The sequence below is a fragment of the Toxorhynchites rutilus genome, chromosome 3, assembly GCF_029784135.1.
Source record: "Toxorhynchites rutilus septentrionalis strain SRP chromosome 3, ASM2978413v1, whole genome shotgun sequence".
NCBI classification, from domain to species: domain Eukaryota; kingdom Metazoa; phylum Arthropoda; class Insecta; order Diptera; family Culicidae; genus Toxorhynchites; species Toxorhynchites rutilus.
The window spans coordinates 216,354,329-216,498,507 of record NC_073746.1 but is presented as its reverse complement, the minus strand read 5'-3'; the positions used below and the strand labels follow the sequence as shown (position 1 = coordinate 216,498,507).

General features: G+C 40.1%; 5 protein-coding genes and 2 long non-coding RNA genes across 14 annotated transcripts in view; 4 read left to right on the top strand and 3 right to left on the bottom strand.

The window, feature by feature from the left end:
- Positions 1-5,442, bottom strand: part of LOC129778842 (transportin-3) — a 9,490-nt gene extending 4,048 nt beyond the window's left edge. For both annotated transcript variants that reach the window (XM_055785968.1, XM_055785969.1), the window contains exons 1-3: positions 4,853-5,442; positions 3,704-4,783; positions 3,471-3,637 (exon numbers count right to left, since the gene is read on the bottom strand). In XM_055785968.1, coding sequence (XP_055641943.1) covers positions 3,471-3,637; positions 3,704-4,783; positions 4,853-4,966 — 1,361 coding nt within the window. In that variant the 5' untranslated portion in view covers positions 4,967-5,442. The remainder of the gene's footprint in view (positions 1-3,470; positions 3,638-3,703; positions 4,784-4,852) is intronic.
- A 28,462-nt stretch (positions 5,443-33,904) lies between these two features.
- LOC129780471 (bromodomain-containing protein 8) lies at positions 33,905-37,020 on the top strand. 2 transcript variants are annotated; one of them, XM_055788787.1, is made up of 2 exons: positions 33,905-34,042; positions 34,098-37,020. In XM_055788787.1, exon 2 carries the CDS (start codon positions 34,105-34,107, stop codon positions 36,958-36,960), a length of 2,856 nt encoding a protein of 951 aa, XP_055644762.1. In that variant the 5' UTR covers positions 33,905-34,042; positions 34,098-34,104; the 3' UTR covers positions 36,961-37,020. The 2 variants fall into 2 exon arrangements, with proteins under 2 accessions (XP_055644762.1, XP_055644763.1); XM_055788788.1 differs by having other exon boundaries at positions 33,916-34,042; positions 34,103-37,020.
- Positions 37,021-46,092: 9,072 nt separating this feature from the next.
- LOC129780475 (uncharacterized) lies at positions 46,093-70,600 on the bottom strand. Of its 2 annotated transcripts, none has more exons than XR_008743931.1 (3): positions 70,161-70,600; positions 46,945-47,243; positions 46,093-46,882 (listed from the first exon to the last, which is right to left on the bottom strand). It is a non-coding gene; the product is annotated as an uncharacterized LOC129780475 (long non-coding RNA). The 2 variants fall into 2 exon arrangements; XR_008743930.1 differs by lacking the exon at positions 70,161-70,600 and adding an exon at positions 47,367-57,936.
- Positions 59,673-84,447, top strand: LOC129780472 (uncharacterized). 3 transcript variants are annotated; one of them, XM_055788790.1, is made up of 5 exons: positions 59,673-60,016; positions 68,546-69,170; positions 69,235-69,579; positions 70,825-71,123; positions 84,156-84,447. In XM_055788790.1, the coding sequence occupies exons 1-5, from the start codon at positions 59,935-59,937 to the stop codon at positions 84,320-84,322; spliced, it is 1,518 nt and encodes a 505-aa protein (XP_055644765.1). In that variant the 5' UTR covers positions 59,673-59,934; the 3' UTR covers positions 84,323-84,447. The 3 variants fall into 3 exon arrangements, with proteins under 3 accessions (XP_055644765.1, XP_055644766.1, XP_055644764.1); XM_055788791.1 differs by lacking the exons at positions 59,673-60,016; positions 84,156-84,447 and adding exons at positions 68,073-68,381; positions 79,940-80,525; XM_055788789.1 differs by lacking the exon at positions 59,673-60,016 and adding an exon at positions 68,084-68,381.
- On the bottom strand, positions 84,442-102,315 carry LOC129780470 (RNA exonuclease 1 homolog). 3 transcript variants are annotated; one of them, XM_055788783.1, is made up of 9 exons: positions 102,232-102,315; positions 101,997-102,170; positions 100,580-101,940; positions 100,243-100,525; positions 99,753-100,182; positions 85,898-85,975; positions 85,246-85,836; positions 84,926-85,185; positions 84,442-84,860 (listed from the first exon to the last, which is right to left on the bottom strand). In XM_055788783.1, exons 2-9 carry the CDS (start codon positions 102,094-102,096, stop codon positions 84,781-84,783), a joined length of 3,183 nt encoding a protein of 1,060 aa, XP_055644758.1. In that variant the 5' UTR covers positions 102,097-102,170; positions 102,232-102,315; the 3' UTR covers positions 84,442-84,780. The 3 variants fall into 3 exon arrangements, with proteins under 3 accessions (XP_055644758.1, XP_055644761.1, XP_055644760.1); XM_055788786.1 differs by having other exon boundaries at positions 102,222-102,273; XM_055788785.1 differs by lacking the exon at positions 102,232-102,315 and having other exon boundaries at positions 101,997-102,209.
- Positions 102,316-106,484: 4,169 nt separating this feature from the next.
- LOC129780476 (uncharacterized) lies at positions 106,485-108,098 on the top strand. Its single transcript, XR_008743932.1, has 3 exons — positions 106,485-107,298; positions 107,357-107,475; positions 107,523-108,098. It is a non-coding gene; the product is annotated as an uncharacterized LOC129780476 (long non-coding RNA).
- Positions 108,099-125,846: 17,748 nt separating this feature from the next.
- Positions 125,847-127,980, top strand: LOC129780474 (acyl-coenzyme A thioesterase 9, mitochondrial-like). The gene is made up of 5 exons (XM_055788792.1): positions 125,847-126,176; positions 126,234-126,307; positions 126,563-126,808; positions 126,880-127,218; positions 127,278-127,980. The coding sequence occupies exons 1-5, from the start codon at positions 126,037-126,039 to the stop codon at positions 127,907-127,909; spliced, it is 1,431 nt and encodes a 476-aa protein (XP_055644767.1). The 5' UTR covers positions 125,847-126,036; the 3' UTR covers positions 127,910-127,980.
- Positions 127,981-144,179: the final 16,199 nt, after the last annotated feature.

Here is a 144,179-nt window from a genome sequence, read left to right as displayed (position 1 = left end):
AAACAAATTCTGATGAAAACAAGACGTTCTTCATCTTGGTATACCAGAAAGAGAAAGTTGTTGCATTTCGTGCGACGTTTTAACGCACTAGAACACATAGAGTAACATTTTAGAGCAATGAAATCACAATTGCAATTGCAATTGGATGGCTGCAAAACTTAAACAGGCGAAAAAATTTATTACGCCGAGTATTAAAATTACTCAACAGCTGCTAAGCCTTAATAATAAAGACTTAAGCACATTCACTGGTCTTGTCACAGGATACTGCCCGAGTAAATACCATCTTAAGAACATAGGTTTAGCATAAGATGATATTTGTCGCTTTTGTAAGGCCGAAAGTGAAACCTCGGAACATTTGCTTTGTAACTGCGGAGCTCTAACTAGACGCAGACTTCAACACATTGATAAAGCTATTCTAGAGCCCAAGGAAATTTGGTCTGCGTAGCCGATCAGGATTATAAATTTTATCAAACAAATTATTCCTGATTGGCACCTATCACGTTATAGCTTTCAGTCTACTCCTTCATCAATAAGTAGTAGATAAGCTTGAAGTGTGGTATAAAAAGGGATATACCACAACAGATCAAAATAATGGACACAGTGGTTCACACCCAACAGGAAAAAAAAGAACATTTTAGAGCGCCGAAAAAACATTGAGCGAAAAAACACCTACTTCATGAAGTAATTTCCGATTTTTTTCCCGCATTTCTTCCGATGGAATTGATTCTCGAATTTTCCGCATTTCCCGAATGAGCGGCCACCGTGCATGTAGCATAATTTATAAATGTTTCTACGCGATTTAGGACGTTTCGTTATTAGGAGGACCATATAGCTCCTACCTAGCCTATTTATTCGAAGTATAAAACACGTTGAAGCAAAAATCAAGGAACACCCTATAATACAAATTCGAAATAGCATAAATAATTGCTACAAATTAATTGCGTTAAAAATACTGCAGTTAACAATAGGTCCCTTTTTGTCTTTTTATATCTCATTAACTTCCGCGGAAATTGTTTAACTTTGTTATGAAAAATGTACCCGAAATGAAATCAATACAATGTATGACTTGAATTCCATATAGCAAAGCGCGTTAATTCAACCTTTCTGGTTTTCGGATTTTTTTGGTATCTTGCGAAACAACGTGTTTTAAATAACATTGCAGAAATAGTGAGAGTTCGGTATCTAAGAACGAGTCGTAGAGCAGTATGAGTGTTTTGTTTTGGTATAGTTCATAAAAACGACTATCTTCGAAACAAATACCTCTGAAATGTTCCAGAAATTTACAGATAGGATAATGTGAGGGCACTGTAAGCTGCGAAATTTTGTCAGTTTTCTAAAGAATGTTTGAATTGTGCTATGTAGCAACTCTTCCTATTCAGAACAAGTTTTAGATGTGCATAGTTTAACACTATAAAACTATATTTGATTTCATGACACGCGAAGAAATCCCACTTTAAGGCTGGGTTTAGACTAGGGATATATTCATGTGAAGAAATATGATGAGATTTATAGAAATCGCATCAACTGTTTACACTAGCGTGAACTTCTATAATGAATATATTCATATCTTCGGTGAATTTATTCACCTGAAGTAGAACTGCATCCAACTTTAGTGATTTCTCACCAGTGAGAAATTCACAAGCGTTTACATATGCTGAATTTATTCAAGTTATATATACCTCGAATAAGTGTATCATATTTATTCTCACCCGTTTACACATATTTTCACGTGAATAAATCCATCTATAGCTATAGATCTCCCTAATGTAAACCCGCCATAAGAGGTTCTCGATAAGCAACGCCCTAACACCCTCTAAAACTAGATGTCGACTTACATAAATCAAGTTTCGTTTCATCACAATGAAGAAACCGCTTATCAGCGGGTTACGTAATAGAACAATAGAACTCGGCAAAGTAATGTTCAACTGGAAACGTCAAGCGACTTTTTACTTTACTGCTTTTACTTAGTTCGAGTACATTCCATTTTCCACCATAAAATGAACTTCACAGCCTGTTGAAATGAATTCGTTTCCAGGAGTGAAGTGGTGGAGTGAAGTGGCGGTGGAGTAGTGGTGGTGGTGGAGTGAAGTCAAATTGAATGAAGAGGCAGATTTATATTCATTCACCACGCTAATTAAACAATCATTTGCTTCAACTTAAAAATGAATTGGCGTTTATGTACCGTTTTTCGAAAATATTTATTTAACATATCCACGTGCAGATTATTTCTACCCTCTTCCCTCACCGTGGACAAGCGTTGACATTGTCGTCACTCCTACCTTCATCAAAAAATGTACACGTGGTATGTGGACAGCATCAAACATACTAACTTTAAAATGAGGGGCTTATAATGAAAGGGGTGTAAGTAACATAATCGATTTCTCTATATCGACTCTCTCTTTTTGTCATAACATAGCCGCAAACACATTCCCTGCTGTATTTGACAATGTGAAAGATAGGTCTGAACCTTATCCATCGGATTCTATGGCAAACTAAAGTTGGAACATTTTTGTAGTTGAGTTATTAACTAATGAAAAAGTTGATGAAGACGAATCGATCAAGTCACTTAAAGCCCTTTCTTTCTGAGCCCCTCAAATCAAAAACAAATAAAACACCTCTCTGACTACAGCATATGTTGGGCGTGATCACTTCACGGTGAAAGCAAGATGAAGTGTATATAACCTTGCAAACAAATACTTTCGTTTTCACCGTGAAGTGACGTTCGTAATCAGGCCCGTTATGTAAAAAGAGACCTCAGCTCTCAAGAAAAAATATAAAGAAGTATAACGCACTTGGTCCCGAGGATATTAAAAAACAAGTCAAAAACAAACACAATCAATTATTACAAAAACAGATTTCATCCATTTTGGCAGGCACAGCGATTTTACAAAGAAGACTAGCTCATTGTCTTTAATATCGATAATAATGTCGATAATCTAAATCGGTCCAGTAGTTCAAAAGTTAGAATTTTCGAAAAAAGTCAAGTGGAGAATTTTGATTTTTAGAACCACCCTAAAATGGAAATGGGCACCCTAATGGAAAAATGAAAAAAAATACGGGTCTAATATTTTGCGATAAGAAACTAAAGTATCAGTTTTCACGAAAATCTGAGCACCACTATATTGGTTTGACACGGAATGGCTGTATAACAATATGACAAACAAAGAAAATGCTGAGATATCGACATAGAAAAATGTTTCTATTTTTTGGCATCATTTGACAGATAGTTCTCAAGTATTAATAAGACAGTCATAAATGTAGGTGAAAAAGATTGTCCAACCAACGATTGCACATTTGCTTATGATACCAAAAAAAGACTGTTAGTGGGAATTGATGCAATAGAATATCAAAGCGTATGTAATGCAAAAAGAAGAACAGGAAAGGAATATTATTTGTACTCAGAAACCAACATCCAAAATTCATCCTACATTTACGACCACCAGCTTAGTAAAATAATACGGAATACTTACGGAAGAATATTCCGCGCCACATTTTCCATTATGAAAAGCGCTGCTTCGCTGGATTCCCACGTCACGTTGGGCGATTGCAGAATGAGGAACATCTGCTTGAAGCAACTGATCGAGCTGACGATGAAGATGACATCCTTAATGATCTCCGAGACTTTGAAGCGGAAATCCTGCAAAAAAAAAAACCATTCGTGTTACAACCAAATTTTTCCGGATTAATTTAAAACAAAATTTACCTTAAAACCATCTCCCTCCTCAATCAATCCTTCATGATCCGCCTCCATCTGACAATGCTTGTACAGAGCGGCAATTAGCCGCTCCACGTACGGTTTGAAATGTGCCGCCAGTGTTTCGTTATTCCGTTGGTACAAATCCTCACTCAGCCGGTACCACATATTGAACGTGATCTCGGCCACCTCGAAGTCATAGTGACCCACGCAGTTGAGGACCAGTTCCAGTCCCTTTATCGAGTAATGTGGCGTCGAGGCTTCCGACCCAGCGACCAGCTTGGTGAGATTACTTTCAACCTGCACCGTAAACAATCGACAAAAGTTCATCGATTTGTCCAAATCTTCCTGTGCGACCGACATGTTGTATGCCTCCTGCAGGGTGAGTATACCGTTGAATAGCTTCACATCCAACCCGTCCCCGTTATTGTTCACTTCCAGACACTGCAGCAACGCACACAGACAATCGGTAGCAGCGTCGTGCAGTTCCGGTTTCGTGTTCACATTGTTCAACAGTTGGAAACAATACGCCACAATCATGTTGTCCCCTATCTGAGACAACTTAAAAGCGTTTATATGCACCCAAGATGTGAAACACTTGAGAATCTTTGTCTGTAGCAGCTCATTCTCGTTGCAATTCATCAAACACATCAGCAAATAATCACCAACCAGATTCGAATCGTTTTCCAACTCGGTCAGAACGTCTTTCCGTCGGTTGGCACCGAGTCGCAGATAGCGCGAGTTAATCTCCTCCGGTATTAACGTCAACAGCTCGATCACTGCGTACATCATATTTGGGTTGCTGGAGAAACGCTCCAACAGCGTAACTACCGGTTTACGCCAGGTAGACATTAGCAGAGCCAAATCGGCCAACGCAAGTGACAGCTGAGTCACTATCACAGGCTTCGTTTCAAGCGTTATGTGACTGAGATGTTCCATCAAACTTTGCCGCAGCGATTCGTGGGCCTCTTCGGGTAACTCATGAAAACTGTTCTGAATTTTGTTTCTCATCGTTTGCGCTGCGAATGTACATGAATTGAGATCATGTTTCTGCTGCAGCAATTGATCTGCTATTTCCCAGGAATGAATCTAAAAAAACATGAAAAATTCATGATTAATATCAATGTTATAACTGGTAACAAAAACAGGAAAACTTACCGACTTCTGAAACTCTTCAAGCCACTTCGAGGCTTTCTCCTTCTCCTGTTTGTTCGGGTTGTTGTACAAAGTGTAAACCCCCTGGAGAACCGCTTCCGTCGTTGGCTGTTCCATTCTAGTAGCTATTTACATGCAAGTTCGCAAGAAATTGGGATTCTAATGTTTTTTTCTTCTATCACAAATAGTTTTTTTCCGGTTTTGCGGCCGCCGTCTGCGTGGAAAACAACAGAGGAACAGGATTTCTTCAGCAACACAACTGCTCCAATTTATCTATTCCACCACTTTTACTGTCTCTTTCGCACACTACCGAGATCCCGAATTTCATTTGTGTGGCAGTTTTGATTTGTGATTTGTGCCAATTGCAGCCGGATTTACGCCTCAAAACACCTTAAGCCAATTTTTTTCGATCACTTTGCGGCATACACTACGCCCGTTATATACAGTAAGCGGTATCAGCGGGATTGTTCCGGCATATTTTTGCAAAGAAAATTTCCTCAGGAACATCAACGCGCCGTAGAAGTTTCGATAGTTTCTCTAGCAATCGATGAGAAAACGGCGAGGCCTCACCAGATCGGCACGTTTGTTCATCGACACGAATCGAGCAGAAAAACAAATGACAGCGAATGTCAGTTACGGACCCACGAAGCAAAGCTTGATGTAAACACGAACCCAATCGAAACGTAGATCACGAAATGTGAACGTGAACCTGTTTTTAACTGTTTCAGTTTACTTTCAGATCGATACTAATTTCTGACACTATGGGATGAATCATTTATACCACAGTCGGTACTTAATGAAATCTAGCTATACATTCAAAAAATATACCCAAGGAAAAGAAACGCTCGCATGCATCATACTACCTAGGCGACCGGTAGCCTATCTAATGAAAATATTAATGAGGGATTATCATTTGACCCCTAATACATGTTCATTACCAATAACATGACACCTGTAACCCTGTAGTATGAATTACTGTAGGAGAGTGAAAATACACCTGACAAACCACGCCATAGTTTATACAAGAGGCTGTTCACATGCCACATGGACAGAAAAGCCACGTTTTGCACACATCCCTCCCACGTCCACGTGGACAAACGTGAACATTTTCTCTACCCTACCCTCTTTTGTCCACTTGGACATTCCATACGTTATGTTGAATTCAAAATAAAATTTAACCTTGTTTGTTTTTATTTGCTGTTCTATATTTTTAGATGAAAAAGATTAGCCTAATTAATGATAGCGGTTTGTTATAAATTCTTTTATTCTTTCTCCAACATCGTTCGAGAAGTTATTTGCTCTTTAGTTTCTTCCGAATTCTATTTATGTTGTTTTTAAAATTCACATCAAAAACTAATTTTTGAATCCATTCTCGGATATTTTTACTATTCACCGACGTAAGCTGGCCGAGCTGAATCTCGGAACAAAGCGGCAGTTATAAAAGTGAATCGATATCTATACCATCACACTGTCCAAGTTGTAAAAATGTCGTATTGTGTAGTGTGTAGTGTGGGCTTTATAACACTTGAATTGTGAATAGTCAGTGCCCAATTCCTGATGCCGTAGTGTGTAGCGGATACAATTCAAAAAAATCTGTAGTATCATCGTAATCGATGGATTTTATCTACCAATGATATTCCTGTTCAACTTCATAAACCTTGATAAATTTTGGGTTATGTCCAAATCCGTGCAGACTTTGAGCAAAATCCAAAATCCAATTATTCGATTATATTGGGTAATTTAAAGAGTTTTCGCGATTTGTTCTAATTTTTAAACCAATTTTTTCTGCACTTTTCTGCATTGACATTTCAATATGATGTCATATGTTCTTTATTACGATCTAATATGATATACTGTTTCATGATTTTCTTCAGCATACAACACGATTTAGTGCAGTACTGAATCGATTTAAATTATACGCTTATACGACATACAAACTGCATCAGCGTAATATCCCAGCAAACATTAAATCGCATAACAAGCGTATATATAACATCATATGCCCTAAAATTTGGTTCGCATATAATGCGCCTAACTGGCATATGCATGCAAAAGTGGAGGCCATATACATACATGGCAAATGCTTCCCGAATTTGTTTGGATGAATATGCAACTTTGACCGGCTATAATAGCGATTATGTTGGAATTGAATTGCGATCTAATATGAATATATTCATGAATTGTCAAAGCACCAAATACGACTTTTGCCATACTCATATACGATTTATTACAGACATAGAAAAAAAAACAAATGGCACAAAAAATTTTCGTTAAATGTTTTTTATAACCTCACGAATCGCCATTTTTATATATAAGTATTTATGTTCGTAGAAATAATAATTGATTGATTGACTTATGTTGGGAGTGGAATATGAATGTTTAAAATACCACAGATTGATGTTTGGTGAAAACTGCTGCGATGTTCGAACTCCGGTCGTCTGGATTATCATCCACCAGCTATCTCGCGCGGCTATCTGAAATTTAATTCAACAACAGTTAAAACTTTCGAGTGCATCAGCATTTCATTGACATTTCAATATGATGTAATATGTTCTTTACTAGGATCTAATATGATTTACTGTTTCATGATTTTCTTCAACATGCAACACGATTTATTGCAGTACTCAATCGATTTAAATTATACGCTTATACGACACACAAACTGCATCAGTGTAATATACGCATATGATGCGGATTAAATATATTTTACGACAATGTTTATTATACCGAATTGCGATTTTATTTGATAATGATATATAAAAACGAGTTTTTACATTTTATGCGATTTCAAATATACACGATACATCCCAGCAAATTTTGCACGTGCCAAGTCTTACAAGAAATCCGAATAAATCATAATCGCATATGATATCAATCAAAGTATGTATCGTGTATATTTGAAATCGCATAAAATGTAAAAACTCGATTCTATATACCATTATCAAATTAAGTCGCATATCGGTATAATAAACATCAATTTTATGATGTACATTGTCGTAAAATATATTTAATCCGCATCATATGCGTATATTACACTGATGCAGTTTGTGTGTCGTATAAGCGTATAATTTAAATCGATTCAGTACTGTAGTAAATCGTGTTGCATGCTGAAGAAAATCATGAAACAGTAAATCATATTAGATCCTAATAAAGGACATATTACATCATATTGAAATGTCAATGAAATGCTGATGCACTCGAAAGTTTTAACCGCTGTTGAATTAAATTTCAGATAGCCGCGCGAGATAGCTGGTGGATGATAATCCAGACGACCGGAGTTCGAACCCATATCGGAGCAGTTTTCACCAAACATCAATCTGTGCCATTTTAAACATTCAATTCCACTCCCAACACAAGTCAATCAAACAATTATTATTTCTACAAATATGAATACTCATATATAAAAATGGCGATTCGTGAGGCTATAATAAACATTTCACGAAAATATTTAGCGCCATTTGTTTTTTTTTCTATGTCTGTAATAAATCATATATGAGTATGGCACAAGTCGCTATTATAGCCGGTCAAAGTTGCATATTCATCCAAACAAATTCGGTAAGCATTTACCATGTATGTATATGGCCTCCACTTTTGCATGCATATGTCAGTTAGGCGCATTATATGCCAACCAAATTTTAGGGCATATGATGTTATATATACGCTTGTTATGCGATTTAATGTTTGCTGGGATGTTGCTACCACCACCGTGCTTCATAGTCGGCCGTAGATGTTGGTCCTGGAGGCCCTCGTCCCTCTTCCGCCACACTCGGAGTCGCATTTTCTTGTTAAACAGCTCGAAGTTGGACTCGTCTGACCGAACTTGCAGAACTCCAGCGGTTGTTGACAGGGTCTCTCGCAAAATGATGTCGTTTTTTGTTGGTGCTGCTGATCATTGGTCGCTTTTTGGTGAAGTAGCTCTTCAGCTCCCATTCCACCAAGCGTTGTCGAATGGTGCGATTGGAAACTCTAGATTCAACCTTTCTTCAATCACCGGAATGGTCGTTCGTCAGTTTTACTTTACTTCCCGAATGATTAGCGTGTCGATCGACCATACTGTCGAGCATCTGATGCTTCCGAATGGCCAGCTGGACCACACCACGGCTTACTTAAACTTCTCAGCAACATACAACACACATACATTGGGGCATTGATGTGAGTGAGCTCAATATACCCCTCGATAAGAGTAGCTCATGTGGGAATTTATTATTGACACTGGCAACACGTCAACGTGGTGAGAAGCTCTGACACATCGTTGCATAGTCCAAGACGGGTCTATGGTACTAGGTGAGGCCGTTTCGTCACTAAGTTGGTCAGGGGAGCGGTATATGAAAACAGTACGGAAGAAAGCAGAAGGGGAATTATTTGCTTGAAGCGTGAAAGAGACAGACTGATCATGAGTGAGCTTGGGCACAGGCGTATTGTGCTTTGTTTACCAACAAAACACAGTAGACTCCCAAGATGGCTGAAGAGTGATTTTAGCAAGTTGGCCCACCTTAGGATATACTTCTAGGCGCCTTGGCATAGTCCTCTTTCGATTACGGACCGACCTCGAGGTAAAGCCTGGTTTAGAGTTGGCATTGAAAATAACATGCAAGCGAAAGAGCTCTCGTTTTCGAAGTGCCTCAAATATTCATTTAGTCATTCATTCAGAATGGATTCAGATTCAACTTCAAACAAATGATCACTGAATCAACGATAGTCCTACGTCACCATTGCGGTTATACCATAGATATAACCCACTTTCTGTTTTTTTTTTAGTGTGGTCTTGACCAAGGCGCCTAGAAGTATATACTAAGGTGGGCCAACTTGCTAAAACCACTCTTCAGCCATATTGGAAGTCTACTGTGTTTTGTTTGTAAACAAAACACAATACGCTATTGCCGAAGCTCGCTCGTGATCAGTCTGTCTCTTTCACGCTACAAGCAAATAATTCCCCTTCTACTTTCTTCCGAGCTGTTTTCATATACCGCTCCCCTAACCAACTTAGTGACGAAACGGCCTCACCTAGTACCATAGACCCGTCTTGGTCTTGACAATAAAAACGATTGTGTATGGTTGAAGAAATATGATAATATGAAAGATAGTAATTCTTCCCAGTAGTGTAACTACTGGTAATGATGCAATTGATGTTGTTCGACTAATAGCATTTTGTCATACAAACTACCATCGAAGAACCTTCAACAAAAAAGAATAGGATTCATACATAATTCAATGGCGAAAAATAAATAAAATCTAATCTTTTTATTCCTCCTGCTGGATACAGCATATTGGTTCGTATTCATCGCCAATATTTTTGCTCCACCCGGTAATGGAGACCCAAATTCGCAAGCGTGGGTGCGCTGTCGTCTGCAGGCTTAATATCAATGGCGCCGCCAGCAGCTAAGAAATCACGCTCGCGTGAATGTCGGTTACAGGGACCCTTCTCGAGAGTTTTCGCACCTCTAAGGGACACCTTTCGTTTTCCTTCCTCGTATGTGGTGGGTTTTGTTATTATTTAACGTAACAGCGGAGCGAAAATGATCAAATGTAGTAGAGGACCTACCATATTGCTAGCTTAATTTGGGATCCAACAACAACTTCTACCGTGTCTTTCGAGGATTTCGGTAATTCTTTAGAGCAATCGGTGGGGATCATATTGGGCTCACGTAAATCGGAAGGGCGAGTTTTTTCTGTTGGGTGTGGACGAAGGATATACCTTTTTATTACCCAATGAATAATGTAACCCGGATCGGCCAGGTCGACGAAAATGAAATAAATATCTTGGAGATCGCTAATTCGAATGTGTGGAACCTGTGGAATTGATGCTCTCAACTTGTCAGTCGTACCGACGATGGCTAAAAATGGCCAAACAACTCAATCAAAATTGTAATCAGGCACACGGGTGTGTGTTATATCGAACATCGTCTGGAAGCACTTTCTGAATTACTGTGACTGCTTACCGCTCTAAAATTCAATGATAAAAATTATAATTCGGAATCTTTATCATTTTACATGATTTTACCTTTAATTCAAATATATACAAATGCGCAATGAATTAATTTCTGAAGAAACTATAACTTCTATAGCCATTTGCCGTTTTCATTTTGGTTCTGGTTCTACAATTGTTTGACTGCTGCGATGAAAGCTCGAAATTCGAAATTCACCGCCTGTTTGGATTTGAGGTGAATGGATATAATGCAAAATATTCGAACTCGATCGGGTTGTAAAACCCTATCGCCGATCGTGTACGATCCAACCCTCATCAACGATATGTGGCGTTGATGTTATATTTAAATCACACTTTAGGAAGTAAATTTATTCATCATACGATCGTGGCCACTCACTGTTTGTGCGGAAGTCAAATAACACACTCATTGGCAGGTAAAATTTGGTAAAAATACTGGTATGTCGATTTTCAATTATCAACGTGGGAAATAATGTCAAATATCGTACATGGTTGAATGGAATATTTAACATGGTACGAGGAAACGGTCTAAAAATCTAAGTCAAATAAGGTGGCCGTATCATAATTACACCTATTTGTTTTTGCCAAAAATTTGACAAAAAACTGTTTGGTGAAATACAACTGTTTGGAATGAATGACAAATACGGTTATCACATAGTACACTCTAGGTAGTGCGGACCTAGGTAGTGCGGACTGAATCAAAACGGCTGTCAAAAAAGATCCAATTGAAATGTCAAAAGAGATCCAACGATCAGGAGTGTTATTTTTCTTATGATAATCAAAATAATTTAAATTATAAAATGAACGAACTGCATTTTTCCGTCAATTATTTAATTAGCCATTGTATCTCTGAAATACATAACGTTTTTCCGAACGAAATAAAAACAAACGAAGTCAAAGTAACGTAAATGTTTACTCCTGCGATTTGAAAATATTCGATAAAAAGTGGAAGGAAGAGATGCCAGATGATTTTTAAAAAAAGTCTGTAAAAACATGTGAATGTCTGTTAAAAATGTGGAAAACGTTACGTCTTTTAACGTTAATTTTCACATATTCATTAATACTTTGTACATCGCGATGCACGTAAGATCGCAAAAACATTAAACTCGTTTTTTTTTATTTTTTCATTCGGGTGCCCATTTCCGTTTCAGGGTGATCCAAAAAATTATTTTTTCCACTTTTCCCAGAATGACTTTTTTCAAAAATTTATAATTCTCGAACCACTTAATTCTGGATGATCGACATATCAAATTGAAGCCAATGAGCTTTAATTGAGAAATATTGAACTTGCAGATAATATGGAACCTATTTTCGTAATTATTGATTGCAGTCGTTTTTTAATGTTTTCATGGCTTTGGACTTGAAAGCTGAGAGTCTTTTACATAAAATATCTCGATATCAGAGATGCTATTTTTTCGTTTATGAAATATGATTTTTCAGAACTAATCGATGGTTCGAAAAACAAATTTTCCCTATTTTTCCCACTACAAAAAGTCATAACTTTTAAACTATTGGACCGATTCATATCATCGATATATCAAATTGAAGCTTACGAGTTATTTTTCTTTGAAAAAACATTACTTTTGAGAAAAATTGAATTTTTGTTTTTGTAATTATTGATTGTATTAGTTTTTCATAGTTTTCTCGGTTAAAGATAGGAGCGCTATATTTTTTTATATTTTTTAGAAAGCTGAGCATTATTTACCTAACATATCTCGATATCAGAGATGCTATAATTATCGCTTTTAAGTTATAATTTTGTAAATTTAACATGTTTTAAGTCTTCGATCAATATTCATATGTGACTAAACTAGACCTATGCTACTAGAACCCAATCTTCCCGCAAGCGTGATATTTTTCAAATTTTATTTATTGGCTTCAATTCAATATATCGATCATCTAAATTGGTTCAGTAGTTCAGATGTTATGATTTTTTGCAGAAAGTTATTTTTTGACAAAGGGGGAAAATGATTCATCGAACCACCGGTTAACTTTGAAAAATAATATCTAAAAAACAAAAAAATATCATCTCTGATATCGAGATATGTTATGTAAAAAATCCTCAGCTTTCAAGGAAAAATATGAAAAAATAAAGCGCCCTCTAGTCCAGAGTCATAAAAAAATAAAAAAACGACTACAATCAATAATTACTAAAATATAATTATTTTTTTTCGCAAGTTAAATATTTTCCAATAAAAGGTTGTGTCATTAGTTTCAATTTTATATGTCAATCATCTAAATCGGTTCAGTGATTCAAAAGTTATTAATTTTCATTTGTCATTTTTGGGAAAATGTGGAAAAAATTGATTTTTCGGACCACTTAATAACTTATGTGTTGTAAGTGTGTTTAAATGTTTCAACGATCTACACATACATACACACACATACATACAGACACATACATACGCACTATTAATTTTTATAAAAATCAGTATTTTTTCGTTGATATATTGGACATCCATCAAGGCTTGCGGTCTTGTCGTTGATGAAATTTATAAGAAAATGCAGTGTATATTTTCCATCCGCCATGCAAGGCTATACAAGTTTCAGATAACCCCACGGTCATGAACCATGTCTGTGGTAACAATATCGAACAGTAACCATATTTTGTCATAAGCAGACCCGAAAGCGAATGTAAGTTGTTGAAAATAGAATGGAAATTTTTATTCGATGTTGTTTAAATACTCAGAAGACATAATCCTGACCCTAACTTAACTATTTATCAATAAATCTCCTTGCATTTCAGCAAAACACTCCAAAAACCTGTGAAATATTGTTATATCCAAAAAGTCTACAACAAATATAAGTGTTTTACAGATATGTCTGTAAATTTACAAACATATTTGTAAATCTGGCATCTCTGGTGGTCTGAAAATTTATTGCAAGAAATCGCTTGAAAACATGCATGAATTTGCTCGAAAATGAAGTGGACTGAGTCCGCACCACTTAGAGTACACTGTTTGTCGAGTCGGATACTGTTTTGTGTGCGTCCGCTGTCATTTTTCAAGGAAGAAAATATTTATAAATGAAAATGGCTTCAACAGTAGCATCATATGGCGCTATAGCAGTAACTCTGGGCAATGCAGCTTTAATTGAGGAAAATAGACAAAAAAAAACAAAAACAGGAAGTGGGTTATATCTATGGTATAACCGCAATGGTGACGTAGGACTATCGTTGATTCAGTGATCATTTGTTTGAAGTTGAATCTGAATCCATTCTGAATGAATGACTAAATGAATATTTGAGGCACTTCGAAAACGAGAGCTCTTTCGCTTGCATGTTATTTTCAATGCCAAGAGGAACTGGCAGATTATTTTGCAGCAGCGATATCTTTCCGGATTCTTCTCGAAGTCCACCACCAGTGGTTAATGCTAACTCGATAACCACCTGTTAATTGCACTTGATTGAAAAACCACAAAATCAATTGTATTTGGTCGCAGTATTATATGGATAGAAAACGTTAAAATAAACTCTTTCGAATGTAATTTGCAATTCCAAGGGGAACTGACAGATTATTTTTCAGCAACGGTCACTTCTTTCCGGATTCTTCTCGATAATCAGCAAACGTAAAGAGTTGCGCGCGTGTGTGTGTGTGTGTGACGGTTGCTCCGATGTTTCAAGCGGAACCAATTTTCGATGCTGGTATTCTCTCGGTCGTTTTCTCTTCTCTTAATGATAATGAATCCCTTGATCCCTCGACGTCCAGCTCGTCCAGCTCGTTCAACTCGTTCAGTAACGATGTTGTCTTGACGATGTCCACACGAAAAATGAATTCGTTTCAAGGAAGGAAGGTCTTGTATTATAGAGACTTTAAACTTTTGCAGTTCATTCGTCTCTAGCCTTGAGAAAGGCCCTTTGAAAACTCTACTCTACTCTACTCCAGCGCTACCACCTCCACCCTCTTGCCTTGAGAAAGGCACTCGATCCTTCGCCGTCCAGCTCGTCCAGCAACGATGTTGTCCAGTCGGTGTCGACACAAATAAATGAATTCGTTCCACCACCACAATATCGCTTAAGTATGCTTTTTGTCCGTGACTGAATCGATAGAAGGTGTGGTTTACGATGGAAATTTGGAAGGCAAACTAGAGGCGAATGAAATCTTTGAGTTTAAAACTTTCGGCGACTGAGCAATAATTGAAAATTATATGATTTTCGCGATGCGAAATATTTTCCATTGCGCGCGCGAACTGTATTCGATACGAAAATATTCTACTGATGGGGGAGAATAATCTACAGAAGCTTTCCTGCTAATTAGTTGCACTTGATTGAAAAATCATAAAACCAAATGTATTCGATCGCAGCAGTACTATGTGGATAGAAAACATTGAAATAAACTCTTCCGCTTGAACATAATTTTCAATTCCAAGGGAACTGGCAGATTATTTAGCAGTAACGATGACACAAAACCAACTGTATTTGATCGCAGTTTTACATGGATAGGAAACATTAAAATAAACTTTTTCACGTGAATGTATTTTTCAATTCCCAGGGAAACTGGCAGATTATTTTTCAGCAACGATTGAATCTTTCCGGAATTTTCTCGATGCTGAATGGCATCCAAACGAAAAAAAATCCATGCGTGTATGTATGTGTGTGTGTGTGGCGGCTGCTTCGATGTCTTCCCAGGGAACCGTTTTTCGATGCTGATACTCTCTTGGTCACCTTCTCTTCTCCTCCTGCCTCCTGCCTCCTGGCTTTTCTGCCCTCCCCCACAGTTCCAAACAAACTGCATGTCTTTCAGGTCAGGTCAGGCTAGGTAATGAATCCCTCGATCCCTTGATTCCTGTTAATTGCGATCGATTGAAAAATCACAAAACCAAATGTGTTTGGTTGCATTGTTATATGGATAGAAAACATTAAAATATCATCAATAAACAGAAAACAATCTTTCTCATCAATGTATTTTTCAATTCCCAGGGGAACTGACAGAGTATTTTCAGCAACGATTAGTTCTTTCCCGATTTTCCTCGATACTCGAAGCCCACCAGTGGTTAATGCTAACTCGATAACCACCTGTTAATAGCACTTAATTGAAAAATATTTGGTCACAATGTTACATGGATAGAAAACATTAAAATGAACTCTTTCGCATGAATATATTTTTCAGTTTTCAGGGGAACTGGCAGATTATTTTTCAACAACGATTGAATCTTTCCGAAAATTTCTCGATGCTGAATGGCATCCAAACAAAAATAGTTCCGCGCGTGTATGTGTGTGTGTGTGTTGGCTGCTCCCATGTTTCAAGCGGAAACGTTTGTGGCATCACTCTCCTCCTGATGGATTCCCTTTCGGCCTAAGGTTCACAAACAGGCTCTTGGTGACACCGTTCATCCGCGCTTTCATGATAAACGAAGAGCTTCACCACAACAGCGACAACATGCTCCAATCGCTGTTCAATTATAACTGAGTGAATTTCCGAATGGCGCTTGCTTATATACCGATTGGTGATTTCAATAGCCTGTTTTGAAAGCAATTTTAAGACTATTGAAACAAGTTTTTGGATCAAAAAGTAACAAGTATATAACGCGTAGACATTTTATCTTTCGAATGAAGTGTTAATCATACCATTTCGTTCAGCTGTTTAGGAGCTACTAACGTTCAAAATCTCGGTCTCCGGCGTAACGCTTTCGTTTTCGAAACTTTGACACCCCGGTATAGAAATGAAAGACGTAGTCCTACGTCAAAACAGTTCCGTAACCGCAGCATCTGGGTGAGTGAGTGGGTCAAAAAGTGCGAAACGAAGGAATTTTAAGTGAATCTGCTGCGAGAGCTACGAAATGAGGCTCCAAAGTTATATAAGGACTTCGTTCGTATTGCGGAAAAATATAAAACCGTAGAGGAGAATCCATTTTATATCAACACTGAGAGGAAAATTTAGTATATATGACCAATTTTTTGGTAAATATTACCAATTCTCTAGTCATTTTCTACCCTACTAATCATTAGTACATCTTACGAAAAAAAATTGGTAGACATAAATGTCAAACAAAACTATGGTTTGTAAGTCCAGTGTTGGCTCAATTTCGGCTTTAGTAATGGCTGATTTGTTGGCCCTCCATTGGTTCAATATAATTTTTATTTAAAATATTCTTATTTTTATTTTTACACTGAGAGGAATAGTTAGTAAATACGACGAATTTTTTGGTACATGTTACCAATTCTCTAGTCATTTTCTACCCTACTAATCATTGGTACATATTACGAAAGAAAAATGGTAGGCACAAACGTCAAACAAACTACGATTTGTTGGTCCAACATTGATGCAATATCAGTGAAAATTTTGCGTCTCATTTGTGAGAGATAATCATCAGGGATAATAAAAATGTTTTTTAAAAATTATTTTTAATTTGAAAAGTTCTATTTGATTACATTTAACTCCACATACTTAGAATACATTATAATAATAATATATAACTTATTCTATGAGCAGCGTACACGAGGAAAGTTCCCGTTCATCTTCCTGTTGCATCGCTCTAGTTAAGGTGGCCGTACACTGTTTGCCCGGAGGTCAAATATTTGATATTTTTTGACAGATAAGGTTTGATTTGATATTTGTACAAACACTATTTTGTTTGCCACTCTTCAATTTTCAACAGTAGTAAACAATATCAAACCCCGAACATGGAAAAAATCAACTGAAATATTCAAGGTAACCTAACCATGTACCGACAGGTTCGAAAAATAGACTGAAAAAATATTCTAGGCATCCAATAATTGAATATTTGCTTGTCGTGTTTTGTGTAGAAAATATTTGATCAGTACACGTTGACCAAATTTTATCTGTCAAAAAGAGTCAAATATTTGGCTTCGGTCAAACAGTGTATGAGCACCCTTAGCATTATGTAGGGTCGGTAGCACCAGCACGTTTCATCCGCATTTTGTTCTCTCGTGTCTCTATGAAGAAAAGAAATACATATGTTAATAATATTAAATATGTATATATGTAATGAAACGTAACATAAAAAAAATGCTTACCTCCGAATCGCTTCATCTCCAAAATAGAAATGGCGATTTGCAAAGTGCGCACATCACAGATGTTAGGTATGACAAAAAAAACAAAGTTACTAATGGTATGAAGTAAAATCTACGAATCTCTGGTAGGAACGTTCATTGCGTCTGACATCGCTTTTACGCAATTTTGGTTATATTTACAAAACATTTGTATATTTTACCAATGTTTTGGCTACTAAAGATTTGGTAGCTGCTTTTACTAAACTATTTCTCCAGTGTATTACTATTCTTATTTTTATAAAATATTGAAAAGCTTTTCCTGCATGCTTTTAGCGAGCGAGTTGGGTATCACAGTACTCAAAAGTGTGCTTTTTCGGACACTTGCAAAATTTTGCTGGATCACAAATTGCATCAATTCATTCTCATCTTCGAAGATGATTTGACGCCGGAAATCGACACCACGTCGTACGTACTCGAACAGGACATCGAAACAGTAAACCTAGATAATGCATGCCGTACGCTCTTCGCTTTCTTTGATTTGGCTCACACTGGCCACGGGTGTCTTTTATTCGAATACGTTGCCAAATATGATAACCATGGAACACATGGAACATCGTTATTTCTATAAAATAGAATGAATTGCGTAACATAGTGCTAAATATTTTAAAAATAATTGAGCATTTACCTAATTTTACTGGAAATCCCAATGGAAGCTGCATAGTGAAAAAATCTTCCAGTTCAGTCACATGCGGATTGACCATTGTGGATCAAAATTGGTAGTACTTGTTCTTTAAATTTGATAAGAAATTCTCCACTCAGCCACATTTTAGCTTATAACCGCTGCACATTGGATGTGATTATCGATTTTCCAATACCTCCCCCCTAGAGTTCGATATCAGAAAAATACTTCTTCACGGTGGAATCTGTCATGGGCAATACCTTCGAAGAGTTCGCAGTTTTCTCCAGTGGACTGTTGTTTTCCGATCCTATGCTGATGTTGTTGTCCGAGGGGAACATGCCAGTAGGGGCAGTTGACTCGTTTTGGCGCTAGGCTTTATACGATTTTTTTTCTGCCATGTCGACGATGGATTTGGATCTCTGTGTCGGAGTTGTTTTCCTTTGGCGGATTGCTTGATTGCCGGTCGAATGCTCCGGCCGCGCTTCTAATGATTGCCTCCGCGCTGATAATAAGACCAGAATTAAGGATGTGACTTCTTTGGTGTGACGCTCCAAATTCGAGCGGAGGCAGCATTTCATTTTCATTTTAATTTTATTTATTATATCAACAGGCCTTTACATTAGTGCCCTAATGATATCTAAATCTAATTTAAATCTAAGTCTAAATGAAGATTTTATTAATGTCTAAGAACTACGAGGAACATTTTTTTTTAGAGTTGAGCGAGACAGGTGAAAATCGAACGATGAAAACATCGGTTTAGCACTCGACACATACTCGCTACGGGCTCGTTGTGCCCGTAATTTGTGCGGGAGTGAGGGAGACGAATAAAAGTGTAGTAGCGTAGGTTTCGATAGCAAATGTTGAAATTGATCGTTTGAAGAAGGTCGGGACAGTCGATATTCGTGAGAATCAGATCCGATATAAAAGTAGCCTTAGCTACGTCTCTACGTACGCTCAGTAGATCAAGTCCAATTAATTTACAGCGGTTCTCGTAGTGAGGAAGATTTGAGGGATCATTCCAGGGCAGATTACGTAAAGCGAAACGAACAAATTTACGATGGATCGCTTCGATGCGCTGAATACCGTTTTGATAGTAAGGCGACCATGTTATGCATGCATACTCGAGAATTGAGCGAACCAACGCACAATAGAGTGCCTTGATGCAATAAACGTCTTTGAATTGTTTCGTGACACGAAAGATGAATCCGAGAGTTCTAGAAGCTTTGGCGGTGACGTAAGATATATGATCCTTGAATGTGAGTTTACTGTCAATGATGACTCCTAGATCTTTGATTGCTACTACACGGCTTAAAATCACACTGCGCAATTTATATTCATAAACGACAGATGAACGTTTCCTCGAGAAGGATATAATGGAACATTTTTCAGGATTCAAAACCATTCTACTGTTATCACACCATTCAGCGAAAATGTCAAGCTGCTGCTGCAGGTACACTGCGTCATTAAGACAATTGACGGGCCAAAACAACTTGAAGTCATCGGCGTAAGAGAGTTTGTGGCACTCCAAGCAAAAGTTAACGTCGTTCAGGTACAGAAGAAAAATGTAAGGGCCAAGATGACTACCTTGAGGAACACCCGATGATACTGGAAACGGAGAAGATACAGTGTCACCTATTTTCACTGACATCACACGGCCAGTCAGGTATGAACGTAACCAGTTCAAGAAGTTGCCGTGGAATCCGAGACGTCGGAGTTTAGCGACCGCTATTTCGTGGTTTATTTTATCAAACGCAGCTGAGAAATCTGTATAAATTGCATCAATTTGTTGACGTGACTGTAGAGAGCGAGCGATGAATGAGGTGTACAGTACCAGATTTGTTGAGGTAGATCGCTTGGGAACGAAACCATGTTGTTGATGTGAGATGTAACTACGGCATGCATGGGAGATGAATTCCAAAACTATGAGTTCAAATAACTTAGACACCGAACAAAGGCTGGCGATTCCTCTGTAATTCTTGACATTTTTCCTGCATCCTTTTTTGAATACTGGAAAAACGAAAGAATTTTTCCATGCTTTTGGAAAATTTCCACATTCCAGTGATCGAGAAAATAGCGAACTCAGTGGCGACGATAGACTACCAAAGCACTTCTTCAACACAATGGAGGGGATACAATCTGGCCCCGGATTTGTAGAATTTTTTATTTCGCGACAAGCTAATTGTACTCTGCTAGGGCTAATGGTAGTGAGGGCGCAGACAGATGGCAGATGAGGTACATTTCTTGTTGCTTTGAAGACTTGATCGTTGTTGAGATTTTCGCTAACGAAAACACTGCTAAATTGTTCCTGAAACAGCGCACATATGCTTTCTCTGTTTGAGGCCTCAACATTATTGTGTGTCATCACAGAAGGTAGTCCGAGCTCCTTTCGCTGTTTATCTACATATTTCCAGAATTCCTTTGGACTGAGTCGTAGATTACTTTGAACGCGAGTCAAATTAGCACAAAATAAAATGTTGTTCAACCACTTGTAATTTTTGTAGGCGACAGAGTAGCGTTTTCTCCAAAAATCAGTTCGGTATTTTGAATATTTTTTCAAAGTAAGTCGTTTCTCTCTTCGAAGACGCTTCAAATGATAGTTTGTCCATGGAGGATGAGGAGGATCCTTAATAGTTTTCTTCGGAACAAACTGGTCAATTGCATAAAGAAGTACATGCGACAAGGACATTGCGGCTCAATCGATGTCGCGGTCGTTCAGAATGTCACTCCAGTCGATAGTTGAGAAGAAACGATTCATCATTGCGAAGTTTGATTTACGATAATTATAATATGTTGATTCGATTATGTCTGTGAAAACGAGCGGTGACGATTCATGTAATGAAACCAGCAGTGGTGGGTGATGATGACACAATTTAACAAGAGTAGATGGAGCTGAAGTTATTGTTGTATTGTGGACCATCTCTAAATTTACGAAGCATAGATCGAGAATGCGGTTGTTGTTGTTGTATATTCCGTTCATCTGATATAAACCAGCAGTACTATAACTGTCCAGTAGACGTTCTGTCATACGATGCATAGAAGAACGCCAGGAATAAGGATAAAAGTAGTTGGATGTATTTTTGATCCAACTGATACCAGGAAGATTGAAGTCTCCGAGGAGCAAGATGTTGTCATTCAGTTTTGTTTGATTCATTATCCACATAACCGAAGAAATGTGTTTGTCTATCACGGCTGGGTCATTTACACGGTCCGGAGGAATATAGGCAATGCCAATATAAGTAGTGTGGTTATAAAACGTCACAGCAACCCAAATCTGCTCCACACTTTGGCCATCTAGAGGAAGTAGTTCACGTGAGATGTATTTCGATCTAATAGCCAACAAAACACCTCCACCAGTGAGTTTGGAACTATTCGCAGCTGATCGATCTAGACGATAGACTATGTAAGAAGAATCGAACAATTGTTGTGACAATGTGTTGATATTGAGCCACGTTTCAGTAAAGGCATATACATCGTATGTAGCATCAGAACATGCTAGGTAATAATCAGTGATGCAGGTATTCATTCCGCCGACATTTTGATAATAAATTAAAATATTATGATCAATACAAGCGACACTCGGACTTGATGACGAGGTTATGGAGCGCTTATTCTCTGAACAAGTTACGCTGGATCCCTGTTCACCATTAGGGCAGAGGTTGTGGGGTTGCATAAAAAATAACCATGAGCGTTATCAGCATCTTGTTGGGCGGCTGCTCGACGTTGTTGGTTTGAGATTGATGCAATACGGTGAGGTGAGGTTTGCTGCACGTTTGGAATTGTAGTCGGATTACGAATTACGAAAGTAGTGATCGATATTCCAACAGGCCAAAAGTTCTGAGATGTATCACATTCTCAATAATCACAGGAACACCCAATTTGAATGAAATGAAAGACAATGGAACATTATCTTCCCTATTCTGACGAACCAGCTTGTGACACCGAATAATCGAAGGATCACAACCGCATTTCTTAGAAATGAATTGAATTATGTTATCCGAGGATTCGGAAGGTAGGAACCGGGTGAGATAAAACCAATTCAATCGTTTTGTGATCGGTGCAACGGAGAGTGTAGGAAGAGTAATCGTAGACATGTTATTCCTATTCACATTTTGGTTGTCCCAAGCATTACCTGCATTTGCAATTAATAGTGGTGACCGACGAGCGTTGCTCTCTAATCTCACAGCCAGTGCGTTGTCGTTTAATGTAACGTTGGAGCTTATCGTAGTGACGTCGACAGCAGATGGTCCAATCGGCATTATCGAACGAATGGCGGTTCGGTTGGACGAGATGACATCCTTTGGCGATGAACGGTGAACATACGTTGCAGTTGGAACATTAGATCGTGACGAACAAGCTGTAGTTTTGTTGATCATATCGTTGACAGTCGTAACACCTGATATCGGTTGAGAATAGGTGAGAGGTGTTGTATCAAGTCCAGCTTCGACTGGACATATACTATGTAGAACGTTACCTGTGAAACCAGTGGATGAAGCCAGCACAGGTGAGGGGATGAGCAAAGATGAACGGTGAACATATGTTGATGTTGCAGTAGAGTTAATCGATCGTTTAGAACCAGCTGTAGTGTCGTTGTGCATGTCACTGGAAGTTGTAGCAGTAGTTGAGATTACAGGGTCCAAAACAGAAGTTGACGGCAGTGAAGGCGGTGGTATTGCGGTTGCAACTGAACCAGAAACGACTGGAGTAACTTCGACTGTGTCCATGAGATCCGAAGTGTCAACTGAAGCATCAGTGCGCAGTCTTTTCTCCGTACGAGTAGCTATGAGTTGCGGCGATGACCCACTGCTGGTGCGATTGCGCTTATTATTGTTTCCCGAAACCAAATCGGCAGCAAACGATTCAAACACGTTAGTGAATTCGAATTGTAGATTGTCGATCACTTCATCGAACGCGTTTTTATCAATCGTGACGTTGGTCTGAGGAGAGCGGTTACAGCAACTGTGTCGTGGAAGATTTTCACCATATGCGTGGCATAATGAACGAGTTACGTCGATTTGAGCTCCGACTAGTTTCATTATCGACGTTAAGCGAGAGAAAATCATGCTCAGCATTGGGCTTCGTTGTTCAACGCAAGCTGCCAAATCCCGACATTGAGGACATAACCAAACAGCACCGATGCAATCTCGGATGATTTTCTGCTGGTTGCCCGAGATTCCAGCGCATTTCAAGTGGAATGTTTTACCACACTTCCAGCAACTAATTTTGCCACTACGATTGGATGTAGTAAAGCACGGGTTAGCATCACATTTCTTCATGGTGAATGCTGGCACAAAACGAAGGTGATAAAACACACTGCGGAAACAAAGCGATACACAGCAGTTTGTTGTGGTGAACATAAAGATGTCTTGGCTCAATTCCACTCAGTATAGCGCAGATTGTACCACAAAAATCGGAATAAAAGGCTTTCTGCTCACAGATTTATGTATGTCCAGTTATCAACATGAGCATGAGCGATTAGTTAATTGTACTGCGTGGAATTTATTACGTTTTAGATGGTTTTACACGATTAAAATGAAGAAATTGGTGAGCACTAGCAAAATTAAGCTGATCACAAAGATACTTTGTGCATCATCACTTTGCAATCGTCATTTTTTTATTTTGTACCATGTACCGTGTTTTTTTTTTATTAAATCGTTTATTTTTACAGGCTCAGTTACATAAGTTTAAAGGAGCCAAACTCCTATCTGTATAGTTACAAGTATACATAAACATTTTTTATTAATTCTAATGTTAATGAAGTAGAGAACCGATTACTCGCGGCTTGCTCGAGTTTAGAAGGGTGACATTTTGTTTCAGGAAAAGGATGGGATATAAGGATATGTTGACAATGTTCACACTCACATTCATCATACTCAATTCTTAAGCCTATCTTATATCTAACATGTATTTACATTTCACCTTATTCTATTGTTAGTAAGAAGGGATTTGATTTCTCGCGAAGGAAAAGGAAAAGGACAATCACACACGAAGATCGATAGCTTTTAGGAAGACATATATTTGGGACATGTAATCAAGGTCTAACCGAGCCAACACATCTCTCACCGGCACATTGGGCTGCCTTCCTCTAGCCCGAAGAGAGTTTTCTAAATTCGATCTGGCAACAAGATACTCCTCGCACGACCAAACAACGTGTTCGATGTCGTGGTAACCTTGGCCACAAGCACAGATATTGCCATCGGCAAGATTAAAACGGAAGAGTAGCGCGTCTAACGAACAGTGATTGGACATGAGTCGAGAGAAGGTGCGAATAAAGTCCCGACTTAAGTCCAGACTTTTGAACCATGGTTTGAGGCTAACCTTAGGGATAATCAAGTGAAGCCACCGACCCAATTCATCTTCGTTCCACTTACGTTGCCAGTTAGCGATGGTATTTTTACGGACTAAAGAATAAAATTCATTGAAAGCGATTTGACGCTGATAAATATCGCCTTCAATTGCACCTACCTTTGCTAATGAGTCAGCCCTCTCATTACCCGGAATTGAGCAATGTGAAGGGACCCAGACAAAGGTAATGACATAACAGCGTCTGGTTAAAGCACTCAAATTTTCTCGTATTCTCTCAAGGAAGTACGGCGAGTGCTTTTCCGGCCTCACTGAACGAATAGCTTCGACAGAGCTAAGACTATCCGTTACAATGTAATAGTGTTCAACAGGTCGTGAGGCGACGCTGTCCAGCGCCCAATGTATTGCTGCCAATTCAGCAATATACACTGAGCAAGGATTCTGAAGACTGTGGGAGGTGCTAAAAATTTCGTTGAACACTCCAAATCCTGTGGACTCATTCATAGAGGACCCATCAGTAAAGTACATATTATCACAATTGATACCCCCATACTTTGCATTGAAGATCGTAGGAACGATCCCCGATCGATGATAATCTGGAATTCCATGGATTTTCTCCTTCATGAACAGATCAAAATGTACAGAGGAATTGATGTAGTCAGGAAAACAAACACGGTTGGGAATATACGAAGAAGGATCAACCTGCATGGAGATGAATTCATGATATGAGCTCATGAATCCTGAATGAAAATTTAGCTCGATAAGCTGCTCAAAATTTCCGATCACCAATGGGTTCATAACCTTACACCGGTCGAGGAACCGAAGAGATAATAAATTGAAGCGATCTTTTAGTGGGAGTAGGCCTGCCAAAACCTCGAGACTCATGGTATGCGTTGAGGGCATACATCCCAACGCAATACGGAGACAAAGATACTGAATTCGCTCGAGTTTAATGAGCTGTGTTTTGGCAGCTGATTGAAAACAGAAACTGCCATACTCCATCACTGAGAGGATAGTTGTTCGATACAACATTATAAGATCTTCGGGATGGGCTCCCCACCATGTGCCGGTGATTGTACGGAGAAAGTTTATTCTTTGTTGGCATTTTTTACTCAGATACCTAATATGGGCCCCCCAGGTACATTTGGAGTCGAACCAGACCCCAAGATACTTGAATGACATAGCATGAGTGATCGGTTTACCCAAAAGTTGAAGCTTTGGTTTTGCTGGTCTATGCTTCCTAGAAAAAACCACCATCTCTGTTTTCTCCGTGGAGAATTCGATCCCTAGCCCAATGGCCCAGGTTGAAAAATTGTTCAAAGTATCTTGTAAGGGTCCTTGCAGGTCGGATTCGTTTGATCCTACGACAGACACCACTCCGTCATCTGCAAGTTGTCTTAGGCTGCAATTTTGTGTAAGACAATTGTCGATGTCGCTTACATAGAAGTTGTACAAAAGGGGGCTTAAACATGAGCCCTGGGGGAGGCCCATGTAGGAGACCCGATTTACTGTCGAATCCCCGTGAGAAAAGTTCAACTGTTTCTCACAAAGCAAGTTATATAACATATTATTCAACAGAGGCGGCAGACCCCGAGAGTGTAATTTGTCTGACAAAACCTTCATTGAAACAGAATCAAAGGCCCCCTTTATGTCCAAGAATACTGAAGTCATTTGGTTTTTTTCGGCGTAAGCCATTTGAATTTCTGAAGAAAGCAACGCAAGACAATCATTCGTCCCCTTGCCCCTGCGGAACCCATATTGTGTATCTGAGAGTAGGCCATTCGTTTCAACCCAACGATCAAGGCGAAACAAGATCATTTTCTCCAACAATTTCCGTATACAAGACAGCATTGCTATTGGGCGGTACGAATTGAAGTCGGACGCGGGTTTTCCGGGTTTTTGAATAGCTATAATTCGCACTTGTCTCCAATCATCTGGAACAATATTATGCTCCAGGAACCGATTGAATAAATTCAACAAGCGATGTTTCGCCACATCAGGGAGGTTTTTTAACAAGTTGAACTTAATTCTATCGGTTCCTGGAGCCGAATTGTTACAAGAAAGGAGAGCAAGAGAGAATTCTACCATCGAAAACTCGGAATCAAGATCGCACCTATCTTGTGGTATATCTCGAACAATTTTTTGCACAGGAACGGAATCGGGACAAACCTTCCGAGCAAAATTAAAAATCCATCGATGTGAATATTCTTCGCTTTCATTCGATGAAGAGCGATTTCTCATGTTTCGAGCCACTTTCCATAATTTTTTCATTGACGTTTCTCGTGACAAACCTCCCACGAAATTTCGCCAATAAGCACGTTTTTTCCCTTTGATCAAGTTTTTAAATTGATTTTCAAGGTCCAAATACGTTTGAAAATTCTCAATGGTTCCACGTTTCCGAAAAGCTTTAAATGCGTTCGATTTATCCTGATAAAGAATGGAACATTGGCTATCCCACCATGGATTGGGAGGCCTTTGACGAAAAGTGGAGCCTGGGATGGGTTTCGTTTGAGCGCGAACCGCGCTGTCATATATCAAACGAGAAAGGAAGTTATACTCCTCCAATGGAGGCAAACCATCTCTGGAATTGATGGCTAGAGCAATTGCGTCCGCATATTTTTTCCAGTCAATGTGTCTTGTGAGGTTATATGCCATGTTTATAGATTCAGAAGAATTCGAACCAATGGTGATGGAAATTTTGATTGGCAAGTGGTCACTGCCGTTGGGGTCCTGGATTACATTCCACTTGCAATCTAACGATAGTGAATTCGAGCAAAGCGAGAGGTCAAGAGCACTTGGGTTAGCAGGAGGTTTAGGTACACGTGTTGTTTCCCCAGTGTTCAAAACGGTCATATTGAAGCTGTTACAAAGATTGTCGTCGTACTGTTCCCCCCAGGCAGTTCCGTGAGAATTGAAGTCTCCCAAGATCAATCGTGGCTCAGGAAGGAGTGAGCACATGTCAACAAGTTGCTTGCGGCTAACCGCAGCTCTCGGAGGCCAATATAAGCTGACAATACAAAGGTCTTTGCCTCTGATGTTTGCATGACAAGCAACAGCTTCGATCCTCCCAATAGGTGGAATGTCAATTCTAAAAAATGAGTGGCACTTATTGATCCCCAATAGCACCCCTCCGTATCTGTCAACACGGTCCAAGCGTATAATATTAAAATCGTGGAAAGAGATATCATCTCGCGAAGAAAGCCAAGTTTCGGACAGAGCAAAAACGTCACAATTGAAGTTATGAATTAAAAATTTGAATGTATCCAATTTAGGGATAAGACTACGACAATTCCACTGTAAAACAGTGATATCTCCGACCTCTCTATTTGAATTAGACATCAAGAGAGATAATCATTGCAAGGAGGGGCCATGTTTGCATCAATTGTTGCAAAATTGTCTTTAATACTGGAAGCATTGAAATGACAATGGTTCTGATGGAGTCGGAAACATTAAAGCATGTGAAGATTTGAGCCAGAAGGTCGGTCAACTTTATAAATCCCGATTGGGGAGTTGAGCTGGACGGAAAAATAGGGACATTTGGGGTTTCTGATGTCTCCTCGAGTGCTGGGTCGTTCGAAGGTGAACTATTCCCACGGAAGCCAGGAGGAACCTGATTTTGCTTGTCCGCTGCACTCGATTTTTTAGGCATGCTAACAGGAGGTATAACCGGAGGGGCTTGTCCTTGAACTTTGGGAGTGGTCACATTTTTGCGCCGGGGATTCCCTTGGAAAATGAACGGTGTGCCCCCGTTAGCTGTGTCCGCTTCCATTTCGTCAACGGGCAACGTGGCGAAGACATTTTGTGTGTTGATTGGTTGTTGTTGTTGGGCCAGTGGAGAAGCGCCCTTTAAAATATCCGCAAAAGTGCGTTTTGAGCGTTCCTTCAAAGAGCGCTTCTGTTTCTCCCAGCGACTCTTGTAAGTTTCACAAACTGAGAGCTCGTGTGGGGATCCCCCGCAATATGGACATTTATGCTCAGTCGCACTGCAGGATTTCCCCTCATGTTGCTCTCCGCAAGTGGCACAGCGCTCCTTGTTGGCACAATAATCTGAAGTGTGACCAACTGACTTGCATTTTTGGCAAGTCATGGGCTTTGGCACGAAGAGTCGCACAGGCAGTCTTAATTTGCCCACCATGACGTAGTCAGGGAGAGCGGAACCAGCAAAAGTTACTCGAAACGAGTCTGACGGCGTGAATTTAGTTTTTCCCTTTTCTTGGGATACTTTTCCTAGTTGGCGGCTGTCCAAAATTTTAACGCCCACCAACGGGAGTCATTTAAATTTACCAACTCCTTCCTTTATCATTTCACACGTCAGACCCGTTTCAGTTATCACCCCCGAGATTTCTACGTCATGGGACGGCACGTAGACACGATACTCTAGGGAGAATCTCTCGTCGATCACAACTGCATTTGCGTGTTTCCGATCACTCACGACAACACGCAGTTTGTTCGGTCTAACCTTAGAGATTTCGACCACGGAGGATAATATCTTGCCAGATCTTTCGAAACCTGAATGACATTGATGGATTTTCCGTTCGGTTTGGGCCGGAAAAAACAACCCATGGGCCAGCTCCAGGTGAATCTTCTGGATAGACCTTGACACGAGGAGAGGAAGCAACTGAAGGGGAGGTCGAGGTCGATTGTTGAGCGGGAGCGGGATCAGTAGGGCTGGGAGGCAAGTTCGGGAGTTGAGCGGAAACGGGAGCGGGAGAATGAGGGGGTGAAGAGGAAAGGTTTGCAAATTTTCTTGAGGGAGGCTTGTTGAGGTGAGTGAACTCTTCCTGTGAAGAGACATCTTCTGAGGGGGGAACGCGTTTAAGCGACTTCCCAGCACCCGTAGCTGGGGAGGGGGAGACAGTGGATTCAATATCCATGTCAACGCTTTCTTCCCCTTCTGCCATTTAAAATGGCAGATGTACACTTTCTTATAATTTTTGCAATTTTTTTTAATAATTAACCTTAACCTAATAACCTTAACCTATTAATTTCAGTATACTTATTATGCACTCCAGTGCGGATTATTTATAACGGTGCTGCGTGTTGATCGTTCGGTACAGCTGAACCCGTGTATCGCACCACGCGGTGATGATGTCGAAGACGGTGCTACGGCGATAACACACCAGCACACAGCGCTCGCGTGCAGGGTTTCTTCCTCTCGCTTGTTGTGTCTGCTTCAATGAATTCACAGGGAATCCCGTTAGTGTCCAACACTCACTTCATCAGCCACGAAAATAACGGTATCACTTCAACGATGGACGATAACGATATAAAACCGTCCGGCGGCTTCGAGCTTAGGAAGACGAATGCATGTACCGTGTTATCATGTACCAAATTTACCACGCAAACTGACTCTCCCCATCATCCTCAGACGCGGATTTTCTATTGTTGAGCTCCGTGAAGTCGTGATTTGTGGAGGAAATTGTGTCACAAATGGGACACATATCGCTTTCACTCCGATCCTTCGATGGTAGGATTAGTGGACTGCTGTCGGTGGTAGTGATGATGATGGTTTTCGCTGGGTGCCGTCGCCAAGTATTGCTGTAGAATTAATGTTGTCGTGACGATGTGTTTGAAATTGTGATACTTTCGCTGTAGCATATCGTTCATCAGCTAGTCGAGTTTTCGCTGCAGACAGTATATGGAATAACACCGACAATCTGCGATGTTGCTGCTGCTTCCATCCGAGTCGATGTTGTCCGAATTTGTAGCTGTTGATTGCTCAGTGTAAAACGATTTTTGTTGGCTTCTTCGCTGCTGACGGTACGATTGGCCCAACTGATATCTATCTTTTCCTGGAACAACGAATCGATCGAGAGGCAGTCCATTGCTGCTGTTGGTTGTGATCTTTGGATAATAGAATAAGGGGAAAAATCAAACAAAATGAATAATAATAAAACCGAATGTTTACCACCGTATCACTTCGCTTCCATTAGAGAAATGGCGGTTGCATACACACAGTTGCCAGAAATGAAAATACTCAAGGTTACACATGCTACCCTTAGAAAAATCCTCGGTCGAAAACTACTAAATACATTTGGTAATGCAAAATTAGTAGAATGTACAAATTTTTTGTACATATTGTCAACAAACCCGCATCCCTACCAGAGATTAGTATATTTTACTCGATAACATTAGTAAGCTTGGATATTGTCATATCTGAAAATTGGTGAGAAAAGCGCGTATTAACCATTTTCATTGTTCCTATAAGGCAATACGGAGGTATAATAAGGATATAATTCTGATACATGCATTTTCGGCGAGAAAATGTAGCCGATATTGGGCTTCCGAATCATTGTTCTGCTTGACATATGTGTTTATTAGTACGGTCGAAAATGACTATAGATTGGTAGTATTTACCAAAAAATTCGATATATTTACTAATTATTTCTCTCAGTGTATGAAGTAAAATGTACGAATCATTGGTAGGGGTGTACATTGCATCTGACATCAGTTTAACAAAGTTTTTGTAATATTTACAAAAAATGTGTACATTTTACAAATGTTTCTACTACTAAAGATTTGGTAGCTGCATTTACTAAAGTTTTTCTCCAGTGAAGTAGAAACTTTACAATCAACTTAAACTTTTGTCAATCTCATGAAAATGTTTTTTGTTTGCAGCCAAGATGTCATGTCGCAACCAGGTGCGCATCAAAATCGCTAAATCGCTGGTTGCAACAGAAGTCGGCTGCCTTGTGATGATCTTTTTGGAGTAATCAGGCCCAGGAGCGGGGTGAAACCGTCCTAAAAATTAACCTTGACTGGCACATGAAACACAACGAGAAAGCTGCACAGGAAGAGGCGAAGAATTAAGATAGTGGTGGTTCCTTTCTTTCTTTTATGAAGGTTTTTGTGATTAAGTTAATGCTCTTTGTAAGAGGGTATTTCCTAAATACTAATAGAAAATTTCAAAATGCTTGCGCTCGTTTTACTAGTTTATCGTAACATGGATATATTTTGCAAGATGTTTGAAATATGCAGTTAATAAAAGAGAATAAATGTTCGATCATATAGGATTGTAATTCATTAGTAGTGTGTTTACTATCACAACACGATTGTTTGAAGGAAAGAGTCTTAGGAATCCAACGGCATTAACGTATCTGAGAAGCATAAATGCATTATTTCTCGTTGGCATACATTTCAGATTCCGACGCCAGATAACATGCTTTCATGGTACATCATATATTTCCGAAAATGCTAAAAAAAATTCTAAAAGAATTTGAAAAATATTTAGATTTAGTGGTAACTCGAATAAACTAAATTAATTGTCGGAATCCCATGTCAACCTTATACTAGTATTCAAAATGAACCTATTAATCATCGAACTACTCCTATATATTTCAATCAAAATTCACTTGAACACATCATAAGGTTTCTCTTAGAGCGCCTTCAAGAAGATTTTGATTGCATATTTTTTGCTCTTGAAATCTCTAGTAGCTTCTATCGAAGAAATCTATTGAATTCCCATCAGCTATCACAGAAAAAAAAACACTGTGTCAATTGTTTGCTGCAATTCTTTTTTGGAGACGTCTCCCAGAAGTGGTTTGTAATAATACTCATTGCTGATCATTCCTTGCAGGAAATTCAAATGAAAGAATACGCTACAAATCGCTGTATGAAGTGGCTTAATTATCATCGAATAACATAGCTCGATACTATTGCCCAACTTCTCGGTCAGCTTGATGGTCATACTATTCGAATACAAACAAAACAAAATAAACAGTCAATCGCTTCAAGAATCGCCGGAACCGCCACCCTATCCCCTCGTCACTACGGCCTTCTTCCTGCATCTGCTCTGCTCCGAAACCGCCACCCTGTCCCCTTGTCGCTAAAGTCTTCTTCCTGCTTCTGCTCTGCTCCGACCGGCCGATGCTTTCGAAGATATTGAACGGTGTTTGGCTGAGATTAAAGTTGTATCTAAATTGTTTCTTTTGGACCCGTTGAGCCTCGGTCACTTCGGCGTCGTCCAGATAGCGCAACTTGGCAGAATACTAATCAGCATCATGCGGTGGTCGTTGTACTTGAGGGTATAGTTGAAGGACGACGTCGCGCCGGGATTGCCAAGCAACGACAGATACTAAAGCGACGGACAGCAGTCCCGAATTCGGTGGACCCAGTTTTGGACTCTGGCAATATCACAGTGATTTATCCATAGCAGCTCGAGGTTCGGTAGCGACGGAAAGGTCTTCTCTTTCGGCTGGGTGTTCTTATCCAGGATGAGTGTGTTCTGCTGCCGGAAGAAAGAGAGGAAGGAGAAACACAAACTGCTGTTCACCGGCTCCATCCTTCTGCCACTTCCAGTTGCATTAAAACTCCCCCCGGGAGTCATCTTTAGGATACTTGCTTCCATCTCCAACGAAACAGTCTCCCCTGCATCTATAATACATAATTTGAAAAAAAAATATTATATAGATAATAATAAACATACCTTTCGGTCATATTGCGAAATGTTTACTAATGTTTACCTTCGGACATGAATGCCAGGTGCACAAATTAATCCGTGTTGCTCTATTTTTTGCTAAAAATTCATTGATTTATTTCATTGAGGTTGATAAAATAAAAAGAAGGACCAACTCGGCGCTGAACGATTCAAATAGAAATTAAATTAAACATATTTTCAATGATTTGAAAATGAATGAATAAAAAATACAATAAAAAAGATCTGGCATCTCTTTAGGCAATTTTATTTGCCACTTGCCACTTTGTTTGCCACTCTTTAATTATCAACAGTGCAAATAATGCCAAACATCAAAAATACAAAAAAATTGATTGAAATATTTAACGTACGTCAGTACATTGTGTGACAAATTGGTCTGGTCAAATTGGTTTAAGCAAACAAGTACTAAATATTTGCTCGTCGTGTTTTGCGTCGAAAATATTTGATCAGTACACGTTGATCAAATTTTATCTGTCAAAAATAGTCAAAGCCTGTAAAAATAAACGAATTTATAAAAAAAATAATAGTCAAATATTTGGTATTGGTCAAACAGTGTATGAGCACCCATAGGAATAAATATTTACTTGTCGCATTTTGTGTTGAATATATTTGTTCAGTGTCAAATATTTAGATTCGGTCAAACAATGTATGATCACATTAAGCAGTAGCCGAGCAGTGAATCGGCATAACATTGCACCTCACTGAAAAGTTCCTTGATCGAAGCGTCAACTGACAACAAGCTGACATTGGAATTGATTATTTTGATCAATATGACTGCGATGAAGCATTGTTTGTAAATCGATTCAGTTCAGAGAGTCATTCATCCGAAAATCTGCTGATTGTGCATTATATCAAATCAAATTTGAAATGGTGGGACTATAGAGGTCAGTTTTGTTGACCTAAAAAAAAAAAAGATCCAAAAAGTTTGTTATTTTCCAGCTCAGACATGAATAATCTTCCGTCCATACAGGAACGGCTTCAGCTGAAGCGCGTTCCTCTTGATAAATGGTCAACGAAGGAGAAGCTTTGCCTCGCGTCGGCTGTGGCTTGTAGCGGCGACCAGAACTGGATGTCCGTGAGCCGAGCGCTGAAGGTTCTTTGCGGAACCAATCGTCCCGGAGATTGGTTCTCGCAAAAATCTTGCGCTGCTCAATATGGTAAATTGCTTGAAAATGTTGAAACACCCAAGCGCAAGAAGCGGACCGCTTCCGAAAGGGATGGTGTTATCGCTGTGGAAACACCAAGCGAATCTATTTTGCGGAAGTTAACGCAGGAAAGAATAATAGAGCTGAAGAAGCTTATACAGGAAGAGGCTCAACAATATACTAAAGTGAAGGAGGATATAATACTGATACAAAGTGGCGTTACGGATGAGAAAAAGTTACGCGAGATGTGGAAGCAAATCGAAATGGAGAAGGCACAGAAGGAGAGAGAGCAGGTTTTACATGCCCAGTGGTTGAAGGAACGCGAGGAAAAGAAATTGGAACTTGAACGTCAATGGAGGCCTATGTTTCCAAATTCTCCTAACGCCGTTAAAATACAGGCCACCCCGGTCAAGGTCAAGGATGAAATTGATGAAGACAGCCAAAGTTCGTCCAAATCTGGGACATCACCCTTGCTGACATCATTGTTAAAAAATCCTTCAGCAAATACTACGGGTAATGCGCTGATGCAAACTTCTAGCGGTAAAGCCGCTTCTTCTCCTACCATAACTAATTTGCTTACTGGAAACTCTTCAGCGGCTGTAAATGTCCAAGCAAACAAAATATTTCCGACCATTGTTGCGTCCCAATCTTTCGACGGAAATCAGAGTGCTTCTTCAGCGCAGGGAGCAATTAAAACAAATACTGGGAATATGGCATCATTTCAAATTGCTCCTAATCAATCCGCTTCGATAGATGCTGAACAGCAAGAACATAATGCAAGCGTATCAGAACGTAAATCTACACCGTCAACTCCTTCAGCCGAAGATCAAAATTTAGACAAAGCGGAAGACATTGAAACGGATTCTGATAACGTTGATCCAGCCAAAGATTTGATGGCTGTTTTTCAGGAACTGATGCCAGAAGAATTAGATGAGATTCTGAATGATAACAACGCTATGATTCTGGAGGATGAAATACTGGAAAATGTGGTTGATTCGATAATGGAAGAAGCCGAAGCTCTGAAAGAAAAGAATGAGGGTGTTTTAGACGAACCAATAGCGTCATCTGCAACCAATACCACAGAGAGCAAAGAATTACCTGTAACCGGTTCAAAAAACGAGGAAACTATTCCTGAGGTCATTCAGACGGCCAATTCCGACGCTACGGCAACGGATATTTCTCCAGCGCAAACCGTTTCTGAAGAGTTAAGTATTCTTGGGGAACAGGAAGTCGAGAAATCTGTTGAAGAAGCACCAGAAAAGGCCAACGACACTCAGGAAGAAAAGAGCAAACAATCGGATGAGTTATCTGAGAATGTTAGTGAAGTACATTCGGAAACAAACGAAGATGAGATCGTTCCGGCGAAAGATAGTCGAAGTAATTCCCCATTAACTAATATTTCAAGCGTTGAGAACAAAGAGACCGCAGATGTGCAGATGGAGGATAGCATCGATCAAGTATTTGAGTCTTGTAAGGAAGAGGGAGTTGAACTTCCAAACCCAATTCAGGCGGATGCTGAAGAAGATTCGGAAGATAAACCACTTGCGTCTTTGGATACAAGTTCAAATGAGTTAAAGATGTCTGAATCCAAACCAGATGTAAATAATGAAATTAAAGAGGAAAACTTCGATTCCACTGCAAGCGCAAATATTTCGTCAACCTCCGCACAAGATAGCAAAGAAAGTAAGGAAAGGCAGACTTCTACCGATGAGGAGGAAGCTGCTCGAGCAAAGAAAGAGGCGCTGGAGAAGTTGGCATCTGAATATGATTTTAAAGACGATGATGAACCGATCGTTCCACTTTCTATTCAAAAATCCAAAGAGGAGAAACCGATATCGGAGGAGGATATATTCATGGATGCGCAGGAAACTTTGGATGACCCGGAGGAAAACATGCAGGATATGCAAAAGCTGAAGAAATGCGAGGAGCCTGTCGTTACGGTCACCGATACCGATGATGATTCTTTGATTGAAATGAAAATCTCTAAAACAAAACGAGACTATTCTCGTCGACGCCCAGCGGATGATTCTCTTAAGGTGAAAGAGGATCAATTGGCTACACCAAAAAACGAAGAATCATCCGAGGGAAGAACGTTACGCAAACTGCGTGACCGTGATCGATCGGAAAGTCCTTTCATTTTGTTGGACGAGGATGCAAATGATAAAATGAAACGTAGCTATTCTTCGACTCCTGTTATGGATTCGATTCCCAATTCTCCGGCATCGAGCGAAGATAAAGATTATCGCGCGTGGAAAAAATCGATACTTTCGATTCATTCGAAAATCACTTCTCTACGATACGCTTCAAGTTTTTTGAAACCATTACCCGACGATCAAACAGCGGATCTAATTTTCCGTCCAATGGATCTATCCACAATCAAGAGGAATATAGACAACGGTAATATTCGAACAACAGCCGAATATCAGCGGGATCTAATGCTGGTGTGTACCAACGCGATTATGCTTAACCGAGCGGATCTTTGTTCGCCCACAGCAGCTCGGGTTCTGTTAAAAGAAAGTACTGCTATCATAGAGACAAATGCGGAAGTGAATAAAAATGCTCGAGACAAAGAATCGGAAACCCGTAGTGGAAGTGCAAGCAAAAGAAACTCGCGCAAAGGAAACACCAGAAGTTCAACTTCTGCTGCTCGTATTTAATTGATAGCGTATGATTCATCACATTATAACATCGTGTAAAATAAATGCTCTCAAAAATTATACAAATTGTTTTTTTTTCATTTTCGTGTGGATGAATTTGTCTTTGATTCATTTGTAATAAATACACAGAAGAATTTTCAAATCCTATTCTCATCGGTTTTTGTTACTTGAGCCTATTCCTGCTTCTTCCCCCATATTTCCTGAACTTCTCTTGTTTCGTTCTATGAGCGTGGATATCCCCTCATAAATTCAAGTATTGCAATTTACCGCCAGAAAAGGTTTTACACATCAAAAACGCTGTCATAAGGACATTTTTTAGTATTTCTATCAAAATTTCACTAAATCAAGTTAAGAGTGTATAGTATGTATTGGTTGGCAAGATAAGAATGCTTATCAAGCTTATCAAGACCAATATTTTGCGATGCAGAACTTGTCAATATCCAATATATTACTACTCAAAGTTGATAGTTTTTCACCCAAAAACACATGATTGCAATTTTAATTTACTCAAATACAAAAAATAACTCCCACTGAAAGATCGCTTCAAATTATTATCTCTTCGGTTCTTCATCCGGTGTAAGGTCATGAACCCATTGGTGATCGGAAATTTTGAGCAGCTGATCGAGCTAAATTTTCACTCCGGATTCATGAGTTCATATCATGAATTCATCTCCATGCAGGTTGATCCTTCTTCGTATATTCCCAACCGTGTTTGTTTTCCTGACTACATCAATTCCTCTGTGCATTTTGATCTGTCCATGAAGCAGGATATCCATGGATATTCAGATTATCAACGATCGAGGATCGCTCCAACGATCTTCGATTCAAAGTTTGGGGGTATCAATTGTGATTATATGTACTTTACTGATGGGTCCTCTATGATTGAGTCCACAGGATTTGGAGTGTTGAACGAAATTTTTAGCACCTCCCACAGTCTTCAGAATCCTTGCTCAGTGTATATTGCTGAATTGGCAGCGATATACTGGGCGCTGGACAGCGTCGCCTCACGACCTGTTGAACACTATTACATTGTAACGGATAGTCTTAGCTCTGTCGAAGCTATCCTTTCAGTGAGGCCGGAAAAGCACTCGCCGTACTTCCTTGAGAGAATACGAGAAATTTTGAGTGCTTTATCCAGACGCTGTTATGTCATTACCTTTGTCTGGGTCCCTTCACATTGCTCAATTCCGGGTAATGAGAGGGCTGACTCATTAGCAAAGGTAGGTGCGATTGAAGGCGACATTTACCAGCGTCAAATCGCCTTCAATGAATTTTTTTCTTTAGTCCGTAAAAATACCATCGCTAACTGGCAACGCAAATGGAACGAAGATGAATTGGGCCGGTGGTCTCACTCGATTATCCCTAAGGTTAGCCTCAAACCGTGGTTCAAAAGTCTGGACTTGAGTCGGGACTTTATTCGCACCTTCTCCCGACTCATGTCCAATCACTGTTCGTTAGATGCGCTTCTCTTTCGTTTCAATCTTGCCAGCAACAATCTCTGCGTCTGTGGTCAAGGTTATCACGACATCGAGCATGTTGTTTGGTCGTGCGAGGTGTATCTTGTCGCCAGATCGAATTTAGAAAACTCCCTTCGGGCCCGAGGAAGACAGCCCAATGTGCCGGTGAGAGATGTGTTGGCTCGGTTAGACCTTGATTACATGACCCAAATATATGTTTTCCTTATACTATCGATCTTCGTGTGTGATTGTACCTATGTCCTTATACCCTCCTTTTCATCCATTGCGAGCGATTGGCCCCCTTGGTATAAACAGTAAAATCAGTTGAAATGTAAATATACAATAGATATACGAATAGATTTAAGAATCGAGTGTGATCATCAACATTGTAACAATTCCCTTATATCCCATCCCTTTCCTGAAAGAATATGTCACCCTCTAAACTCGAATAAACCGCGAGTAATCGGTTTTCCACCTTACTAACCATAGTGTTAGGAAAATTATTTATGTATAGTTTTAAAACATATATTTAAGAATTCGGCTACTTTAAACTTAAGTAACTGAGCCTGTAAAAATAAACAATTTATATAAAAAAAAATTAAATAACAAAGTTTCGAAAATCTCACATTATGTAGAGTGAATAAACTTTGTTTATTTTTGCGCCAGAAATCATGACAAACAAATGAAGAGAGCATATTTTTGACGTAGGACTACGTCATCCATTTCTATACTGGGGTGTAAGTTCAAAGTTTCGAAAATGAAAGCGTTACGCCGGAGCAACGAGATTTTGAGCGTTAATACCTTCTAAACAACTGAACGAAATGGTATGATAAACACTTCATTCGAAAGATAAAATGTCTACGCGTTATATGCTTGTCACTTTTTGATCCAAAAACATGTTTCAATGGTCTTAAAATTACTTTCAAAACAGGCTATTGAAATCACATCAATCGGTATATAAGCGAGTGCCGCTCGGAAATCCACTTAGTTATGATTACGCAACGATTGAGGTAGGATCGCTGGAATGGATGTTTCCCTGACACAGACTTCAAAACCATGGAGCCAGGGGAAATCGGCATTGCAAAAAACAGGAAGTGGGTTATATCTATGGTATAACCGCAAGGGTGACGTAGGACTATCGTTGATTTAGATATCATTTGTTTGAAGTTGAATCTAAATCCATCCTGAATGAATGAATAAATAAATATTTGGGTGACTTCAAAAACGAGAGTGTTACTTTGAAGACTCAAGGTTTTATGCATCCAATATTGGATACAAAAAACCTTGTTCTGAAGAATAATCTTCAGAAGCTTTCCTGTTAACTGCACTTGATTGACAAATCACAAAACCAAATGTATGTGGTCGCAGTATTATATGGATAGAAAACATTAAAATAAACTCGCTTGAATGTAATTTTCAATTCCAAGGGGAACTGGCGGATTATTTTTCAGCAACGATCATTTCTTTCCAGGTTTCCTCTCGATAACCAGCAAACGAAAAGAGTTGCGCGCGTGTATGTGTGTGTGTGTGTGGCGGCTGCTTCTATGTCTTCCCGAGGAACCGTATTTCGATGCTGATACTCTCTTGGTCACCTTCTCTTCTCCTTCTGATCGATCGGCTTTTCTGCGCTCCCTCACAGTTAAAACAAACTGATTGCATTTCAGGTCAGGTCAAGCCAGGTAATGAATACCTCGATCACTCGCCGTTCAGCTCGTTCAGTAACGATGTTGTCTTGTCGATGTCCTCAGGCGTTGTGCACAAATTACGTAACGCAAAAATCTGGATTTTGAACCTCCCCTCCCCCTTTCGTAACGCAATTTCCTATCTCTAATAAACAGAAAGTAACGCAACATCTTATCGCGTTACGTAATTTGTGCACGACGCCTCACGAAAAATGAATGGGTTTCACCACCAGAATATCATTTCAGTATGCTTTCCGTGCGTGATTGAATCGAGAGAAGGTGTGGTTTACGATGGCAATTTGGAAGGCAAACTAGAGGAGAATGAACTTTCTGAGTATGAAAATTTCGGCGACTGAGCAATAATCGATTGAAAATTATATAATTTTGGCGATACGAAACGTTTTACGTTTTTCATGTTATGCATCCATTATTGGATACGAAAATATCCTACTGATGGGAAAGAATAATCTTCAGAAGCCTTCCAGCTAATTACACTTGATTGAAAAATTACGAAATCAAATGTATTTGGTCGCTGTGTTCGCCATATAATTCAAAAACATTAAAATAAACTCTTTCGCATGGATGTATTCTTCAATTCCCAGGGAACTGACAGATTATTTTTCAGCAACGATTAGATCTTTCCGGAATTTTCTCGATGCTGTATGGCATCCAAACGAAAATTCTCGTTTCAGTTTGGCCTGCAAAAAACTTTTCTGAACTCTAATCCATCAAATTTGGAGCCCTGAAAAGGGCCGTTGATTATATGCTAAGCTAATATAGCACCCTCTCCTTGGATTCGACGGGCCAGCTGAATGTCCTTGGGCATGATGTGACGCGTTTTACGTGGATAGCACACAAATTTGTATCTTAGAATAAGCCTCCTGCAGCGTCATAACCGCGGAACTTTGGAAGCGCAAGTCGGTTTTGAAGTCCTGAGCAATTCTACGATCCAAAAGCTGCAAAGGTAGCTTGCGGATCAGCAATTCGGTCGACTTCCGATAGCGATGAATTTCACGCAAAGTTCCCGGTCGATAGCGATGTGGCTTCTCCACTTATCCTGCTACTGGTGCGCTTATCCGAGCTGCTTTCGTGTGCCTTACCACTGAAAGACTAACCTGCTATCTGCTTGGTCCCAAACAAACGAGTCGTCACGGTGCGAGAGTAGAGTAAGAAATGAACGAAAGCAAAGGAAGCGTCATTTTATAACCTGTTTTCGAAGCTATCATTAGGCTATTGAAACAATTTTCCGACTCAATAAATAGCAATCATATAACTCTTGGACATTTTATCTTTTGTATGAAATGATTATCACTGTTCCGTTGATCCGAAGCAGAATGAATCACGCATAAAGAAGGAATGGATTTTTTCTTGGAATTTACTCAGCAAAAATAATGCCCTTTCCCAACACTTAAAAACGACAAACGGTAAACAGTTTCATTAAAGTGATTTCTTCGATATGGGGATATATTCACTACATCATGTCATGTATTTCATATTCTTCATTATGAAATCCATATCCATGGCACCTATCGGTATCGAATTATCATCGACACCACGATTTTCGCTAAATGCTCCTTTCAGTTCGGCCTGTAAAAAACTTTTCTGAACTCTAATCCATCAAATTTGGAGCCCTGAAAAGGGCTGTTGATTATATGCTAAGCTAATATAGCACGCTCTCCTCGGATACGATGGGCCAGCTGAATGTCCTTGGGCATGATGTGACGCGTTTTGCATGGATAGCACACAAATTGGTATTTTCGAATAAGCCTCCTGCAGCGTCATAACCGCGGAACTTTGGAAGGGCAAGTCGGTTTTGAAGTCCTGAGCAATTCCACGAACCAAATGCTGCAAAAGTAGCTTGCGGATCAACAATTCGGTCGACTTCTGATAGCGATTTCATGCGAAGTTCCCGGTCGATAGCGATGTGGCTTCTTCACGCTTCCTGCGGCTGGTGCCCTTATCCGAGCTGCTTTCGTGGTGCCTTACCACCGAAGGACTAACGAGCTGTCTGCTTAGTCCCGATGAAACGAGTCCTCACGGTGCGAGAGTAGAGTACGAAATGAACGAAAGCAAGGGAAGTGTCATTTTATAAAACATAAAAGAATCGAATGTAAACCCCACCCTCTTTATTATATAAGCTTACTGTATACTCACGAATATAATAAGGGTGGGATTTAGATTCTATACTTTTATGGTTTATAAAATGACGCTTCCTTTGCTTTCGTTCATTTCTTACTCTACTCTCGCACCGTGAGGACACGAGCTCGTTAGTCTTTCGCAGACAGCTCGTTAGTCATTCGGTGGTAAGGCACACGAAGTCAGCTCGGATAAGCGCACCAGTAGCAGGATAGGTGGAGAAGCCACATCGCTATCGACCGGGAACTTTGCGTGAAATTCATCGCTATCAGAAGTCGACCGAATTGCTGATCCGCAGCTACCTTTGCAGCATTTGGATCGTGGAATTGCTCAGGACTTCAAAACCGACTTGCGCTTCCAAAGTTCCGCGGCTATGACGCTGCAGGAGGCTTATTCGAAGATACCAATTTGTGTGCTATCCATGCAAAACGCGTCACATCATGCCCAAGGACATCCAGCTGGCCCATCGTATCCGAGGAGAGCGTGCTATATTAGCTTAGCATATAATCAACGGCCCTTTTCAGGGCTCCAAATTTGATGGATTAGAGTTTAGAAAAGTTTTTTACAGGCCGAACTGAAAGGAGCATTTAGCGAAAATCGTGGTTTCGATAATAATTCGTTACCGATAGGTGCCATGGATATGGATTTCTTAATGAAGAATATGAAATACATGACATGATGTAGTGAATATATCCGAAGAAATCACTTTGGTGAAACTGCATTATAAAATTATTTGTGTACGAATGCCGCAATCGATAGTCGACTCTAATTTGCGCTGGGTAATTTCCTCGGAGGACTCGATTCCTCCTTTGAACATTAATAATCTCTTTCTGGCAAAACGATGTGGTATGAATCACATTATTTGAATGATAGAATGAAGAAGTTTTCTGCCAATTTCCTTCAACCTCCAAACGTATCTTTCTCCCGTTTGTCGTTTTCGCGTTCGCTAATCCTTTCTCACAACACCCATTTCTCGTTTGAGAAATTGTTGAGTAAACATTGTTTGCCAGTGTGCGTAGAGCGGGAATTCCTAAAGATTCATTGCACCTCTAATAAATTGCCGAAAGACGTGGTCTTACGTTGATCGCACTTGATTGAAAAAATCCAAAACGAAATGTATTTGGTCGCAGCATTATATGAGTAGAAAGCAAATAATCGCTCGAAAATGACTTGATTTTCGCGATGTGAAACATTTTCCGTTTTTCATGATGGGGAGAAAAATATTCAGAAGCTTTCCTGTTAATTGCGATTGATTGAAAAATAACAAAACCAAATGTATTTGGTTGCAGTGTTATATGGATAGAAAACATTAAAATAAACTCTTTCGCATGAATGTATTTTTCAATTCCCAGGGGAACTGGCAGATTATTTTTCAGCAACGATGATAGCAACGAGAATTCCGCGCGTGTATGTGTGTGTGTGTGGCGGCTGCTCCGATGTTTCAAGCGGAACCGTGGCGTCACTCTCCTCCTGATGGATTCCCTTTTGGCCTTAGGTGCACAAACACGCTCTTGGTGACACCGTTCATCAGCGTTTTCATGATAAACGAAATTAGCTTCACAACAACAGCGACAACATGCTCCAATCGCTGTTCAATCATAACTGAGTGGGTTTACGAGCGGCGCTCGCTTATATACCGATTGGTGATTTCAAAAGCCTGTTTTGAAAGCAATTTTAAGACTATTGAAACCAATTTTTGGATCAAAAAGTAACAAGTATATGACGCGTAGACATTTTATCTTTCAAATGAAGTGTTTATCATACCATTTCGTTCAGTTGTTTAAGAGCTATTAAAGCTCAAAATCTCGGTCTCCAGCGTAACGCTTTCGTTCTCGAAACTTTGGTTTTACACCCCGGTATAGAAATGAAAGACGTAGTCCTACGTCAAAAGATGCAAGCAGCGGGTGCTTTTGTACTTGTTTACGTTTCTGCAAATCGAAATGTTTCCCTAGCACAGACTTTAAAACCATGGAGTCTGGATAAATTGACATTGTAAATTAGATGCAAGCTGCGCGTCCTTTGGACTCGCTTGCATTTTTGCCAACCGGAATGTGTTTTCCCAACATAGATTCCGAAACTAAGAAGTTGGGAAAATCGGCATTGCAGATACATGCAAATCGGCAGTACTTTTAGACCCATGCATTTTTACACTCCAGAAGTCGTTTTGCTAACACGGTCTATAAAAGCGTTTTGGCTCGGTTATTCAAAACTGCATTGGAGGATATTCCTTCATGTCGTCAGCTCAGCTCACATTATGTTCTTCTTCTTCTTCAATGGCACTAACGTTCCTAGAGGAACTTCGCCGTCTCAACGTAGTATTACTTGCGTCATTTTTATTAGTACTTAGATGAGATTTCTATGCCAAATAACACGCCTTGAATGCATTCTGAGTGGCAAGCTCTAGAATACGCGTGATCACAGTGCAAGTCGGAGGAAATTTCTTTGACAAAAATTCCCCCGACCAGAACGGGAATCGAACCCGAACACCCGGCATGTTAGTTATGACGCTAACCACTCGGCCGCGGGAGCACGTTATGTGACATACCGTTTAATGATTAGGCAAAATGTTGATAACTATTTATTGCGAAAACCACTACATGAATTGACCTAAATTGGGATTTGTTTGCAATTGAATTCGTAAATTGTTTCATTCATTCACTAGTTCAATCAATAATTCAATCAATACACACAAAAGATAGCTAATTGAAAAAAACAAATGATTACTAAGCCAACGGCAGCACTACGTCAAGCTTGCGGTTATATCATAGGTATAACCCTCCCATAGTTTTTAGGAAGAAATATCAATAACTTTGAGTAGAGTTGAAATATTGGGCCCTATTATTGAAATCGAGGCGATAAGAATTTTGCTCGTTAGCCCTATTTTACTATTATAGATACCGAGCAAATTGATAGCATCGAGCGAGTGATAGCTATCGATGCAAGTGTCAGAACTTCTCGAGTTGTTTGGTTCACTTGTTGCATATCTTCAGAGAATTATTTTGTTTTGGTTTGCGTCCCTGCAATTTTCCTTTGGGAAATATTTCAGAAACGCTTAAATATATGCAATTTGTAACACATACTTCTCATAAGAAGCCCTTTCTGTTAATATTGCCAGTCTAGATTAGCTTAGCTGCCATCCTTGGTGGAGAGAGTTTTGCTACCGTCATGCGAAAACAAATCACTCACAAAATTCCAGAACATTTATTTTCTTGGTGAGCCGACGATAGCCTAATTTGATGATTCCCCGCACAATTGTGTAGATCAAAACCTTATTGCAATGGCGTCAGTATGATGAAATGATTGCAATGCCAAAGACATCAGCGCGTGAGTAATTTGGTCACGTCCTCAGCTCAATCAGAAACGAAGACATGTGATGACGCAAAACAAGGAAGAACAAGTGATGTTCATTGCTTTGAATACAGAATGTGGCTGAAAGTGTACCTCAGCGAGATCCACTGTTTATTCGCGACTACGAAGCTGAATTTGACAGCTTGTGTGCGTGAAGCGAATGTCAACAAAGAATTGCAAAAAGAATGTGATTTTTAAACGCACCGTTTTTAACGTTTTTTGCAGAAATTTTCGTAATGGTTTCGTAATGAAAACGTTTTCTTACCGCATCCAAAGGATACTGTCTTTACTTGTGAAAAAGTAAACAAACTTTCAGGATACTAAATTTTAATAAAAATTAATAATTGTGTGCAAAATTTATCTTCCAAACGGTTGGAAAATGAGTTTTCCTTATGCAGTGAAAAAAACTTTGCCGTAGCTTAAGCTGAATTTAACTTATAAGTGTTTTTCTGTGACCTTGTTTCATGCATTATCAGGAGTCATCAGTCGGAGAAAATGAAACCTGCTACGTGGCTGTGGAGTTTGCGGATGTGTTCGATTACGCTGCGGGTGGAAGCCGTTTAGTCGTCGAAGGCGAAAGAGTATTCAAAGCTGGACATCTTTTAATAGTTGGTGTTGAAGAAGTTCACGATGAAGGCTTCAGTATTTTCTCGTCCTGCCTCCAGTCATCATCTCCAAGCTCGGAACCCCATACAATAAAAATTCGTACGAAAATCTCCTTCTCCAAATGGTTGTTTTCGTGTTCCTGTAAAGCTGGCAAAGGGAAGTGCAAACACGTCATGGCTGTTTTGTATCATTTGCTTAAGTATGTTTTATTTTATTTCTTTATTATTGCACATTTTGCATCAAGTTGAACTGTTTCACACTTTTTCAAAAGTGCGAAAATGTGAATAAAAGTGCGACCTTGCATCAAATCGATTTGCTGTCTTCAGCGCACTTATTCGTTATCAATCGAAGAATAAGTGCGCTGAAGACACCAATATGATTCGATGTTAGAGCGCACTTTTATTCGTATTTTCGCACTTATGGAAAAGGCCGAAACAGTCCAACTTGGTGCAAAATGCGCAATAACGTGTTTTGAATCATAAGTAATTAATTCGCCTCTGATGGCAAGATCTGAAAGGTTTGGTGTATCATGTCTCTGGTCCATCGCTGCCCCAACTTTGGCACGGTTTGCAGCACGTTCAGCACGGCCCTCAATAAGTCTTTTCCTGGCTTCGCTGATGGGAGGTTGTGGCAAATTCAAGTCGGGAACTGCTGATGGCCTAAGAATTAAGCGATCAGTGGCACAGCTTGTTGCTATAAAAAGTAAAATAATAATAAAAAAAATTATAATATTATTGCTTCAAAGCGTGTATTACACTTAGGAGTAGAAGTTCGACACGGTGAAATGGAGGCTACAAATACGGGAGGTTTTTGTAGGTTCTACCTTTAGCCGTAGTCGTTGGATCCAGTCTAGATACCGCGTTTTGTCCGTTTTCGGAGGGAAGGCATGAAAAGAAATTCCGGGGCGATATCTCTGCTTACATCCGGGGACGACACAAACGAAACGGCTTTTGAATTTTGCAGATTGTTCGGAGTCAGCTTCAAGCAAATTTCGTCCGACTTGCATGTTCTCCGGACAATTTGCGCAGCTTTTGACGTCCATATTTCACACGTTCTAAGGAAAATATTTTGAAAAATATTAGAGCACTGATTGAATAAAAGCCAGATCTTTGTATTTTAGGTATTTTATGAACACTAAGCGGGTATTTTTATATCAAATTTCATTAATTCGGCTTACCTCTCTCGCAGGTAGATTGACAGAGGGTGTACTTCAACGGCTTTTTTTCACTACTAAATGGCAATAAATTTTGGTTCGGAACATCGAAACAGCTAAGAAAAACTATTTTTCAACAATTTCCACTAATTGTAAGATAAACACGGTACAAGTTTTCGAGAAATCAGAATATTAATTACAGAGAAAATATGCAACGGTTTGTTTACATATTTTTCACTCACACGCGAAACTTTCATAGGTAGCGACACCGTACCTTCGATGACGCGAATACTCTAGGCAAATATTTCCCTTCATTGTTCTTCTTTTCCTCTGTTCACTTTAAATCTTACGATTTCCACTTCGTTGCTCGTTATTGACGACACGGGTAGAAATGTTCGCAAATCACCAGAACATATGTATGGCGGAATGGAAACGTTTATAGTTTTCATGAATTTTAACCATTTACACACCAACTGAGACGAACCAGCCCAGGAGGCTGAAAGTCTCAAAAATAAAGAAAAAAAAAAATTTACACACCAGGAAATCGTATTGTATAGCATATCAAACAAATCTTAGGGAATTTTCGATTCGTTTGATATGTAAATCGCCATCGCCGTTCGCGGCAAAAATAGTTATTAACGTTAACTTTATTTCATAAAAACGTGACCTGTTTTCTGATTTGGCACCCTTAATGAAAGACGTAGTTCTACGTCAAAAAAACAGGAAGTGGGTTATATCTATGGTATAACCGCAAGGGTGACATAGGACTATCGTTGATTTAGAGATCATTTGTTCGAAGTTGAATCTAAATCCATTCTGAATGAATGAATAAATGAATATTTGGGGGACTTCGAAAACGAGAGCGTTACGTTGGAGGCACAAGGTTTTATGCATCCAATATAGGATACGAAAAACCTTGTTCTGAAGAATAATCTTCTGAAGCTAACCTGCTAACTGTACTTGATTGACAAATCACAAACCCAAATGTATTATATGGATATTTTATGGATAGAAAACATTAAAATAAACTCTTTCGCTTGAATGTAATTTTCAAATCCAAGGGGAACTGGCAGATTATTTTCCAGCAACGATTAGATATTTCCACATTTTCCTCGATACTGGAAGCCCACCAGTGGTTAATACTAACTCGATACTTGATTGAAAAATATTTGGTCACAGTGTTACACGGATAGAAAACATTCAAATAAACTCTTTCACATGAATGTATTTTTGAATTCCCAGAGGAACTGGCAGATTATTTTCCAGCAATGATTAGATCTTTCCGGAACATTCTCGATGCTGAATGGCATCCAAACGGAAAGAATTCTGCGCATGTATGTGTCGATCCTTCGCCGTCCACCTCCTCCAGCACGTTAGGCAACGATGTTGTCTTGTCGATGTCCTCACGAAAAATGAATGTGTCTCAAAAAAGGAAGGTCTTGTATTATAGAGACTTTAAACATTTGCAGTTCATTCCTCTCTAGCCTTGAGAAAGGCCCTTTGAAAACTCTACTCTACTCCAGCGCTACCACCTCCACCCTCTTGCCTTGAGAAAGGCACTCGATTCCTCGCCGTCCAGCCCGTCCAGCAACGATGTTGTCCAGTCGGTGTCCACACAAAGAATGCCTGAAAATGAATGTGTCTCACCACCAGAATATCGCTTAAGTATGCTTTTTGTGTGTGATTGAATCGAGAGAAAGTGTGGTTTACGATGGCAATTTGGAAGGCAAACTAGAGGGGAATGAACTCTCTGAGCTCGGAACTTTCGGCGACTGAGTAATAATCGATTGCGGGCGCATACAATATTGGATACGGAAATATCCTACTGATGGGGAAGAATAATCTTCTGAAGCTATCCTGTTAATTGCGATTGATTGAAAAATCACAAAACCAAATGTATTTGGTCACAGTGTTACATGGATAGAAAACATTCAAATAAACTCTTTCACATGAATGTATTTTTAAATTCCCAGAGGAACTGGCAGATTATTTTCAGTAACGATTAGATATTTCCACATTTTCCTCGATACTGGAAGCCCACCAGTGGTTAATACTAACTCGATAACCACCTGTTAATAGTACTTGATTGAAAAATATTTGGTCACAGTGTGACATGGATAGAAAACATTCAAATAAACTCTTTCACATGAATGTATTTTTAAATTCCCAGAGAAACTGGCAGATTGTTTTCCAGAAAAGATTAGATCTTTCTGGAACTTTCTCAATGCTGAATGGCATCCAAACGGAAAGAATTCCGCGCGTGTATGTGTGTGTAGCGATGTCTTCCCGGGGAACCGTTTGTGGCATCACTCTCCTCCTGATGGATTCCCTTCTGGCCTAAAGTGCACAAACAGGCTCTTGGTGACACCGTTCATCCGCGCTTTCATGATAAATGAAGAGCTTCACCACAACAGCGACAACATGCTCCAATCGCTGTTCAATTAGAACTGAGTTGATTTCCGAGCGGCGCTCGCTTATATACCGATTGGTGATTTCAATAGCCTGTTTTGAAAGCAATTTTAAGACTATTGAAACAAGTTTTTGGATCAAAAAGTAACAAGTATAGAACGCGTAGACATTTTATCTTTCGAATGAAGTGTTTATCATACCATTTCGTTCAGTTGTTTAGGAGCTATTAACGCTCAAAATCTCGGTCTCCGGCGTAACGCTTTCGTTTTCGAAACTTTGATTTTACACCCCGGTATAGAAATGAAAGACGTAGTCCTACGTCAAAAAAAAACAAATCACCACCAGTTTGAACGGCTCGTTGAACCATTGAAAGCGAATGTAGACATTGCTCGAGGTTTCTGTGGAGGCAATTCTAATATGATCCCGGTGAAGCGAAAGTTAGTGGAATTCAAAGAGGAGCTTAATGCACTGAGACCACCAATGCGCATTGGTTCAGAATGGCAGAAAGTAAGTGTTTCTTCTACGATACATATAACTTTCATAAGTAAATTTTATCATACTCTTTGAATTTCTTTCAACCGAATTTCCTACCTAAAAATTGCTTACTGCTGCTAGCGTATATTAGTACGTTACATTTTCTAGCAATTTTCTTTTTTTTTACTACACTACAATCGTTTCAAAATATTTCAGTACCACCGCTGACTTCGAGCAAGAGTAACGAATCGAGCTATTTTCTTCGATTTCTATAATCCCATATTTTACTCGGTGTGATAGTGATAGTGATTGTAATCGATTCGATTTCTCTAATAGGGTCCATTGACAAGTTCTGCATCGCAAAATGGTTGTATTATTAAGTTCTGAAAGCCTTTTGAAGACAGCTTGCATGTAGAATTTGAAATATAAAAGTTCGAACAAAAAAAAACAGTTTTATTCATAGTGACTCTAACGCAACTTAGAAAAAAAGTCCTATATCGGTTATTTCAAGAGATAGAACAAAACTTTGTTCTACAAAGAAGTCTCAAATAACTGAGGCTATTAGATTGTACAGGGTTTTCCATTTCGGGCTTCCTAAAGTATACAGCCCTGAGCTGACAACCGTTTGACATAGCTGTCAACCAAAGCGTCATATCGTTAGTTGAATGTCTGCCATTTTACAATATGGATCGTTTTAGCATCACACAACGTGTTAATTTTGTTAAATTATACTATAAAAATGATGAAAAACCGGCAAATGTTTTTCGAGCATTACGGACGGACGGCCTACAGAGCACACAATCGCTAATGTAGTGCGTAAATTCGAACAAACTGGATCCGTATGACCCAAATGTTTCGATTCCACGGCGTGCTCAGCAATTGGGCTTGTCAAACACATCATTGTGGTGAATTTTGCATTTGGACTTGCACCTTCATCCATATAAAGACCAACTGGTACAAAAATTAGAGCATGGTGACCATGGAATGCGTCGGGCATACGTCGATTGGGTGAACGAACAACAGCAGCAAAATGCTAAATTTTCGCATCAAATTTTCTTCAGCGATGAGGCACATTTCGAGCTCGGTGGCTATGTAAACACCCAAAATTTCCGTATATGGGGCTCAGAAAATCCACACGTGATTGTTGAGAGGCCATTGCATCCGCCAAAAGTCATTGTTTGGTGCGAATTATGGTCTGGTGGAATCATCGGGCCGTATTTCTTTGAAAATGAGGACGGCGAGACGGTAACTGTGAATGGTGAGCGCTATGGCCGCATGTTAACCGATTTTGTTTTGCCACAAATTGAAGATATGGATACGGATGACATGTGGTTTCAGCAGGACGGCGCCACGTGCCACACAACACGACCGAACATGGCCATATTGCGAACAAAATTTGAGGGACGTATAATTTCGCGTTTTGGTGATGCCAATTGGCCGTCCAGATCATACGATTTGAACCCGCTAGACTTTTTTTGTGGGGTTATGCGAAAGACCGTGTCTATGCCAACTCTCCGCAAACTCTTGAACATTTGAAAGACAACATTCGTGAATTTATGACCGAGATACCGCCCCATATGTGCCGAAAAGTTATCGAAAATTACCTGTTCCGGATCAAGGTGTGCAAGGAAGCCCTAGGTGAACATTTGAATGATGTTGTATTTCACACATAATGGCATAAACCAAACTTTAATTTGAATTAAAAGTTTCATCGAAATTCGAATTCTAAGTGTGTTTTATTTCAATTTACTTTCGGAATTCAAAGTTGGAAAACCCTGTAGAACTATGTTTACCTCTATCTATAAAAATAAGAGGGTTACATTTTGATAAAGGACTATGTCTTTAATTTCTATATAGGGATGACACTCTACGAAAAATGTAACTAAATGTAACATTCTCGTAAACGGCTACTGTCAAAATTTCAGTCGAATCGGACTCGTACTTTTGTTTTGACCGTGTGTGGAAGCGTGCGTGTCCGCGGATTTTAGAAAAATGAAAAAAAGCAATATCGGTCGGTGATTCGATTCTTGTTTTTGGTAGGGAAACCGCACAGCGAAATTAAAGAGCCCTTGGATACTGTATACGGTAACTCTTCTCCTTCGATGGCGACCGTCAAAAATTGGATTAACGAGTTTCAACGTTTTACCGCTTTGCGTTGCAGATGGAAAACGCGATCACAAAGGTAGGTGAATGTCCAATATAAAAACGAATAGACGGACAACCATTGATGAATATCAGTAACGTTGACGTTGACGGACTGGCAAACATTGACTAGTATCGTATTCGCCTTAGCTGAGCAAAATTTTCAATGTTCATATTAATGTTGAGTTCCACTGTTCGGCGAAAAGCAGTAAATACAAATAGAAGTTCGTGAATAAGGGAAGCAATATGGCTGTGTTTCAAATTCAGAATATCGATGTGATTACTTATCGATTGAATGACAATGACGAAATAATGTGCCAACAAATTGGCCGGTATATCAGCACCAATGAAGTTGTCTGTCATATCTTTGGTTCACAATTCATGTCGTACGTGACGAGCAAATCACTCGGATTGATATCCTACTAATTCAGCTTCATTGATTTTGGGAGTTTGCGGACTCAATATACACTGGAGTCGCTTTTTGCGTGGGGGATACGTGCCGCGTATAAAAAACCGCGTAAAAATAAACTGTGTAAATTTCAAAATCCGTGTAAAAATCTAACAAACAGTGAATTGTTAACCACTCGGCCACGGGAGCACGTGAGAACCGTAAAGTAGTCAGTGTTGAATCAAAAATTTTGTGTTATTAGTACTTCATTAGATATGCCTTCTTGAATGGCGTTAACGTTCCCTGTGGAACTTTTGCCGTCTCAACGTGTGCATTAACTAGCGTCATTTATTAATACTTAGTTGAGATTTCTTAAGCCAAGTAACACGCCTTGAATGTATTCCGAGGGGCAAGCTCTTGAATACGCGTGACCACAGTGCAAGTCGGAGGAATTTTCTTTTTACGAAAAATCCTTCGGACAGAACGGGAATCGAACCCGAACACCCGGCATGATAATGTGAGACGCTAACCACTCGGTCACGGGTGCACAACGGGGTCATTAGATATGCCATAAGAGTCTATAACAAAGAAGTTTCAACCGGTATGTTCGCTCCCGCCTGGAAAATGATCGTTAGGGTGGCAAAAATTTCATCATCGAATTTCAAAAACCGACCATGTACATTTTGTTTATTGGCCCAAAAAATGACCTGTGCAAATTTCAGCTCAATTGGGTATTATTTTTGGGGCTTTGTTTTCTTTGTTTTCGATGCAAAATGACTTAAAAATCATAACCGAAAAAAAAAATTTGGTCGACCTTCTGGATCTAAAAATAATGTCCTTAATGTCAGCTTATTGAAGTTGACATTTTGCAAAGGTCATTTTTTTGGAGCCTATAAACAAAATGTACATGATCGGTTTTTGAAATTTGACATGATCATTTTCACTGCCACCCTAATGACCGTATTAGAATCGCACTGATCGATCTCTTGACCCACCACAACCGACCAGATACTATGATTTATGGCGACAAATGATGGTTTGAACATGATAATAAAGAATTATTGAATTAGTCAACGCAGACTTCAAGATTGTGAAAGATGTTGTTGCAAAATATCATCCGAAGAATAAAACAGATTAATGAGAGTTTTTACAAATAGCGTGTCATTCCAGATTTAATACGGTTCTGAAAAAAACGTGTCACAAAATATGGAATAACAATTTTGAAACTTATAATGTATTTTTTTTAACAATGTGTATTGAATTAAAGTTTAGTTGATGATTTATTTATTAATCGTCTATCTATGTAGAACATGTAATTTGACATTCTTAATACTACTTAATACTGCTTACTTGAAGCTAACAAAAGGTAGCTGGATTATTAATTCATTTCATTTAATTTAAAGGACGTCACAAAATAGAAAGATTTGTTTATTTATTTATTTATTTCATCAAACCAGCGTAGATTATATATGTTGCTCAAATATAATAATGACGGTAAACTTAACTATATCTCATTCTATTCAGATAGTCTTAAGCATTGACCCTGACATGGTTACGTTAATTATTTCACTGTATTCGTTACAGAGACTCATCATACGATTGATAGGACTATATTCACCGTAATTTGTTCTTCTGTAATCTGTGTAGAGAATGTTAGAGTTTCTCAGATGCCTAATGGGGGCGTTAAAATTTAGGTTTCCTAATATTTGTGATGTTATGACAATGACAATGTGATGTTATGAGTGATGTAAATATTGTTTCATTTTTGCCACCCATAAAACGCTCTTTATTTCACTTTTTGTATTGAAGAAGCTATAAACTTTGCAGTCATTCGTCTCTAGTAAAACACTGATCTCTACAAAAATATATGGGGCTCAACACGTTCATTCATTTGATTAGCGTGATGACAGGTCGCAAAAAGTGATATCACAACATCCATCATATAAAGCAAGCATCGTATATCCTCTAACCAGGATGCTTGCATAACTATTTTAGTCAATAAATATAAATCCACTGAACTCCGTTAAGTCAAATTGTTTCTGAATTGTCTAAAAATTGTCATATGTCGAGTTGATTCGTAACAAACACGCGGTTACGAATAACGACTATGAAGCGTAACAAGTGTTGCAACCTTGAAATGATAAAAAATGCGCCAGATTCGTGGCCATCGTGGGCCATGACGACGAAACACTAAAGAGTGAATAAATGTTTTCCGCGATCAATAGGACATAACATAGCTCACCAACTGACTCACAAACCGACCTAGGTTTGAAATAGTGTTATTGAATGAACTTAGTTGTCGTATGAATGTGTGAATTGGAATCCGCTTCTTAATTATAACTTGACCTTCAACCTGTTCTGTTTATTTATTCGTAAATATTAATTTCATATAAATTTGTGCAATAACCTTTCCAACATTCGGAGGTTACGTCGTAAGTTGAATTCCGGACATCGTAACGAGTGTCGGCTATAGTTAATAACAAATTCAATTTTCGGGTATTCACTGTACATTGAATTCTTGTTACATATACAGGTTGGACATTATTATATACAGACCCGATTATATGTGATTCGATTATATACAATTTTTGACTCGATTATAAACAGTTCGGAAAAAAAATATGGCTGAGAGAATCTGGATAAATTTTCTTTTTTCATGTGAGAAAAGTGTTTTCTGACTTTAAGGGGATGAATGTAAAATCAAATACCTCTTTTATATTTAAAAAAAAAACAAAAAATACATGGAAAAAAAATTAATAAAAAATTTTTTTTGACTCGATTTTATACAGGATTCGATTATATACAGTGAAAAGAAATCAGAAACTGTATATAATCGGGTCCGCGCTGTATTTGAATACGATTTAGGCTATGCTAAACACATTGCACATATAACCAGGTAACTCAGTAGATGTTCTATAAGATACCAATAGTCTTGTTTCTCTCATCCGCTGGCAATAAAACCACTGTAGGGGGTGATGAGTCTTTCATTCTGGTAGTCCAAACTAAGTTCGTACAGGCGATTTGATTTACTTCGATCATAAAGAATCATCAATTGTTTCATTTTCAAAAACGTATTCGAAAATCATGTTCGGAATGTTTACATCGTACATTACAGCATGAACCTTCAATTTAAGTTGATGGGGGCGGGTATAGCTTTTGCTCGGCCACATCGGGCATAAACTTCACCCGCGAAAGCGTGTTTTTGAACGCGGAGGATGTTGGAGAGTGAGAGATAACATTGTGAGAAACCCATCGAATGATCCCCTTAATCGGTGCTTATCTACGAGTCGTGAGTGTGCTTAGTGAGCGTGAACGCTTTTGGGAAAATAACATAAACTGGAAAAATTATGTAACCATTCAACCGGAGGTTCCAGAGGTTGGACACTTACAATAGGATGATGCTGCTTTGAAACCGAGAAGAAAAAACATCATATCAAATATAAAATTTACACACAATTCATTTCATTAATTTTTTCATGTACTGTTGCCGCATACGTTTTGATGAAATGCTGGAAATACCCGACTTCAGTTCTCCTTGTACTGGAAATCAACATAACTCTATGATGCAGCTCTTATATTATCAACGGAGGTATTCTGGATTTTCGGAGTACAAGTCTAGCCTGTCTGTCTTGTGATGGATATTCATTTAGGATACTGGTTGAAATGTTGACAAAATGCTATTCAAAAATGCTGTTCAAGGAAAACGCCCAGACCTGAGTTCATTTCGGACCGGTTTTGAATATTTTGTAAATTATCTGAATGATTACTAAAAATATTTTTTTACAATTTTCAGCCAGTGTTACGATTAAAATTTGGATAAACAAGGATGCGTCTAAATTGATTTTTTTTATTGAAAAAAAAATTAATAATAAGGGTATCTTTCATTCATTCTACAGGAAACTTCATCATGATTTGTATGTTTCAATGGCACAATTAAAATCGCCTAATTCTGGCAATTATAAAATCGCTCTTAAATGTTCAGAACTTTTAGATGATAACCACCCAAAATAGACACCAAGAAGTACCAGTTCAGGAATTCGCAGTGTAGGCATACCGTTAAGTATTTAAGGAAAGTGAACAAATGTTTGAAACAAGGGAATTGAAAACGCAAATATTTTCTTGAACGGAAAATCTGTTGCTGATTTTTCGATTATCTGAAATTTTTTCTTGTTGTTTGAAGTGCAGTTGGCTGTAGAGAACTGTAGAAGCTCTTGGGATTGTATTGCGTGTGGGTGCACTATAAACTTCCTCGAAGTGAGCGTCGCTAAATATTCGATGATATCTCTCCGGAGATGCCAAGGCCAGTGTTTGCCAATTGATCCATTCACTGAATAAATCGTTACCGTTCGTTCACATATGATCTTACAGAAATTATTTCCCCCGCGGCATTCTTTTGTTGTTAGGTGCTACAAATCACGACACAAAAGAGAACGAGACAACTCTGCTTCTGTTCGCACTTCATGATACACCAACACGCAAGCAAAGTTGTCTTGAACGCTTTTGGTGTAGAAAGTTGATTTTCTTTTTTGCCTCTAACATATACATATTTACTGTTATCTCGAAAATTATTTTTTGTCAAAAATCGACATTCGACTTTTCAGACAAAAACGACCAAGTGCCGAAAAGACAATTTTTGACAAAAAATTTGTTTCGAGATAACAGTAAATCTCGACGTTTCATGCAATTCTAAGCCATTTGGAATCATTTTTTTTTTTTTGAAAATCCCAATTTGCTTTACTCCCCCCTTGGGTGATTTTTCGATTTTCAGAAAACTAAGATTTGGAGATCTGTGACAATAGTAAATAAAGCCCGTATGAGTTAATACTATGCAGAGGGTATTTTATCGTGCAAATCAACATTTCGCAGGAAGTCCTGTATGAAAAATCGATATGACGATTTTCCTTGGCATCCTATGATACGTTTTGCCTCGTATTCCGTAAAAACGTTCCCAGAGTGTCGATTTTTGAACAACATTTTTTTCGAGATAACATTTCATGCAATTCGGAAGACATTTGACATAAAAAAAAATTCGAAAACCCCGTTTTCCTTTACTCCCCCTTTGGGTGATTTTTTGGTTTTTAAAAAAGTCAAACTTTGACTGCTGTGCTACACTAGTAAATGGAGTCCGATTGAGCTGATATTTTGCATAGGGTAGTTTTTTTTGTGGGAATCAACATTTTTAATCATGTTCACTTTGAAAATTCGTGGGTCACTTTTTTCCATACGCACTTTAATATATATATGGATATATATATATATATATATATATATATATATATATATATATATATATATATATATCCATATAGACCGCAAAGTTTTGCTGTTGCCGCACCAGTTGGAAACAAAAATTCTCTCGTTTTAGCTCTTTTCCCATTCGCTGCTCTCCGCAAATGGTGACCGAATGATGACGTAATTTTTCTTGTATCACTTCTCGCTCTGCACTCGTCTGTGCAGTGGTTTTCGCTATAGTAGAACGGGACGATATATGCGGTTCAAACTTATATGCAGGCTTCGAAAATGGTGTGCGATGTTTGGTACAGTTCGGATATGCAATCAACAGTCTTCGTTCCTCTCTTTGTTGAATCATTTAGTGTAACGCAAGTGGTTGCTGTCATTCATACAAGTATCTGAACGATCCACGATTCGTGACAGGTTACTTGCATGACACATTGTGTATCATTCGATATTGATCGAAATCCAAACACTGGTCAAGGCCCATCAAACACAACTCCAAGAACATCATTGAGAACAGCTCGGACGCACCGAGAAATTTATTCAGCTTACCTGCAAACTGCACTACTCGGTTATAATTGACAAAGCCAACCGTCAATTAGGATTCATTCTAAAAATGCCGAAGGTTGAACCCTTGCGTTTGCGTCCACGTTACTATTTGCTAGTTAGGCGAATTTTCCGGTATGCATCTTTCGTCTGTTGTCCATTTGAAGTAGTGGTCGAACCTGGAATCAGCCCATTATGCCAAAAGATCACTGGAGTATGGATCGGCTGGAGATAAACCGCCGGATTACGATCCCATATTCCACCTTATGAGGACTAATGTGTTGTTGTTGCAAATACGGCCTGCTGTCAATCAAGCTGTATTTGAAGCGATGATATTATGTTCTGAAATTGACAGTTCCGAGTTTCCGGATCCACCTGGGTCTGGGTTCTTGGATCTAGGCAACTTATCCAAACTACACGTAGAAATACACAATATGGCTCTTAATCTCATTGATTTCATTTGTAGACTTTTTAAAGTAGCATACAATTTGTTCGATTCTAATTTGTTATTTTGCTAATTTTCGGTTTGTTCATCATTAATTTTACATTCAATTTAATATAAGTTAACTTCATACCAAGAAGTAAAACAATGAAACAATAATAATGAAGAAATAAAGAAATTAGGAAATAATATACATAGACCATTCTTGTTGAACATTACAACTAGTGACGAATCATTGTGTTTTAATGCGATTTATGAAACTCAGATGAGTATGAATCGAAGAAAAGCCGCTTGCATTTCCTCAAATCGAAAAGCAACATTTCGACTACTAATCCTCTGTTGTTCCACAAAATGTGACATGACAGAACGTCGGTGAAAAATGTATCTGTAATACTTAGTCAGCCGTCAGACGATCTTGTTCACTCTACCATATATTTTGTGTAGTCTAATATAAGGTAGAACTGTACCGTTTCACCCTATATATTTCCAAAGTCATGGTTGTTGAAGTTGGTAAATTTGCATTTACAGACTTGTCATATTGCTGCTGAACGTTTATGTTTTTCTATGTTTCCACAACAACCCTTCCTATGGTTCATTTTCGCTCAGAAATTTGTCGCGCGAGAGAGAGCGATAGTTACTTACCAAAAAAAAATGAAACACCTGAGAAAATCACAATAAACAACGATCGCGAGCGTTGGCGCTTTACAGAGGGGGATGGGAGGATTTTGGGTTCCAGCTTTTCGCGCTTTTCTGCCATCTGCACTGATGCCGTTCAGTTTATCTTTGAGCGCAAACTTCTCCGGTTGTAAATTTTCTGGTGGATGGTTTGACGAAGAGTGAACTGTAACTGAAGGGGATCGTTAGAGAGGAAAGCGAATTATGAAGAGTTGTGATCGTTCTTGATTATGTAAAAATGTGATATATTTCCGTGAATTTGCGAAAGAGTTGTTTTCACCATGTGGATAACAGTGCGACGGAAGCGAATTGTTCAAACATTATGCTATGTGTTCTATTTTATATTGATCGTAACAAGTGATGGTAAGTGTTTCCGTGTTAATACGTGATGCTAGTAGAAAAAGGGTCAAACAGTCCAAGTGACGAACCTATTCCAGTTACAACAATCTGATTTAACCCCTTCCCGTATTATTTAATACGTCACACATCAAGTGATTTCACTATTCTACTGAGCGTTCTAGCGCCCTATGTTATTCAAGTACTAGCACCCTATGTTATTCAATTACCCACGAGTGAGACTTGATGTGGTACGGGAAAGGGTTAAGATTTATATACTACTTCTCGAAAACGGTATACTTTTGATATAGTTTGTGTGCATATATTTGTCTCGTGTCGCAGTAGAGTCCATGAGTGTAAACGATTTTCGTAATAACATAAATGAAGATCAATCAAATAATCAAAAGTGCCATCAAAATTGAGTGTGTATTAAAAATGTTCAGAACATCAATTTAAGGTGAAGGTAGAAGCTAGCCACAAATGGCTGCCACAATGGCGCTCATTTCTTTCATCTCCCTCCCTTACCCCTCGCCCGAAAATCAATAATTTTGAGAAATAATGTGAAGAAAATGATCGTTTGCACACACTTCCCACCAAGTAATGTTAACCAAAATCTAATCGATTACTCACCAAATATTAAATTTTCATCTGCCGTCGAAATTTATAGTGGAAAACGTCGTAAAACTCGAGCTAGTGCTCTGAAAGTTAACTTTTAATTTTTCAATTTTCCGCAATGGTTTTGTTTGTGCTTGTGAAAACATCGTTACTTTTTCGACACAGATGCCAGACAACATCATCGAAACAGCTATAAAAACCTTTCAATAAAATGTTATTCCTGAGTCACAGCGTTTCATGTCATGAAAATTAATAAAATAAAATTGTGTTGATATCAATACAATTATTATTTTTACGTTCAATAGGTCTATAATGTAAGTTTTAGCAACTTTAATATTGGTTAAGAAAATTGTATTTCAAAAATAGTAAACGGAAAAGTATTACATTCAATCAAAATGACTCGGCCAACGAAGAGAAGGGTTAAGGCTCTCCAACGTGAATATCTGAAAACAATACGATCAACGAAGGAAAATATTAAGGAATTATCAACATCGAGTTACTGTGCGGAAAAACTTTTCAATACCAAAAGAGCCCAATTCGCATGTGTTATAAATTTACTCATGTTACGCTCGCGTATAATCAAAATTTTACTTCATATGCAAATACACCTTCTATATATATTTATATTTGCAATTGTTCATCGGAACACATCGTTCATACATTTTACTTCAGTATTGAATTGTTATTTTTTTCAAATGTATTCTACGACTGGTGTCAGTGAAGCGCCACACAGTCTGATAAGTGAATTGATCTATTTACGTACAAAGATCAAAACAAACGAAACAAATTGCTCTTCTCTCACAAACATTGTTACCCCATTTTTACACGTGGTTTTACCTATACTACCACAAAGGCTACCTTCCACCTTCACCTTAACGCAATTCACTCGAGCTTCAGAGATTATTCACGCTTCCCCGGTACAAATTGACTTATGGAAAAATGGCAGCAGCAGCAGATTTCAACAAGGGGTCATAATAGGTCCGATACTACAAAGGCGGAGAGAAGTTTTCCCATCTTTCGTACAATATCTGGATATCACAATGGATAAGTCTTTTCCTTTTATTTTTTTTAATCCCATTTGTTTATTTAAGGCTCATTAGCATTTTAGCTGTAACAGAGCCGAATTTTTATCGTGTACATGTCACATGTCTATCATATCTATAATTAGCACATTATACAGTTGCCATTTTTCGGCGTTAGAGTATTCCCTTCTATACCATTGCATATGGCACACACTTACATAGTATCCATAGTATCCATTTGGGCGTAAGAGTTTTCCTTCTGTTCTTCCATTATCCAGATAGACCGGTCAGCGGAGACAGTTGATTGATCATTGTTGAGTTACTTATATAACAGCAGCCCGATGTGTCTTGCAGAGCAGAGCAATTGTATGGATGAATCGATCTTAATTCGACCGTGTTTCGATCTCCATCGCTGATGGTTGTTGCGTGAACGTAGTTCTTCTGTAACAACACAAAGATGGTCAATGAGGGCCCTGAGTTTTGAACTCACGATCGATTGCTTACTAAGCGAACGCACAATCAATGTGGCTACGGAGACCCCCAACAGTCTTTTCCTTTTGCCGTGAAACATTCATTCAGAGATTTTTTTCACATCTTTGTTCAAACATGTGTGCTGCTCAGCGATTGCGTGATTTATACCACAGTGTGGTACTCATTAGATCTAGTGTCAAAGTACTAAACAAACATTCCTTACATTCTCTCGCGATATCCATATTTTATGGAAAAAAGAGCAAAGCGACTTCTTCGGAAGATGCTCACGCACTTCTTTTATCTTTAGCTGACATTAGAAGCTCGTTAATTATTTCTCCACTCCTCCTGTGGTTCTGAAAATATATGATTAACTACTCTGCTGAAGTCGTCCGTGGGCTCTATCAGGTGAATACGATGCTCAACGGTCAAATCATTAAGTACAATTCGGGCTCAGTACAATGGCGTGTTGTCATCATGCAAAATCCAAGAATTGTCGGCCTACTTTTCCGACCATTTGCGACGTACAGCAATTCTCAAACGCTTCAAAACGGATAAATAATATGTGCATCGGCACACGAAGTTTCGTTCGCAAAACAAAATTTCAAACAAATTTTTTACTCAACAAAATTATCCATGGTGAAATGCGACAAATTGAAAAAAGTTGACAGATGTAAACAAACACCAGGCAGACACTAATGATCGGATAGCACTAAAACCTGACAGATGTGCGTCTTAAGGTAGTACTAACATAAGAAAAAAAGCAAACCGGTTCCCGCATGCACGATGAACGGACTAGTGGTATCGTCGTTACTCAAATCGGCAATCTTTTTTCATTTAAAACGAAAAAGCTAAAGAAAGATTTTTTCACATGAACTTTTCCGTGGTGAAATCTCTCACTAAATAACCACCAATTACTGAATAGGGGAATGAACTTTTATAGAAGAATCACTAACGAATGATGTTCATTCTAAAGTTTGAAAGATTTTTTTTTAAACATATAATTATCATGGTCGGGGGAAGAAGGTGGGAGGCGGACCAACCCCTTGTTGGGTTTTCGTATGGCTATCACTCTCACTTGTCTCCAGTCATGCCGGACAATATTCAGCTCCAGAAACATGTTGAACAAGTTCAGCAAACGCTGTTTTGCCAAATCGGGAAGATTTTTCAACAAGTTGAATTTAATCTTGTCCGACCCCGGAGCTGAATTGTTACTTGAGAGAAGGGCAATTGAGAATTCCACCATCGAAAAATTTTGATAATCGCTTTGAAGTGGGACGACGCGTACGACGTTTTGTGCAGGAACGGAGTCGGGACAAACCTTCCTTGCAAAGTTGAAAATCCAACGGTCAGAGTATTCCACACTTTCGTTTGTATGGTTTCAGCCCGCATTTTCCTCGCCGTATTCCAAAGAGTGCTCACAGCGGTCTCCCTTGACAAACCATTGACGAACTTCCGCCAATATCCACGTTTTTTTTGCTTTAATCAAACCTTTTAGTCTGGCGTGTTATTTGGCATATAAATCTCAACTAAGTACTAATAACAATGACGCAAGTAATACTTCGTTGAGACAGCGAAGTTCTTCTAGGAACGTTAGTGCCATTTAAGAAGAAGCTACAAAATTAAGTGCTTCGTCATTCGGCATACAGCACATACCGCCACAGAACTCATCCACAGTTTGTGTGATTATAATTTCATCTCCTTTTCACATTTCTGGAGTGCAGTGTTTGAAGAGTTACTGTAAAGCCTAAGGTCTTGGAACTCTTCTTAGACGAAAACCGCCAGAAATAAGTAGATGAGTTCTTAAGACATACGACATCCAAATGCATCGAGCTTGATATTACCGCCTTGATCCGCCGAAAAACACGTCAGATTCAAGAAGGAGTTTCTTGAACGTTGCCGGAGGAAGCACAAGAACTGATGTACGAATGTTTGAATAAATTCAAAGAAGAATTTACCACGCACAAGAAAGCTATCGAAGGCATGAAGTTTTTTGCAGTTTTTTTTCCAAAATATATATTTTATTAAGGCACATATGGCGTTAGCCTGACGGGGCCGGGAGTTCTACATTTTGACAATTTTTGTCTTACGACTATGTTAGTAATATGTAACCGATTACTAGCGGTTGGCTCGAGGTTAGTAAAGGGTGTGTCACATCAAATTGCATCACGGAAAAAACGCTGTAGAAATTTAATTTTTAGGAATTATATCTTCAGCTTTCGCTTATAATCAGATAAGAGTGTATAGATCACGTTGGCCATGCTTCACTGTCAATTTTTCGTAAATTTGGAAAAATGTCGTCGAACGAAAAAGAGCGTCGTGAATTAATCCTGCGCACTCATTTCGAGAATCCGGAGTTGTCACATCGGGACATCGGTAAGATGCTGGGAATCGTCCAATCCACGGTCAGCAGAGTACTAAAACGATACTTCGAGAACCTAACCATCGACCGGAAGGTGAAGAACGGCAAAAATGGATGCTCCGTCAGTGAAAAAGATCACAAGCGCGTAGTTAAGCAGTTTAGACGTGATCCGAGAAGTTCGGTCCGGGATGTCGCCAATAAGCTGAATTTGTCAAGTTCATTCGTCCAGCGGACCAAGCAGCGGGAGGGCCTGCGTACATACAAGGTTCAGAAGGCTCCTAACCGCGACGAAACATCTTCTCAACAGATAATTACAACAAGATTTTTCTGTGTTGTGGCAGATCTCATTGCCGATTCGGGTTGACACGTTACACCCTAGGTTGAATGTAGGGCCTGAAGTATCGGCTGGAATTAGGCTTAGGTTTGCTCAGCTGTCTGGTCTCGAAAATGATCGCATTAGTAGGTCGTTGTCGGGTATCTAGTAAAGCGGGAATTCCTTTGTAAATTAAAGGCTAATGCTGACATAGGTATTGGGTTCAATCTCTGATCGGTCAAGGATTTTTTCGGAAACTTTCTTGACATGCCTTGGGATAAGTAATGGGCCTGAAGTATCGGCTAGAATTAGGCTTGGGTATGCTCAGCTGCTCGAACTCGGAAACGATAGTACCGTGACCGGGAATCTGATAAAGCGGGAATTCCCTTGTAAATTCTTGGCTAATACTGACATAGGTATTGGGTTCAATTCCCGATCGGTCTAGGGTCTTCCCGAGTTGGAAATTCTCTCGACACGCCATGGAATAAATACGTACAGATGATGATTTAAGTTGTTCTCTCGATTACGAATCTATGCATGTGATACAACCAGTCCGTTTTTTTGTTTTATTATTCAATATGCTAACTGGTTAGATTTATATTAAAATAAATTTCGTTATAACTATAATTATCAGAAAAAATAACCCGTTCTGTTCAAACTTTTGTGAGGGGACCATCATCATGATTTCATATAACGAGTAAATTATTGTTTGTGTGTGTTTTTGTTTATTTTATTTCTTATTTTATTCATTTTATCTTAAGACTATGATGATGATGATGTTGATTGGTTTTGTTTTAATTTCATTTTAGTTTTTCAATTAAATTTAAAAAATAAAATAATTGTGAAGTCTGTAATAGTTTGAGCCCGCGCGTGTTGACAAACATAGAAAGGCTTGAGATCGAACATAAGCAAAAACAGTTTTCCGCGAATAAAATAAAATCATTCCAAGGGGTTTAATGTGGAAAGTGAAGCTAGGGATAGCTCGATCGAAATACTTGTAAATTCATCTTCTCAACAGATAATTACAACCAGATTTTTCTGTGTTGTGGCAGATCTCATTGCAGATTCGGGTTGACACGTTACACCCTAGGTTGAATGTAGGGCCTGAAGTATCGGCTGGAATTAGGCTTAGGTTTGCTCAGCTGTCTGGTCTCGAAAATGATCGCATTAGTAGGTCGTTGTCGGGTATCTAGTAAAGCGGGAATTCCTTTGTAAATTAAAGGCTAATGCTGACATAGGTATTGGGTTCAATCTCTGATCGGTCAAGGATTTTTTCGGAAACTTTCTTGACATGCCTTGGGATAAGTAATGGGCCTGAAGTATCGGCTAGAATTAGGCTTGGGTATGCTCAGCTGCTCGAACTCGGAAACGATAGTACCGTGACCGGGAATCTGATAAAGCGGGAATTCCCTTGTAAATTCTTGGCTAATACTGACATAGGTATTGGGTTCAATTCCCGATCGGTCTAGGGTCTTCCCGAGTTGGAAATTCTCTCGACACGCCATGGAATAAATACGTACAGATGATGATTTAAGTTGTTCTCTCGATTACGAATCTATGCATGTGATACAACCAGTCCGTTTTTTTGTTTTATTATTCAATATGCTAACTGGTTAGATTTATATTAAAATAAATTTCGTTATAACTATAATTATCAGAAAAAATAACCCGTTCTGTTCAAACTTTTGTGAGGGGACCATCATCATGATTTCATATAACGAGTAAATTATTGTTTGTGTGTGTTTTTGTTTATTTTATTTCTTATTTTATTCATTTTATCTTAAGACTATGATGATGATGATGTTGATTGGTTTTGTTTTAATTTCATTTTAGTTTTTCAATTAAATTTAAAAAATAAAATAATTGTGAAGTCTGTAATAGTTTGAGCCCGCGCGTGTTGACAAACATAGAAAGGCTTGAGATCGAACATAAGCAAAAACAGTTTTCCGCGAATAAAATAAAATCATTCCAAGGGGTTTAATGTGGAAAGTGAAGCTAGGGATAGCTCGATCGAAATACTTGTAAATTCATCTTCTCAACAGATAATTACAACCAGATTTTTCTGTGTTGTGGCAGATCTCATTGCAGATTCGGGTTGACACGTTACACCCTAGGTTGAATGTAGGGCCTGAAGTATCGGCTGGAATTAGGCTTAGGTTTGCTCAGCTGTCTGGTCTCGAAAATGATCGCATTAGTAGGTCGTTGTTGGGTATCTAGTAAAGCGGGAATTCCTTTGTAAATTCAGAGCTAATACTGACATAGATATTGGGTTCAATTCCCGATCGGTCTAGGGTCTTCCCGGGTTGGAAATTCTCTCGACATGCCATGGAATAAATACGTTTAGATAATGGCTTAAATTGTTCTTTCGTTTAGTAATCTATGTCTGCGAGATAACCAATCCGTTTTCTTGTTAAATTTAATTTGCTCACTGGTTAGTTGATGAAAAAATATAAATACTGTAGTATAATCATTGTCAATAAGAGAACTCGTCTCGCTCAGACCTTTCCGGGGGAATGAGGTGGGACCATCATCATTTATAAAAGATGAACGAACAACAACTGGACAAATTTGCTTGAAAGCTGTCTTCATTCTACGACGACGATTTAGAGCAAGATCTCCTGATAGAAATATCAAGATTTAGAAGATGATCGCTGTAAGAATGATAACAGAGGACTTTGCTAGTATCGTGGAGCGTCTGTGTCTAACGATATTCGTATCGGTTGCGTCTAATGAAAGTAGTCTTCCGATGTTTGAGTTCGCACCGGGTGCGAAAGCTCCACTCGACGCCACTGGTAGTCGAAAAGACCATTCAAAAGGTTTTACTAAAATCCAACAATTACGAATCATGATAAATACGTTTCTTGGTTCTATAAATTTGATTTTCCATCATAAAACGAAAACAAAGCTTAGATAATAATCTTAGCATAGATAATAAGGTTTGATTGAAGGGGTGACACCCTAGACACCGCCCCGGGTGTCATCCAGTCAGGCTACGCCACTGGATGAGAACCTTGGTTTTCTTTCCACAGCTGTAAATCTCTTGCCAAATCAAGAACTTTTGGCAAATTTATCAGCGAAAACGAACTTAAATTTGCTGGAGACATCTACTTTGACAGGGGCCTCATAGAATTTCAGACCTGAGAGCTGTCCAAAATCCATCTTCTCCTACATTTGTTTATACATCAGCATGAATCCTTCGGAGGGCAGGGACGGAAATTACGATAAACATTTCGCATACGGATTCTCTGGATGGTGCTTTGGTTAGAGTTGTGTTTTTCGGCGATGTTGTAGTCAGAGTATTCGCTTTTGTCTTAATTGTTCTTAATACCTTCAACCTCAGTTTCTGATCAGGGACTATAGTGCACAGTTCTATTTAGAGTCCGATACTGACACGAGAACTATGATCAGCCGCCCTTGATTTGGGGTACGAACATTGTTTCGAGTCCATGGTGAACAGAACGCTGAGATAGGCTACACTCTCCGTGGAGATGAGCCCTTTCCTCCTCCTTTCATATCAGCAAACCAAGATACCATGGAGGATGGCTACCCTATCTTCGTTATGGTTCCTCGTAATAGGCAGCACCGCGAGGAGGAGTTACTGGCTTGAAGCTGGTAAATCAAGAATGGGTCTATTTTTATCCCTGCAGGCACATAAAGTACCGATGGTACTTTTCTGCAAACAACTACACATCCCCGTAATATCGTTCATATTATGAAATTGAGTATGCTAAAATAGTGTATATTGCTACAATGTTAGAATTATTTCTTTTCTACAGATCTCACACCAAGAAATGCATATTATCATTCGTCCCCAAAAGAACAGGCCAGTTCTGTCATTAGGATAAAAAATCAAATAAAAAGGATACTCAACATGCAACCGGACAACGCTACTCTGGACAATTACATTCTGTCAATATTTAACGTACAGAATATTAATCCTACCTACGTTTTTCTGCTCCCCAGTGGCGATAAGAAACATATTCAAAAATTGATATATCAGAAAAGTGATTTCCTCGAAGCGCAATTTCCAAACATCTCCTCAATCAATAAATTCAAACGAAGCTTAAACTACTCGCTAGATGAATATAGAGCGGATAAATACACCGATCAAGAAATGGGAACTTTTGCCAGTTCCGACGATGATTACACTGCGGATGATGGATTGATGGATATTGTAGAGGAAAATATGCGAACTGAACGAAATTTCATCCAATTCATGGATGATTTGAATCACGGCTTAGAGGGTAGCTTCAGAAAACAATTACTGAAGCAAAAGAATGCATCATCTAGGAAATTGCAGAGTACGCAAAGTGTCGGCTGGGATGAGCTAGGTCTGGAGGGATGGAGTGGGGGACTGAAAGCAGTGACGGAACAAACGTTGGAACAGCCATTGCTGCAAAGGTAACCGACAGCCGCTCTGATTGCTCATTGTGTGAACATAAATTTGTCTATTATTCTATTCGAGGCCTAAAACTAAATCAGCTGATCGTGAACCTTTCATAAACATTCAAGCAAACTTTGATCCTCTGAAGTTTCTCAGGACACCGATTCCAACTAGGCCTGTTGAAATCGAAACCACCAACGGCGTTGGGAATGGTACATTCGTTCCACCGCGGCATAAAAATCCAGCACTATTGCTAAGTTATGACCATGAGAAGAAATTGGAAGAAATTTGGAATCAAACACAAACTTTTAGTGGAAAACCAGTTCGCTTGCCAATCACAAGTAGCCGAGATGCCCATCATGACGATGACGTATTTATAGCGCGCGCAAACAATCCCTTTGGGCACTCAACGAAATGGCGTTGGAGGTAAGCATATGCTTCCTTTTATATATTGCATTCTTAGATCTTGAATAAATTCGAAAAGCATTGAGTATTGAAGATGCGATACAGGCATTGTTCGAGTGTCAGTCTATTCATAATGAAATGTCAAATAAAACTAAACACAAAACAAGTGACAGCTACCAAAAAAGCGTACAGGAAATGCAGGACAAGTAAAGGGATTATTGATAAAATTATTGTTGAATTGTTGAATTATAAAAAATAAATAAAAAAAAACTACGCTTTACTTTTCAATGGGACCTATCTGCTCCGATCGATTTTCTTCATCGACATTCTCCACCGTTAATAACTTAGCGGTAAAATAATTTCCTGATGTGTTTGAGGATCTGCATTCTAGAAGAGAACCTTGTTTATCGAACAATCTTACAAAAATACCGCAAAATCCGTCTACAAGATACAAGATAGGTCCTATTGAAAAGTTAAGCGTAGTTTTTTTTTATTTATTTTTTATAATTCAACAATTCAACAATAATTTTATCAATAATCCCTTCACTTGTCCTGCATTTCCTGTATCTACATGTGTATTTATAAATACTTATTTTACCTACTTCCACTTTTTTGGCGAAAGGTAAACCCACTGCAGCGACGCCAATCCGGTTTAACTCACGTAATTCAGCTAACGATTACCGCCTAATGTGACGTTACAAGCCGCCCATGAATTTTTATTCACTGTGTACCTGCTGATGCTCACGGAGCCGTTGCATGTGGGAAAACGCACCACGCGAACAAGAGCTAATTTTAAATAAAATATCATAAACTTCCGTTTCTAGTGGTTGCGCAACTTAGTGAGGGAGAAAATATGACAGAAAAAATGGTATGAATAAAATGTCCAAACTGATAAAACGAGTACCATTTCTTCGGTGCTGGTCTCTGGTCTCGGTTATTGTGCATCGTACTTGAATCTCAAGTAGCCCCTCCGCAGTAGTTGCCTATAAAATATTTTCAAAGACACTAAGTCGGCAGTTTTTCAAGGCATAGCGTAAACCCGGTTTCGCGGGAAACCGAAACCCGTCGCCAGTTCATCTACTGCCCTACATTTGCACGGGTCGATTAAAATGCATTTAATTCAAAGGAACTTCAGCTCCGTTGCGTCACGCAGCGTTGGATGTCGGCTGTTCGGACAATAACATTATGTGAATAGGTCTTTTGTTTCGTATTCCTCGTGAGATGATAACAATAATTCGACAAACATTATACAACTATTTTTTTCAGCAACGACACTGATGAAACAAACAACGTTATTGGAGAGTCGGCACCAACGAGAGAAGGCCGCTCGAAACGTGGTGTATACAACCTGTATTCTATGATTAAGTGTGCCACTGGATGTGATCCAATTATTTACAAAGGCTATGGGTGCTATTGCGGATTTCTCGGATCAGGGCAAGCATTGGATGGGATAGACAGGTGCTGCAAGATGCATGACTACTGCTACACAGCATCGAATTGCCCCATGTTTCTGGAGTATTTTGTACCGTATTTGTGGAAATGCTATCGCGGGCGACCATTATGTGGTAAGTAATTTTATCATATTTTCAATTTTTATAAAATTTATCATTTTAGAGCATTTTTTTAGTTGATTTTCAACATCCGACGTAGATTTATTCTGTTCTGTGTGTCGTTCGTGAAATTGTTTTCGGAATGGCTCAAGAAATAAACTTTACGATTGAAGAGAGAACACGTGTTTATTAGACATATATATATTTTGGAATGAATAAAATGCGAAGGTTAAACTGACAGCTACAGTACACACCACAGTAGCGGCGGTTGCATTAGAGACAACTGTGCTGCCAGAGGTTGTTCTTTAACACCCCTGCTCAACCGCTGCAGCTCGCCATACCGATTGCACTTCGATGCTTTTGAAAAACTGCCGCAGGTAGAAATTTTGTCATCATATCTGCTTGCTGATCCGAAGATGGTAGGTATTGAAGGTTGATTCGACCTTGTTTAACCAAATCCCGTAAGAAGTGGAATTTTACATCCACATGTTTCAATCGTCCGAAATTTTTCGCGTTCTCGGTAATCCGCATCGCCGACTGATTGTCCTCATAGAACGTTGTCGCCTCCTTCGGTTCATGCCACAGGTCCCGTAGCAAACGTATCAACCACATTTCATGACATGCTGCAGTACACAATGCAGTAAGTTCCGCTTCCGTTGACGACAAGGTCACTATCTGTTGTTTACGGGTTATCCATCCGACCGTTGCTCCAAACACTTTGAAGATACAGCCACTGACGGAGCGTCTATCGAACTGATCGTTGGCCCAATCAGCGTCACAATATACATCCACTGCTGGTACATCTTTCCGTCTGCGGTATACCAAGCCCATAGTGACGGTTCCTTTGATGTACCGTAGAACCCTTTTTAAATGCACCCAGTGAATTTCATTTGGGCAACTCTGAAACTGGCTCAGAAAGTTCACAGCAGCTGCCAAATCGGGTCTCGTTGTCATTGCTGCATAAGTTAAACAACCTACTAATTCTCGATACGGCTTAGTAATCCTTTCCTCTTCAGCTCCTTTTTTAGCAACTTCAACCTATGTTCCAAAGGGGTTGAGATCGGCTTACACTCGGTCATCTCGAATCTTTTTAAAACATCTTCATGATATTGCTGCTGGCTTATCCTCATGACTCCAGCTTCCAGATCGTAGTCGATTCGCATCCCCAGAAAACATTTGATGACACCGATGTCAGTCATTTCAAATTCTCGGGATAAGAGATTCTTAACCATGTTGACTGCCTTGGGCGATCCCGCTATCAAAACATCATCAACGTACAAAACGATGATCAACTTCTCAGATCCAATCGCGCGGATATACAGGCATTGGTCATTTTCGCTTCTTCGAAATTTCAGCCGTTTCTCGACGAAAGTGTGGAACCGCTCATTCCACGCACGTGAAGCCTGTTTCAACCCATAAATGAACTTTTCTAGACGACACACCAAACCCTCTCCTTGCTCAAAACCCTCCGGCTGCACCATGTAAATTTCTTCCGTCAGCGATCCGTTCAGGAAGGCGGTCTTCACGTCCATTTGATGAACGACCAACTTCTCCTGGTTCGCTAGAGCTAACACTGTGCGCAGAGTATCCAGCTTTGCAACTGGAGAATACGTTTCGCTGTAGTACAATCCATATCTTTGGCTGAATCCTCGAGCCACCAAACGTGCCTTGTATCGGTCTGGTGCTCCATCCAGGCCGCGTTTTACCTCAAAGACCCACTTGTTGGTAATCGGGGTACGGTTTCCTGGTAGTTTCGCCAACTTCCAGGTTCCGTTCTTCTGTAAAGAATCCATTTCTTCACGGATGGCAACCTCCCACAGGTTCCAATCAGGTCGATTTCGTGCTTCAGCTAGGCTGCTAGGAAGATTTTCGACGTAGCTAGTTGCATTTAGCGCGTATGCAGCATAATCCATATCATAATCCGCATGCCATAATGGTACATTTCGATTCCGCTGCAGTCTACCGGAATTATCACTATTCGGCTCTTCCTGTTGTGATGATCTGCATTCATGATTTTCTGCCACCTGTCGTCGGCCAGAATCCTGCCTACCGTCATCATCACAGAAACTATCGAACTCTTCATTCGACTCGTCATCGGAGATCGGGATTTCTTGCTGCTCAATACTCCTATTATCCTTTACACAATTCTTCGGAATAGAGAAAACATCACTTGGCGAAACTGGGTCAATCTTTGATTTCATCTCCTTAACTTCAAGAAAATCAACATCGCGAGCGTGAATTATTTTGCCAACTCTCGGGTTCCATACGCGATAACCGTTGTTAGCGTACCCCAAGCCTTCACATCCATCTTGCTTCGCTGTTCCTTCGGGACATGAACATACACACTACATCCAAATATACGAAGTTTACTCACATCTGGTTTGCAGCCCTCCCATAATTCAAACGGTGTAACATCCGACGCAATTGCTGACGATGGACTACGATTCAGCAGATACGCAGCGGTTTGGATCGCCTGACCCCAAAACCGCTTATCCGCCTTAGAATCCTCCAGCATGGAACGGGCCTTCTCCACTAGAGATCGGTTGAGCCGCTCACTCACTCCATTCTGTTCAGGCGTGTGAGGAACAGTCCACTCCACTTGAATGCCCTTGGACTTACAAAATCGATCAAACTGTTTACTTTTGTATTCGCCGCCGTTATCGCAACGCAAACGATGAATTTTATGCTCGAATTTCGCCGACACTAACGCCTCATACGTTTGGAAGCACTCAAAAACCTCGTCCTTCGATGTGATCAGGAATACTACTGCGAAATGACTCCAGTCATCGGTGAAAGTAACAAAATACTTCACCCCTGAAACTCCAACTGGTGTAACCGGACCGCACACATCCGAGTGTATCAGTTCAAGCACACGTGACGAACGCTTTCCGTCACGCACCGCGAAAGACTTCCGAGTTTGCTTGCCCACGATACACGACTCGCACACTACCATGTTCTTGGTATTAGTCGCACTGTTCACTTTCAAACCGGTAACCATCTCATCACGTATTAGTTTTTCGAGACTTCTCGCATTTAAGTGCCCGAACCGATGGTGCCAGACTATCCGGAATCCGTCCACACGTAAGCAATGATTTATTTGCACTTTCTTTACCAACGAAGAAGTTCAAACCGTATAAACGACCGACACGCGAGCCAGTGGCGATCATTTCCGATCCACGCAAGATTTGCACTTTTCCTTTTTCGTAGATCACTTTCATTCCCGCATCGTCTACTCTCATCACCGAAAACAAATTGCACCTTAAATCTGGCACATACAAAACGTCCTTCACTGTGCACTCGATTTGCTTTCCGTTGACTTCAGAGAGAACTCGAACCGTTCCGGAATGTTTCGCCACAATGCACTGCTCATTCTTCGCGATCGCTATTTCAATAGGCGGATCCAACACTTTCAGATCATCGAACAGCGACCTGTCATTCACTAGGTGATCCGAACACCCAGAGTCGATGAACCATTTCACTTTTCGCGATACACACTGTACATCCGATCCCCTGCTGAAACCGACAAAACACACGCCATCTTGCTCTGCAAAATGTGCTTTCGATTTTTCGTTTCTGTTCCCATCCTTTTTCTTCACAGGGCAATCTGACAACTTGTGTCCCTCCTGCTTACACCCGAAACACTTCATCTTCTTTATTTTCGGCTGTTTCTTTGAGCCAGAAAAGGCATCAACACTCGCGGCGGGGGAGCACAATTCAACACCTTTTCGCTTGGTTTCTTCATCAAGCAACCTGCACTTAACAAATTCTAGTGACAAGTTTTCTTCCGGCATTGTCTCAATAGCTGTGACCACGGTGGCATACGAATTGCCAAGAGTAAGCAGTAGGCGGCAGATTACATCAATCTCCTCCAACACTGCGTCTGTCGCTCGGTACTCGCGCACTAATTTGTCGAACCGGAGAAAATGTTGTTGCAGTGTACCACTCTCAAAACGCATTGTAAGCATGTCGCTTTAGATGCATTCTGCTCGCGATACTGCGTCGCTCGAACACACGACGTAATGCATCCCAAATGTCCTTCGGAGCTGGTTTATCCTGGATATATTCCAGCTGCGAATCATGTACACGCGACACTAGTAACAATTTACACTTGCGATCCATTTTCTTTCTTTTCTCACGAGCCACTTCTTTCGTTTTCTTCACGGCTTCATTATCACCAGCCGCTTCCTGCAGCTCTGGTACATCTGCGGCAAAAGTTTGCACACACTCCACGAGCTCGTGCTCCTCCAGGAGTATCAGCATACGAAACTTCCATGCCGCGAAATTTGTGCCGTCGAATAGTGGCAGAAAAACACGATCGACTCTTTCTTCTTCCATTCTAAATCACTTCACCTCAATCACGTTAATTACCCGACGCGTTTACTGGGCCCATAACCTGAAATTGTTTTCGGAATGGCTCAAGAAATAAACTTTACGATTGAAGAGAGAACACGTGTTTATTAGACATATATATATATATTTTGGAATGAATAAAATGCGAAGGTTAAACTGACAGCTACAGTACACACCACAGTAGCGGCGGTTGCATTAGAGACAACTGTGCTGCCAGAGGTTGTTCTTTAAAAGTTCGAAGTATTGTGGCTCGGATGTACAATGAGATGAAAATCTAAAAAATAGGATATAATCTATCTATATATACATATATAAAAATGGATTTCTGTCTGTCTGTCTGATTTTTATGGACTCGGAAACCACTGAACCGATCAACATGAAAATTGGTATGTAGGGGTTTTTGGGGCCGGGGAAGGTTTTCGTGATAGTTTGAAACCCCTCCCCCTTCTGAAACCAAATTTGGCATGTGGAGGTTCTAGAGTGCAATTTAGGGTCCATAGAAATGAAACACAAATTTCTGCGTAACTCGAGAACTAATCAAGCACAATTTGGAATGTGAAGGTTTTTGGGTATGAGAAATGTTTCTATGATGGTCTGACACCCCTCCCTCCTCTGGAATGGAGAGGGGGTCCCATAAAAATTTCAACCAAATATTAGGCTGTCAAAAAAGTCCTGCGGTATTTCCGCGAGGTGTCGTTGTAAGCGCGTAGTTCTAGTTGTATTCATTGTATCGAGTCATACTATAGCTTGTTGGAAATGTATTTTTGCGCGCTATAATATAGTCCTTGACAGTGTTTTGTTTGGTTAAGTCGTTCGTGAGTTATAGTGTCGCAAATATGGAGCAAAATAAAGAGAAAATCCGACATATTTTACAGTACTACTATGACAAAGACAAAAATGCATCTCAAGCTGCCAATAAAATTTGTGCAGTTTATGGACCCGATACAGTTTCCATTTCCACCGCACAACAATGGTTTCAACGTTTTCGTTCTGGTGTAGAGGTCGTCGAAGACGCGCCACGCTCCGGAAGGCCTGTCGTCGAAAATTGCGACAAAATCGCTTAATTAGCCGAGAAAGACCGGCATAGTAGCAGCCGTAGCATCGGCCAAGAGCTGGGGATAAGTCATCAAACCGTTATTAACCATTTGAAGAAGCTTGGATTCACAAAGAAGCTCGATGTATGGGTGCCACACACGTTAACGCAAAAAAAACATCTTTGACCGTATCGACGCATGTGAATCGCTGCTGAATCGCAACAAAATCGACCCGTTTCTGAAGCGGATGGTGACTGGCGATGAAAAGTGGGTCACTTACGACAACGTGAAGCGCAAACGGTCGTGGTCGAAGCCCGCTGAAGCGGCTCAGACGGTGGCCAAGCTCTCATTAACGGCCAGGAAGGTTCTGCTGTGTGTTTGGTGGGATTGTCAAGGAATAATCTATTATGAGCTGCTTCCCTATGGCCAAACGCGCAATTCGGACCTGTACTACTAACAACAGGACCGCTTGAAGGTAGCACTCATGAAGAAGAGGCCATCTTTGATAAACAGAGGCCGCATTGTCTTCCATCAGGACAACGCCAGGCCACACACTTCTTTGGTGACGCGCCAGAAGCTCCGGGAGCTCGGATGGGAGGTTCTTTTGCATCCGCCGTATAGTCCGGACCTTGCATCAAGTGACTACCACCTGTTTTTGTCCATGGCGAACGAGCTAGCTAGTCAGAAGTTAGCCACAAAAGAGGCTTGTGAAAATTGGCTATCCGAGTTTTTTGCCAATAAGGAAGCGAGCTTCTATAACAGGGGTATTATGAAGTTGGCATCTCGTTGGGAACAAGTCATCGAACAAAACGGCGTATATTTGACTTAAAACAGATGATTGTAACTAATTTTATGAACAAATGAAAATTCAAAAAAAATACCGCAGCACTTTTTTGACAGCCTAATATATTCCAACCAAACATGACAATTGAAAATTTTTGGAAAAATCTGAAGAAAAAAGGGAAAATTCGGAAAATTAAATTCCCATATGTTCTACAATTACACAGTGATAAGTGCTGTTTGTCCATTTGATGTTTGCGCTAGCGAAATTGATCTTTGTTCGAAACTGGAAATGGATTTTTATGTGATGAAACGCACTCCTATATCTTCTTCTATCTGTACCAATAAAAAGTATCGCCGAATGTGTTGATAAGAGCAGAACTCGAGGAAGGAATTGTCCGATTTAGGGCATACAAATCAAACATACATACAAATACAAATCAAACACAAATTTCTACATTACTTGGGCATTAATCAAGCAAATGAAACCAAATTAGGCATATTGAGGTATTAGGGTGCAATAAATGTTTCAATGATGGTTAAACTCTGCACCCCCGCCCCTCTCTAAAGGGGGGCTGCCATACAAATGAAACACAAATTTCTGTATCACTCGAGAATATTAATCAAGCAAATGAAACCAAATTTGGCATGTGAAGGTTTTGAAGGTTTTAGGGTGCAATAAATGTTTCTATGGTGGTTAGACTATCCACCCCCTTCTCTAAGGGGGGGGGCTGCCATACAGATAAAACACAAGTTTCTGTATTACTCGAGAATTAATCAAGCAAATGAAACCAAATTTGACATATGGAGGTTTTAGAGTGCAATAAATGTTTCTATGGTAGTTAGACTCTTCACACCCTCTCTAAACGGGAGCTGTCATACAAATGAAACTCAAATTTCTGGATAACTCGGGAATTAATCAAGCAAATGGAACCAAATTTTGCATGTAGAGGTTTTAGGGAGCAACAGATAATTCTATGGTGGTTAGATACTCCTCCCCACTCTCTTAGGTGGGGCCGCCATAAAAATGAAACACAAATTTCTGCATAACTCGAGAATTAATGAAGCAAATGAAACCAAATTTGGCATGTGGAGGTTTTAGGGTTCAATAAATGTTTTTACGATGGTTAGACACTCCACCCCCTCTCTAAGGCCATACAAATGAAAGACAAATTTCTGCATAATTCGAAAACTAAACAAACAAATGGAGCCAAATTTGTCATGCGAATGTTTTAGGGGACACGAAACGTTTCCATGGTGAATAGACACTCCTCCCCTCTTTCTGAGGAGGGGGGGACTGCCATAGAAAGGAAGCATTCATTTCTGCATAATTCAAGAGCTAATCAAGCAAACTGAATCAAATTTGGCATGTGGAGGTTTTAGGGGACAATAAACATTTCTAAAGCCTTTCAACACTCCTCCCACCTTTCTGAGGGGGGAGGAGACTGTCCTAGAAATGAAACACAAATTTCTGCATAACTCGAGAACTAATCAAGTAAATGGAACCAAATTAGGCATAAGGAGGTTTAGTGTACAATGAATGTTTCTATGGTGGTTAAACACTCCACCACTCCTCCCCTCTCTAAGGGGGGCTGCTTTACAAATGAAACCCAAATTACAGGGGGCACACAAACACAAATTAACTCGAGAACTAATCAAACACAATTTGGGATTTGAGGGTTTTTGGGTATGAGAAATGTTTCTATGATGGTATGAAACCCCTCCCTCCTCTGGGATGGAGAAGGGGTCCCATAAAAATATTACACATATTTCAACCAAAAATATTCGAACCAAACATGACAATTGAAATTTTTCGGAGAACTCTGAAGGAAAAAGGGAAAATTCGGAAAATTAAATTCCCATATGTTCTACGCACGATGAAACGCACTCCTACATTTTCTTCTATCTATACCAATAAAAAAAAGTATCGCTGAATGTACTGATAAGAGCAGAACTCGAGGAAGGAATTGTCCGATTTAGGGCTGTCTTTATTCTATCATATTTTCAGTATAAAATATTTATTCCATGTAACGGAGGAACATGTTATTTGCAAGTGGTTGAAAAATATTGAACGAGAATTGTGTCTGAAAATAATCTGATATTATAATGATGAGTTTTGTTGGAAATACTAGGAATATTATAGTAAAAGGTAAATTCAATGGGGTCGATTAGAAGATCAATCAATGAACAGTTCTGCGATTGGACCCATGAACTTGCTCATAGTAAGAAAACGTGAATGTTTGAAGGTATTGATAACAAAAAACAAATTTTGGGTGGGACGAAGTTTGCCGGGTCAGCTAGTCTACAATATATTGACTGACAATTTGATTTCTGTTATAGTTTCACTATGCTATCGGAGCTCAAATCTGAGTTAATTTGCGATAGTTTCACTACAGTTGAAAAATGAAATTGGATTTTCTTTTATCTTTGCCTTCGCGAGCTGCTTATCAGAGTATGGGATGTCTTAAGCTATCTTGTCAATCTTTGGAAAAGTTTCATAAAATTGTTAGTTCTACAATTTTTTTGAAGACAAACTCAACTATCAACGAAGTACAAAACAATATTTTATTGTTTTATTGTAACTTAGTATGAGTTTAAATGAAAACGTACAACTATCAGGATCAACAAGGTTAAACGAGAAAAGATTTTTGAACATCTTTTTTTCAGAACGGCCTCAGTATGTACCGCGTTGATTTTAGTGCAATATCGTCAGCAGAAGCAAATTCGTTGTGGTGCTCCATCCTAATAGGACTCCAAAGAAGCCCATGGTTCGGTTCACGGTCGACAGTTCCCAGCGTGATCTCGTCGATGACGATGAGGAATAGCAGAGGTGAACACCTTTCCCAGCAAGCATCAAATCGTATGAAAAGTCATAATTGGAGGCGATATACATACATCCAAGACACATTTGGATGATATATGATGCATATAACTGGCATATACATGCAAAAGTGGAGGCGATATACGTATACGTCTTTTTTTATCCCATCTGTTTATTTTTATTATTGGGCTCATCTAGCATTTCAGCTGTAACAGAGCCGAATTTATCGTGTACATTTTTTCTCATGTTGCATATTACACAGTAGCTATATAGTCGTAAAAGTATTCCTACCTCATCGATACACGTTTTTATCTATTACGCATTAGCCATTTAGGCGTGTGAGTATTCATTCCTATTCTATCGATACACAACACATGTCGCATTTTTCGGCGTAAAAATATTCCTATTGTTCGAATGTTCACAGTTGGACACAGCGGGACTGTTGATATGAGGCTTCCATTGTTGTGTTAATAAATAGCACCAATTACCGATGCAGCAGATCGATCGTATGTGGAATGAGAGGCTGGTATCACCATCACATGATGATTGATGCATGGACGTAGTAGCTAGAATAACACACAAAGATGGTCAGTTGAGGGCCCTTAGGTTATAAGCTCACGATTGTTCGTTTAGTAGCGGACACGCATCCAAATAGGCTACGAAGACCGACTACAAAAACCGAAGACGTATACGCCTTGTTTCATATGCATATAAAGATGTTCCGTTCTAAACGGAAGAATGAAAATAGACACTATAAGGTTTTAGCAGTAAGGTTCCTCGGTAAGATTTGTAGCGCAAACGTGGCAACATTGCTTTTCTCATTAACCGACGGTAGCATATCGAATAGGTTGCGTCAGCTATATAAGCGAGTTAGTACAGACGTAAGAGTTCAGTTTTATTCCAACCTTTGTAAAGGCCACAACAATTAAATAAATTTGAAACAAGTCCGAACAGTGTCATTCATTTCCGACCAAGATTGTAGATCCACACAAGAACCCCACCCGTGGTAATTCTGTGTGGACACCTACATTCGACAAAGGTCTATGGAAACCCATACATACCAAATACAGTCCACCGTAGAATTGCCCGAGCCCGAACAAACGATATACGATGCTTTTTATTGGTCCCCTTTCTTTGGGACCTGGCTGAATGCACATCTAGTCGGCCGCAAATGTTGCGGTTCCCTAGATACTACATGAACTGAAAAGTCCCGGATTTTTAATTAAAACTATCGATTTTTAGGCAAAGCTGTATTTATTTCTCAACATAATTTTTTTCGAGGGCAATACACTTGGTATAGCGAGTTTATTACATTTCGATTCCCTTTCTGTTGTACGAAACATCTAAGTCTTTAAAATATGCTATTTTGAATCATCTGTTGAAACATCATCGCGCTGCTGTTTTTGGTCGACGGTCAGCAAACGCGGCACCCATCGGGCGGTAGCTTTTTCATGTCCAAAATGTCGTGCGAAATGTATCTCACTTGCTTTTTAAAAATCCTTACGGCCTCAGCAAACTTGCGTAACTTCACTTTACGATCGTTCAAAACTAGTCGATGCACTTGTTTTACGGTTTCTGGATTCGTAGCCTCTTTTGGCCTTCCAGAGCGAGGTGCATCTGCGGTGCTTGTACGGTCGATTTTAAATTCACTAAACTACCGATAAACTGTTGTTCTCGAAGGAGCAGAAGTGGAATAACATTTCATTGAGTGTTCATCAATGCAGTGGTTGTTTTGACGTAGGACTACGTCTTTCATTTCTATACCGGGGTGTAAAATCAAAGTTTCGAAAACGAAAGCGTTACGCCGGAAACCGAGATTTTGAGTCCTAAACAACTGAACAAAATGGTATGATAAACACTTCATTCTAAAGATAAAATGTCTACGCGTTCTATACTTGTTACTTTTTGATCCAAAAACTTGTTTCAATAGTCTTAAAATTGCTTTCAAAACAGGCTATTGAAATCACCAATCGGTATATAAGCGAGCGCCGCTCGGAAATCCACTCAGTTCTAATTGAACAGCGATTGGAGCATGTTGTCGCAGTTGTGGTGAAGCTCTTCGTTTATCATGAAAGCGCGGATGAACGGTGTCACCAAAAGCCTGTTTGTGCACCCTAGGCCAGAAGGGAATCCATCAGGAGGAGAGTGATGCCACAAACGGCTCCCCGGGAAGACATCGCTACACACACATACACGCGCGGAATTCTTTCCGTTTGGATGCCATTCAGCATCGAGAAAGTTCCGGAAAGATCTAATCATTTCTGGAAAATAATCTGCCTCTGGGAATTTAAAAAGACATTCATGTGAAAGAGTTTATTTGAATGTTTTCTATCCATGTAACACTGTGACCAAATATTTTTCAATCAAGTACTATTAACAGGTGGTTATCGAGTTAGTATTAACCACTGGTGGGCTTCCAGTATCGAGGAAAATGTGGAAATATCTAATCGTTGCTGGAAAATAATCTGCCAGTTCCCCTTGGAATTGAAAATTACATTCAAACGAAAGAATTTATTTTAATGTTTTCTATCCATAAAATATCCATATAATACATTTGGGTTTGTGATTTGTCAATCAAGTACAGTCAGCAGGTTGGCTTCTGGAGATTATTCTTCAGAACAAGGTTTTTCGTATCCTATATTGGATGCATAAAACCTTGTGCCTCCAACGTAACGCTCTCGTTTTCGAAGTCCCCCAAATATTCATTTATTCATTCATTCAGAATGGATTTAGATTCAACTTCAAACAAATGATCTCTAAATCAACGATAGTCCTACGTCACCCTTGCGGTTATACCATAGATATAACCCACTTCCTGTTTTTTATCAGAATACGATATTCCTCTTTTTCCATTTTCTATACGAATGCTCAGGTAGTGACACTTAAACAACTGTTATTTGTGAACAAATAAACGAAATGTCATGAAACTTCACACATAAGCTAGTGACAGATGAACCTATCGAAATGAATCTTGTTCATTTTTAAGTGGCGCATTCTGTTGACAAATCCCGGGACTTTTCAGTCCATCATTTACGAATAAATGATGTGAGATTTCTTCGGATAGTGCGTGGTCAACTTTGAGCATCTCGACTAATATGCGATCCACATCCGGTGCTTCGTTGGATTTCATACTTTTGATTACTGCTTCTATCTCTCGCAATGGCAGCGCTACTGTCTTGACACGGGAATTTTGTCTCACTGGAGGCGACCCATGCTAGGGCGTTGGTGACTGGTTGTTCACGGGCACTTGGAGCAGGCTCGATGTGTTTGAACCAGCATTTTAGCTGATCAGTGGAGTCGGCTATCAACTGACAAGTCGCGTCTTTTACAGGCATCCTGATATTTATCCTTGCTTCGTTCAGGCGTCATGATATATCGTAGAGGAGGCGAAGGTTACCGGTTGCAGCGGGTCTCTCCCCTTCGTGAACAGGAGAGTTAGCCCACACTCGCTTGTCCCGTCGACACGGGCACTTTACTTCCAGGTCGAGGGCACGATCATCCACGCACTTGCTCCTATTTTTACTAAAGGGTAAATTACGTTGGCCCGTCCGATTTAGGTTTTTACGCAACTAGTAAATCGATTTTTCTCAATGAAAATTACATATAATTAATAATCAATATTAATATTAATTATGTGGACAAACCAATATTGAGGTCATCGAGATGTTTTAATTACATGATTTAGATATATAAATCTGACACAAATGGTGTGCAAGTATGATGTTTACAATATTTGTAAGTGTTATAATCCAGAAATGTCTGAATACGTACCAAATAATCATCTGGTGGTTTATTGAAAGTTAGCTCAAACGAGGGACGCATTGACACCAATAGAAGGTGGACTTTATAAGCCTTTAAAACATATCAATCCGTTAAAATATCCTCTAAAACCAAAAAAGACAATTTTCTTTATATGTTTGGAAACATTTAAATACTTGATTTGACACAGATGCGCTGAGCTAGAGTATTCAAAAAAGTGGACAAACCAAGATCATATTTTCGACTAAACAAACCAAACTCTTTGACCCCAAATGTATTGCAAAAGCTTTTTCTTTGTTTCAGCGCACGATCATGGAGAATGGGGTGGTGTCAATTCATGTGCCGCCCGGCTGTGTCGATGTGATCTGTCACTATCCAAATGCCTACGACGCTACCACTGTCCACATAAACGGAACGTGTGTACGACATCTCCACTGAGATTACTGCAGAATCTTATAATGGTATACTAGGAGGGTGGAAAGGGAATTCACCAGAGAACATATACCAAACCAACTTCATATGTGTAGATTTATACATATGACAGGCCCAACTAAGTACAAACTGTTAGAAGTAAATAGACGATAGAATGTGTTATTCGGGATTTGATTTTATTCATTTATTTTCTACAGTAAACGAATTGATACTGTATCCGAAAGCCGTGTACCATTCTTATTGCTTATTACTTAAAGCAGAACAACACAATCTGCTGCAGCTCCGCACTTAGAAGCACCGGAACAATTATTAATGCCATGAAGTAACTAGTTGTCAGAAGTGCAAGAACCAATACGATCTTTCACATCCCTGTCATAAATATCGATACCTAAAGTAACAATGTGATGGGAGATAAATAAATGATTTGGATGATAATAGCATATGGTAAGCATATTCGAGGAATAGCTGCTTCTAGAGAACGCGCTACATTTTTTGATCATAAAATACGATTTCTAAGATAGTGCTTCACAAGTTGGATGCAGACAACCGAATCCTCAGCACTATCGTGACCAGCATCTGTAATGAAAGTAATTATTACAATTTGTACTATTAAGCAACTGTTTGAGGACCAAGGAGCTTACCGTTCTCTTGGATGATTTTCTTTAAATTCTCAATACAAAGAGTTTTTAAGGCACGCTTCTTTGGCGGTCCCATTTTGTGAGGGTAAAGTATAGAGGTATCCACTATTACGTCGTGGATGAGCTTCAACGCCTTGAAGTCACTATCCAAACTGTGCCCAATGAGAATGGTCTCTGAGTTGAACATAGATAAGAGCACCGCCTGCACGTTGTGCAAGGTGGTAGTGGTGTTTTTGAGCATCTGCTCTGTTATGCCAGAAAATCTACGAACAAAAAAAACGTTAGGTCAATAAAATTTCCAACGATGAGTGTTGTTGCATTACCTAGTGTTGTAATCAACAACCTTATTCATCGGTTTCACCAAGGCATCATACACAGTTTTCTCGTTGATATCCACCACAGTTATACGCGTCAATTCCAATCCGCCCGTCGTGTAACACATTTCACAATCCAGCGCGAAGACGTCTTTCTTCGAAGGCACAAATCCCTCCGGAGGATCAATGGTTTTTACAAACCCGGTGAGATCATCGTAGTCCAGATAGTGACTCACGTGATAGTTAGCATACATACAACCCGCGGTACCGGATGGCTGCTGGCAGCAATTGTGAACATTGTCGGCGAAGCCTCGCCGATAGCTGGTACTTTTGGCATGATAGTTACACGAATCAACAGCTGGCTCCTCATATATATCTAAATTGAACACTTTAGAGCAACGAGAGCAGTAACGTTCGTTCTCATTCGGTGGTCGGGAAGGTTTGGGGGTGAATATTTTAGCCTTTCCTGGAAAATCGGTTGCCCGAGGAAATCCATTCGATCGGATCTGATCTTCGGTCATAATACAATCGTATATCATTTTGTACGCTTCAGTCGAAGAAGCACTGTCAATACCATACGATGACTTGACATCTGTTTTCCTGGAACAATATGTCGAGAATTATTTTATGAGGAAATACTTATTTTCGTTAAGAGACGAACAGTTTTTTGTTCACGCTCCAGGATATGTTCTGTCCCATTTTGCCGGCTAAAATCACATCATGAGATACCGTCTTATTTCTGAAAAAAATAAAATAAAAATTAATTTGTTTGTAATTAACGGTTAGTGTTCCGACGTTGTTTGACTTCTCAGTCATTGTATGAACGCTAGTGGCTATCCAAATTCCCTCTTTTCATAATTATATGACCAATTTGTATTGAATTTAATCGAATTCGCGTAGTGTTTCATTCAACCACTAATTATAAAATGTCACTGTTCGAAATTATTTGATTTATTTTGTAAAAGTAGTTTGATCTGTCTGTCATAATTATACAAATTTTGTTTGTTCTAACAAACTTCTAGATCTAAGTGAAAAATCAGTGTAGCTCAACTCAATTTAATTCTTTTGTTGCATAATTTTACAAAACATGTGATGAATGAAAAATTTGAGAAGATGTTCTCTTCGCGATCATAGCACGTTTAACCAGGTCCTCGATTACAAGCCTTCTCCATCCCCCTAAGATGCCTAAAATATTCTGTGGGAAAGCCATCCACGCCGGTCCGACCGAAGCACATGTGCAAAATTTGTGGATGGGTGTTTCAGTATATATGTTTCCGCAATGTTCACGGGTTTCGTTGTCTACTCGCTGCATTACGGTGCTCGATTTTGTCATTCATAAGTAAGAACCTGGAGCTATTGAGAACCAGAGAAGAGCGTCCAAAGCCCCTAAGAAGAATGGCTGTAATAGCTGTTAGTCATAGTTATTATGCAAAGAAAGACATTGATAAACTTCTAATCACATCACTCACCACAGAGAATCCTGATTCTTACCTCTCCCCACTAACAAATACCCTCTCCATGATAAACGCTAGGGAACCATGCTATAGAGACTGACGACGAATATCATACTAACATTCCTTCCCTTCCCCCTGGTGACTGTAAGGACGTGGCCGGCGTCGTTATTGACTATTTGAAGCTCTATTCACCGAAACTTTTAAAATGAGAATGATTTGTTATTCGAAATCGTCATTCAGTATGTTCTTTGTGCAATTTCGCTGGTTCAGGTCAGTCACGGAGAGCAACTTCGAAGTGTACAGTCTACCCAAACTCAAGCTCAAACTCCTAGGTAAGTACAAGTTAGCTCGCTACGTTGAAGTAAGCTTTCTCGAAGCAATGTTTCGCCATGTTTGTGGTCAGTTCACTGTTGGACTGTTCCACGTTCCACCCTTGGCAATTCAGTTCGATTGGTGAAGAGTCGCAGATGTCGGTTCATTGCGAGTGGTTTGCATTTTAGCGCTGGTAGTTGCAGCTTCTGACCTTCTTCCTTTTTACTATGCGCCAGCTGTATTATCGGGAGGCGGGCAATTATTCCTCTTCACAGAAAAGTTCCCATCGTTGATGTAGTCTTCGCTGTATGTATGCTCAACGGTGGTAGAAAAGACGCAATGTACCATATTCTGGAAGTGCCGATTGCATTCAACATGCTCAATTTTTGGTGCAACGTTAGCGTGCGCAGAGAATGCAGTCACATTTCCTGCGAAAATTTCCTCTCCAGCGCATTCAAAATCAAAGTTGTCATGTTGTATGGATATTGTGAAAATAACAACCTTCACATAATCCAACGTCAAACAGCAACAGTTTTATGTAAGTTCAGTTTTTCTCCGACGGCCCTCTCGAAACGAGTAAACAGCCCACTCATACCATCGACTTGATTTGGCGATGTGATGATCACACTGATGTCATCTGCATACACCAGAGAAAGATGTCCATTGATTATAAATCGAGAAGATCGACTGATAATGTACGATAGTAGAGCGATTCCAACAGGACGGTGATGCCGAAGACTCGCTATCCGATCTTTCAGAACGAGAGTAGCTTGGAAGATGTTATGCTCCGAGTTCGAGCATTTCAGCCCATCGCTTAGAACGTGGTGTTCTCTCATTGCCCGCTCCAGTCTGGTTTTGGGGATACGGGAGAACAGTCTGTAATCACTGTTAAGCAGTGAGATTGGACGATATCAATGAGCTATGTTGTTACCACCACACTTCTTGACCAGTACGATGGTGCCCTCCACGAATGCTGCAGGAATATTGCCACTGAGCGCCTTATTCAGCAAAAAGTTCAACTCGTGGTGGATGACATAAAACATGAGGTAGTAAAACTCTCTCGGAATACCATCACAACCAGGGGACTTTCGTGGTGCGCTCGTTGTTGTTGTAGACCAGATTTCTGCTGTCGTAGTTATCTTTCATGATGTCTCCGTTTGACGGAACAACATTTTCGCAAATAAAAAGAATCCGACTTCAAATCTCACCTAGTGACAAACTACAATCACGCCTTCGGGAACACCATGACTTGAACCATCTCACGTCATTCGCCGTGCGGAATAAAGGGGATTGTTTCGTCCTGCTCTGTCTGCAGCTGCGTAATGATGGTTTTTTCTCGGTCTTGCTCTCAACTTGAACTCGCTGTGACAGAAATTGTTCTCTGTGAAATTCAATCGAAGACGGCTTTCATTTGAAAAATCTTTGATTTATGGCTTCGCGAACAAGAGCCATTCAATCCAAGAGCCATAATTGCTGCGTTGCTGGGACCAGAACTGGAATTGTGCGGTCAGAAGATATAGTCTTGGGGCCTAAAAACCACGATTGATTGATTCTGATTTTGAGGGTTCAAGGTGGCTCGTAAAACTAAGCAGTTCTGGAAAAAATCGATGATGACAGTGGAGGAACGATGAAATTTTGACCGACTATCGTATTATTTGGTGCTCTCACACCAACTGATTTTCTGGGTTGTGGACCGGTGGTTGATCTATTATTATGCTTCGTCACGTTCGCTTACTTTCTTGATTAAATAGCTTTTTATTCTTGGCACATGATATATGTATATTTTTATTGAAGAGGTTACAAAGCTCTACCTGCCTTATCTGGGACGGGTTAACCCAGACGTCGTGGGGGGCTCACACCCACTAAAAACCAAGCCCTCTACTGGTCACCTCGTTCCCCCGGGACTACATCCAGACGACTACTTCGGGAAGCGGCGATGCTCATGCACTTCATCGGTTGTTCATACTCTTTTTCTTTATTGATTTCATTCTAATTGTGCCAATTTTGGCAGCATCCGTTCACCCGTCGAGACGAGCACCGATTGGGACTTGCCCTCCATCGTGACACGCACTCCGTCACAACTACTCTCGTGGGGTACGCACCGGTTTGATGATGTCGTCCACTCGTTCCATTGAAACGATCTTTGCAGTGTTCCCTTATTCAGGGCACAACCAAGCGTTGTCAGGCAGGTATTTTGTTGTTCTCCTCGTCGCTTCCATTCCATCTCGCGATTATCCCTCCGAGACGTGTACCGATTAGGAACCATCGCGAGACGTGTACTCACAGTCACCATCGCTGGATTTCTCTTCCCAGCGGAGCACCGATTAGGTAGTGTCCTCCTACTCAACTCGCACTACGTCACAGCTACTTTTGTGGGGTATGCACCAGTTAGAAGGTGCCCTCCTTGACGATTTCTCCGTTGAAACGACTCTCGCAGTGAACCATTCTATTCTGCGATCAGGTATTGCCAGCGCGCATTATACTGTTCACCACACCGCACACATTCACCTCACCAGTAACCGTTTACCCATCGAGACATGCACCGATTAGAAATTGTCCTCCAACTTGACGCGCAATCCGCCACAACCACCGTCGCGGGTTTGCTACCTGTCGAGACATGTACCGATTACGAAGCGCCCCCAACGTGGCGCGCGCGTCATCACAGCCGATTAGGTAGTGCAATCCAACATAACGCATACTCCTTCACAGCTACCATCCATTACAACAGCTCTCGAACATGTTCACATTCCACCGCCAAGCATTGTCTATGCGCTGGTCGGCCCTTCACTTCCGGTGTAGGTCGGACATGATGTGTAGGATTACACTGTTCACTGCATTCCAGGTGTCCTCGCCGCAACACATATTCTCAGCATGAAGGTCAGCCAGCCCCTCACGCCTTTCGGGGAATCTGCGGCATACGAAAACGACGTGCTCCGAAGTTTCCTCCACATCTGCACACTCCGGACATACATGCGATCTTGCGTGTCCAAACCGGTGCAGATACGAACTGAAGCAGCCGTGACCAAACAAAAAACTGCGTTAAGATATTCACCACTCCATGTTTCCTGTTGGCCAAAGTTGATGGGCATGAATTTTGTTAGTGCATTGTCTTTTTACAAGCGTAGTCGACGTAACTGTTGAAGTTCAGCCGACCATCGATCTGCATCGCCAGGTATTTTAAATTTCGCTTCGTAGTTATTGTGTGCTCTCCAATTGTGATTTCTGCCCGTTTCACCGCCTTGCGATTACTGACAATAAGCATTTCCATCTTGTGGTGTGCTATCTTTAGTTTCACACTTTGCATCCAGCATCCTATTATGTCTACCGACTCGGTTGCAAGCATTTCGACCCGTTCCAAGGCTATTCCTGTCACGAGGATAGCGATGTCATCCGCGAAGCCAATGATCTCTACCACTTTAGGCAGATTCACCTTTAGTACGCCATCGTACATACTGTTCTAGAACGATCCCTGCGATCCAGAGAAATCCCTGCGGAACTCCCGCCGTAGTTTTAATCTGCGCCTGACCCGTGTTTGTCTCGTACACCAGCACCCGGTTTTCGAAGTAGCTTCTCAGCATACTGCACAGATAGTCTGGGACTCTCATCGTGGCGAGCGCAGTCGCGATGGTCTCCCAGCTGGCACTATTAAACGCGTTCTTAACGTCGATCGTTATCCCTGCGCAGTATCTGTTTCCTATGTGCTTCTGTTTGGACGCTTTGTTGGCTCTTTCGACCACTATGCGAATGGCATCTACCGTAGATCTCCCTTTCCGAATCCCGAACTGACTATCGGACAGTCCACGAGCTCAATCCGTGTATTCTGTCAGCCTGTTGAAGATGGTCAAGTTTCCCAAGAATGTCCAGCAGGCATATGGCTCCATACGATGCTGGATCACCCGGCGTCTTCCCTGGTTTGGGCAAGAGTACTAGTTTTTGCACCTTTCATCGATCCGGAAAATAGGATTCGCTTCAACTAGCTCATCGTTTGACACCTGTCTGCGTTCAGTGTTATCTAACCCATCCTCTCTATATGGCGTGGGTGACCAGGCCATCGGGTCGTGCTGCGTGAATAACCCTTCTATGATAATTTTTAGTTTTTCGGAACACATTTCGGAGGGAGTCGTTGAGCCCCTGAGCTTCGCCATCACCACTCGGTAGGTATTGTCCCATTGATTGACGTCCACGTCCCGACATAACTCCCTGAAGCAATTAGAATTGCTCTGCTTTATCGCCCGTTCAAGAATGGACCTAGCCTCTCTAGATTCCACTCTCCGCTCTTCTCTGGAGTCTGACGTTTCAGTCAGTTCATCCGCGTTCATGTTTAAGACGTCGCTCTCCACACGTAGTGCTTCGACAAAAAGGTCCTTGTCAAAGGTTCTTGTCATCCACCATGTCCTATTTACTCGTACTGCCACAGAGTTCCGTTGACTAATGGTACAACGAATGGCTTGATGGTCACTGTGAGTGTATCCTTCGCATACCTTCCACCTCATTTTCGTCATTAACGATGAACTGCAGAAAGTCAGATCGATGATGGACTCACGACCATCCCTGCGGAACGTACTAGAGGTGCCCTCGTTGCACAGGGCTACATCCATCTTGGTCAGAGCTTCTAGTAAACTAATTCCTCTCGCGTTGGTGCATCTACTTCCCCATTCTACTGCCCAAGCATTGAAATCACCTCCTATAACGACTGGTCCTGGTTCGGCGAGCTCCTCGGTGAGGACATCCAGCATTCAGCGGAACTGGTCCATCGTCAATATGGGAGACGCATAGCAACTACAGAAGAAAATTCCGTTGATCTTTGTGATCACGAAACCCTCGCGAGTTCTCGAGACTACCTCCTGAATGGGATATCGGTCCATGACTTGAATGGCGGCCATTCCCACTTTATCCGTCACCCAATTGCCGTTACCAGAGGGAACGCGATACGGCTCCGCAATTATGTCGCATCACAGTTTGTTTCTGTCGTTGACGGCCACAACAGTTGCTGTGCGGTGTCACAAAGGTTGTTAATAATTTTCGTTGCCTCCATCACTGTTGGCTTGCCCTTGCCTGTTTTTAATCGGATTTTCATCGGAACTTTGCCCACGATGTTTTCCTTTACCAACTTCTGACGCAGGACCTTCTCAGTGGTGAACAGCCTGAGGTTCCGGCATTGTATCGATGACTCGGAGGATGAGGCCCTTACATTCGCTCCGTCGCCGAGAGCCTTTTCGACAAGTTCCTTGAATGCTGAGCTCCTCATTTCAGGGTCTCTCTTCAACTCTTCAACAGCATTTCTTGAGGCCAGGGTCCCTCAATTTCTTGAGGCCCGAGTCCTCTCGCATTTTTCTGAAGACTTAGGATTTGATTTCCCGACTTTGCTAAGTCTCAGGTATTTCTCCATTACTGCCGCTAGAGCCCGGTGTTTCCACTCGGTTGAGTGATCACAGCAGCCTGTATCCATCGTACTGTTTTTTCGTTCTTCGTTGTTCTTGTTGGTTGTCTCCATTTTGGTTTGGTCCCAAGTCTGAACCGCTATCTCCGCTCATTGTACATAGTCGCCTTTTTGTGAGGCCATGCAATGTTCGACACGCGTGGACCGTGTTCAGAGTCGGATCGACTTAAGTCAGGAATTGTTGGCGCAAAACACATGGACCACTTTACAACACACGCTCGAAACAGCGTAAATAATTATCGCACACAATTTGCATTCTGAATACTCGTGTAAACAAGATTCTTTTTTGTCTCTTCATCACACATCAACTGCCGAAGCAATTGTTCCAATCCGGTATAAAAAATCGCCCAAAAATGAAATAACGATAGTTACTAGGAAAAGTGGGAGCATAGTGGTCACACTAAGGAATATGTCCATTTCCAGTGCACACATACCGATTTAATTTCCATTTCACGAAGAATATTATAGTTCAACTCATTGTTTTTCAAGATAGCCAACGGCTTTTACTATACAAATTCAAAACAGTACACTTTTCAGCATTAGAAAAAAAGATGAAAAATCGAACTTTTTTTTGCTTGGAGGTAAAGTGGTCACCTATTGGGGGAAAAGTGGTCACCCGCCCATATCAAGCTTAATGGGATAGATTTACGCGTTTTTTTCGTCCAAATTTATTCAAATCATATTTGTTATAGTAGGTATATGCATGAAATAAGCTTGGCCTATTCACCTAGAGTCTCAATTTAAATTTTCTCTTGCATAAAAAAGCGTGGTAAGAAACACATAACGTTCCGCATAATGACGCTTGGTTTAGTTGGAGTGGCATATTTATCCAGGGGCAAAGCTACAAAAGGATCTTCTTCAAGAGCAGAATGTGATGAGGTATATCAGCTTTAGTAAACAGAACATTGTAAGTTGTTATTCACCTATGAACCACCCAAACATGAAAATAATTTCTATGCTAATTAATCGCTGAGATTGAACAAAATATCTGTTCACCTCTCCTAGAATATGTTAACCGTCGTTCAAACTGATGATTTGTCCAATATATCAGATTGAATAAACTAAATTTCACGAGAAATTCCTTAGATACCATGCGCATAGAACTACGGCCGAATGGATATCGAAAGAGTATTTTCTGTTTTTATTTGTATTTTGACATGCGACAGCTCTACTGAAGTACAGGGTGACTCAAAAGTCATTAAATTCTTCAAACATAAGGTGACTATCAATACGGCATCTATAGTCAATAGTTACACTACCAAACAAGCAGGTGACCACTTTGCTCCCACTACCCCTAATAGAATTCTCAGAAGTGAAGCATGTTTTATCTATCACAGCAGCTCCACGGCAGGGACACATGATATGACAGTGTGCGCTTGTATCTTACAGTGGTGGCAGGATTGAAGCTATATTCAACTAATGCTTGCTCTCCATCGATGGTGGCCCAAGAGTTAATGTTCCACTTCATTAACATACGAGTAGACCAAACACCGAGTGGTACGCCTTCGGCTTCGGCCACGAAAATTCGCAGATAGAAAAACTTCTCCGAATTGCGTTAGACAATTGACGACATTTATTCTGACATATCTTAGGGGAGATCGTTATGACGCACTTCAATACTACCGTCTTCCAACGAGATACGGAGTTTGTGTTTTTTGACGTAGGACTACGTCTTTCATTTCTATACCGGGGTGTAAAACCAAAGTTTCGAGAACGAAAGCGTTACGCCGGAGACCGAGATTTTGAGCGTTAATAGCTCTTAAAAAACTGAACGAAATGGTATGATAAACACTTCATTTGAAAGATAAAATGTCTACGCGTCATATACTTGTTACTTTTTCATCCAAAAACTTGTTTCAATAGTCTTAAAATTGCTTTCAACACAGGCTATTGAAATCACCAATCGGTATATAAGCGAGCGCCGCTCGTAAACCCACTCAGTTATGATTGAACAGCGATTGGAGCATGTTGTCGCTGTTGTTGTGAAGCTAATTTCGTTTATCATGAAAGCGCTGATGAACGGTGTCACCAAGAGCCTGTTTGTGCACCTAAGGCCAAAAAGGAATCCATCAGGAGGAGAGTGATGCCACGGTTCCGCTTGAAACATCGGAGCAGCCGCCACACACACACACATACACGCGCGGAATTCTCGTTGCTGAAAAATAATCTGCCAGTTCCCCTGGGAATTGAAAAATACATTCATGCGAAATAGTTTATTTTAATGTTTTCTATCCATATAACACTGCAACCAAATACATTTGGTTTTGTTATTTTTCAATCAATCGCAATTAACAGGAAAGCTTCTGAATATTTTTTTCCCCATCAGTGGAAATTTTCGTATCCAATGTTGGATGCATAACATGAAAAACGGAAAATGTTTTACATCGCGAAAATCAAGTCATTTTCGAGCGATTATTTGCTTTCTACTCATATAATGCTGCGACCAAATACATTTCGTTTTGGATTTTTTCAATCAAGTGCGATCAACGTAAGACCACGTCTCTCGGCAATTTATTAGAGGTGCAATGAATATTTAGGAATTCCCGCTCTACGCGCACTGGCAAACAATGTTTACTCAACAATTTCTCAAACTAGAAATGGGTGTTGTGAGAAAGGATTAGCGAACGCGAAAACGACAAACGGGAGAAAGATACGTTTGGAGGTTGAAGGAAATTGGCAGAAAACTTCTTCATTCTATCATTCAAATAATGTGATTCATACCACATCGTTTTGCCAGAAAGAGATTATTAATGTTCAAAGGAGGAATCGAGTCCTCCGAGGAAATTACCCAGCGCAAATTAGAGTCGACTATCGATTGCGGCATTCGTACACAAATAATTTTATAATGCAGTTTCACCAAAGTGATTTCTTCGGATATATTCACTACATCATGTCATGTACTTCATATTCTTCATTAAGAAATCCATATCCATGGCACCTATCGGTAACGAATTATTATCGAAACCACGATTTTCGCTAAATGCTCCTTTCAGTTCGGCCTGTAAAAAACTTTTCTAAACTCTAATCCATCAAATTTGGAGCCCTGAAAAGGGCCGTTGATTATATGCTAAGCTAATATAGCAAGCTCTCCTCGGATACGATGGGCCAGCTGGATGTCCTTGGGCATGATGTGACGCGTTTTGCATGGATAGCACACAAATTGGTATCTTCGAATAAGCCTCCTGCAGCGTCATAACCGCGGAACTTTGGAAGCGCAAGTCGGGTTTGAAGTCCTGAGCAATTCCACGAACCAAATGCTGCAAAGGTAGCTTGCGGATCAGTAATTCGGTCGACTTCTGATAGCGACGAATTTCATGCGAAGTTCCCGGTCGATAGCGATGTGGCTTCTTCATGCTTCCTGCGGCTGATTCGCTTATCCGAGCTGCTTTCGTGGTGCCTTACCACCGAAAGACTAACGAGCTGTCTGCGAAAGACTAACGAGCTCGAGTCCTCACGGTGCGAGAGTAGAGTAAGAAATGAACGAAAGCAAAGGAAGCGTCATTTTATAAACCATAAAAGTATAGAATCTAAATCCCACCCTTATTATATTCGTGAGTATACAGTAAGCTTATACAATAAAGAGGGTGGGGTTTACATTCGATTCCTTTATGTTTTATAAAACGACACTTCCCTTGCTTTCGTTCATTTCTTACTCTACTCTCGCACCGTGAGGACTCGTTTCATCGGGACTAAGCAGACAGTTCGTTAGTCTTTCGGTGGTAAGGCACCACGAAAGCAGCTCGGATAAGCGAATCAGCCGCAGGAAGCATGAAGAAGCCACATCGCTATCGACCGGGAAATTCGCATGAAATTCGTCGCTATCAGAAGTCGACCGAATTGCTGATCCGCAAGCTACCTTTGCAGCATTTGGTTCGTGGAATTGCTCAGGACTTCAAAACCGACTTGCGCTTCCAAAGTTCCGCGGTTATGACGCTGCAGGAGGCTTATTCGAAGATACCAATTTGTGTGCTATCCATGCAAAACGCGTCACATCATGCCCAAGGACATCCAGCTGGCCCATCGTATCCGAGGAGAGCGTGCTATATTAGCTTAGCATATAATCAACAGCCCTTTTCAGGGCTCCAAATTTGATGGATTAGAGTTCAGAAAAGTTTTTTACAGGCCGAACTGAAAGGAGCATTTAGCGAAAATCGTGGTGTCGATGATAATTCGATACCGATAGGTGCCATGGATATGGATTTCATAATGAAAAATATGAAATATATGACATGATGTAGTGAATATATCCCCATATCGAAGAAATCACTTTGATGAAACTGTTTACCGTTTGTCGTTTTTAATTGTTGGGAAAGGGCATTATTTCTGCTGACTAAATTCCAAGAAAAAATCCATTCCTTCTTTAAGCGTGATTCATTCTGCTTCGGATCAACGGAACAGTATGATAATCATTTCATACAAAAGATAAAATGTCCAAGAGTTATTGCTATTGCTATTTATTGAGTCGACAAATTGTTTCAATAGCTTAATGATAGCTTCGAAAACAGGTTATTGAAATCATTCGTATCCGTATGTAGCTCGCCCACTTGGAAACCCATTAATCTTATTGGAATGTGAGATGGGGAAGCTCATACTTACGTCTATGCATTATGCTGTAAACTACAGACTTTTTTTCTCCGTACTGATTAAGAAGCCGACCGAACTATCGGTCGACAAGTCAGTCTGCAGTCGGCGAGGGCTCTTAATTTCGTTTTTGCAGGCCGAACCGAAAAAATTTCAGTCGAGTTAACTCTTTTTTACAGTAATGCTTTTGAATCCGGACACTTTGCATTACATTCAATATCATACCACAGCCATAACATTTTTTTCATGTTGAATTTATGCGATTAATAGTTGCTAATATAGTTACTGATAGTTTCTTGATAGTTACTAATCAATCGCATTAATTCAACATGCAGAAAATGTTGTGGCTGCGGTATGGTATTAAATGTAACGCAAAGTGTCCGGATTCAAATACATTACTGTATACTTACTTCGATGTTATTCGTTTCTCTCTCAGGGTAAGCAACGAAGGGTGGGGTTTAGATTCTATACTTTTATGGTTTATAAAATGACGCTTCCTTTGCTTTCATTCATTTCTTACTCTACTCTCGCACCGTGACGACTCGTTTGTTTGGGACCAAGCAGATAGCTAGTTAGTCTTTCAGTGGTAAGGCACACGAAAGCAGCTCGGATAAGCGCACCAGCCGCAGGATAGGTGAAGAAGCCACATCGCTATCGACCGGGAACTTTGCGTGAAATTCATCGCTATCGGAAGTCGACCGAATTGCTGATCCGCAAGCTACCTTTGCAGCTTTTGGATCGTGGAATTGCTCAGAACTTCAAAACAGACTTGCGCTTCCAAAGTTCCGCGGTTATGACGCTGCAGGAGGCTTATTCGAAGATACAAATTTGTGTGCTATCCACGCAAAACGCGTCACATCATGCCCAAGAACATTCAGCTGGCCCATCGAATCCAAGGAAAGGGTGCTATATTAGCTTAGCATATAATCAACGGCCCTTTTCAGGGCTCCAAGTTTGATGGATTAGAGTTTAGAAAAGTTTTTTACAGGCCAAACTAAAACGAGAATTTTCGTTTGGATGCCATACAGCATCGAGAAAATTCCGGAAAGATCTAATCGTTGCTGAAAAATAATCTGCCAGTTCCCTGGGAATTGAAGAATACATCCATGCGAAAGAGTTTATTTTAATGTTTTCAAATTATATGGCGAACACAGCGACCAAATACATTTGATTTCGTAATTTTTCAATCAAGTGTAATTAGCTGGAAAGCTTCTGAAGATTATTCTTTCCCATCAGTAGGATATTTTCGTATCCAATATTGGATGCATAACATGAAAAACGGAAAATGTTTCGTATCGCGAAAATTATATAATTTTCAATCGATTATTGCTCAGTCGCCGAAATTTTCATACTCAGAGAGTTCATTCTCCTCTAGTTTGCCTTCCAAATTGCCATCGTAAACCACACCTTCTCTCGATTCAATCACGCACGAAAAGCATACTGAAATGATATTCAACATCGTTACTGAACGAGCTGAACGGCGAGGGATCGAGGGATTCATTACCTGGCCTGACCTGACCTGAAATGCAATCAGTTTGTTTTAACTGTAAGGGAGCGCAGAAAAGCCGATGCTGATACTCTCGTGACCAAGAGAGTATCAGCATCGAAATACGGTTCCTCGGGAAGACATAGAAGCAGCCGCCACACCCACACACATACACGCGCGCAACTCTTTTCATTTGCTGGTTATCGAGAGGAAACCTGGAAAGAAATGATCGTTGCTGAAAAATAATCTGCCAGTTCCCCTTGGAATTGAAAATTACATTCAAGCGAGTTTATTTTAATGTTTTCTATCCATATAATACTGCGACCACATACATTTGGTTTTGTGATTTGTCAATCAAGTGCAGTTAGCAGGAAAGCTTCTGAAGATTATTCTTCAGAACAAGGTTTTTTGTATCCAATATTGGATGCATAAAACCTTGAGTCTCCAACGTAACACTCTCGTTTTTTAAGTCACCCAAATATTTATTTATTCATTCATTCAGGATGGATTTAGATTCAACTTCAAACAAATGATCTCTAAATCAACGATAGTCCTACGTCACCCTTGCGGTTATACCATAGATATAACCCACTTCCTGTTTTTTTCTCCATTCTCCACTTCATGCTTCTCGTCATGTTCGTCAACGACTTTTTAGGTGAGTGTCAGGTCGCTGACCTGAACAATCACACATGCATCACCTCTATGGCACTGAATTTTGTTGATTTTTTTTGTCTTCAATCCAAGAACCGAGCGGCAGAAACTACCGTTCAAAATAGATTTTTTGATTCATATAAAAATCTATTTTGAACGGTACGAAATTCGCCACCTCTGCCAGTAAAAATATATAAACACATATTGCATAGTGGTGGACTAGACTAGTGGTGGACCAACCAACTTCAAAAAATTAAAATTTTACAGAAAACACGATTTTCTGTAGCATCATGCCACCTGTTTTGCAGCTCATCATGATTTTCAAACTCGGGTTTTATAGGGATCTGTTGCTATTGGTGCTGTTTCTCACTACCAATAAGAGGAAAATGTATCTAAGGTCTAAAAATCCGAAAAAACGACTTTCTCAAACTCGTGGAGTTAGCCGTTTTTGCAACTAGGCGACACAATTGAAATCATATGGTCATGTGGTAATGAAAACTGAAATTTTTGGTAGCCGTCTGTCCAGAATTTAAAAAAAAATCAGCAGCGTGACCGATTATATTTATCAAGGAATTGCTATACATATACTTACTTGTCCGAAGTTTCACTTCCTATTTTGACGGCTTCCTTACGCAGCTTATGTATCGCCAGAAGAGCACTACTCTTGTAGATCGTTGGTGTCGTACATTTACTAAGTACCGTTATTTCCTCCGTTTGGGCCCGATCCCACGCATCTTCGCAGCTCGGATAGATCTTAAGGCAGTGACCGACCATAATGTTGTAGTATTGCATCCGGACATTGAACGAGATTTTCGATGAATCTGGTTCCAGTACAGGTGGGGTAGGCTTCGTAGGAATGGCTGCAGATGATGTTGATGCAATGGGCGCTGTGTGAGCCACTCGACCAGTTCCTCTGGAAGCCGTTTGAGCCGGTGTGCCGCTCGCCTGTGCTTTCTTCAAACTTTCAATTTTTTCTTTCGCTCTTTGCATTGCCAATACGCTAGCGGCGGGAGCAAAACGCCCTAGAATTTGCACAGAAATGATAAAAAAATGTTTTATCTATAGAAAATAAATGTGAGAACCTTTGGGTGTTGTTGCGGTTGTTGCATCGGATGATTTGCTGTAGAAACTACTTGCGTTCATTGGCGCAGCTGGCGATTTGTCCTGGACCTGTGAAGTACTAGGTTGAGTCGGGCTCAGGACCGGCGATCGAGCAGATCCATTGCTGAGTCTAGGGGTTACCGGTTTTTGCATTGCCTTTCTCGTTTCCTCCTCAATTTGTTTTTTGGCGTCATCTTCCAAGCGTTTTTTGGCAGTCAATTCTTCCTGTTGCCTACGAACTGCTTCTTGACGGGCGTATACCGACTGAAAAATCTATGATTTTAGTAAACACAATAACGAAATTTCTTCCAAGCTTACCCTCATTGCGTTTTGTACATGATTCGGTTTCCTCACGGCAGCAGGTGTTACGCTAGCGGCTTTGCTTGCTACGGCTTGTTCATGAGCTACGCGTTTTTTACGACTTTCATCGTAGCATTTCTCGGCGAAAATATCAATGAGTTCAACATCGTTGTCCTTGTTTTTCAGTGGTTTCTGACTTTTCTCTCCGGACGCTTTATCAGGTTTCACAGTGTATTCTTCGAATATCAGCTTACACTGCTTCATTACTTCATCCTCGTCACTCACGTTATCAATATCACTAGGAGGATTGTCCAGAAGCTCTTGGTAAATCTCATCAGCCAACTCAACTTTTGGTTGGGTGGATTTCGAAGTTGATGAAGAGAGCAATTTGCTAGATTGTGATGTATGATTGGCGGAAGAAGAGCGTCGATGTTCCGTTTTGCTATGTTTACTACTTTTCGAATCACTTTTTTTAGAACTATGAGATGACCGATGATTATCCGATGACTTGCTACGATCTTTCTCTCTTTTATGTTTCCTATCGCGATCCTTCTCCGATGTCTTACGTCTATCTTTTTCTCCTTTCCCCGTTTCTTTAGACTTTTTGTTCTTCTCATCTGCAATGGTTTTATTTTCATCCTTAATCACTTTTTTCTTTTTGTCGTTTGAGCTTTCTCGGTGCTTAGATCTGCTGCGCTCTCTGTCACGTCCTCTTTCCTTGTCTGACCTATGACGATGTTTATCGTCTCTTTGGGAATTTGAAGATGTTTTCCGACTACTTTTTGATGAAGTACTCGATCTCCTATCGGACTCCTTCCGTTCTTTAAAGACCTTCCGGTGGTCTCTATCATCCTTTTTGTGTTTAACACTGTCCGAGCTCGATTCGCGTATACTGTTGGAACTGACTTCATCTGATGTCTTGCTAGTAGTATTTGGCTTAGTACTTGTATCACATTGAATGGGTTTTTCAGTGATAACTTCAGCTTTGTTTACTTCCGAAACTATCGATTTGTGCGTTGAATCTTTTTCTGGGGTTTGCTGTTTCTGTTCGTCTTCTTTGGGACCACCGTTTGAACTTTCCTCCTGGACTTTGTCAGTTTCAACTTCTACGGCCTTTATTTGCTTCTCCTCTGCGTCCTTTTGTTCTCCGTTATCCTTTGCCTGAATTTGTGCGTTCGTCTCGGTGTTATTCAATGATTTCTCTTCGACATTTTTCTTCACTTTTGGCACATATCTGGGCGCGATGATTGTTGGCATGGGTATGTATTCTAGTTTGGGTTTCTTTTTCGCCGGTCCATCAGAATTTGCATCCGGGACAGTACTGTTCTGGTTCAGTAAACTTTTCGGCGTTGCGTTGTACGTAGCAGCGGCCGGTGCGTCTGAAATTAATTTATAAATTGTTCTGCCCGCTTTATTCAAATGGCGGGTAACTAACCTGGTTTAACATGCCGGAAATGACAAAAGGGTCTCGTACATAGATCCTTTTCGAAAAAAGGACAATTAATCGACCGGAATAGTCCGGTTGCGGGGAGCATTTTCAATCACTTTGCTTTTATTCAAGGGAAGTGTATACTCCGGCAATATGTATAAATCAAGTCCACAGTAAATGCTAAAAGAGGGAAATTAAACAACATTAACATTAGCGAGAAAGTAAACGTACAATTATTAACCCGTGCAAACTTGTATTCCTAGGAATCATTGGTTACTGTCACTATTGATGTATTGGAATGAAAATTGCAGTATGCCAAATGTTGTTGAATTTTCAAACAAAAACACAACTTACAGTTAAAATACACAGCTAGATGTAGCCCCGATAAAAAGTCGTTTGTACCAAGATGAAGACGATTGCAAACCGTGTGTTCAAGTTGGTGAACATTTTGATTTCAGGTCTGAAAAGAGCAAAATGAATGAAACAAATGATTAAGGTCGGTTCATACAAACCGATTTATCATATAATTTTCATAACGAATGATTTTATGAAAATATGTTGTGACTTAACAAGAATGGTTCATTCATGTTAAGTGTTCTACAACTTTTACAGTGAAAGTATTATTATTTCAAAATATTGCACTGTCCTGCACCGTGACACAAAATAAATAACCGCAGAGGAAAAAGCGCAACGATTTTTATTATAAAATTATTTTTTTGTAACGAAATTTATTCTGACGTCAATGTAATGGGGGTGAAATCCCCATCTAACAAGGATGAGGAATCGAGAAGGCCCCAAGCCGCTGAGGTGACGCGATCCGAGTCGGTCGCGGTTAGGTCTCTCGCAATTTGCGAAAGAGTCGTCGTGAGGTGGCATTGGGTGGCATACGTTTGTCTGGTGCCCTGGTGCATAACGTTTGCACAGTAAATTTTGTTTTGAAATATATCAATCATCCGAGTTGACAGCATTGAGCTTCGTTTACTAGTTTATGGGCGCCAAAGATATTAATTGATTTTCAGGCGGAATAAACACATTTTTGAAATTAGAATTATAAATGAAAATTAACTTCTCTAATTCAAATGAGTATTCTATTTAAATGAAAAACACTTTTCTAGGCAGGCGATGGAAAAATCTCATAAGTTTTTGAAGACAACTTTTTATTATAACGAACATTTTTAGTAAAAATGTAGGAAATGTATGAACAAATGGTTGAATAACAACGCACAACACACTAGGCCAAGTGCTGTCAATTGAAATAACTTATCGAATATCCGAATAGTTTTTTTTGTACCTATTAGCAAAATTACATCTCTAACGCCCCCAAAATTTTTATTCACTACTGACATAAATGTAACCGAATGAGAGCAAAAAATGATAGTTATACAATCACTACAGTGACGGTCATATGTGGGAGTAGATGCTACGAGAAATACAGTACCAAAAAAATCGACGACATCAAGCAATGAAACATTGAAAACCAAATAATGTACAAGATATTAAATCTCTCCCAATTAATATGTATTCTCACGATCCCGAAATTTTCGTCCCTATTATACCGATGCACTTTTCTCAACAAACTGAATGCAGGCATTGCCCAGCAAACATTAAATCGCATAACAAACGTATATATATCATCATATGCCCTAAAATTTGGTTGGCATACAATGCGCCTAACTGGCATATGCATGCAAAAGTGGTGGCCATACCCAGCAAACATTAAATCGTATAACTTTGCACATGATAAGTCACATATAATTTCGTATCAAATCACAATCGCATAAAATATCAATCAAAATATCGATCATATATATCTAAAATCGCATAAAATGCAAAAACACGATTTTCCATGTCATCGATGGATTGAGTGGTAACGTTGTCGTATCAAATCGCATATCAGTCCAAAAAGCATCGCATATCGTTATATACGGCTTTATATGCGTACAAAATATGGCATATACGTATATCGCCTCCACTTTTGTGTGTATATGCTAGTTATCTGCATCATATATCATACAAATGTGTCTTGGTTGTATGTATATCGCCTCCAATTATAGCTATTCATACGACTTAATGTTACGTTACCACTCAACCCATCGATGACATGGAAAATCGTGTTTTTGCATTTTATGCGATTTTAGATATATATGATCGATATTTTGATTGATATTTTATGCAATTGTGATTTGATACGAAATTATATGTGACTTATCATGTGCAAAGTTATACGATTTAATGTTTGCTGGGTATACATGCATGGCAAATGCCTACCGAATTTGTTTGGATGAATATGCAACTTTGACCGGCTATAATAGCGATTATGTTGAATTGAATTGCGATCTAATATGAATATATTCATGAATTGTCAAAGCACCAAATACGACTTTTGCCATTCTCATATACGATTTATTACAGACATAGAGAAAAACAAATGGCGCAAAATATTTTCGTCAAATGTTTATTATAGCCTCACGAATCGCCATTTTTATATATGAGCATTTATGTTTGTAGAAATAATAATTGTTTGATTGACTTGTGTTGGGAGTGGAATATGAATGTTTAAAATGGCACAGATTGATGTTTGGTGAAAACTGCTCCGATGTGGGTTCGAACTCCGGTCGTCTGGATTATCATCCACCAGCTATCTCGCGCGGCTATCTGAAATTTAATGCAACAGCAGTTAAAACTTTCGAGTGCATCAGCATTTCATTGACATTTCAATATGATGTAATATGTTCATTATTAGGTTCTAATATGATTTACTGTTTCATGATTTTCTTCAGCATGCAACACGATTTACTACAGTACTGAATCGATTTAAATCATACGCTTATACGACACACAAACTGCATCAGGGTAATATACGCATATGATGCGGGTTAAATATATTTTACGACAATGTACATAATAAAATTGATGTTTATTATACCGAATTGCGACTTAATTTGATAATGGTATAAAAAATCGAGTTTTTACATTTTATGCGATTTCAAATATACACGATACATACTTTGATTGATATTATATGCGATTATGATTTATCCGGAGTTCTTGTAAGACTTGGCACGTGCAAAATTATACGATTTAATGTTTGCTGGGATGATGCGGATTAAAAATATTTTACGACAATGTACATCATAAAATTGATGTTTATTATACCGAATTGCGACTTAATTTGATAATGGTATATAAAATCGAGTTTTTACATTTTATGCGATTTCAAATATACACGATACATACTTTGATTGATATTATATGCGATTATGATTTATTCGGATTTCTTGTAAGACTTGGCACGTGCAAAATTATACGATTTAATGTTTTCTGTGTGGTGCACAATGCATCGATTCAATTGGGTCAGTGTTTGCACCAGCCCAAACCGTACAAAACTATCAGCCGATGAAATCTCTGCAGTCTGCGAAGGCTCCTAGAGTATGAGCGCAACAAAAAATAAACTCGTTACCCGCTGTCTTCGTTGCCACCATTACGCTCCTGCTAATCTTGCCACTCCTGCCGCTACCCCTGCCACTTCTGTTGCTACATGCTGGAACGATGGCTTAGCACATCAGCTGTGCTTCGCGGCTAGACATGAATGATGTTTTCAGATAGCGACAGCTAAATTTATTTCATTCGACTGGCGGTAGAATCACGAGGGGAATGGCTCACAATAAAATTCATTGCTTGTATCCAAATTATATTCCGTTGCTACTCTGGTTGCTCCTTCTGGTCGGACCTACTTGAGGAGCACAAATTGGACCAAACAAAATGAGACACATTGAGCGTTTGGAGAATGCTTGACATTTTACCAATGATTCAATTGTTAATCTAAAAAAAATAAAATGTTATTAATTGTGATAGATGCGTAGAAATATTTCCTTTGCAATCTTTGCGATCTATTAATAATTTTGGGAGTTATAAGAGTTCGATATCTTTCATTTTTTCCTACCTGTTCAGTGCCTATATTTTCATTTTATCCTCTACATATTCCGGCTAGACGTAGTCCTACGTCAAAAATTCCACACTTATGGGACATTTTATTATTTAAAAAAATGTGAGGTAGGGTATTGTGATATTACGCATTTCATTGCGGTTATTTTCGCTGCTCTTATTTTTTTGCGATTTTCACATTTGCAAAACTGGTTTCAGATATTCAACTGAATATCAACTTATAAACAATTGGGATCTACATGTAGAGTGACGCTCTACAGATTTCACCGTTTCATCATGAAAAAGCAAAAAAAAACGCAATGTATAGCAGAACTATCGACAACATATTTGAGTAAATCACACTGGGAGAAATAATTTGTGTATATAACGGATATATGCTACCAATCTATAGTACTAATAAACATACATGTCAAGCAGAACCATGATTCGTGAGTCCAATATCAGCTACATTTTCGCGGCGAAAACGCACAAATCAAAATTATAGCAAAATTTTTACCTTCGCATTGCCTTATAGCATCAATAAAAATCGTTAGGGCGATTACACATTATCCGGTTTCCGCCGGACCGGTTAGAATCCCAAATGGCAAATTTCGATCGTACCAACCTCTTCACGGCGCCGTGATACAGCCGTCCACTGCGACTGCAATGTCCGGTGACCGGATAAGCATTATACGCGATGACAGTAGTATTGTGTTGACGTCTGGTACAGACACCGGTTTGGGAAAGTAAATCATTCTCTATGAGAATATCAGACCTTAAGACAGTTAAATTGTTCAAATTTTTACTTTATATTATGTGATCAGTTAAAACTCGTAATACTGATTCTTACTTAACCATTTTTGTATAATTTTCTTGATATTGTCATTAAAACTCATCATTGTAATATAAAATTATTAACAAACACAATTCTTGTTCAGGGGGTTTTCATCACTTACAAAAGAACGTGTAACGTGTAACTCATTAAGAACATATTTCATAAGAAAATGTTAATTTTCATTCATAATTTTAATTTTTAAATATGTGTTAACTGCACCCGAAAATCAATTATCACTATCATTTCCCAAAAGCGGAGCACGAAGCTCCACGCGAATTGACAGTTGTTTTTCATGTCTGTTAGTATTAGTACAATTCAGGCAATTTTTCGCCCCATATATTAGTATGTGTGTGCCGTTTGACGTTTGTTTGTTGATTTTGAAATCAAGCAGAATTTGCAATTGGTATGGACACTGAAATTTTTATTTCGCTTCTTTATTTAGCTGCAGTGGAAAATTTCAGTGATAAAAGTTTCTGCTCAAAGCGAAGCAAAGATCACAGGCGCACGAGGTCGTCATGGAGTGTTTTGCCATGGATTGTGTTCAACGGTGTATAGTGTCTTCTGACAATTTAATCGAGCTCTTAAATTAACTTCTGTTTTTGTTTAGCTCACAGCAACTTTCCTCATTTGAAATCGCTACCGAAAGAGTTTGAGGATGTGAAACAAATGTTCAACTGGTTCATCAAGGGATAGATTTTGAGTGACTTCATCCAGCTGAATGTGAAGGTGAGTTTTTGTTAATTTGAACACACCAAAATAGTTCTCTCATCTAGTGTTCCCATTTGGTATACCATACAGTTCGACCTGACCCGGAACACGATCGACGATAAGGTGGCCGCGACTCGGCTCGAAAAACTTAAACCCGAACTGTCCGATCTGTGCTCGGTGATCAAGATGTTCCCCTGCCCGACGCTGAAGCATCGGCTCTGTCAGAACGAAATCACCCAGCTGTTGGCATATCTGATTCGGTCATTCTTCGTCCAGGATCCGCGTATTAATAGCCGTGCATTGATGCTCGATGAATTGCGGCTGAGTGTGTTCTGAACAAGGATCTGCGGAAGCAGCAATGAGATAGTATTTGAAGGAAAAGTATGATGTAATTTGAATCGCAAAGATAATTACTGCAATGGTGAAATAAAGAAAAACACTCTAGAATGATTTTTTGCAAATTTCAAGATAATTACAGGAAGAAAACACATAATACATATAAATAAGTAGTTCCCCTAGCTTGTTACGGAATGTTATTATTATTGGTTCATAAGATTGTACACTTTTATCTAACCGTGTTCTCGAGGCTGTTGAAAAAATATGTGGCAACAGAGCGTGTGGAATAAATCATACACAGTAACTGGACAAAAGTTAGTTTTTGTAATACTGTTGATGACGGCCAATTTTTTTTGTCCAATAAGTTTTTCATGTTCATTGCAAATTTACATTGCCGTCGTTGTGGAAACCGTTGTAGAACCATATGCGCCTAAGATGAAAATTTGTGCTCTGCGAATTACGGAAAAGGTTTGCGAACGTATTCTGAATTGGGTCGTATGTACTCTCCAAGGGTCGCAAATTTGAGCAGGCTCGTAGTTGCCGCAGCAGCTGTGGTTCCAAGATATTCCATATGCAATCTTGTTCATGACCCATCCCAAAATCACCCTCAAAAGGCACATCATGAGAGGGTGAATGCCCTAATCAGCTGCTCATAAACAATAGTAGGAATTCAATAAACACGGGCTCGACCAACTCGGTGTAGTTATACCACAGGCAACAAGAACAATTGGGCTGTCAAACCACTGTATAAACAAATGCATGTATGTGTATGTGAAAGATGTACGGTTTTGTGTAGCGCGAGGTCTCTTTCACATTGTTATCCGGTTATCCGTCCAAACCCAGCGGCGCTTTTTGAAACCGGTCCGGCTGAAACCGGATAATGTGTAATCGCCCTTAATGCGCACCTTTCTCACCAGTCTTCAGATATGACAGCATTCAAGTTTACTTATGTTATCGAGTAAAATATACTCACCTCTGGTAGGGATGAGGGACAGTCGGTAATATGTACATTCTACTAATGTTTGCATTACCAAAGGTGTTTGATTTTTTGAAATCTATATATATATAAATGGATTTCTGTCTGTCTGTCTGTCTGTCTGTATGTCTGTCTGATTCTTATGGACTCGGAAACTACTGAACCGATCAACATGAAAATTGGTGTGTAGGGGTTTTTGGGGCCGGGGAAGGTTTTCGTGATAGTTTGAGACCCCTCCCCCCTCTGTGAGGGAGGCTGTCATACAAATTAAACACAAATTTCTACATTACTCGAGAATTAATCAAGCAAATGTAACCAAATTTGGCATGTGAAGGTTCTAGGGTGCAATAAAGGTTTCTATGGTGGTTAGACTCTCCTCCCCCTCTCTGAGGGGGGCTGCCATACAAAGGAAACACAAATTTCTGCATTACTCCAGAATTAATCAAGCAAACGAAACCAAATTTGGCATGTGAAGGTTCTAGGGTGCAATAAATGTTTCTATGGTGGTTAGACTCTCCTCCCCCTCTCTAAGGGGGGGGGGGACTGCCATACAAATGAAACACAAATTTCTGCATCATGCAAGAATTAATCAAGCAAATGAAAGCAAATTGGGCGTATTGAGTTTTTAGAATGCAATAAATGTTTCTATGATGGTTAGACTCTCCTCTCCCCTCTCTAAGGGGGGGCCGCCATACAAATGAAACTCAAATTTCTGCATTACTCGAGAATTAATCAAGCAAATGAAACCAAATTTGGCATGTGAAGGTTTTAGGGTGCAATAAATGTTTCTATGGTGGTTAGACTCTCCACAAATGAAACACAACAACACAAAAACACATACAGATGAAACACAAATTTCTGTATTACTTGAGAAATAATCAAGCAAATGGAACCAAATTTTGCATGTGGAGGTTTAAGGGTGCAATAAATGATTCCATGGTGGTTAGATACTCCTCCCCCTCTCTTAGGTGGGGCTGCCATAGAAATGAAACACAAATTTCTGCATAAATCTATAATTAATCAAGAAAATGAAACCAAATTTGGCATGTGGAGGTTGTAGGATGCAATAAATGTTTTTACGGTAGTAAGACACTCCACCCCCCTCTCTAAGAGGAAGCTCCCATACAAATGAAACTCAAATTCCTGCATTACTCGAGAATTGATCAAGCAAATGGAACCAAATTTGGCATGTGGAGGTTTTAGGGTACAACAAATATTTTTACGGTGGTTAGACACTCCACTCCCTCTATCTAAGGGGGAGCTGTCATACAAAAATCAACGGGGTCGATTAGAAGACCAATCAATGAACAGTTCTGCGATTGGACCCAACTTGCTCATAGTAAGAAAACGTGAAAAAAAACAAATTTTGGGCGGAACGAAGTTGCCGGGTCAGCTAGTACAATATACTTGTCTTGGTTAAAGGTTTCACTCTTTTTTTTTCAATTCATTTATTTGTAAGGCTTAATCGCACAAGCTTTGCGGAGCCGCTAATTCAAGGTTTGTTTATTATAAAAAAGTTTCAACTAATTGCTATGTTTAGTAGGATTCGACCGAATACTCGCGGTTTACTTGAGGTTAAAAGGGCAACATTTTTTGTGGGACGGGTCAGGTTAGGGATATGGATATGAGGTATCGTTGTCTCAACCGAGAGTTGCCGCACGCACTGTAGCATTGTGCATAATGACCAGGGATAGCATCTGGTGTTCGACTATCTGTCGAGGGTGGGCGACGGTGAGATGGGGGGACAAAGGGTTTCACTCTTCTGAGGGTGACTCGAATAAATCAATTCAAAGGAACTTGATTAAGCGAATTTCCACCAGTGAAGCACTACTTCGGGGCTGTCCACATACCACGTGGACATCTCTGGGGGGATAGGGGAAATGAGAATGTCCACGCTTATCCAAGGTGAGGGGGGTGGGGTACAGATTATGTCCACGTGGAAACGTTAAACAAATATTTTTTTAAAGTACATTCAGATCTGTTTTAAAAAATAAATTAAATTTGTTCTGCATTTTCACGATTGTTTAAACTTTCCGCCCTTTGTACTCGTATTTATCCATAAAACGGTTATGTCGAAAAATTTTCCATATCATCGAACTTCTTCTTTGAGATATATATTCTGAATGAAACTCATATAAACGGTGAGCGATCAAGCATCCATTGGTAGTGGAGGATCATTGTTTTCAACTTCTAAGCTACGTCAGATTTTGGCTGGACTCTGTGTGTTCTAGGTCCAGGTCTACATGAGAGTAAAGTTGACATGAAGAACTACGGATACTTTTTGATCTGCATAGTACTGTTCTGAATCATATTTCATATTTCGGACAACATCATATTTCGGACACTTTGTTCTAATATCTTGAAATGCTTAATGCACTGATGATATAGCTATAAAATTAATATCACAAATGCTTCTTTAGAGTGATCCCTTGGTTTCACTATCATTTCAAATGAGAACTACATTTGAATTATAACATAATCGGCAAAAATCTGTCAACACTACTCATTATCGTATGTGTTTGACGTTTGCTTAGCGTGAGAACGTAGAATTTACCCATTCATCAATATTTAAATTTATCCCGTTTTTCATCAGTTCTCATCATCGTTAACAGTTTACTATGATTGCTTGGTAAGTGTTTCGCATTTGACTTTGAAATATAATCAAATGTAATGTAATTTTCGTCCAAAAAATAAAGTGTCCGAAAATTGAATTCAATCTGTCCGAAATTTATTTTTTTTGTTTGTTTTTATTCGCTTCATTTGGAAAGCATTTTATTCGATTACTTTTTTAATGTTTTCAATCAAATATTTACCAAAGTAGAAAGCTTAAAAGCATATTGAACTAATTTATGAAAAATATTAACCAAATAATACCTGTACATAAAGTTTAGATCTGTTTTCTGTATCATATGCCTTAAGCGTCCGAAATATGATTCAGAACGGTACATGTGGGATGTTGATAACTTGATGAAATGACCGGAATATTTGGAGAATTTTCTAAATTATTTGAGAAGGATTTAGCGAAACGAGTGCTATCCAAATTTTTATAAAATCTGCTCAAAAACAGAATTCTGCACTTGTGCATTGAAAGAAGCAAATTCTGTTCTCCTTTTATGATGGGCAGTACCCTCGTTCCCGAATATTTCCCGAATTTAGCGTCCATTTTGCGACGTTATTCTTGATATAGCTGCGTTAGATATACTCAGCACCGGAGAGCAATTTCTTAAGGGTTACTTTCTCCTACCGAACGGGATGTTACAAATGCGATTTTCGTTTATTAGCACATGTTATTACAACATTCGTGTTTTTTTTTCAAGAAGGTTTTGAATCCGAGATTAGATAACATATTCTGCACCACAAGCAAGAGGAAATTCCTATTAATACGATCATTGGCATGGTCGAAATCACAAGCGATAAGTCTTCCTGTTTTATTAAACTTGAATTATTATTAAACTTGACAATTCTACGATTTATTGAACTAACCGCATTGAAAATATTTTTCTTTAAATTGGAAGCATTCAAAATATTGTTTTTTTTTGTTCTAATTTTCGCTTCAAAATCTGAACTAATATCTCGCAGTCAAAGTTCAATAAACTAGTAGGCCTTTGGTCTATTGGTTTTTGAATAGTACCTCGATTAGTTTCAAATAAAACAACATTCAATTTCGCTAAATAATTGCAGAAGTGTTCAGAAAAATCTTTTTTCGATAGACACTCGTTTCTCGAGTATTTGCAGGCGAATGGTTTTATTGCCAAATAAGTTTCTTCAGATATTGTTTCATGGGTCATTTGATTAAAGGTTATTGATTCAGCTGTGATTTTACGATTAGGAGAAAAAATTTCGCTTGATTGTGCAGTTTTACAGCCTGTTGTACAGCCCTCTGATGTCACCGAAAAAAATATTCTGATTTCAATATGATTATTTAAGGTGCAATCCTAATGACAAATGGAATGAATAGTGTTTTTGTTTTTTGCTTTGGAAACAATCTGCACGTTAAAACCATTATAAAATTAGATATGTATGTGTCGTTGATTCTCTCGAATGTTTTCGAAAAGCGATTTTGAAGGAGTAGTATTTCGGGCTTAATATCAGTTATCATAATGGGATTATGAACGAAAAAAAACGAATTTTTGTTCGAGTAACTTTAACCCACCATTCCATAAAGTTGTCATGCTTCCTGCAGTCAACGATTTACATATTTCCAACTCTCAGATATATTGTTAGGAAAAGCTGTAATCAATACTAAATAAATGGTATTTGGAACAAACTAAAGAGCGATACAAATAACTTTTCGCGCAGTGTTAATACAAGAATCAAAGAATAAAAACCAACCGTTACTAATTATAAAGTCTATTGCATTATTTTTTTGACGTAGGATTACGACTTTCGGGAACATATTGGGGTACAAATTGAAAATCGAAAATCGAGCACATCATGAAAATTGTCCAATTTCAAACGCTTATTGCTCAGTCATTTCATGATGGATTGGTGAAATTTTTGCGTCAATCGATTTCGGCACTCAATAACAATTTTTTATATTGAAGAAAATAATATATGTCATGAAACTAACTATCGAACAATTGAAAAAACAGGAAGTGGGTTATATCTATGGTATAACCGCAAGGGTGACGTAGGACTATCGTTGATTTAGAGATCATTTGTTTGAAGTTGAATCTAAATCCATCCTGAATGAATGAATAAATAAATATTTGGGTGACTTAAAAAACGAGAGTGTTACGTTGGAGACTCAAGGTTTTATGCATCCAATATTGGATACAAAAAACCTTGTTCTGAAGAATAATCTTCAGAAGCTTTCCTGCTAACTGCACTTGATTGACAAATCACAAAACCAAATGTATGTGGTCGCAGTATTATATGGATAGAAAACATTAAAATAAACTCGCTTGAATGTAATTTTCAATTCCAAGGGGAACTGGCAGATTATTTTTCAGCAACGATCATTTCTTTCCAGGTTTCCTCTCGATAACCAGCAAATGAAAAGAGTTGCGCGCGTGTATGTGTGTGGGTGTGGCGGCTGCTTCTATGTCTTCCCGAGGAACCGTATTTCGATGCTGATACTCTCTTGGTCACGAGAGTATCAGCATCGGCTTTTCTGCGCTCCCTTACAGTTAAAACAAACTGATTGCATTTCAGGTCAGGTCAGGCCAGGTAATGAATCCCTCGATCCCTCGCCGTTCAGCTCGTTCAGTAACGATGTTGAATATCATTTCAGTATGCTTTTCGTGCGTGATTGAATCGAGAGAAGGTGTGGTTTACGATGGCAATTTGGAAGGCAAACTAGAGGAGAATGAACTCTCTGAGTATGAAAATTTCGGCGACTGAGCAATAATCGATTGAAAATTATATAATTTTCGCGATACGAAACATTTTCCGTTTTTCATGTTATGCATCCAATATTGGATACGAAAATATCCTACTGATGGGAAAGAATAATCTTCAGAAGCTTTCCAGCTAATTACACTTGATTGAAAAATTACGAAATCAAATGTATTTGGTCGCTGTGTTCGCCATATAATTTGAAAACATTAAAATAAACTCTTTCGCATGGATGTATTCTTCAATTCCCAGGGAACTGGCAGATTATTTTTCAGCAACGATTAGATCTTTCCGGAATTTTCTCGATGCTGTATGGCATCCAAACGAAAATTCTCGTTTTAGTTTGGCCTGTAAAAAACTTTTCTAAACTCTAATCCATCAAACTTGGAGCCCTGAAAAGGGCCGTTGATTATATGCTAAGCTAATATAGCACCCTTTCCTTGGATTCGATGGGCCAGCTGAATGTTCTTGGGCATGATGTGACGCGTTTTGCGTGGATAGCACACAAATTTGTATCTTCGAATAAGCCTCCTGCAGCGTCATAACCGCGGAACTTTGGAAGCGCAAGTCTGTTTTGAAGTTCTGAGCAATTCCACGATCCAAAAGCTGCAAAGGTAGCTTGCGGATCAGCAATTCGGTCGACTTCCGATAGCGATGAATTTCACGCAAAGTTCCCGGTCGATAGCGATGTGGCTTCTTCACCTATCCTGCGGCTGGTGCGCTTATCCGAGCTGCTTTCGTGTGCCTTACCACTGAAAGACTAACTAGCTATCTGCTTGGTCCCAAACAAACGAGTCGTCACGGTGCGAGAGTAGAGTAAGAAATGAATGAAAGCAAAGGAAGCGTCATTTTATAAACCATAAAAGTATAGAATCTAAACCCCACCCTTCGTTGCTTACCCTGAGAGAGAAACGAATAACATCGAAGTAAGTATACAGTAATGTATTTGAATCCGGACACTTTGCGTTACATTTAATACCATACCGCAGCCACAACATTTTCTGCATGTTGAATTAATGCGATTGATTAGTAACTATCAAGAAACTATCAGTAACTATATTAGCAACTATTAATCGCATAAATTCAACATGAAAAAAATGTTATGGCTGTGGTATGATATTGAATGTAATGCAAAGTGTCCGGATTCAAAAGCATTACTGTAAAAAAGAGTTAACTCGACTGAAATTTTTTCGGTTCGGCCTGCAAAAACGAAATTAAGAGCCCTCGCCGACTGCAGACTGACTTGTCGACCGATAGTTCGGTCGGCTTCTTAATCAGTACGGAGAAAAAAAGTCTGTAGTTTACAGCATAATGCATAGACGTAAGTATGAGCTTCCCCATCTCACATTCCAATAAGATTAATGGGTTTCCAAGTGGGCGAGCTACATACGGATACGAATGATTTCAATAACCTGTTTTCGAAGCTATCATTAAGCTATTGAAACAATTTGTCGACTCAATAAATAGCAATAGCAATAACTCTTGGACATTTTATCTTTTGTATGAAATGATTATCATACTGTTCCGTTGATCCGAAGCAGAATGAATCACGCTTAAAGAAGGAATGGATTTTTTCTTGGAATTTAGTCAGCAGAAATAATGCCCTTTCCCAACAATTAAAAACGACAAACGGTAAACAGTTTCATCAAAGTGATTTCTTCGATATGGGGATATATTCACTACATCATGTCATATATTTCATATTTTTCATTATGAAATCCATATCCATGGCACCTATCGGTATCGAATTATCATCGACACCACGATTTTCGCTAAATGCTCCTTTCAGTTCGGCCTGTAAAAAACTTTTCTGAACTCTAATCCATCAAATTTGGAGCCCTGAAAAGGGCTGTTGATTATATGCTAAGCTAATATAGCACGCTCTCCTCGGATACGATGGGCCAGCTGGATGTCCTTGGGCATGATGTGACGCGTTTTGCATGGATAGCACACAAATTGGTATCTTCGAATAAGCCTCCTGCAGCGTCATAACCGCGGAACTTTGGAAGCGCAAGTCGGTTTTGAAGTCCTGAGCAATTCCACGAACCAAATGCTGCAAAGGTAGCTTGCGGATCAGCAATTCGGTCGACTTCTGATAGCGACGAATTTCATGCGAATTTCCCGGTCGATAGCGATGTGGCTTCTTCATGCTTCCTGCGGCTGATTCGCTTATCCGAGCTGCTTTCGTGGTGCCTTACCACCGAAAGACTAACGAACTGTCTGCTTAGTCCCGATGAAACGAGTCCTCACGGTGCGAGAGTAGAGTAAGAAATGAACGAAAGCAAGGGAAGTGTCGTTTTATAAAACATAAAGGAATCGAATGTAAACCCCACCCTCTTTATTGTATAAGCTTACTGTATACTCACGAATATAATAAGGGTGGGATTTAGATTCTATACTTTTATGGTTTATAAAATGACGCTTCCTTTGCTTTCGTTCATTTCTTACTCTACTCTCGCACCGTGAGGACTCGAGCTCGTTAGTCTTTCGCAGACAGCTCGTTAGTCTTTCGGTGGTAAGGCACCACGAAAGCAGCTCGGATAAGCGAATCAGCCGCAGGAAGCATGAAGAAGCCACATCGCTATCGACCGGGAACTTCGCATGAAATTCGTCGCTATCAGAAGTCGACCGAATTACTGATCCGCAAGCTACCTTTGCAGCATTTGGTTCGTGGAATTGCTCAGGACTTCAAAACCGACTTGCGCTTCCAAAGTTCCGCGGTTATGACGCTGCAGGAGGCTTATTCGAAGATACCAATTTGTGTGCTATCCATGCAAAACGCGTCACATCATGCCCAAGGACATCCAGCTGGCCCATCGTATCCGAGGAGAGCTTGCTATATTAGCTTAGCATATAATCAACGGCCCTTTTCAGGGCTCCAAATTTGATGGATTAGAGTTTAGAAAAGTTTTTTACAGGCCGAACTGAAAGGAGCATTTAGCGAAAATCGTGGTTTCGATAATAATTCGTTACCGATAGGTGCCATGGATATGGATTTCTTAATGAAGAATATGAAGTACATGACATGATGTAGTGAATATATCCGAAGAAATCACTTTGGTGAAACTGCATTATAAAATTATTTTTGTACGAATGCCGCAATCGATAGTCGACTCTAATTTGCGCTGGGTAATTTCCTCGGAGGACTCGATTCCTCCTTTGAGCATTAATAATCTCTTTCTGGCAAAACGATGTGGTATGAATCACATTATTTGAATGATAGAATGAAGAAGTTTTCTGCCAATTTCCTTCAACCTCCAAACGTATCTTTCTCCCGTTTGTCGTTTTCGCGTTCGCTAATCCTTTCTCACAACACCCATTTCTAGTTTGAGAAATTGTTGAGTAAACATTGTTTGCCAGTGCGCGTAGAGCGGGAATTCCTAAATATTCATTGCACCTCTAATAAATTGCCGAGAGACGTGGTCTTACGTTGATCGCACTTGATTGAAAAAATCCAAAACGAAATGTATTTGGTCGCAGCATTATATGAGTAGAAAGCAAATAATCGCTCGAAAATGACTTGATTTTCGCGATGTAAAACATTTTCCGTTTTTCATGTTATGCATCCAACATTGGATACGAAAATTTCCACTGATGGGGAAAAAAATATTCAGAAGCTTTCCTGTTAATTGCGATTGATTGAAAAATAACAAAACCAAATGTATTTGGTTGCAGTGTTATATGGATAGAAAACATTAAAATAAACTATTTCGCATGAATGTATTTTTCAATTCCCAGGGGAACTGGCAGATTATTTTTCAGCAACGAGAATTCCGCGCGTGTATGTGTGTGTGTGTGGCGGCTGCTCCGATGTTTCAAGCGGAACCGTGGCATCACTCTCCTCCTGATGGATTCCTTTTTGGCCTTAGGTGCACAAACAGGCTCTTGGTGACACCGTTCATCAGCGCTTTCATGATAAACGAAATTAGCTTCACAACAACAGCGACAACATGCTCCAATCGCTGTTCAATCATAACTGAGTGGGTTTACGAGCGGCGCTCGCTTATATACCGATTGGTGATTTCAATAGCCTGTTTTGAAAGCAATTTTAAGACTATTGAAACAAGTTTTTGGATGAAAAAGTAACAAGTATATGACGCGTAGACATTTTATCTTTCAAATGAAGTGTTTATCATACCATTTCGTTCAGTTGTTTAAGAGCTATTAACGCTCAAAATCTCGGTCTCCGGCGTAACGCTTTCGTTCTCGAAACTTTGGTTTTACACCCCGGTATAGAAATGAAAGACGTAGTCCTACGTCAAAACTCAACCCCTATCCTAACGGAAATACCTACTTCTGATTGGTCGAAATTGACGACACATGCGACGGGTCCCTTAGAGAGACATCAAAACCAAGCTGCACGGGAGAAACCGACATTGCGAATACATGAAAGTAGGGGGAATTTTTGTTCGTACCGAGATGTGTTTCCTAACAGCGACATCAAAAACAAGGTGCCCGGGGGAAATCGGCATTGCAAATATATGTAAGTCGGGGGCATTTTTATATTGCAAGCAGGGCTAGTTATTTTCGAAGCTAATAAATGTGATTGAATTTTATTCATACAACTCTCACTTCCACTACAGTCATTTTCGGTGGATTAATTTCAGTGTATCGGGGTGAAGTGGAAACGAAATATTCTCTACGCATACAGTAACATTGATTGATTGATTCTTTTGTTTCGTTCCTTTCCTCTTTCGTTCTCTTACAAGTATAAAAGCAGAAGCTTTCACTGACGATTAAAACTGCTTGAACGGGTTATATTTATTTTCATTTCGCATGTTAGAGGATGCTTGCTGCTTTCAAACGTAAGTTTTATTTTACCAAAATGGATCGTCGCGGACCGTGTTCAAAATTCTTCAATCACTTGTAAATAACATGTTTATCTGTTATTTGGAATACATGTTTGTTACAGAAAATATAATAAAATGAAAGACGGCACAGATCGGACTATTCCTTTCTCAAGTTTTTCACCCTCTCTAAGGGTGAAAAGAATAGTCCGATTTGAGCTGTCTTCATTTTATTATATTTCCTGTATCAAACATGTATTCCATGTTACGAAGAAGCATGTTATTTGCAAGTACGCTGGATTCTTTTTTATGTGTTTTTTGCATGATATTTTTTACGCTATTCGCTCAAAATTACGCGATTTTTTTATGCGATTTGCTTGAAATTACGCGATTTTTTTTACACGATTTGCTCGAAATTACGCGATTTTCGACTAGGTCTGCGCTTTCAGCGTGCCCACGCAGAATTGTGAGCGCACGCACAAACGCATGCACAACGCCGGAAGCACGCGCACGCACATACCATTGGGTGCACAAACACGCACACACACGCGTAAACATGCACAAACATGTGCACAAAAACGCGAGCGCACACAAACATACAAATGGACGCACAGGTGCGCACAAACGCACATACACGCGCACAAACCTGCACACGCCCAGACGCACGCGCGGAAAGAATCGAGCACGCACGTGCACACACGCACACAAATACGTGCACGCGTACGCACACACACCCACACATGCCCATGCACAAAAAAAACGCGCACACCTGCACACATGCAAGAATAAAACACGCGTAATCGCACGTACACACGCGCACACAAACACGCACAAATGCGCGCAAACACGCCTGCACATGCCCGCGCATAATAAAAGCGCACACCTGCATGCAAGCAAAAAAAAACACGCCCAAATGCACGCGCACACACGCTCACAAACACCTAAAAAACGCGCGAACATACACAAACACCCACACAAATACACGTGCACGCACACAAACAAGCACAAACACAAACATCGGGCTGTCGAATACTCGGCTATCCGGACTCGAAGCTGATCGGTATCCAGTATCCGACCAAACCACTATCCGTTTCATCACTAATTTCACACTGACAACTAGCGCCGGTAAATAATTACTCCTGCAGGCATACTACACAACACTCACTGCACCGTTTTCATTAGTTTCAGTGAATAAGTTTCGAATGCAACAAGGAAACATTAATTTCTATACAAACTGCCAGAATACATGGATGCTTCAAATTAATTTCTAAGTGACGATTTCTAACGTCGCTTTTGTTTGCAGAATGAAAGGAATCAACGTGAAATGAAAGGAATATGTACGAAAGAGACGAGATATTTTTCTTATTGTGCGTGAAAAGAGAATAGATATATTTATAGCCTGCATGGTTCTGGTTCTGTTCTGAGAAGCGATAGACACATTATTGAGTGACGATGTGCTAATTGAAGTGAAATTGTCAGGCCCTGATTGCAAGTAAGGTGAGTGATACGATTAATTCTAGCAAATAAAATTTAAATTTGGAACTTAAATGTTGGTTGCTTCGTAAAATTTCATATCAATGACCGATCGTGTATAGTGCAAAATTTAAATATGAAATTATATGAAACGATTTATTTCAATTTTCATAAATAAAAACCAAGGTGTGTTCCCGCTCGAGGGTGCACCCGTGGCCGACTGATTAGCGTCTCACATTATCATGCCGGGTGTTCGGGTTCGATTCCCGTTCTGGCCGGAGGATTTTTCGTCAAAGAAATTTTCTTCGGCTTGAACTGTGGTCACCCGTATTCTAGAGCTTGCCATCGGCGTGTTATTTGGCTTAAGAAATCTCAACTAAGTATTAATAAATGACGCTAGTTAATGCATACGTTGAGACGGCAAAAGTTCCACAGAGAGCGTTAACGCCGTTCAAGAAGAAGTGTTCCCGCTCGAGAACGGGTCGTTTGGTTTAAGCTGTCTGTTTTGTTGTGTTTATTTTCACCCAGGGAAAGTTTATACGGCGAGAAAAATTGGAAAAGTGAAGAAATATTAGAAAAAGTGATTTCACATATGCTCTACATATAGTATTAAATGCTGCTAGTCCAGTTGAAATTCGCATTGGGTTGAATAAACACTCAGAAAGTTAAAGTTATAAAAGAAAACTACCTTTCCCATTTCAAATATGTTTTTTTATATTAAAGTAAAATGACTGACGAGAAAAATTGCTAGTTTTTCTACTGACGAGAAAAATTGATAGTTGTGTCCGGTATTGGTTATTATCTTTTTTTATCAACATTGATGAGTTTTTTTTCTTTATTTCATCCATACATAACATAGGAGGCATCTCGTCTAGGATCACAGAGGGTGGTTTTCATCATATCTCGTTCCACTTCGGTAATTTTTATCTGATACGCACCATCCAACGACTGTTTACCATCTTTCTGTTATCATCAATCGATAAACACGGGTGGAGTGAACAAACAATACCCAACAACCAAACAAAACGGCCATTTTCAGGGCCACCAAATCATTATTAAAGAATTTAACGATGTAATTCTTCAAATATATCCAAAATCAACAGATAGCCTAACGGAATCCTGCGTCAACTATGCGGTCGTGTCTCGGACACAACCCTCCTGTAACTTTTTTTTTCAAAAAAGGTTATCAGATTTAAGATTATAATCAGAATTAAACGATTTCAATGTTGCAGGCCCCGAAAGTAAAGCAGTTTGTGTTGCATGGAATGAAAGATGCACTGCCTGAGTCGAGAATTGTCTAGTATAATTTTACCTCACGAGCGAAGTCGAAGTCATCAATATATTCAATTCAGAATGGTTGCTGAGAATTTGTTGATAAAACATATTTTCAATGCGCTGGTGTAGTATTAGCCAATATATGAAATGTAACGCGTCATCTGAAAATTCTCCAAACGATGACGGAATAGTTTTCTATTATGCAGTCAACAACAGTTAAGTTGAGATACTGCAGCCGGACAAAGTACATCTGAGAAACTTTTGAACTTTTGCCTACATCATTTATTGAATATTTGATTTGCGGAGACGGATGAACTGAAAGATTTCTAGTCTCCATTAACAAAAAAAAAGAACATGTTTTTTTTTTCTAAAAAAGGTTTTTAACATGAAATAAACATCAAATATAAAATAAGACTAGTTTTAAAAAAATGGATAAATATCGTCCGCAAAAAATCATGTCATAACCGTGATGAACCACCACAAACAACTTTAAATCCAGGATTGAATTCACATGTATGATTGAAAGTAATTCGTTAGGTTATCACATAACCTAATGATGAATTCCGAGCTCTGAACCGTTCATAACTGAATAGATTACACAAAGCGATCAAGAAAAAACGACCAGAATTCGTCTTTCATAGAATTTCACATATATTCATTTCGGAAATAGTGACCGAAATCACAGATTAAGATACAGATTTACTCAGCTGCGGTTCCAAGGTTTTTAAGCGTTACACTCGATATGGCGTTACGTTACCATTATTTCAGTTACGCTGGGTGCGAGTAGGGATTTAATCATCTACTATTAATAGTAAATTTATAATGTTAGTGAGCAATGAGTTTTGCAAGGCACCTAGAAGTATATCCTAAGGTGAGGCCGTTTTGTCACTATGTTGGTTAGGTGAGCGGTACATACATGATAACAGTACGGAAGAAAGCAGAAGGGGAATTATTTGCTTGTAGCGTGAAAAAGACAGACTGATCACGGTGAGAACTGCCAAACTCTCAAGCTGGTGTAAATCAAGGCGCTTAACATAGTGCCAGGTGGGTCAAAATGTGAAAACCACTCTACAATGAGAGGAAAATTTAGTATATATGACCATTTTTTTGGTAAACATTACCAATTCTCTAGTCATTTTCTACCCTACTAATCATTGGTACATCCTACGAAAAAAAATTGGTAGACACAAATGTCAAACAAAACTATGGTTTGTAAGTCCAATGTTGGCTCAATTTCGGCTTTAGTAATGGCTAATTTGTTGGCCCTCCTTTGGTTCAATATAATTTTTATTTAAAATATTTTTATTTTTATTAATATTCTTATTCTATTCTTATTTTTATAAAATTTTGAAAAGCTTTTCCTGCATGCTTTTAGTTGGGTATCACAGTACTCAAATATGTGCTTTTTAGTGTCCGAAATTTTGCGAGTGTCCGAAATTTTGCTGGATCGCAAATTGCATCAATTCGTTCTCATCTTCGAAGATGATTTGATGCCGGAAATCGACACCACGTCGTACGTACTCGAACGGGACATCGAAACAGTAAACCTCGATAATGCATGTCGTACGCTCTTCGCTTTCTTTCATGTGGCTCACACTGGTCACGGTGTCTCTTATTCGAATAAGTTGCCAAATATGATGACCGCGTTCAATGTTATAGAAATACCGCGTTCAACATATTTCTATAACATAGAACGAATTGCGTAACATAGTGCCAAATATTTTAAAAATAATTGAGCATTCACCTATTTTTACTGGAAATCCCAATGGAAGCTGCATAGTGAAAAAATCATTCAGTTCAGTCACATGCGGATTGATCATTGTGGATCAAATTTGGTAGTACTTTTTCTTTAACGATGACGATGTGTTTGAAATTGTGATACTTTCGCCATAGCATATCGTTCATCAGCTAGTGGAGTTTTTGCTGCAGACAGTATATGGAATAACACCGACAATTTGCGCTGTTGCTGCTGCTTCCATCCGAGTCGATGTTGTCCGAATCGGTAGCTGTTGATTGCTCAGTGTAAAACGGTTGTTGTTGGTTTCCTCGCTGCTGACGGCACGATTGGCCCAACTGATATCCATCGTTTCCTGGAACAACGAATCGATCGAGAGGCGATCCATTGTGGATAATAGAATAAGGGGAAAAATCAAACAATAATCGAATCATCAATAAATTGTGCACGGCTACATCCGCCGTTTTTGGCCTCTGGTGTATCTAAACACTTACGGCTGCGTGAAACCGTTGCTATGGATTTCTACGATTTTAAGCTGAAAAAGAAAAATATTTAGGTAAAATGAATCATAATACAACCAAATGTTTACCTCCGTATCGCTTCGCTTTCATTAGAGAAATGGCGGTTTCATACACACAGTTGCCAGAAATGAAAATACTCAAGGTTATACATTGCATCTGACATCAGTTTAACAAAGTTTTTGTAATATTTACAACAAAATTGTACATTTTACAAATGTTTCGACTACTAAAGATTTGGTAGCTGCACTTCCTAAAGTTTTTCTCCAGTGTACAGCCATGAATTCACAGGATGACATTAACACACTTCTAAAATAAAAAATAATGAATGAAAATTTACTTTTCTATTTCGAATATGTATTTTATGCAATACAGTATTACGTAATATTGAACTGAAATATTGTCTGATGATGATTTTATATAATAATGGTAGCCACTTGGTTAAGAGAGCGTCGCGTTTTAAGTAATTGAATAACTTAAGAATCTCCATCCAAATTTTAAGATTGCAAAACTGCCTTCTTTAAATTTTCCCGAATTTGACGATTGTTTCGAGTTAAATATGATTAGCGAATGGGCGCACCTTGTTACGTAGATCTGCCTTGAGCTCACCGAGAAGTTTGATAGTTTGGCAATGACAGCTAAATTTGCTACACATCTTGACTCGCGGATCATATCCTCTTGGCCGGGGCCTGGCTTCGGCCGAGATGCAAAATGAAAGGTGGGAAGATTTTTTAAAACTGTGACGTCACAGATTTTGTTTATGTTGTTACTTTTCTTATAATAGTCCACTACATAGGAAAAGTGTTTTTATTAAAAGTAAAAATAAGCAAATGAAATTAGTTTTTTTTCCTAATTCAATGCTAGCGTTCAAAATCATAAGGGCCCGACATTTCAACAGAAAATAAAATTTCAGTATTGTTGAAGTGTTCTAAACTCAATTTCATTTCAATTTAAATTCTCGTTACGTCGACCAAAAACGTAAACGAACGAAGTCAGAGTCACACAATCTTTTGCTCCTTTGAAGGATAAACATTTGACAGTGCATGGGAAAAAAAGGTTGCAAGTTTTTTCATGTAAAATGAACTTGAAAAATAAATTTAATTGACTCCGTATGACTTAAATTGAGACGAAAAGTTTTCCGTTTGCGTCTCAGTTTTAGACGACTGAAGTTTTCAGCACCCTAATTGTGAAAAAAGTAAATAAAATGGCTGACGAAAGTCAAACTTCCATGGAGTTGCTCTAGAATCCAAACATAGTAGACATTAGAATACTATTTCTGAAATAAAAAAAACATTCCAGTTCGTGATATGTTCTGTTTTTTTTTCATCATGCGAAAAATATGATTTGGAAATCTGCAATTAGCTTCTGTATATCCTCCTTCAACGTTATTCGTTGACACATTCAATTTTGTACCATTTCAGTAACTGACTGGTATGCCTGATATGTGAACTGCCTATCTTCCTGGCTACTAACACAATCAAAGTTCAACACAACCAAAACCCGTGAATCTTCCCACCTTCTATTCTTCATCTCGGGCTTCGGCACTAGCGTATTGTGTTTCTTTTTTTTTTTTTTTTTTTTATTTTTATCTTCGCTTATTTTTCGTCGGCCTATTTCCGCCACTTTAGTGCCAATCACCGACATCAGGGAGGCGACTCCACCTGTTCCTACCTATCAGACTCAACAACTCATGAGCCGGGCCAACTTCTTTTACTTCCGCTCCGAAGGAAGACGTAACCAGAGATTTTTCGCCTCAGAAAATCCCAACGACGCCAGCTGGGATTGAACCCAGGCCGATCGGATTGTGAGGCTGTTACGCTAACCATACAACCACTGGCGCCGTCGCGTATTGTGTTTCGTTTACAAACAAAACTCAGTAGACTTCCAAGATGGCTGAAGAAGGGTTTTAGCAAGCTGGCCCACCTTAGGATATACTTCTAGGCACCTTGGAGTTTTGTTTATTGCAACGTTTATGGGGAAAAAGGTTCCACAATCCATTCATCTTCTTCAGTTTTCCCTGCCCGTCGACACTCTGTGAAATCCGTGTATGGATCATCATTCTTCATAACTTCAAGACCATAATCGTCTGAGTAAGCTGCGATAGTCGTTCGAGCTTTTTACTTAAATCACTTTAAAAACAAAATGTTGTTCCTGCGAAAACAACTCTGTTCGTTGGGATGTTCTGTTGCGAAGCAGTTAAGCACGAATAATACGTACAATATCCCCACCACGAATTTATTTCTTATCAACCGTAGTAATAAAGTTAATTTATATGGACACAGGTAATTCGTTTTGATAACAAACATTTTTCAACGTGATTCATTGTTGTGTTTCGATAGTTGTAAAATGACTAGCATCAGCAATTTAAAGGGAAATTGTGATCTGGAATGCACTGCTGGAACAATGAATGATGGTAAGTGAATGAAATAGGAATTCATGATTTCGTTCAAATTCGCAATTCTCTGCGAAGAATTGCCCCTAACAGAGGAGTGTCATGGGATAAGAATATCTTAAATCAGTTAACTAGTTATATTCCGTTTTTTTGAACATGTATTTCATCGCTTTGAATGGTTTCGCTGCGTTGGAATTTATAGCGTCAGTGAATGCCATGACATCATGTTGGCATAAAATTACAGTTTAATTCATACATTTTTTTTGCATTTTCCAGTCAAACAGATAATCATTAAAAAGTTGGGAATAGAGGTAGGATATACACCGTTTGTGAGTACTCGCGAACATCTGGCTAAGTATGCACCAACATCAATGGATCAGTTACCGCCAAGATCGATGCAGGATTCTTTCACTTCCGCTATAATTCCGCTAACGGAAGATAAAATATTAAAGGATAAATACGTTGGCTTCATGGGTAATATTCGATTGGGTCGTCTGATGGAGGACATGGATATGTTTGCTGGTATGGTAACAATGTTCTAGAATACAAATTTTAGATCTGACATCAACGCAGAATTTCATAATTCATTTTAGTATGGGTTGTTCACAAACATGTGCTAGTGCCCGATCTTCCCGAAGGAGCTGCTCTACCATACACATTCGTTACGGTTCTGGTGGATAAAGTGGATTTTAGCGATTTGGTGCCGACGCACGAAGCGGACATTCGTCTGTCGGGACACGTAAGTTGGGTAGGACGAACTTCGGTGGAAATTGTGGTTTGGATGGAACAGAAATTACACGGACAATGGCGAAAACTGACCCGGGCTCTGTTCCTGATGGCAGCTAGAGATGCCACCAACACAAAAGCGGCTCTTATCAATCCTCTTGTTCCGGCGAACGAAGAAGAAAAACTAATATTCGATGGAGGCGAATGTGAGTTACAACTTAATGGCCTTATTGATATAAACTAAACTTTTTTTTTCTGATTCAAGCTCGCAAAAGAAGGAGAATTCAGTCACAAAAGGAAGATCTTCTCAAGACAGAACCGAATGATTTCGAGCAAGGTTTGGTACATGATCTGTTCGTGAAATCCATCGACACAAAGAGTCGGGCTTTCAACAAACGTATTTTGCCGCCAGGCTATATTTGGATGGAAGATGCAACAATGGCAAACATAGTATTCTCTCATCCAGAGGATCGTAATGCACACAACAAAGTGTTCGGTGGCTTTTTGATGCGTAACGCGTTGGAACTCAGCTGGGCTTTGGCATACAATTTTGCTAAACGTCGGCCAAAGTTGGAACACATTTCTGATATTAGTTTTCATCATCCCGTTGATGTTTCTTCTATGCTGAATATGCAGGCCCATGTTATCTACACTGATCTACATTACATGGAGATTGTTGTCCTGGCCGATGTGTACGATGCGGTGACTGGGCAACAAACGACCACAAATAGCTTTTACTATACATATTCTGTTGCCGAAAGGTTACCCAGCATAATGCCCAAAACATATCACGAAGCAATGTACTACTTGGATGGGCGGCGCAAGTTCCGTTATTCTATGGGAATTGATAAACCACAGAATACTCAAGATGCAGCACCAGACAGGAGCAACCTGTAGGCTAAACATAAATTCAAATAATGGATATTATCTCAACTCGAGCAATACAGGCAGTTTAATGTGTACTAACACTCAATTTGTTTAATTTATTGTTTAATTTGTTAATATGTTGTCTAAGGCGTCATGTTTTTTTTACTAATTATGTTATAAACATATATGTTAATAAATGTTGCAAGAGTGACTATTCAAAGCGAGAAATCTAGGTCAACGTGTCTTAATAATAATGTTTATGTTCTGTAAAAGTAATTGTGTGTGGTTTCAGATAAAGGGTGATACCGTCAAAAATTGGTCGACTAAACTCATGCGTATATTTTCTAATTTAATTTAAAAAACTTGAACACCACTTATTTTGTAGTTGTGCGCGTATGGAACGGTAACTCTGTTTTTTTTCGTTTTGCATTCAGCTATCAAAATGGCGTTAAAGTAAGAGGAAAGACGTATACAATGTTGCTCACATATAAGGCGTGATGCACAAATCACGTAACGCTAAAAATTTGGATTTTTTAACACCCTCCCTCCTTATGTAACGCAATTCCTATCTCTAATACACGGTAAGTAACGCAACCTCAACCCCCTTCTCGCGTTACGTAATTTGTACACCCAAGCCTAAGGAGCTGTTCACATACCACCTAGCCTAGAATAGCACTTCGGGTCTACGTCCCTGTCCCTGTCGTAGAAGGCGACTAATCGGGTGACAACGCGAGTAAGGGCGCGGTAAAGCCTATGGAGAATGCACCGTGGAAATACCGTGTACAGGAGCAACGAGAGGAGTGCCGAGCACATCAGGATCGACGCCAGTAAGATCCTGATTACTACATACTGGTATGACATGGAAAACGGACAAGACACGAAAACGGATAACATGCGATGCTAAAAGCCGACAGTCGTGCTATTCTGCTCCCTGAGTAAGGAAGGGTGACACCTACCTGAAATGGCGTGTGGGTTAATAGTACGGTTGCCCCCGTCCCGGTAACAACTTGGCAAGTCTTCGGGTACGTTCGATGCTCGTCTAGGCCTTGGCACTAGGTACTAGGCACCAGTTGTCACATTCCTGACTTGCGCTGATCCGGCTCTGAACACGGTCCCCATGAAGGACCGTGTCAACCCCTGCATGGCCTCACTGCTTGCATAGATAACCATGAGATCACAAAAAGGCGACTATGTACAACGAGCGGAGATAGCGGCCCGAAGTTGGGACCCAACCAAAATGGAGACAACCTACAAAACCAACGAAGAACGAAGAGAGAGTATGATGGATACAGGTGACCAAGCCAACGCGTTCATTCGTAGTAAAAAGCTTCTGCGATCGCCAATACTCAAACAGGTCGAAACACCAGGCTCTAGCGGCAGTAATGGAGGAATACCTGAGACCCAGCAAAGTCGGGGGATCAATCCCCTGTTCCTGCCAAAGTCCAGCGGTAGTTTAACCCAGGAAGGAGGGCTGACTGGAGATAGCATCCTGAGCACGATCATGTTGAGGGTCAAAGAACTCGACACCTTCGTGCAGGACAAACCCAACGTGCATAAGGAGATCAAGACCAGGATGTCGGGTATAAGATCTCTCTTGGGACGAGCTTTGAAGGAGCACGATGGACTCGTCGAAAGGACGAAGGCACTCGCAGAAGCGTTGCAAAGAGCTGCAGCTGGACAGGTGACGCCAAAGATTCGTCGAAACCGTTCGGAAAAAAGGATTCACCAGCAGAAAAAGAAATGCTCAAAAAACGCAAGGACGATCACGACAACGATGATCAAGACGATAGTGCCGCCCAGGGCGACAGCGAAGAGCTGGGTGACAGCGATGACCAGATCAGCACCGATAGCAAGAGAAACGACTGGAGCACGGTTACGAAAAAAAACAAAGGAACGAAGAAAAAGAGAGGGAGAGAAAAGTGAAAATAGTGGAAAAAAATAAGAAAGAGAATGAAAAGTGGCAGGGGCCAAAAGACAAGAAGCCTAATCCTCGGCGGGCGAGAGACAAAGGCGATGCGAAGGGCAACGTATCATACGCTGATCTCTTTAAAAAAATGCGAGAGGACCCTGGCCTCAAGAGACTGGAGGAGAGCGTGGTGAAGTCCAGGCGCACCCAGAACGGCGAAATGCTGTTCGAGCTGAAGAGAGACCCAGAAATCAGGAGCTCAGCATTCAAGGATCTTGTAGAAAGGGTTCTCGGCGATGGAGCGAACGTAAGGGCCTTATCCTCCGAGGCATCGATAGAATGCAGGAACCTCAGTCTGTTCACCACCGAGATAGACCTACGTCAGAAGTTGGAGGAGGAAAACATCCTGGGCAAAGTTCCGATGAAAATCCGACTACGAAAGGCGTATCGCGGGACGCAGACCGCAACGATTCGTCTCTCAACGGACGCAGCGAACAAGTTGTTGAAGTTAGAGAGTATAAACGTCTGCTGGGCTGTGGGTCGTTTTAGAATCATTCCGCCTGTTCCCAAGCAACTGAAGCGATGTTTCAAGTGTTTAAACTTCGGCCACCTGGCGAAAGGCTGCTTGGGGCCAGATAGATCCAAATTGTGCAGGAAATGCGGAATAGAGGGACACTTTGCCAGCGACTGCAAGGGAAAACCAAGGTGTATGCTCTGCGAAAAAGAGGACAGTAATGACCATATGACGGAAGGCTTTAATTGCCCTGTATACAAACAGGCGAGGGCAAGCCAACAGTGATGGAGATAACCCAAATTAATCTCAACCATTGTGACATCGCACAGCAACTGTTGTGGCAGTCAACAACAGAAACAAAATGTGATGTCGCAATTATCGCGGAGCCGTATCGCGTTCCCCCCGGTAACGGCAATTGGGTGACGGATAAAGTGCGAATGGCCGCCATCCAGGTCATGGGCCGATATCCCATTCAGGAGGTAGTCTCGAGATCTTGCGAAGGTTTCGTGATCACAAAGATCAACGGAATTTATATCTGCAGTTGCTACGCACCTCCCAGATGGACGATGGACCAGTTCCACTATATGCTGGATGTCCTCACCGAGGAGCTCGCCGAACGAAAACCAGTCGTTATAAGAGGGGATTTCAATGCTTGGGCAGTAGAGTGGGGAAGCGAGAGGGACTAGTTTACTAGAAGCTCTAGCCAAGTTGGATGTTACCCTGTGCAACGAGGGCACCACTAGTACCTTCCGCCGAGAGGGTCGAGAGTCCATCATCGACTTGACTTTCTGCAGTCCGTCGTTAATGACGAAAATGAGGTGGAGGGTATGTGAAGGATACACCCACAGTGATCATCAAGCCATCCGTTATACCATTGGCCAACGAAACTCCGTGGCAGTACGGATAAATAGGACATGCCCGCGCAGGTGGAAGACAAAAACCTTTGACAAGGACCTTTTCATCGAAGCACTACGCGTGGAAAGCGACGTCTTGAACATGAACGCGGATGAACTGACGGAAACGCTAGCAACAGCATGTGATATAACAATGTCAAGAAAAAGGGAACCCAGGTATAAGCGACCTCCAGCCTATTGGTGGAGCGAGGCACTTGGCGTGCTTCGGGCCAACTGCCTTAGCGCCAGAAGACGTTTGCAACGGTCAAGCATAGACACCAGAGAAGAGCGGAGAGTGGAATTCAGAGAGGCTAGATCCACTCTTAAACGGGCGATTAGGCGGAGCAAATCTAATTGCTTCAGGGAGTTATGTCGGGACGTGGACGTCAATCCATGGGGCAATGCTTACCGAATGGTGATGGCGAAGCTCAGGGGCAAAACGACACCTTCCGAAATGTGTCCCGAAAAATTAAAAATTATCGTGGAAGGGTTATTTCCGCAGCACGACCCAACGACCTGGCCACCCACGCCATATGGAGAGGATGAGGATAGCATCGAACGCAGAGATGTGACGAACGATGACCTAGTTGCAGCTATCAAACGCCTAAAAACGAAGAAAGCGCCTGGCCCAGATGGAATCCCCAACGTAGCCTTGAAAGCGGCAGTCCTAGCATTCCCTGATATGTTCAGGACAGCCATGCAGAAGTGTCTAGACGAATGCTACTTTCCGGATCGATGGAAGGTACAACAGCTAGTACTACTGCCCAAGCCAGGAAAGACGCCGGGTGGTCCAGCATCGTATAGACCCATATGCCTGTTGGACACTCTTGGGAAACTTTTGGAGAGAATCATCCTTAATAGGCTGACGGAATGCACGGAGGGAGTTCGTGGACTGTCCGATAATCAATTCGGATTTCGGAAAGGGAGATCCACGGTAGATGCCATTCGCATAGTGGTCGAAAGAGCCAACAGAGCATCCAAACAGAAGCTCATAGGAAATCGATACTGCGCTGTGATAACGATCGACGTTAAGAACGCGTTCAATAGTGCCAGCTGGGAGGCCATCGCGACTGCGCTCCACACGATGAAAGTCCCAGACTATCTGTGTAGAATACTGAGAAGCTACTTCGAGAACCGTGTGCTGGTGTACGAGACAAACACGGGCCAGGCGCAGATTAAAACTACGGTGGGAGTTCCGCAGGGCTCTATCCTGGGCTCATCGCTCTGGAACAGTATGTACGATGGTGTACTAAAACTGAATCTGCCCAGATGTGTGGAGTTCATTGGCTTCGCGGATGACATCGTTATTCTCGCGACAGGGGAATCTTTGGAACGGGTCGAAATGCTCGCGACCGAGTCGATAGACATGATCGGAAGGTGGATGCAAAGTGTGAAACTGCAGATAGCCCACCACAAGACGGAAATGCTGATTGTCAGCAACCGCAGGGCGGTGCAACGTGCAGAAATCACAATTGGAGAGCACTCGATAACCTCGAAGCGAGACCTAAAATACCTGGGGGTGCAGATCGACGATCGACTGAACTTCAACAGTCACGTCGACTACGCTTGTAAAAAAGCAACGAAGGCAATCAATGCACTGACACGAATCATGCCCAACAACTTTGGCCCAAGCAGCAGCAAGAGGCACCTCTTGGCTAGTGTCTCCTCATCGACACTACGTTACGGTGGTCCAGCCTGGATCGCGGCGTTAGAAACTCAGCGGAACACGAAGAGGTCTACGTCATAGCCAGGTTGGTCCCCATAGACATCATCTTGGCGGAGGACAGCGAGTGCTATAGGAGGAGGGGAACCAGAGGAATCCGGAAGCTAATGAGGGCGGAGTCGATGGCTAGGTGGCAGCAAGAGTGGAGTGCGGCGCAAAACGGCAGGTGGACGCACAGGCTCATACCGACACTAATGGGATGGGTGAACAGGAAACACGGAGAGGTAAATTTCCATCTAACGCAGTTTTTGTCTGGTCATGGCTGCTTCAGGCAGTATCTGCATCGGTTCGGACACGCAAGATCGCCTCTTTGTCCGGAGTGTGGAAATGTGGAGGAAACACCGGAACACATCGTATTCGAATGTCCCAGATTCACCACAGTGCGCGAGGGGCTGCCTACCCTTCATGCTGGGAACATCGTGGAGGAAATGTGTCGTGACGAGGGCACCTGGAACGCAGTAAACAGTGCAATCGTACATATCATGTCCAAGCTACAGCGGAAGTGGAGGACCGACCAGCATGCGGATAACGCCTGACCATAAGAGATGAACAATCAAGACGGCTGTAGTACCGGATAGTCCCCCCCGAGAGCCGCCGTGACGGAGTGCGCGTCATGTTGGAGGGCACTACCTAATCGGCGCTCCGCTGGGAAGAGAAATCCTGCGAGGGTGACTGTGACGGGGCGCGCGTCAAGTTGGAGGGCGCTTCCTAATCGGTGCACGTCTCGACAGGTAATCGGATACTGCCGCGAATGACTGAAAAATGCCTGCCTGACAACGCCTGATCGTGGCCTGGATGGAAGAACACCGCGAACGCTCGAAGGAGCGAGCATCAAGGATGAAACCATGATCAAAATGGTGCATACCCCACGAGAGTAGCTGTGACGGAGTGCGCGTCATGTTGGAGGGCACTACCTAATCGGCGCTCCGCTGGGAGAGAAATCCTGCGAGGGTGACTGTGACGGGGCGCGCGTCAGGTTGGAGGGCGCTTCCTAATCGGTGCACGTCTCGACAGGTAACCGGATACTGCCGCGGAGAACAGCAAAAATGCCTGCCTGGCAACGCCTGATCGTGGCCTGGATGGAGAAACACCGCGAAGAATGAAACCATGATCAAAATGGTGTATACCCCACGAAAGTAGCTGTGACGGAGTGCGTGTCATGTAGGAGGGTACTACCTAATCGGCGCTCCGCTGGGAGAGAAATCCTGCGAGGGTGACTGTGACGGGGCGCGCGTCAAGTTGGAGGGCGCTTCCTAATCGGTGCACGTCTCGACAGGTGAGAAATCCCGCGAGGGTGACTGTGACGGGTTGCGCGTCAAGTTGGAGGGCAATTCCTAATCGGTACACGTCTCGATGGGTAAATGGATGCCTGCGAAGAGGACATAAGCGCAGTGGAATGAAAAGCGAATAGAGAGAAAAAATGTTGAGAAAAAGGGAAGGACAACGTTAGTCAGCGTTGAAAACTCGAAGAGTGCATGAGCACAGCCGCCCCCTGAAGTAGTCGCCTAGATGTGGTCCCAGGGGGAATAAGGCAACTAGTAGAGGGCTTGGTTTTTGTGGGTGCGATCCCCACTCGACGTCTGGGTTAACCCTTCCCAGATAAGGCTGGTAGAGCGTTCCTCACCTCTATATATATATATATATATATATATATATATAAAAAATACCACGAACATGTTCACGTGATATTAGTTTTCATCATCCCGTTGATGTTTCTTCTATGCTGAATATGCAGGCCCATGTTATCTACACTGATCTACATTACATGGAGATTGTTGTCCTGGCCGATGTGTACGATGCGGTGACTGGACAACAAACGACCACAAATAGCTTTTACTATACATATTCTGTTGCCGAAAGGTTACCCAGCATAATGCCCAAAACATATCACGAAGCAATGTACTACTTGGATGGGCGGCGCAAGTTCCGTTATTCTATGGGAATTGATAAACCTCAGAATACTCAAGATGCAGCACCAGACAGGAGCAACCTGTAGGCTAAACATAAATTCAAATAATGGATATTATCTCAACTCGAGCAATACAGGCAGTTTAATGTGTACTAACACTCAATTTGTTTAATTTATTGTTTAATTTGTTAATATGTTGTCTAAGGCGTCATGTTTTTTTTACTAATTATGTTATAAACATATATGTTAATAAATGTTGCAAGAGTGACTATTCAAAGCGAGAAATCTACGTCAACGTGTCTTAATAATAATGTTTATGTTCTATAAAAGTAATTGTGTGTGGTTTCAGATAAAGGGCGATACCGTCAAAAATTGGTCGACTAAACTCATGCGTATATTTTCTAATTTAATTTAAAAAACTTGAACACCACTTATTTTGTAGTTGTGCGCGTATGGAACGGTATCTCTGTTTTTTTTTCGTTTTGTATTCAGCTATCAAAATGGCGTTAAAGTAAGAGGAAAGACGTATACAATGTTGCTCACATATAAGGCGTGATGCACAAATCACATAACGCTAAAAATTCGGATTTTTTAACACCCTCCCTCCTTATGTAACGCAATTCCTATCTCTAATACACGGTAAGTAACGCAACCTCAACCCCCTTCTCGCGTCACGTAATTTGTACACCCAAGCCTAAGGAGCTGTTCACATACCACCTGGACAACTTTAGAGGGGTAGGGGCACGAACATGTTCACGTGATATTAGTTTTCATCATCCCGTTGATGTTTCTTCTATGCTGAATTTGCAGGCCCATGTTATCTACACTGATCTACATTACATGGAGATTGTTGTCCTGGTCGATGTGTACGATGCGGTGACTGGGCAACAAACGACCACAAATAGCTTTTACTATACATATTCTGTTGCCGAAAGGTTACCCAGCATAATGCCCAAAACATATCACGAAGGAATGTACTACTTGGATGGGCGGCGTAAGTTCCGTTATTCTATGGGAATTAATAAACCTCAGAATACTCAAGATGCAGCACCAGACAGGAGCAACCTGTAGGTTAAACATAAATTCAAATAATGGATATTATCTCAACTCGAGCAATACAAGCAGTTTAATGTGTACTAACACTCAATTTGTTTAATTTGTTAATATGTTGTCTAAGGCGTCATGTTCTTTTTACTAATTATGTTATAAACATATATGTTAATAAATGTTGCAAGAGTGACTATTCAAAGCGAGAAATCTAGGTCAACGTGTCTTAATAATAATGTTTATGTTCTGTAAAAGTAATTGTGTGTGGTTTCAGATAAAGGGTGATACCGTCAAAAATTGGTCGACTAAACTCATGCGTATTTTTTCTAATTTAATTTAAAAAACTTGAACACCACTTATTTTGTAAATGTGCGCGTATGGAATGGTATCTCTGTTTTTTTCGTTTTGTATTCAGCTATCAAAATGGCGTTAAAGTAAGAGGAAAGACGTATACAATGTTGCTCACATATAAGGCGTGATGCACAAATCACGTAACGCTAAAAATTCGGATTTTTTAACACCCTCCCCCCTTATGTAACGCAATTCCTATTTCTAATACACGGTAAGTAACGCAACCTCGACCCCCTTCTCGCGTTACGTAATTTGTACACCAACCCTAAGGAGCTGTTCACATACCACCTGGACAACTTTAGAGGGGTAGGGGCGCGAACATGTTCACGTGGACTGTTGCCAGAGCAGATCAAACAGCCATATCATCAACAGCGGGCTGTTCAACAGACATATGTAACGATGTGTCAAGGGTATGTCCGGAATAAACAAACCAAACGCCATAAGCAAACAAGATAGTCGAGTGAGCAGCATTTATTTCCAAATTATATTGTACTTTATTTACGGAGAAGTTTATGAAATTTACTAAAAAAGGAACGAAAAAATGTAAATATTATTATATTTATAATGAATTAAATAATAAATGAAATCGCATTTCAGCTTAAAGCGATACAAACGTGAAGCAACGCGTTTTGCTTTTAAGGTCGTTCGAAAGATTTGTAAACACTCCGTGTTTCCAACATGGACATATTTAATATACATTTTCCAATAATATATTCATCTCTATAAGGCGTGGGGAAGAAATTACCTCAAACTACAAATGCGGTTTTTTGACCACCTGTCTCTATGTAACAATAAGTAAGACCCCCTCCCTCTCATGTTACGTAATCTGTGCACAACATCAAAGTCGTTGGAAATTTTTTCATAACATTTTAGATTTTATTAAATAATGAAAATATCAACGTAGAAAATCAGGCATCTGCCCAGGCCGGAATCAAAGGCTTACGATGTAAGAAAAAGATTGTATAGAAGAAGAACCATTCCAAGAAGAATATATGTTTTATTATAAGTGTTTGGTATGTGTATTTACTCCTTATTTTCCCATCCCTATCAATACGATGTTCATCATCTAAGTCGATGATTTCGTGACCAAAAAGGACCCTATACGTAGATAATCCTGTGCAACTATGCGGAGAGTTATTCAATGCGTGCTCTATTTCCGAGATACGAGTGTCCCATAGTCTCTGATCGCTCCGAACATATGTTCGAATACAAGCATTGATTGTGCGATTCATCCTCTCAACAGGGTTAGCCTGGCTATGATAACGTGAGTTGGCCCAATGCTGAATATGGAACTGTTCCAGAAATCGCTGGAACTCTTTGGATAAAAATGTCGAAGCATTATCCGAGATAATGTACTCGGGGGTAGAGTAGCGACGAAACCAATTTTCGGAAAGGATTTTGCAAACCTGAGTTGTTGAAATTTTTCGAACGGGAAACATGAGACAGAACTTGGAAAATAGATCCATTATAACGAAAAGGTGCGTATTACCTTGTTTGCTTCGGGGTAAAGATTGAATATAATCAATGCCTATTATTTGGAAAGGCTTGGTCGTGATTCTCTGTCGACCCATCTCGGGAGTTTGGTTTTTTTTTTGTTTTTTTTTTATCCCATCCGTTTATTAGGCTCATTTAGCAATTCAGCTGTCACAGAGCCGAATTTATTCGTATACATTTTTATGTTAAGATAACTATTGTTGTATATTATTTAGGCTTAAGATTCCTATCTATCGATAAACATTTGTTTTTTTTATATGTATAACACAGTAGCTGTTTAGGCCTAAGAATATTCCATTTCTATCGATACACAACACATGCCGCCTTTTTCGGCGTTAGAATATTCCTATTGTTCGAATGTTCACAGTTGGACTGTTCACAACGGGACTGCTGATATGAGGCTTCCATTGCTGTGTTAGAATTAGCACCAATTACCGATGCAGCAGATCGTAATGTGAGCGGTAAGGGACTGGGATTACCGACACATGATGATTGTTGCGTGGACGTAGTAGCTAGAATAACACACAAAGATGGTCAGTTGAGGGGCCCTGAGTTATTAGCTCATGATCGTCCGCTTAGTAGCGTACACGCAACCAATTAGGCTACGAAGACAGATGTTGGGATTGGTTGCTCGGTTTGCTCTCTTTACAGATCGAACAAAGTCGTACGTGGGTTCGGAAATCTTTGGACATTTGAGGCCAATAGTACTTTTTCTTGATTTTCGACATAGTTTTTTCATAGCCTAAATGAAGAGAGTTGTCGTGCTCTTCTCTCAGAATATCTTGTCTTAAATCAGGTGGAACACATATTTTCCATTCGAAGCGATAATCAAGTAGGGGATTTTGGGCAAGAACAAACTTTTTCAATACTCCGTTTTCTAATCGAAAATCTTTAAAATTTTCAGGGTTCTTTTGAACTTTACAGACAAGACTACTGTACCAGTCGGATTTTTGAGGATTCGCACTGAGAGATTCTACCGCACGCGACAGGGCATCGGGCACGACATTATCAACACCTCGTCGATGTTTAATTTCAAGATCATGTATTTGAAGTTCAATACTCCAACGGCACAGTCTAGAGGATGTTCTCCAGCTGCTTCGTAAGATGTACGTAAGAGCCGAAGAATCGGTGTAAACGCAAAATTTTGTACCCTCGAGGTAGCATCGAAACTTGTCTATGGAATTGAGAACAGCCAGCGCTTCTTTCTCCGTGGCACAATACCTTTGCTGAGTGGTTCCCAATTTTTGGGACAAGTATGCGATCGGTTTATCGATGCCATCATAGGATTGGGTTAAGACTCCAGCTATTGCTGTGTCACTGGCATCACAGTGGACGGAAAAGGGTTTGTTGAAATCGGGATTAGTAAGGATAGGTGCACTTGCTTTGATGCTCTTCAAATGATTTACTGGCTACAATAATGTCGTCCAAGTATATGAACACGTTGGGTTCCAATTCACTCCCACCCAACACTCTGTCCATCAGTCTCGAAAGTGTCGCCGGACTGTTGACCAGACCGAAAGGCATTCGAGTGAATTGGAACAACCCACGACCGAGAACGGAAAATGCCGTATACTTTCGAGATTTTGGATGTAAAGGAATTTGAAGGAAGGCTTTAGAAAGGTCTATAGTGGAGATAAATTGGCTGGGCCCAAGTCGGCTAAGTATGCGATCTGCATGAGGAAGAGGATATGAATCTCTTATAGTACGTTCGTTTAGCTTCCTAGCGTCTAAACAGAGCCGAACAGTATCGTCAGGTTTATCAACAGGTACTAAACGTAACGACCAATCGCTGTATGATCGTTCAATTATCCCACATTGGAGCATATTATCAAGTTCGCAGTTAATCTGCTCCTGCCGTTTGGGGGAAGTTGGAAATGGATTTATGCGGACAGGCGGTTTCTTTCTATCTTTCTCAGACAATTCGATGCGATGCATTATCATCGACGTCACATTCAACTGGCCTTCAATTGTCGGTATGAAAAGAGATTTGACTTCTTCTAATTTCGACTGTTGATCTTCAGTCAGAAATAAATTGGTTGTGTCCCACTCGAGTTCTTCTATTTTTCCGGGAGAAATTGTTGGTATTATACCAAATTCCCGCCAGAAATCAGCCCCTAAAATTAACTTTTGTTTCAAAGAAGGGATCACTAAGGTGGAAATGATCTTAGTGGTTCTGTCGAAAGTTATGGGCAAATTTATATATCCTAAAACTTCTAAAGCTTGGCCACTAGCAGTAGTAACCTCAATGTTAATATCGTAAATTTTCAGCTTACATGATTCAATTATCTGTCTTGAATCTGCACCTAGAACAGTACGATTAGCACCACTGTCTAACAGTCCAATCAATGGGATATCGAACACAGTTACTTTGGCAAAAGGTCGATCATCGTTCGAATTGTTGAAAAATTGTTCGTCGATTTCGATTTTGGATGTGTGTATATATTGAGAAGGTCTTACAGGTTGGAAAATTTTCTCATCTAATATGAAACGATTTTGGGGGTTTTCGGATGTTCCTTGAACCACCTGCCTCGTCAGGCGGCCTACTGAGCGTTTTTTGCACAGTATGGACAACTATCCGTATCTACATTATGAAACCCGCAATTATTACAAAATTTGTGTCGCGGACGCTCACACTCGTCTTGATGATGACCCATCAAGCGACAATTCCAACACATTCCTTCTCGCGGAGGTCTGTGATTATCCAGCAGCACCTGCAATCCTTTGTCTATCCCACTGGACCTGTTCTCTTGATAACTCATGTACTTCTGATATTCGCGCGGTTGTTTCCGTAATGGTTTATCGGTTCCGGATGTATGAATTTGCGGCGTTCGGTAAAAACTACGCGTTTTTTGTGATGGTTTTCCCGATTCCACATGGTTTTTCGGTTCGTCTTGAATCTCGTTAATCTGCGCACGGTTTCGCGTAGGTTGCTCTTCAGTACTATGGTATTTGTACCAGAAGGTAGCGTCCAATTTTCGACCTAGTCTTTTCAAATCGACGAGGTTATCGACATTCGCAGTAACGGCGTGTCCTTTGTAGTCAGCGCGCATATTACGAAAAACTATTTCAAATTTTTGACGTAGGACTACGTCTTTCATCTCTATACCGGGGTGTAAAACCAAAGTTTCGAGAACGAAAGCGTTACGCTGGAGACCGAGATTTTGAGCGTTAATAGCTCTTAAACAACTGAACGAAATGGTATGATAAACACTTCATTTGAAAGATAAAATGTCTACGCGACATATACTTGTTACTTTTTCATTCAAAAACTTGTTTCAATAGTCTTAAAATTGCTTTCAAAACAGGCTATTGAAATCACCAATCGGTATATAAGCGAGCGCCGCTCGTAAACCCACTCAGTTATGATTGAACAGCGATTGGAGCATGTTGTCGCTGTTGTTGTGAAGCTAATTTCGTTTATCATGAAAACGCTGATGAACGGTGTCACCAAGAGTCTGTTTGTGCACCTAAGGCCAAAAGGGAATCCATCAGGAGGAGAGTGATGCCACGGTTCCGCTTGAAACATCGGAGCAGCCGCCACACACACACACACACACACATACACGCGCGGAATTCTCGTTGCTATCATCGTTGCTGAAAAATAATCTGCCAGTTCCCCTGGGAATTGAAAAATACATTCATGCGAAAGAGTTTATTTTAATGTTTTATATCCATATAACACTGCAACCAAATACATTTGGTTTTGTTATTTTCCAATCAATCGCAATTAACAGGAAAGCTTCTGAATATTTTTTTCCCCATCAGTGGAAATTTTCGTATCCAATATTGGATGCATAGCATAAAAAACGGAAAATGTTTCACATCGCGAAAATCAAGTAATTTTCGAGCGATTATTTGCTTTCTACTCATATAATGCTGCGACCAAATACATTTCGTTTTGGATTTTTTCAATCAAGTGCGATCAACGTAAGACCACGTCTTTCGGCAATTTATTATAGGTGCAATGAATCTTTAGGAATTTCCGCTCTACGCGCACTGGCAAACAATGTTTACTCAACAATTTCTCAAACGAGAAATGGGTGTTGTGAGAAAGGATTAGCGAACGCGAAAACGACAAACGGGAGAAAGATACGTTTGGAGGTTGAAGGAAATTGGCAGAAAACTTCTTCATTCTATCATTTAAATAATGTGATTCATACCACATCGTTTTGCCAGAAAGAGATTATTAATGTTCAAAGGAGGAATCGAGTCCTCCGAGGAAATTACCCAGCGCAAATTAGAGTCGACTATCGATTGCGGCATTCGTACACAAATAATTTTATAATGCAGTTTCACCAAAGTGATTTCTTCGGATATATTCACTACATCATGTCATGTATTTCATATTCTTTATTAAGAAATCCATATCCATGGCACCTATCGGTAACGAATTATTATCGAAACCACGATTTTCGCTAAATGCTCCTTTCAGTTCGGCCTGTAAAAAACTTTTCTGTACTCTAATCCATCAAATTTGGAGCCCTGAAAAGGGCTGTTGATTATATGCTAAGCTAATATAGCACGCTCTCCTCGGATACGATGGGCCAGCTGGATGTCCTTGGGCATGATGTGACGCGTTTTGCATGGATAGCACACAAATTGGTATCTTCGAATAAGCCTCCTGCAGCGTCATAGCCGCGGAACTTTGGAAGCGCAAGTCGGTTTTGAAGTCCTGAGCAATTCCACGATCCAAATGCTGCAAAGGTAGCTGCGGATCAGCAATTCGGTCGACTTCTGATAGCGATGAATTTCACGCAAAGTTCCCGGTCGATAGCGATGTGGCTTCTCCACCTATCCTGCTACTGGTGCGCTTATTCGAGCTGACTTCGTGTGCCTTACCACCGAATGACTAACGAGCTGTCTGCGAAAGACTAACGAGCTCGAGTCCTCACGGTGCGAGAGTAGAGTAAGAAATGAACGAAAGCAAAGGAAGCGTCATTTTATAAACCATAAAAGTATAGAATCTAAATCCCACCCTTATTATATTCGTGAGTATACAGTAAGCTTATACAATAAAGAGGGTGGGGTTTACATTCGATTCCTTTATGTTTTATAAAACGACACTTCCCTTGCTTTCGTTCATTTCTTACTCAACTCTCGCACCGTGAGGACTCGTTTCATCGGGACTAAGCAGACAGCTCGTTAGTCCTTCGGTGGTAAGGCACCACGAAAGCAGCTCGGATAAGCGCACCAGCCGCAGGAAGCGTGAAGAAGCCACATCGCTATCGACCGGGAACTTCGCATGAAATTCGTCGCTATCAGAAGTCGACCGAATTGCTGATCCGCAAGCTTCCTTTGCAGCATTTGGTTCGAGGAATTGCTCAGGACTTCAAAACCGACTTGCGCTTCCAAAGTTCCGCGGTTATGACGCTGTAGGAGGCTTATTCAAAGATACCAATTTGTGTGCTATCCATGCAAAACGCGTCACATCATGCCCAAGGACATCCAGCTGGCCCATCGTATCCGAGGAGAGCGTGCTATATTAGCTTAGCATATAATCAACATTTTCAGGGCTCCAAATTTGATGGATTAGAGTTCAGAAAAGTTTTTTACAGGCCGAACTGAAAGGAGCATTTAGCGAAAATCGTGGTGTCGATGATAATTCGATACCGATAGGTGTCATGGATATGGATTTCATAATGAAGAATATGAAATACATGACATGTTGTAGTGAATATATCCCCATATCGAAGAAATCACTTTGATGAAACTGTTTACCGTTTTTCGTTTTCAAGTGTTGGGAAAGGGCATTATTTTTGCTGAGTAAATTCCAAGAAAAAATCCATTCCTTCTTTAAGCGTGATTCATTCTGCTTCGGATCAACGGAACAGTGATAATCATTTCATACAAAAGATAAAATGTCCAAGAGTTATATGATTGCTATTTATTGAGTCGGAAAATTGTTTCAATAGCTTAATGATAGCTTCGAAAACAGGTTATAAAATGACGCTTCCTTTGCTTTCGTTCATTTCTTACTCTACTCTCGCACCGTGACGACTCGTTTGTTTGGGACCAAGCAGATAGCTAGTTAGTCTTTCAGTGGTAAGGCACACGAAAGCAGCTCGGATAAGCGCACCAGCCGCAGGATAGGTGAAGAAGCCACATCGCTATCGACCGGGAACTTTGCGTGAAATTCATCGCTATCGGAAGTCGACCGAATTGCTGATCCGCAAGCTACCTTTGCAGCTTTTGGATCATGGAATTGCTCAGGACTTCAAAACCGACTTGCGCTTCCAAAGTTCCGCGGTTATGACGCTGCAGGAGGCTTATTTGAAGATACAAATTTGTGTGCTATCCACGTAAAACGCGTCACATCATGCCCAAGGACATTCAGCTGGCCCGTCGAATCCAAGGAGAGGGTGCTATATTAGCTTAGCATATAATCAACGGCCCTTTTCAGGGCTCCAAATTTGATGGATTAGAGTTCAGAAAAGTTTTTTGCAGGCCAAACTGAAACGAGAAT

Bases quoted from the DNA above. Each gene is read 5' to 3' on its own strand.
- LOC129780470 (XM_055788783.1), bottom strand. From the start codon at position 102,096: ATGCTCCCCGCAACCGGACTATTCCGGTCGATTAATTGTCCTTTTTTC. The intron at 101,941-101,996 runs GTTAGTTACCCG...AATTAATTTCAG, and splicing joins TTTCCGGCATGTTAAACCAG to ACGCACCGGCCGCTGCTACG. The intron at 85,186-85,245 runs GTAATGCAACAA...TTTTGTTCGTAG, and splicing joins GTTGTTGATTACAACACTAG to ATTTTCTGGCATAACAGAGC.
- LOC129780474 (XM_055788792.1), top strand. From the start codon at position 126,037: ATGTTGTTCCTGCGAAAACAACTCTGTTCGTTGGGATGTTCTGTTGCG. The intron at 126,308-126,562 runs GTAAGTGAATGA...TGCATTTTCCAG, and splicing joins TGCTGGAACAATGAATGATG to TCAAACAGATAATCATTAAA. The intron at 127,219-127,277 runs GTGAGTTACAAC...TTCTGATTCAAG, and splicing joins AATATTCGATGGAGGCGAAT to CTCGCAAAAGAAGGAGAATT.
- LOC129780472 (XM_055788789.1), top strand. From the start codon at position 68,258: ATGAGCCCTTTCCTCCTCCTTTCATATCAGCAAACCAAGATACCATGG. The intron at 68,382-68,545 runs GTAAATCAAGAA...TCTTTTCTACAG, and splicing joins GAGTTACTGGCTTGAAGCTG to ATCTCACACCAAGAAATGCA. The intron at 71,124-84,155 runs GTAAGTAATTTT...TCTTTGTTTCAG, and splicing joins TCGCGGGCGACCATTATGTG to CGCACGATCATGGAGAATGG.
- LOC129780471 (XM_055788787.1), top strand. From the start codon at position 34,105: ATGAATAATCTTCCGTCCATACAGGAACGGCTTCAGCTGAAGCGCGTT.